The sequence below is a fragment of the Mobula hypostoma genome, chromosome 12 (genome assembly GCF_963921235.1).
Source record: "Mobula hypostoma chromosome 12, sMobHyp1.1, whole genome shotgun sequence".
Classification (NCBI taxonomy): Eukaryota; Metazoa; Chordata; class Chondrichthyes; order Myliobatiformes; family Myliobatidae; genus Mobula; species Mobula hypostoma.
The window spans coordinates 34995420-35139598 of record NC_086108.1 but is presented as its reverse complement, the minus strand read 5'-3'; the positions used below and the strand labels follow the sequence as shown (position 1 = coordinate 35139598).

At 40.6% G+C, this 144179-nt stretch overlaps 2 protein-coding genes across 3 annotated transcripts; one reads left to right on the top strand and one right to left on the bottom strand.

The window, feature by feature from the left end:
- Positions 1–47308: 47308 nt before the first annotated feature.
- LOC134355137 (regulator of G-protein signaling 5-like) lies at positions 47309–51823 on the top strand. Its single transcript, XM_063064913.1, has 5 exons — positions 47309–47440; positions 48516–48614; positions 48721–48782; positions 50432–50598; positions 50720–51823. The coding sequence occupies exons 1-5, from the start codon at positions 47397–47399 to the stop codon at positions 50930–50932; spliced, it is 585 nt and encodes a 194-aa protein (XP_062920983.1). The 5' UTR covers positions 47309–47396; the 3' UTR covers positions 50933–51823.
- A 10898-nt stretch (positions 51824–62721) lies between these two features.
- Positions 62722–141933, bottom strand: nuf2 (UF2 component of NDC80 kinetochore complex). Of its 2 annotated transcripts, XM_063064912.1 has the most exons (15): positions 141849–141878; positions 132610–132634; positions 116970–117097; positions 115674–115748; positions 115005–115081; positions 106985–107046; positions 103177–103274; positions 99940–100013; positions 98504–98600; positions 88857–88919; positions 80467–80604; positions 76369–76512; positions 72588–72763; positions 65617–65752; positions 62723–64992 (listed from the first exon to the last, which is right to left on the bottom strand). In XM_063064912.1, the coding sequence occupies exons 3-15, from the start codon at positions 117090–117092 to the stop codon at positions 64861–64863; spliced, it is 1395 nt and encodes a 464-aa protein (XP_062920982.1). In that variant the 5' UTR covers positions 117093–117097; positions 132610–132634; positions 141849–141878; the 3' UTR covers positions 62723–64860. The 2 variants fall into 2 exon arrangements, with proteins under 2 accessions (XP_062920981.1, XP_062920982.1); XM_063064911.1 differs by lacking the exon at positions 132610–132634 and having other exon boundaries at positions 62722–64992; positions 141849–141933.
- Positions 141934–144179: the final 2246 nt, after the last annotated feature.

Genomic DNA, 144179 nt, shown 5'->3' with positions numbered 1-144179 from the left:
TTGACTTGCCTTTTCTGTTTCCTTTTGTAACCTGTGGTCCACCTCCCAGCCACTGTTGGGAGGCCTGTATATAACTGCCATCAACGTCCTTTTACCCTTGCAGTTTCTGAACTCAACCCACAAGGATTAAAACATCCTCCAATCCTATGTCACATCCTTCTACTGATTTGATGACATTCTTTACCGGTAGAGCCACACCAGCCCCTCTGCCTACCTTCCTGTCCCTCCGATATAACGTGTAGCCTTGGACATTCAGCTCTCAACTACAACCATCCTTCAGCCACGATTCAGTGATAGCCACAAAATCATGTTTGGTAATCTGTAATATTGAAACAAGATCATCCACTTTATTTCTTATACTACGTGCATTTAGATACAACACCTTGAGCACCGTATTTGCTATCCTTTCTGATTCTGCATCCCTAATGATTTGATACTCAGCCTGTTGGCTGCAACTAAGTCCCATCACCTGCCTGCCCTTCCTGACAATCTGACTGCACACTATCTTCACTTTTTTACCATCTGTCTTCACTCCAGTTCCCAGCCCCCGTCAAGTGAATTTAAACCCTCCCCAACAGCTTTAACAAACGTGCCCATGAGAATATCGGTCCCCCTCGGGTTCAGGTGCAACCCGTCACTTTTGAACAGGTCAGACCTCCCCCAGAAGAGATCCCAATTATCCAAGAACCTGAAGCCCTGCCCCTGCACCAGCTACTCAGTCACACATTAATCTGCCAAATCATCCTGTTTCTACCCTCACTGGCGTGTGGCACGAGTAGCAATCCAGAAATTACTACCCGGGAGATCCTGATTCTCAGCTTTCTACCTAGCTCTCTAAATTCTCTTTTCAGGACCTCATTGCTTTTCCTTCCTATGCCATTGGTACCAATATGTACCAAGACATCTGGCTGCTCTCCCTCCCTCAAAATGTTGTGGACATGATCTGAGACATCCCTGACCCTGGCACCTGGGAGGCAACATACCATCTAGGTGTCCATCCAGGTTCACGTCCACAAAATCTCCTGTCTGTTCTCTTCTCTATCAAGTCCCCTATCACTACTGCTCCCTTCTTCTCTCTCTTTCCCTTCTGCACCAGGGACCCACGCTCAGTGCCTGTATCCCAGTCGCCGTGGTATTCTCCAGGGAGATCATTCCCCACAAATTATCCAAAGCGGTATACTTGTTTTTGAGGGGAATGGCCACAGGAGTGCTCTGCTCTCACTGCCCATTTCCATTTCTCCTGATGGTCACACCATTACTCACCCCAAAGACAGAAGCACAGTGTGATTAAATGCTGGTTAATCAGTGGAAACCTAGAAATAAGGCTGTTGCAAATTCTGTTGTAAAAATGTTCAGGGCTCGAGATTGATTGAGATAGTGCGGAGTCGGCCTTTCTGGTCCTTCGGGTCCTTCCAGCCCAGCAACCCCCTATTTAACGGTAGCCTCATTACGGGACAATTCACAATGACCCAGTAACCTAGCAACCAGTACATCTTTGAGCTGTGGAAGGAAATCAGAGCACCCAGAGGAAACCCACACGGTCACTTGGAGAACATACTAACTCCTTACATCCACACAACAGCAAAAACCAGCAATGCACAAATTCACATTGAGAGTTTGTGCCTGTCATTAATGTCATATGGTCCATCTAATTTTTGTGAACCTATACAGTTCTTTTTTTTGCATCTGTTTTGTCCAAAGCTGATGAATATCACTCAAAGTTTAACTTCAAGGAATCTTCAACGACTGGGCCAAGTTTTTCACTGTTGAAACAGGCCAATTTTACAAATGCTGGAAACTAACTGAACAGTATTTAAGCGTTCAGGTGCATCTCTCAGGCAGTCATGGAGAAAGTGCTGCACAACCTTCTCATACAAACCTCAAGCAGACCGATCTAAACTAGGGTCATGGTCACCACAACCCCAGTTGGTTTCAGTGGGCTTCTGCTCAACAATGACAGGCAGAAACACTAGGAAGCCCTTCCGATAAAGGAGAAATGGTTCCGTGTTCATCAGATTAGAAACAGGAAAGAAAATACAGGAGGTACACATCTGGCAAAAGAGTGAAACAAAAGAAAAAAATATGTAGGTCAAACTGTCAGCATTTCAGGCCAAGACTCAGCCCTGAAGAAGGGTATTAGCCCGAAATGTTGGTTGTTTATTCATTTCCATAGATGCTGCCTGACCTGCTGAGTTCCTCCAGTATTTTGTATGTGTTGCTCTGGATTTTCTGCATCTGCAAAATTTCTTGTGTTTACAGGTCATACAGGTCATTTTTGATTTGGGAAGCTGAGATTATTGGGTCCTAGCTGCTTACAAATTTATCAACAAGGGTACTAATTGTAACTTACATAAAGTTTGCTGATGTTCCAAAGCTGGGCTGCAGTGTGGATTGTGGTGGGACAGACGATCTTTAAGAAAATATAAACAGGCTAATTGAACAGATACAGAGATGGCTGATAGAACACAGGGTGAAACAATGCAAGGTCATCCATTTTGATGGAAAGGGTGGAATCAGCATATAGTGAGTGTTCACACAGATCACTGAAATGTAACATGCAGGTTCAATAAGTAATTAGAAATTTCGACTTGTTTCGATTCCCCGTGGAACACAAGAGTGAATAGCTCTGCCTGCAACTAACTAGAGCTTTGGCTGGATGAATCTGGATTATAATGTTCACAGCCTGGTCTCCCTCTGTGGGAGGATGCAATACAGACAGAGTAGTTTACAGTTGTAAGGAGGGGACAGAATAACCAGTTCTGATGACTTCATACAAGAGGCAATCTCTCTCTGCTGAGAACACGTACCGCAGGAAAGCGTCTGTGTGATTGCTTTCCGGTATGCACACAAATATAACTTTTGCAATATTTTCATTTATCAAAAATTAAAAACTTCCCCCATGTGTCATCTGAATGCTTTGTGACTACTACAGAGCAGCAATGATCAGCAAAGTGTTGCAGGTGGCTTACCTCAGCAGAGACATCTGCAGAGTGCTACAAACCAGCAGGGGAAACCCCTACCGGTAGCTGCACAGCGCACGAGAGCAGGAAGAGGAAGGAGAGGAGACAAACTGAATCACTCCTAGGCAGTCCAAGAATTCAACTGAGCATATTACCACCGAGTAATGCCAAATCCCTGATCACCACAGTACTTCATATTATATTCCCTGTATCAGCACAACACTGTCCCCTTAACCACAGGAAAAGCCACCACCAATTGGTCAAAAGAGATTCATGATCAAAAATTTTAATTGTGCCCCGTTGCTTTCAAAATTCCAGTAACTACTCTCACAAATTCAGTATCCAAAGACTTTCACCACCCCTGACATGCAGTGCTCTCCCAGTAGCTGAAGCAAGACTGGTAGAAACCCAATGACTTCTGGTCAATACCAGAGGAATGAGCTTAAGGTGAGTGGGTGAAATTTCAAGGGAGATGTCAGAGGAAGGATTCTAATGCAGAGTGTGATAAATACCTGGAACATGTCAGCGGGGGTAGTGATTGAGGTTAATGCAATAGGGGCATTTAAGAGACTTTTAGATAGGCATATTGATTTAAGAAAAATGGAGGGTTAGGGCTATGTAAGAGGGAAGGGTTACATTGATCATGGAGTAGGTTTATAGAGGTCAGAACAACACAGTGGACTAAAGGACCGGTTCTATATACAAACGTATTATGTTCTAGGGCAGGACTCTGCGTGTGGTCTTAGAAGATAATGTGGAACTTCTGAGAATTTGGCATGGCTTTCTTTGGGCTGCACCATCTCAGGCCCGGATAGAGGGGCAAAGTTGCAAGAAAGCAAGTAGATTTGTTGGCAATACTATACGTAGGTTGGGCAACTGCTTCACCAAGCACCTTCACTCCATCCACCGCGCCCCTCTGGATCTCCTGGTGGCCAACTGTTTTAATCCTCCTTCTCAATGCCACGATGACAAGTATGCCCTCAGCCTCCTCCACTGCCAGTTTGAGGCTGAACACAAATCGGAAGTGCAAGGCCTCATATTTCACCAAGGTAATCTGCATCCTATCAGCTTGAACATTGAATTCTCCAACTTTCAGTTGCTGCCCCCTTTCTGTCCCAACAAACGAAAGGGAGCTCCATTTCTGAGGAGCCCATCGCCCTCTGGAGTGCTCCCCTGTTGAAGAGTGGGAAGCATGTCAGCTTGTTAGTGGGTCCATTGTGGTTTAACAGCTGGGAGTACGTGCAGGGTGTGAAACGTCATCGAGCCTTGCAGCAGTGTTGAGTGTGGAATACCTGATGCTTCAACTCAGGCTGGCTTTGATGGAGTTTGGGAAAGGGTAAGTGATGTGCGTGCAGTGGACTGAGCAGTGCTTGAAGGTGAATGGGTAGGTTAGTCCCTGGCCCTCACCATCTCCGACATGTCTCCTCTTGTTACTATCATCAGGGCGGAGGTACAGGAATATGAAAACCCATATTTAACAATTCAGAGACTCTTTCTTCCCCTCGGCCCCCAGATTTCTGAATGGTTCATGAACCATGAAAAATGACCTTTTGTTTGCACTATCTATTTATTCTGTAATTTATAGGTGTTTATATCTTTGCACTGTATCGCTGTCACAAAACAAAGATTCCATATCATATTTGGCAGCGATAAATAACCTGATTCTGATTCTGATCACATCCACACTTTGCATCCAGATTCATGGGGGCTCAACTCCTGGCACTGACCTCGCGGATACTTCACCTAGAACCAATGTCTGGAGGACATCCCACGCATCTAGAATTTCTCCTAAACTGCAACGTATTAGCAATCTAATGGCTTGGAGCCCACTCTTTCCCAGGAACTGTTTGTATATCCCAGACCAGATACATTTGTGGAACATGGTGTATGCAGCATTCAAAATGCACCACTCCTTTCAGACAAGCAAGTTTTGGCTACTAATTTTATTGGCCAGACGCATCCTGGGAGGCAATGAGCTGAAGAGTAAATACTTACTGGATTTAGAAATCATCCAGCTGAGTCTGTACCGTGATTTTAATCAGCTGTCTCCCCTGCAGTGCAATCACTCTGCAGTTACACATTTCAACCCCCACAGCAACTGCTCCAAGAAAATCCAGCCTTCACATTCTGCTAATAGTAACAACTATGACAAACACTGATCTCACAATCAGATATCCCCTCAAACCCAACAAGAGATTCTACAGATTGTGTTTGCATATATGCTACACTAAAAATATATTAATTCAGGATTCAGAAGTGAACTTGACTAGTCATTATCATTGTCATAGACTTAGTCATACTTTATTGGTCCCGGGGGAAACTGGTTTTCATTACAGTTGCACCATAAATAATTAAATAGTAATAAAACCATAAATAGTTAAATAGTAATATGTAAATTATGCCAGGAAATAAGTCCAGGACCAGCCTATTAGCTCAAGGTGTCTGACCCTCCAAGGGAGGAGTTGTAAAGTTTGATGGCCACAGGCAGGAATGACTTCCTATGACGCTCTGTGTTGCATCTCAGTGGAATGAGTCTCTGGCTGAATGTACTCCTGTGCCCAACCAGTACATTATGTAGTGGATGGGAGACATTGTCCAAGATGGCATGCAACTTGGACAGCATCCTCTTTTCAGACACCACCATCAGAGAGTCCAGTTCCATCCCCACAACATCACTGGCCTTATGAATGAGTTTGTTGATTCTGTTGGTGTCTGCCACCCTCAGCCTGCTGCCCCAGCACACAACAGCAAACATGATAGCACTGGCCACCACAGACTCATAGAACATCCTCAGTATCGTCTGGCAGATGTTAAAGGACTTCAGTCCCTTCAGGAAATAGAGACAGCTCTGACCCTTCTTGTAGACAGCCTCAGTGTTCTTTGACCAGTCCAGTTTATTGTCAATTCGTATCCCCAGGTATTTGTAATCCTCCACCATATCCACACTGACCCCCTGGATGGAAACAGGGGTCACCGGTACCTTAGCTCTCCTCAGGTCTACCACCAGCTCCTTAGTCTTTTTCACATTAAGCTGCAGATAATGCTGCTCACACCATGTGACAAAGTTTCCAACCATAGCCCTGTACTCAGCTTCATCTCCCTTGCTGATGCATCCAACTATGGCAGAGTCATCAGAAAACTGCTGAAGATGACAAGACTCTGTGCAGTAGTTGAACTGATGGCACAATTCTACCCACTCTTCCTGATCTTTGACTACACTGCCACTTACTAATGAAAATTTATGGCACATTAATCTGATAGCCATAAAGATGTTATAATAAAGATAATGGCATTTCCTGAAAATGCATTTAAAACAGTTTTGAATGTTATTTTGTTCCTAAAAAAGGAATGCAAAAATTAATGCACACAAGTATACATTCAATCACTTCCTCTAAAAGTGATAAGACGCCCAATTCTACAGATCCAAACATCTGATGCCTTGACCCAAGTGTTTATTCTTCATTTGAAAACCGAAACCAGGAGCATCAGAGAGTTTTCAACTATATTGTTACAGCATTAATTCCAATGTTTCTTCACTTAACGATGATGCACCTCCATGCAGAAGCAAATGAATTTCTGGAGCAATGACCCTAGATAATTTCTTCCCTTCTTTCACAAGACACAACCAAAACAGAAGCAAAAAAAAAAGATGCTGGAGGAATTCAGCAATTCAGGAAGTATCTGGAGAGGAAAACGGACAGTTGCCATTTCAGGTCAATACCCGACACCTGGACTGGAAGAATAAGGACGGATGGACAGTATAAAGAGGCAAGGCATGGTGAACACCTCCCGTCATTTACACTGGCTATCTCTCCTCTTCTCTTTCAGACCAGATGAAGGATCCTAACCTTCCACAATGCTGCCTGATTCATTGAGTTCCTGCAGCAGCTCATGTTTGCTACAGATTCCTACACCTACTGCCTCTTGTGTCTGCAAGTAAAAAGGTTCCTTCCCTTTCCTGGCCTACAGGTGTAAGATGTAGCACCTGCTTAACTCCCTGAACAGGGTCACATGAAGTCATGGGAGCAGGTGCTGGATGGTTGTATGAGCAATTGGGGCATATCACAAGACCTGGTTATGTGACCACTAACACCAGCAGACAATCTCTGAAGGATATAGATAATGGCTGGGGTCACCCGTCTTGTAAAGACACCGCCCAGAAGAAGGTAATGGCAAACCACTTCTGTAGAAAAATTTGCCAATAACAATAGTAGTCATGAGACCATGATTGCCGACATCATATGACATGGCACATTCTCCAGAACGAGAGGCCACCGTTTGAGGATAGAGGGGAAGCCTTTTAGGACCGAGATTAGGAAAAACTTCTTCACACAGAGAGTGGTGAATCTGTGGAATTCTCTGCCACAGGAAACTGTTGAGGCCAGTTCATTGGCTATATTTAAGAGGGAGTTAGATATGGCCCTTGTGGCTACGGGGATCAGGGGGTATGGAGGGAAGGCTGGGGCGGGGTTCTGAGTTGGATGATCAGCCATGATCATAATAAATGGCGGTGCAGGCTCGAAGGGCCGAATGGCCTACTCCTGCACCTATTTTCTATGTTTCTATGTTTCTATAACGATGATGATTTATTTTTACGGGGAGAGAGATCAAAAGGTGTTGTTCAGGGAGACCAGTTTTTATGCAGGTACTGAATGCAATTAGTAAGACAAACAGTATAATAGTCTTCAATACAAGTGAGTTTGAGTACAAGAGCAGAGGGATGCCCCAATCCAATTATCTGGGCTTCCAGTTAGACAAGATTTGGAATTTTGTGTATAGGCCTCACAGAAAGAATGTTACATATGAGGTAGATGCAGTGCAGCAAAGGTTCACAAGATTGAACAGATTAGGCCTGAGTAGTCAGAAAAAGAAACTGAATTCTTCTGGGGCTTGACTTGGTAGAGACAGAATTAATATTTCCGCTGTCTAGGCTATCATGAGCCAGATTCAGTCTCAAAATAAAGAGCTGGCATTCAGAAATTTCTTCACTCAGGAATTCTCCAAGGGAGCTGTGCAGCTTCCACACCAAGTCCACTTAAAAGCAGAGATCAACAGAATTGTTTTGAATATTAAGTGAATCAAGGGATATGCTTGTTATGCGGTTAAGTGGTGGAGAGGTAAGGGTCATCCATAACCATAACGAATGGTGACCTGCTGCTGCTTCCATTTCTGATGTTCTTGTTGAACAATAAGTTGCATTTATACAAGCATCTTTAACGCCAAGTATCCCAAGTTACTTCAGAGGAGCTTAAACAAACTTAACCATACTCCCACACAATCCGCTCATTTCCAATTTTCATAATTTTCATCCAGAAATTAATGGACTGCAGTTGTGAACTTGGGGCCAAGGAGAATGGTTCTTTCTTGTTGACCATTCCCAAAACAGGTGCAACCCATGAAGTGTCCAAGAACCACCTGACATCCCAACTCCTGGGGCACAGTTTGGGCAGATGGCGCAGCTTCTGTATCAGCATCATTCCTGTTTCAAGCAGCTATTAATGATATCCCCATGCTGGTATACAACTGCATGTTGCACACATCACCCACAAAATCTGTAGGAAGTTGAGTGTACATCTGGCATAATTTATATGGTGAAAGACACTCAAAGTCAGTCAATTATAAAATTATTACAGGAAGGATGGTGCCCATTTGGCCCATCAGGTCTCTGCTAGCTCTTTGTAGCTCAACATCTTTAGTCTGGCCCCATGGTTGATCTGAATTTTTAAAAAAATCTTTGAATATATTTTAAATTTGTTTTGAAAGCCACCTTTGAATCTGCATCTAGCACACTTCAGGCAGTGCATTCTTGCCAGCTTGTTATAATGTGGAAAGAAACCACCAAGCCCTTGTGAGCTCCTGCAGAACAATTCCTGGAGTCCTATTCCCCTGTAGCACTCTCTGTCATAAGCCCACAAATCCCCCTTTAATTCTTTTGCCTCTTACCTGCACTAAATAGGAATCTTACAGCAGCTAGTTAAGCCATGGGTAAATCTTTGGAAATGAGAGAAAACCAGAGAACAATGGCAGAAATCGATAAGCTCACAGGGAGAAGGTTCGGCAGCCAGTGGTGTGCTGGCATCCTCACTGGACATTGAGGTGAGTGGTCCCGGGTTCGAATCCGGCCGGCCCCTTGCACGCTAGAAGAAATGTCGAGGTTGCCATCTAATGTGCCACGGGGTGTGCAAACGCTGCCCGGATAACACTGGAAGTCGGGATTGGACCTGGGTCCGCGTAGAGGGGCAGTGGCAACGGCAGCACTCCCTGCTGTGGCACTCCTTTATCACAACTACTGACGTTCACGTAATTCACCCAACTTATGTGCATTGGTTCTCTGCCATGACGTTTTTAGCACAGCAACTGGAATGTCGGAGAAATACACTTGGTTCTTCCACTCCTTTTTAGGAAGCCTTCAGGGATAAAGGATGGGATGCTTCCTTTCTGCTTGGAAAACTCGTCTCCTTTCCATGGACCCTGTCTGTACTTCCCACTGCCTCGGCAAAGTGGCCAATATAACAGCCTGCTCTGGATATTCCCTCTTCTACCCCTCCCATTGGGCAGGGGATACTAAACCCTGAGGCTGAAGGATGGTTTCCATCCTGCTGTTATGAGGCTAATGAGCAGACCTGTCGTATGATAAATGATCTTACAGCCCAACTTGTCATGGCTCTTGCAGCTTACTGCCTACCTGTACTGAACTTCCACTGTAATTGTAGTGCTATATTTCACATTCACTTACGGTTTTCCCTTGTAGTACCTCAAAGAAATGATTTGCATGAATGTCATGCAGAACCTGGCTTTTCACCTTCTCAGTACATGTGACAATAATACTTTGGATGCAAAGCAACAGACAAGGCCTACAGCCTTGTGCACAGGTACTGGGCCAGAGGTGTCTCAGGGATTGACAGTTAGATTGTTGGGGTGGTGCAACAATTTATTTGGGGTTGCATGTGCATCTGGTACATGGGTTTGGGATTCTGATTGAATTGAATTCTTACATCCTTCACATACATGAGGAGTAAAAATCTTTATGCTACATCTCCATCTGAATGTGCAGCTGGAATTGTCATTGCAAATGCTCCTTCTCCTCTTTGAGTGGTCATCCAAGCTGCTGGTATACTACTGCCATTGTGCCTACATCGCCCTCAAACTCTGCAGTAATGAGAGTACGCATCTGTCCTGGCTTCCATGGTGAAAGATGCTTAAACTCATACAATCATACATCACCAAGTCTATTGGAAGTCTATGACTGAATTCCCAAGGACAAATTTAGAACATCCATAATTTTCCCCTGCGCTGTTTTTTTAATATTCTCTTCCCATGACAGGGCTTAAAATAGAGCCTCTGTTTTTAAGAGTCCTGTATCAGTCGCATATAGAAAGGGGCCTGTCCATCAAAGCCACTCAAGTCCTGCTAAGGGCTCAGTGCTGGGATGATGGTGTAAGAGGGGACACCAATGAGGTCTGTTTATTCTCCCAGAGAATGCGGAGGTTTGGAGGTCCTCTCTCCGGTGTCTTGAGGTGCCTGCTGTAGGGTGCCCAAGCATCATGAGCATGTAAGAGGGCTGGTGAGTAGCATCTCTCCAAACAGTAGCTGTTTCAGCCTGAGAGCCTTCATCAGACCCATAGATGCTGCCTGACCTGCTGAGTTCCTCTGGTATTTTGTGTGTGTTGCTCAAGATTTCCAGCATCTGCAGAATCTTTTGTGTCACCTAAACAGAGGCAAATTAATGGTTATATATTACTGTTTGCTGGTGGATACATTCATTAAAATGATGGAGGGTGCAGCATTATTTGAGAATATAGTTTTGTCGAAATGGAAGTAATGGACAGCTGCAAATTAACACTCCTTTCCTTTCAAAGTGTGAAGTGTTTATCATTGTGGCAGGCTCTTCACTGAAAAGGCTTCAAATCAAATAATACAGAGGATTAAGATGGGCTGCATTAAAAACCACTGAGATTCGTACTGTTCTGGAGTTTCTAGATTCTCCAGTCTTGGAAATTATTCTCTCAACATCCACCCTGTTACATGACTTTGAATTTTATGATTAATTAGATTCACTCCTCAAACTCTTGAGAACATCAACCCAGTTTAGTTGCTCGCTTTTCATACAGTAATCAAGCTGACAATCCTTTTCTCCACTGTTCCCAAGGTGAGCCTAGCTGACCTTTCACCTCAGCGCCACTTCTCTGCATGATTCCTTTAATGCCCAAAATTTATCGATGTCTGTGCTGAGTATGTCAGCAACTCCAGCGCCTTGAGCAGAGAATGACAAATCTTCACTACCCTCTGTGTGAATAAATTTCTTTGCACAGGTTTGGAGATCAAAACTATAAACAATATTCTAGATGCATTCTCAGCCCAGGTTTTATCATGGCAGTAAGTCATCTTTATTGTACTGTGACCCTTCGGCATAAAGGTTACTATTTCAGTTTGCTTCCTAAATATTTATGCCCGCATTTTAACTTTGCTCCTTAATAACACTAAAATACTCCACTTTTAACAACTACTCAGATTCTTCAATTTTTCTTCTTAAAGTGGTGGCCTCACGTATATTCTATGCGCCAAATTCTTCTCTACTTTTTCCATCTTCCTTAAAAATTGAGACCTGAAGAAATAGCAGTAGGCCGTTCAGCCCCCATGTTCATTCTGCCATGCAAAAAAAGTCAAGGATGATCTTTTATTTTGGTGTCATTCTCCTACCCTAATCACCTATTCTTAATATCTAAAAGCTCATTCCACTCTGTGTTGAATATTCTCAGTAACAAAACCTCCAGAGTCCTCTGGTTAGATCATTACCCCCTGGGTGAAGAAATTACTTCTCAACTTTGCCCTGAATTTTGCTGCTGTGACTCTTGATTCCACACAAAGTTACTAATTAGAGCACCAACAAGACAAAATCTGCAGATGCTGGAAATCAAAGTAATACACACAAAATGCTGGTGGAACTCAGCAGGCCAGCATCACAGACGCTGCCTCACCTGCTGAGTTCTTCCAGCATTTTGTGTGTATCGATCAGAACACCTACATTTTCATCCAAATATTATCTACAACAGAGGTCTTGGTACTGATCCTTTCAGAACATCATTGGTCCCCTCTGCAACTATGCTCTATGAATACCAATATTAAGACTAAATTTACCAACTCATCAAAGATTACATGTGACTTAATCTTAGGGATCACACTACCACAAGGAAGTGTGTCAAATGCCTTTTGAAGTCCATGTAAACAACATCTACTGCCCTATCCTCAATCATCTTTGTCTCTTCATCAAAAACTCCACCAAATTTGTGAAATAGGACCATACTGACTATTCCTAATGATCAGTAAAGCCATGTTGACTATTCCTAAGATGCCCATCCTTTTCCAAATGCAAGTGGAATCACGTCCCTAAAAATGATCTTCAATTATTTCCCTTCCACTTGTACAAGGTTTGCTGAACTATATATATATTTTTGGGATTTTCCCCCCCTTTTGACCTTCTTAATGAAGGGAACAACATTCTCCAGTCATTGGCACCTTTCCCACGGCTAAAGAGGATACACAGTTCCCTGTCGAAATCCCAGCTATTTCTTCCTTTGCTTCTCTCAGAATCAGGATCTAAGGATTTACACATCTAAAAGATAATCCATACAACACATGCTCCTCCTTAATATCGGAATGCATTAAAATATCACCATTCCCATCCCTAATCTCACCATCATCATGTCCTCCTTGGTTAATACTGATGCAAAGTACTAAGAATCACACACACACATCCTTCGGCTCTATGCATAAATTCCCACCTTTGTTCTGAAGGAAACCCATCTCATCCCTAGCTGCCTTTTTGCTCCAAATAAGATGCCTTCATATTTTCCCAAATTCTACTTTCCAAGGATACATCCTGGCTATTTTTCGTTTGTTTGTTATGTGCCATGTCGTATGACATTGGCGATCGTTGTCTATCCATGATCATGATTGTTCTTGGCAAGTTTTTCTACAGAAGTGGTTTGCCATTTCCTTCTTCTGGGCAGTGTCTTTACAAGATGGGTGACCCCAGCCATTATCAATACTCTCAGAATTTGTCTGCCTGGCATCAGTGATTAGTGATTTACACCAGCTGCTCGTAGTGACTATCCACCACCTACTCCCATGGCTCCATGTGACCCTGAGGGGGGGGGCGCTAAGCAGGTGCTATACTTCGCCCAAGGGTGATCTACAGGCTAGCAGAGGGAAGGAGTGCCTTACACCTCCTTTGGTAGAGATGTATTTCTGCCCCACCACCCCAAAGAAGGGCTCCGCTTAGCCCTTACAATTCCTTTCTTTTCCTCTTTGCTTCCAAATCCTCAAGATACTCATCCTTTTCAGCTTCTTAAACTTTACATATGTCTCCTTTACTTTTTGACTACACTTAAAATATCTCTTGTCATTCAAAGGTTCTCAACCTTTGCCATTCTTATGTTACGTTTTCTCTGATACATGCTGATCCTGATTAACTAGCATTACAAAAGCTCCCACATGTCAGATGTGGATTTACTCTCAAACAGTCATCCCAAATCTACTTTCTTCAGTTTCTGCTGTAATTAATTGTCCGCTAAGTTAGCATTTTCACCCAAGGCCCAAGCATTGATTGTCCCAGAATCCCACTCCCTAGTGCTAATTGGCTTTGATGTTCCTACTCTACCATCAGCCTGTTCATCATTACATTTCCTCTGTTATAGGGATTTACTGGAATCTACCACTAAGGATGCAGCAAGAGAGCACTTACTGAAAACAAATACCATGATTGGGCAAAGTCAACATAAAGTTATGAAAGGGAAAATTTACCTTGATTGGAACTGCTCTGAGTGATGCTGACACAGCCTATAGTTTCCCCCTGTAGGAAACGCAGTCTGTTAACAGAAATGAGGTCAGTCTGTAAGCATAAGGAAGTAGTGGTGGGGAAAGACCAGTCTGTCTTTGATAAAGGCAAGTTAGCACATCAATAAGTATACTAATTAACAACTTTCTTCATTATGGTTTGCAATGAAACTACAGGATATAGGGTTCATACAGTTCTTTTTTCTTATTTGATCATGGTTTGATCTACATCTGGAAAGTTAGGAGTTAAGTCTTTAATGAAGAGTAAAGCACTGGTCAGCTGAGAAATAAACCCATGGAGCACTATACAATGCAGGGTATGTGTTTTAAAGTTCAAAGTAAATATTATTATCAAAGTACATATACTGTATGCCACCATCTACAACCTGAGATTCATTTCCTTGTGGGCATACTCAACAAATCTATAGAATAGTAAATATTAAATGAAAGACTGCCCAACTAGGGCGTTCAACCAGAGTACAGAAGACAGCAAACTGTGCAAATACAAATATAAATAAATAGCAATGAATATCAGGAACATAAGATGAAGAGTCCTTGAGAGTGAATCTATTGGTTGTGGGAACATTTCAATGATTGGGGAAGTCATGTTGAATGAAGTTATTCACTTCTGTTCAAGAGCCTAATGGTTGAGGGGTTGTAACTGTTCCTAAACCTGGTGGTGTGAGTCTTGAGGCTCTTGTACTTTCTTCCTGATGGCAACAGCAAGAAGAGAGCATATTCTTTTCTCACATACACAGTTAAACAGTAACTCTATCTTTAATTCCACTGCAGGTTGAACACTAAACTCATAAATGACACCAACCGGAGGATTAATGCATGCTTTCAATCTTTTTCTACCCCTTGGAATGCATGGATGATTGGGCAGTTTGAATTGTTTGTGCCCGTTGATGTGGTAACCTTGATCTGAGCAAATATTAAGGAAAACCCATTAATCCTTTTATTGTGTTAGTAAGTTATTTGCTTAGCCATGTGCAACTTGGACATGAACACAAACCCATCGAGTAATTTAGATAAACACCTGGACGAGAGCAAGTTCACCAAAATATTTCTGGTTAAAAGAAGTGAAGATGGAATGCAAGCAGTATCCTTGTGGGAAAAGAATAAAAGATGGGACAAAGAAGAATTTGGATTTTCTACACATAGGCTGGTGTTCCATCATTCCATTCCTCACTCAAAATCTCTGCAGCTGGCCTTGCCAAATAATCTGACAAAACTCCATGACTCTGCTGTCTGTCATTCAAGCCCAGATGTACTATTTTCCAAACAGATACTCCAGCTCTGAAGCTTAGAAACATAGGGGAAGTATGGTCTGACGGAATATCCAGCAATCAGATGCTACATCTTGTTTGCCTCCCAATGGCAAACTGATCCAACTACCTTTTAAACAGAGGAAGTTTGTTTTCTTACTTTTGGCTCTCAGGCATTCTGTTCTTCCAGCTCTGGCCCCTCACGGAACTACTTAATTAAGAGAATAGACTTTATCACCAGGATCAGTCAACAGGTTGACTACTTTCCTCAATTATTATCACATTTTTTGGCTCATTTGATCATTCCTCTGCTTAAACTCATCACTCTAGTCCATATCTTCATTCTTTTCAGTTCCTCAGGTAAGCCATGCAGATGCATTGCTTGGGACAGATCAAACCAAACTTAGTCACAAGCAACCAGCTCAAGTGTTGGTGTGGGACTAATAAAGAAGAACAGGAGTGTAGATGGATGCCTGCAGCTTTGAATGTTTTAAAATTATATTTGACATGAAGTTGATAAACACTTGGTCTGGTGCACAGTTCCAGATGAAACTCAGTCTCTGAAATCATTTCTTCCAGGAATTAATTCACTTTTTGCTGTGTATCACCATTTACCACAGAGTGAGAATGTTTCACATCCTGTAGGACTTCTTTCACCTGTTGCAATGCTGTGATTCATCCCATTATGGTACAAGTCCAATGTCAGGCAATGGCCAAGGACATTTTTGATAAGAGGGTATCTATACTGAATATTTTATTTAGAAGAAAAAAACCCATTCCTGCTCTTTGCTGGTCAAACACAATGCGCTTTTTGTGTTTGGGAAGCTATTTGACAGTTGCTAGGTAACAAGTGTCATGAAGCTAGAAACTACAAAGCAGACAATCCTCGAGAGATGTTACTTAGATTTTAAGAGAAAATGTATTATTAAATTACACAAGGAAAAAAGCATTTAAGAGCTTTTTTTATTAGTTCATCAAAGCTACATGGGACTTATAAATGCTGTAATTTAGTCTTTTGTCTAATGCAAACTAAGCAGCCAAGTGGACAGTGTTAGAAATAACATATCTTAGGCTTTATTACAGTCACCTTACCAGGAAGTTCAATGGCTAAGAGTCTGATATTTGAAATCACTCCTTTTAAGGACCCCTGTTAGTTTAGGCATTATGACATTAACCAGCTGCAATCCCAAATAGGAGCAACTAAAACTGGCAGAACTAATGCCTGCTTTTTTAACTGTTCTTAAGAACCAAATCCCTGCGCGACCAGGGCACTAAATGGAACCTGCTGCACATTGTTCTGTCGTGATCTACCAAAGGCTTCTTTTGCAGCATCTCACAAACCTGTGACCTTTGCCAAACAAAAGGACAAGACCACCAGATGCATAGGAATGCCTTCACCTTCTAGCTGCCTCCAAAAAAAGGACAAAAGCTCCCAACTACTAAGTTTGCAGATGATACGAAGGCTGCTGGGGATGTGGATAGTGTAGACGATAGTTGTGGCTTACAAAAGGGTACTGACAAGATGCAGAGTTGGGCTGAGAAATGGCGGAAATGGAAGATATTGTTCAACCCAGAAAAGTGTGAAGTGATTCACTGTAGAAGGTCAAAATTGAAGGCAGGATACAAGGTCAATGGCAGGATTCTCAGCCGTGTGGAGGAACGGAGGGATCTTAGGGTCCATCAAAGTTGCAATGCAAGTTGGTAGGGTGGTTAAGAAGATGTACAGTGTTTTCCCCTTCATTAATTAGGAGATTGAGTTCAAGAACTGCAAGGTAATGTTACAGCTCAATAGAACCCTGGTTAGACCACAGTTGGAGTATTGTGTTCAGTTCTGGTCAACTCCTTGTAGGAAGGATGCAGAAGCTTTAGAAAGGATGTAGAGAAGATTTACCAGGATGCTGCCTAGATTAGAGAGCACGTCTTATGAGGATAGGTTGAACGAGCTAGGGCTTCTCTCTCTGGAGCAAAGGAGTATGAGAGGTGACTTGATAGAGGTGTACGGGATGATAAGAGGCATAGAGGCAGTGGATATCCTGAGAGTTTTGCCCAGGGCAAAAATGGCTAATACAAGAGGCATAATTTTAAGATATTTGGAGGAAAGAATAGGGGATATGTCAGAGAAAAGTTGTTTTTTTTTCATACAGAGAGTGGTGTGTGCATGACACACCCTGCCATGGGTAGTGACAGAGACAGATACATCAGGGACATTTAAGAAACTCTTAGATAGGCATATTGATGATAGAAGAATGGAGACCTATATAAAAGGGAAGGGTTAGATTGATCTTAGAATAGGTTAAAATACTGGCACAACATTGTAGGCCAAAGGACTTGTGTTGTGCTGTAGTGTTCAATGCTTTATTTTCTAACTCAACTTGAGCATGTATATTAATACAAATTGTGTATGAAGGTGGATCATCAAAATCTTCTGGCCTATTACACCCTTCTAAAGGTGGGAGGTAAGTTATGGTTTACTAGCACCTTTACTTTCATAGGAGGTTAAGGAGGTTCAGTATGTCACTGAAAACTCTAAAACTGAAGAGTTGTTTGTTGATCACCAGGATCAAGAACAGTTACTTTTCTACAATGAAACAGCTCTTGAAACAACCTGCACAGCTGTAAACACTACCTCAGCATAGCAACTCTATGACCACTTTGCCTTAAAATAGACAGTTTTAATGGTTTCAAAGGTTTCTAAGGTACATTTATTGTCAGAGAAATGTATACAATATACATCTTGAAATTCTTTTTCTTCCATGAAAACAGAGGAGTGCCCCAAAGAATGAATGACAGTTAAATGGTAGACCCCCAAAACCCCCCCCACAAGATCTCCTCCCATGTGTAAGCAGCAGCAAAGCAACGATCCCCCCTCCCCCAGTAGCAAAAAAAGCATCAGCGCCCCTGAGCACTCTAACATGCAACAGAGTATCAATAAAGACACAGACTTGCAGTACTGCAAAGACTACTCATTCACCTGGTAATTCAACATACCACAGGCTCGCTCTCTCTCTCCCTAATAAGGGAAAAAGAGATTTCCCCATTTCACAGCGAGAAGGGGGTGGCTTTGCTGGTTAAAGAAGAGATTAACGCAATAGAAAGGAAGGACATAAACCGGGAAGATGTGGAATCGATATGGGTAGAGCTGCGTAACACTAAGGGGCAGAAGACGCTGGTGGGAGTTGTGTACAGGCCACCTAACAGTAGTAGTGAGGTCAGAGATGGTATTAAACAGGAAATTAGAAATGTGTGCAATAAAGGAACAGCAGTTATAATGGGAGACTCCAATCTACATGTAGATTGGGTGAACCAAATTGGTAAAGGTGCTGAGTAAGAGGATTTCTTGGAATGTATGTGGGATGGTTTTTTGAACCAACATGTCGAGGAACCAACTAGAGTTCAACTAGCTATTCTGGACTGGGTTTTGAGCAATGAGGAAGGGTTAATCAGCGATCTTGTCGTGAGAGGCCCCTTGGGTAAGAGTGACCATAATATGGTGGAATTCTTCATTAAGATGGAGAGTGACATAGTTAATTCAGAAACAAAGGTTCTGAACTTACAGAGGGGTAACTTTGAAGGTATGAGACGTGCATTAGCTAAGATAGACTGGCAAATGACACTTAAAGGATTGACGGTGGATATGCAATGGCAAGCATTTAAAGGTTGCATGGATGAACTACAACGATTGTTCATCCCAGTTTGGCAAAAGAATAAATCAAGGAAGGTAGCGCACCCGTGGCTGACAAGAGAAATTAGGGATAGTATCAATTCCAAAGAAGAAGCATACAAATTAGCCAGAGAAAGTGGCTCACCTGAGGACTGGGAGAAATTCAGAGTTCAGCAGAGGAGGACAAAGGGTTTAATTAGGAAGGGGAAAAAAGATTATGAGAGAAAACTGGCAGGGAACATAAAAACTGACTGTAAAAGCTTTTATAGATATGTAAAAAGGAAAAGACTGGTAAAGACAAATGTAGGTCCCCTGCAGACAGATACAGGTGAATTGATTATGGGGAGCAAGGACATAGCAGACCAATTGAATAATTACTTTGGTTCTGTCTTCACTAAGGAGGACATAAATAATCTTCCAGAAATAGTAGGCGACAGAGGGTCCGGTGAGATGGAGGAACTGAGCGAAATACATGTTAGTAGGGAAGTGGTGTTAGGTAAATTGAAGGGATTGAAGGCAGATAAATCCCCAGAGCCAGATGGTCTGCATCCTAGAGTGCTTAAGGAAGTAGCCCAAGAAATAGTGGATGCATTAGTGATAATTTTTCAAAACTCATCAGATTCTGGACTAGTTCCTGAGGATTGGAGGGTGGCTAATGTAACTCCACTTTTTAAAAAAGGAGGGAGAATGAAACCGGGGAATTATAGACCGGTTAGCCTAACGTCGGTGGTGGGGAAACTGCTGGAGTCAGTTATCAAGGATGTGATAACAGCACATTTGGAAAGCGGTGAAATGATCGGACAAAGTCAGCATGGATTTGTGAAAGGAAAATCATGTCTGACGAATCTCATAGAATTTTTTGAGGATGTAACTAATAGAGTGGATAGGGGAGAACCAGTGGATGTGGTATATTTGGATTTTCAAAAGGCTTTTGACAAGGTCCCACACAGGAGATTAGTGTGCAAACTTAAAGCACACGGTATTGGGGGTAAGGTATTGGTGTGGGTGGAGAATTGGTTAGCAGACAGGAAGCAAAGAGTGGGAATAAACGGGACCTTTTCAGAATGGCAGGCAGTGACTAGTGGGGTACCGCAAGGCTCAGTGCTGGGACCCCAGTTGTTTACAATATATATTAATGACTTGGATGAGGGAATTAAATGCAGCATCTCCAAGTTTGCGGATGACACGAAGCTGGGTGGCAGTGTTAGCTGTGAGGAGGATGCTAAGAGGATGCAGGGTGACTTGGATAGGTTGGGTGAGTGGGCACATTCATGGCAGATGCAATTTAATGTGGATAAATGTGAAGTTATCCGCTTTGGTGGCAAAAATAGGAAAACAGATTATTATCTGAATGGTGGTAATTAGGAAAAGGGGAGGTGCAACGAGACCTGGGTGTCATTATACACCAGTCATGCAGGTACAGCAGGCGGTGAAAAAGGTGACTGGTATGCTGGCATTTATAGCAAGAGGATTCGAGTACAGGAGCAGGGAGGTACTACTGCAGTTGTACAAGGCCTTGCTGAGACCACACCTGGAGTATTGTGTGCAGTTTTGGTCCCCTAATCTGAGGAAAGACATCCTTGCCATAGAGGGAGTACAAAGAAGGTTCACCAGATTGATTCCTGGGATGGCAGGACTTTCATATGAAGAAAGACTGGATGAACTGGGCTTGTACTCATTGGAATTTAGAAGATTGAGGGGGGATCTGATTGAAACGTATAAAATCCTAATGGGATTGGACAGGCTAGATGCAGGAAGATTGTTCCCGATGTTGGGGAAGTCCAGAACGAGGGGCCACAGTTTGAGGATAGAGGGGAAGCCTTTTAGGACCGAGATTAGGAAAAACTTCTTCGCACAGAGAGTGGTGAATCTGTGGAATTCTCTGCCACAGGAAACAGTTGAGGCCAGTTCATTGGCTGTGTTTAAGAGGGAGTTAGATATGGCCCTAGTGGCTACGGGGGTCAGGGGATATGGAGGGAAGGCTGGGGCGGGGTTCTGAGTTGGATGATCAGCCATGATCATAATAAATGGCGGTGCAGGCTCGAAGGGCCGAATGGCCTACTCCTGCACCTATTTTCTATGTTTCTATCTTTCTATAACAAACAAATCGCTGATTTATGATGTTCAAAGTCTGTTGCGTCACTTTTTCCGAGCTCTGTGCCCAAAGAACTCAGGCCTCTGGGCCCACAGCCAGCAGCCGGCTTGCTGCTTTCAATCTTCCGTCTCCCTCGACAAACCAGATTCACGATCTCAAGTCCGCCTGTCTCCAGAGCCACAAAATCCCGGAACCCTGAAGGCGCACTCGTCTTCCAGGCCTTGCCCTTGGTACATCGAATAGTGCCGAGTCGTGAGACCCCGACAGCCAGTCTCATTCCCGCAAAGAACTGAAGTCAGCGTGTAACTCCAGGTCAGGGTCTTCAAAAGAACCCTGAAAGGGAAAAATGGGGACATTAAAGATAGAAATTGAGCTGTTGTCAAAGATTCAAGCAAAGGAGTTGCCAGTAGACGCCATCATCTCCCGAGGTCCACCCCCTTGAAAAATTATTGATAATTCACGTTTAGTTTACGTTTTCTTGTGAATGATGCTTATCTGATGTTACATGCTTGTGATGTTGCTGCAAGTAAAATTTTATTACACCTGTGCAAACATGTATTTGTGCATATGACATTAAACTTGGCTTCTGTTTCAGAAATAGTGGTATACATGGAAAAGTTTTTTCTAGCAACAGAGCTTAAAGATTTCCAAAAGAAATTTTAATAATTTACAAAGTTCCTTCAAACATTAGTTTCAAACTTTAAGCTCAGTTTCTCCTACTGCGCATACATCAGTTTAATTACATTGAAGCAAGGTATAAGACAGCCCATCTTTTGTTTTCATTCCGTCAGCTTCTTTGAACTAAAATTATATCTAGATCATTCCCCGTTTTCAGGATGTTCACAGATCTGAAGTTATACTTCAGCCTCTACTCACATTCTTTTATGTCACATCAATGTAAGCAGATGCATTTCAAAGAACATTTATTTATTATCAAACAATGTATAAGTTATAAAATCATTTGTAAATAATATTATTATTTAGCCTTTAATGAATAAACAACATCTACTATTCTTAACTGCGTATCACTCAATAAAACTTGCAACGTGTATTTCAAAAATATCAGCCCCTCAGAAATGCAGCCCTCCAGATTGCATCATAACCATACATGAATTACCATGTGGATTAATGGATTAATTGTACATGGATTAATGTTCAAAAGTTATCACTATTCCCTCGCAATTCAAGAACTTCTTTTCCAAAAATAAGGGAAAAGTGAAAATGGAATCTAAAGCTCATTTCAGTATTGAGATGAAAACAAAAAGAAAAGGGTTTGTATCTAACTTCACTCTCATTAAGAATCTGCATTTTCATCCCTGCACAGACTTAATGAATGATTCTAGAGTTCAAATCATGGAATCACTCTTATTCTAATTATTAATTGAATAACTTCCAAATTCATGAGACTTTTTATATTTCATAACAGACCTTGTCAGATGTACCAAGGTCCAGAATCTCCTACTTTTTTAACAGGAGAAATCCTTATTTTTTGAATGCAAAGTGGATAATTGCAAAGGCACGTGCCTAGTGAATGCTTATCCTGTAGTGAAGGCCTTTACAGAATGTACAGATGATGCACATTAGACGCAAGAGGTTCAAAGGAAGAGGTAGACACAGATTATTCAAGGGCTTTTCACGGGCTGCGTCTGTAAATTTTGATATATGCTGTATATTTGCAGGCTAGAGAACAACTAGTCACATAACATGACCTTAAAGTCAACAGCCTTGAAACAATGATATCATTCACAACCAACATATTTCAAATAGTTAATACAAAAATTAGGTAATTAAAATTTAATTAGTAAGAATACAAACCACTTAAGTACCCTTATTCAAAATGAAATATAAAAACTAGTTTGTTTGTGTCTAGGAGCAACACTTCATTTTCTGTCTGGATAGCCTCCAATCTGAAGGCATGAACACCGATTTCTCTAACTTCTGGTAATTATTCCCCCATTCCTACCTACTCTCTTTTTCCATTTCCCACCTGGTTACCGTCTCACTTTCTCTACTCTTCACCTGCCCATCATCTCCCTCTGATTCACCTTCTCCAACCCTTATAGCCATGATCCACTGTCCTCTCCTATTAGATTCACTTCTTCTACAGCCCTTTACCTTTTCCACTTCTTACCTCCCAGCTTCTTACTTCATCCTTCCTCCCCCACCTTCTTATTCTGGTTTCTGCAATCCTCCTTTCCAGTGATGTTGAAGGAACTCAACCCAAAATGTCGACTGCTTACTCTCTTCCATAAATGCTGCCTGACGTGTTAAGTTCCTTCAGCATTTTGTCTGTATTCTTAAGATTTCCAGCATCTGCAGAATCTCTTGTGTTTGTGTCCCATTCTTTAGATTAACCATCTATGTCTCACTTTGTTACCACCCTCTTGACCTCAGCAACCCCTCTTCCTTTCCAGCCATTCCATTAAAAAAAATAATTTGAGTTATGATGCACAGTAAAAGAAAATAGGAACTATAAATTTAAAGCAACACACATAAAAGTTGCTGGTGAACGCAGCAGGCCAGGCAGCATCTATTGGAAGAGGTACATTCGTTGTTTCGGCCGAGACCCTTCATCAGGACTAACTGAAAGAAGAGATAGTAAGAGATTTGAAAGTGGGAGGGGGAGGGGGAGATCTGAAATGATAGGAGAAGACAGGAGGGGGAGGGAAGGAGCCAAGAGCTGGACAGGTGATTGGCAAAAGGGATATGAGAGGATCATGGGACAGGAGGCCTCGGGAGAAAGAAAGGGGGAGGTCTGATGCCCAGAGAATGAGCAAGGAGTATAGTGAGAGGGACAGAGGGAGAAAAAGGAGAGAGAAAAAGAAATAGTAATAATAAATTTAAAGTAGTGACAAATAATTGCAAAAATTATTCAAATGTACTTAAAGCTACAATTTTTTTTATTTAATGACAGTAAAAATTATTTTCACAAACAATTTTAGAGCGTACATGTGTAGTTCAACTATTCACTACTTCATTGCTTTTTCTCCTTTCAGTGAGATGGATGGGCTTGGTGCAGTGATATCAGCTTCTCTGAATGTCACTCACAAGGAGGCTCAGATCCCCACGTTCAATACTTTGCAGTCTGTTTTGTTGCTTTGAAATAAGTTGGATGACTTCACTGAAACTGCACTCCAATAAGACAATATAGATTTGTTTCTGCAAATAAAAGTCTTGATATGATTTTTTGAACCTTGGCTTCAGCTCAAAGTCATTTTGTAGTGAAATCAGTTCTTCCTCCATCTTCCCTGTTAATTCCTCATCATAAGTGTTCAGGAATGGAGTTATTACCCAATCTGGAATCTGGATTGAGAGAAGATCCTGAAATCTCTCTGACATGTCCTTATGCAGCTCACCCAGTTGGCACAGCATATTTGAAGATTATCTGGTATTCTTCCTTTCTCTTCCAACTCACAGAGGCTTGGAAATTGGAAAAGATTGTGACGGCCAATATTCCACTTAAACAGGGTTAACTTGGACAAAAATGTGGGGATGACTCACTTGATTCTGATAAGATTCACATAATTTCCTTGCAATTAAAGACTGATTTCATTAAACTTTCCAACAATTTAGAAGAATGAGGGGAGACTTCATAGAAATATTTCAAATGTTGAAAGGCATGGACAGAGTGGATGTGGCAAAGTTGTTTCCCATGATGGGGGAGTCTAGTAGGAGAGGGCATAATTTAAGGATTGAAGGGCACCCATTCAGAACAGAAATGCGAAGAAATTTTTTTAGCCAGAGGGTGGTGAATATATGGAATTTGTTGCCACAGGCAGCAGTGGAGGCCAAGTCATTGGGTGTATTTAAGGCAGAGATTTCTAGGTATCTGAGTAGCCAGGGCATCAAAAGATTATGGTGAGAAGTGGGACAAAATGGGAGAATGGATCAGCTCATGATAAAATGGTGGAGCAGACTCGATGGGCCGAATGGCTGGCTTCTGCTCCTTTGTCTTATGGACTTATGGTCTAATTCTGACAAATAAATGTCATGGCTATTATTCTTGAGTAGATTACTGAATGAAGCATTCAAGTCTTCAAATAATTTTATCTGTAAGGGGTTTCTTCTTTTATGTTACTGGAAAGGCTAACAAAATGGCTTCTTTGTTATGTTATAATCAAAATGGCTTTTCTGTAATAATAACTGCGATGTAAGGAGTTCTCTCTCTCTCTGCTTGTTTGGGTTATATTATTCATATGAAAAGGAACGAACCAATTGGGATGGATGTTATTCTTTCTTGTGTGTCTGTAAGCTATTGTGTTTTACGGGCTTTGGGGCAGAAGGCGTGGTGAGGACAGAGAGAGGAGACGCGATGCTGTAAGCTGGGCTACTGAAGGGATCCTGTGCTGGAGTCCGAGGCCCAGGGTCTTCGATGAAGAGAGGAGACACGGACAGACTCGAGTAGAACATTTGGTCGATCACCGAGGGTGGTCCCATTCAAGGGTCGGTGGAGTTCGGAGGACATCGACTGGAGGAAGGGGGACCCAGTTCGCTAAGAGCTCCAACGTTGAGTGCACGAACTGGTTAATAATAATGGCGCCTTTTTCTTTTTATTAAACAATTAAACAGTTCTTATTTTGCTTCTTTACTATCTACATAGTTCCAGTAAAATCTATAAAGTGTAATCATTTAATTGCAATTGGTCTGTTATTTGGCGTGATGGGGTACATCGCACAGCATCCACCCAAACTTGATTACCCAGTTTGGCGGGGCCAAAGGCTGCTCCCCCAGACGAAAGCGAGTTGAGCGAGCCTGCGGTTTACCAGGGGCTACATATCATAATTTCAAAAAGAACATAAAAGCATCTCAGAGAGCTTCTTTCTGAGAGCCACCTGACTTGTATGTGCAACAGCAAGTGTTCAAACTGTCCATCATTCTCAATACAAAGTCCTCAAAATCGTTGAGAATTGAGAGCATGGGTTTTGATTTCATTTACTGTTATGATAGCAGTACTTAGTGATTTGTGCAGTCAATCACTCGGGTTTTTTGTAACAGGCTGTTTTCTGTGAATTACGCAGTGAATAATAAATATGTTAGACACAGCTTTATTTAACATGTAATAACCCCATGGTGGCATCCTGTCATTGATGGTGTCCTAACTGTTGCACAAGCCAGAATGTTGGTGAGTGCATTGCCCTCCTCTTTGAAAAATTGCTCAACAACCCGAAAAATTGACTCCTCCTTCATATCCATGTCTTGTCCTCTTGCAAATTACAACTCTGAAACCATGTTGTTATCTTTTATGAAGGGACCATAACCAAGAAGCAATGATCCATTGCCTGAAAAAGCTGACTCATCCAACTGCAGAGCAAATTCTCTTGTCCTAAGTATTTTACACGAAGTGTCTTCCACATTCTCAGACATTTCACTCATTTGCCTTTGAACTGTGTTGTTGCTGAACAGAATCGCTTTAATTATTTGGTCTGGTGAGTTATGCGAAACTGCACTCAAAATCTCCCTTACTGCTGGCAGAGTCCACTCTTCTCCAGTTGTGTTGGGCTTTCCAGATTTAGCAACGAGCAATAAAGGGGAAAGTTATGACCCCAACATAGCTCAGGCAAAATCTGACTCCCCACCTGCAGGTACATAGAGTGGGGCAGGAACATCTTGGTTGGGCCATGGGCTAGCGAAATGCAGTCAAAACTATTCAAAAGGGCAGATTCGGAACTTTACCCCAATGAAATTCATACGCTAATTCACAGGAATTACATTACTGAGGGATTAGAGTCTGGGATTCGTACGAGCTAACACCAAGTTACAGTAGTGAATGGCAGTAATGCCTAGAAATAACACCGTTTCTTCAGTCTATGTTTCTCATGCTATGCTGAATATCAAGTGTCGCATTGCTCGAAGCACGTTAGAGTTGTTGAAGAGCAAAGTCTATGAGTACGATGGGTTTGCAAGAGATGAGGTGATTATGTGATCAGTGGAATCAATTATGAGGCACTGAGGATCAAATGCTCATCATGTAATTCATTTCATAAATCAAACCTATACTCCCTCAGCTGACCTCCCTCCTTGCTACCAACATCCACCCCACAGCCTCTTTTATCTGTATTGCCCCTTAAAAACTCCCATGGTCCGAAGAGAGTTTTTAAGGGGGGGGAGAGTGATTTTGCCCACTTTGGGAACTACTGCTGTACAGTATTTTTACCACGTTGTGAACTCCATAAGGACTGCATATTTCATGTCTGTCATCTGTCCCAAAGAAGCTGTCACCATAGATATCAAACCAGTGACATTACTGTTCCTTGCAACACTCTAAAAGGATTGATTATTATGGCATGGTTACCCGACTGTCAACAGATAGTAATTTACAATCCAACACTTGGTAATAGCATTTCTCATATAATGACATATTATGCAATGGCGATTGTGTGGCATGTAGTAGCAACAACTAAAACTCATGGGTTCAAGTATGCAATCGGACAAATATCTTGATAAAAATCGTAGCCAAAGTGTATTCCTGTAGCTTTTCTCTGCATTCATGAATTTTATGCCATTGTCTAATTTAAGTCATTTAATTCTACAGCAGGAATTCTAATTAAATAATTTTCTAAAAAACATGGGCAAAATAGCAAAATTACAGCAGTACAAAACAAATGATTATATTTTGCTTGTTGTTAAATTGTTGATAAGAACCCATGGGGTGTTTGAGACCTTTTTGCAGAAAAATGCCTGTGCAAATGGTTTCAGCAAAACCTCTCCACAAAAAATTAAGAACACTAATTCATTAAGAACCGATATCAATTGAATATTCCAATAATGATACTGTGGTGACTGTATAAGTACAATCTTAAACAAGTCAGCATATCATTCTTCACATAATTTTGAAATCGATAATGACAATTAGAAAGCAGCTCTCTTTATTGTGACGTTCAAGTCCAATTCAAAATTTTAAAAAAGCTTCAAACAGAAACTCTGCAGAATTCCTTTGAAAGAGTATTGAATTATCAGAGATTTGATGAAGGAGAGCTAGGCTGGAAGATTCCCTTGTCCACACTATAATTTATCAATAACTTATGCATCCCGGCCAAGACGATATTCGCATTAGCTTTCTATCTTCAACATCTCCTGTCTAGTGGTCACTTCGAGAAATCAGACTAAATCCAAACAGTTTGTTCTTCTCCTCTTCCCAGGAGGAAACCTTCCCATAAAGCGCAGCCTCAACATTTAGAGGTCTGTGCCTGAGGCTTCCACAGCACAAATCAGAATCCAGAATTTGCCTTAACACGAGGAATTCTGCAGATGCTGGAAATTCAAGCAACACACATCAAAGTTGCTGGTGAACGCAGCAGGCCAGGCAGCATCTCTAGGAAGAGGTACAGTCGACGTTTCGGGCCAAGACCCTTCATCAGGACTTCATCCAACCTGATGGCATGAACATTGGCTTCTCTAACTTCCACTAATGCCCCACCTCCCCCTCGTACCCCATCAGTTATTTATTTATATACACTCATTCTTTCTCTTTCTCTCCTTTTTCTCCCTCTGACTATGCTCCTTGCCTATCCTCTGGGTTTCCCCCCGCCCTTTTTCTTCTCCCTGGGCCTCCTGTCCCATGATCCTCTCATATCCCTTTTGCCTATCACCTGTCCAGCTCTTGACTCCATCCCTCCCCCTCCTGTCTTAACATAGAAACATAGAAAATAGGTGCAGGAGTAGGCCATTCGGCCCTTCAACCCTGCACCGCCATTTATTATGATCATGGCTGATCATCCAACTCAGAACCCCGCCCCAGCCTTCCCTCCATACCCCCTGACCCCTGTAGCCACAAGGGCCATATCTAACTCCCTCTTAAACATAGCCAATGAACTGGCCTCAACAGTTTCCTGTGGCAGAGAATTCCACAGATTCACCACTCTCTGTGTGAAGAAGTTTTTCCTAATCTCGGTCCTAAAAGGCTTCCCCTCTATCCTCAAACTGTGACCCCTCGTTCTGGACTTCCCCAACATCGGGAACAATCTTCCTGCATCCAGCCTGTCCAATCCCTTTAGGATCTTATACGTTTCAATCAGATCCCCCCTCAATCTTCTAAATTGCAACGAGTACAAGCCCAGTTCATCCAGTCTTTCTTCATATGAAAGTCCTGCCATCCCAGGAATCAATCTGGTGAACCTTCTTTGTACTCCCTCTATGGCAAAGATGTCTTTCCTCAGATTAGGGGACCAAAACTGCACACAATACTCCAGGTGTGGTCTCACCAAGGCCTTACACAACTGCAGTAGTATCTCCCTGCTCCTGTACTCGAATCCTCTCGCTATAAATGCCAGCATACCATTCGCCTTTTTCACCGCCTGCTGTACCTGCATGCCCACTTTCAATGACTGGTGTATAATGACACCCAGGTCTCGTTGCACCTCCCCTTTTCCTAATCGGCCACCATTCAGATAATAATCTGTTTTCCTATTTTTTCCACCAAAGTGGATAACTTCACATTTATCCACATTAAATTGCATCTGCCATGAGTTTGCCCACTCACCCAACCTATCCAAGTCACCCAGCATCCTCTTAGCATCCTCCTCACTGCTAACACTGCCACCCAGCTTTGTGTCATCCGCAAACTTGGAGATGCTGCATTTAATTCCCTCATCCAAGTCATTCATATATATTGTAAACAACTGGGGTCCCAGCACTGAGCCTTGCGGTACTCCTATCATTTTGGATCTCCCCCTCCCCCTCCAACTTTCAAATCCCTTACTCACTCTTCCTTCAGTTAGTCCTGACGAAGGATCTCGGCCTGAAACGGCGACTGTACCTCTTCCTAGAGATGCTGTCTGGCCTGCTGCGTCCACCAGCAACTTCCATGTGTGTTCCAGAATTTGCCTCTCTTTTGACTGCAAATACTTTATCTTCACTGAATATGGTGAGGTAGTGGTTACAGTTCAGAACTGAATGAATAATCAGTATAATTACCCCAGTTTTGTGTGAGAGCTGGAATCTTGGAACACCCAAGCCCTAATGGGCATGGACTGAATTGGTGCTGAGCGGTAATTGGACATGGGATCACAGGCCATATCATATCATATCATAGCATATCATAGCAAGCCAATGGCGTGTCAAAAGGTCAGCTAACTCTTAGTTGAATGATTTTATAAATTTTATTTTCACTCCTTCATTATCCTCTCCCTCCTCTCGAGTTGTATTGTTTCAGCTCCTTAGATGGATATATTGTTTCAATGTAGATCCATTTTCTGATAAAGCTTGATGTTTTTTCCTATAATAGGAATAAAATGCAACTTGATTCATGTGTAATCTTGCTACATAGATTTACCTCAGGCAGATATACAGGCCTTTAACATCAGCAAGGAGTGTGTGTGTGTGTGTGTGTGTGTGTGCAAAGAACAGCAGCCAGGAATGCTGAGTGTCATGGGATCTCACAATATGTGCCAGCAACTAATGAGCAACTAATCACGCTAGAGAAAACTTGACTGGGTAACTTCAACAAAGCATTGCTGGCAAAAGTGAGAACACAGGTTTCATGCCAGTGCAGAGCCTCCCTCCTGTTATGTCAGCAGGTCAGGATCAGCAGCTGCTAGCAGTTCCCAGCTTCACAGCCTGGTCTCTAACACTGCCTCTCCACAGCTCTAATGAACGCTGGTGAAAGTCAAGGTGCTGTGGGGGAATCAGGTTTGAATGGAGGCCTAGCTGTCAATTAGTACCATGTTGTGCTGTGCAGATGGGAAGTGGAGTCAGCATAGCCTCAATGGGCCGAATGGCCTCCTTGTACCTTGTATGAAGACATTCCTGGCTGCTGTTCTAACTTTTTCCTTCCCATTAGCTGCTTTATATGAACGACTTCCATCCCTGAATGTTCACAACCTGGTTTCCTGTCACCCACCACCACCATTCTACCCAAAATGGGGCCTGCATTCTCTTGCTCTCCTGTTGGGAGGCTCAGGCAGTTGTGCTGCTCCCTGAAAACTTTCACAGGTCAGCTGAGCTTCCATGCCACAGTGCCTCCAATTTTCTTTTTATCAATCTTTTACACTTCTTTTCCCTTTTTGGCTCATACTGAATTGCAGTCCAGTCAGAGACGATGACTGTAACCCAGATAAAGAAGGTGAAGGTCATTAATAGTTTCACAAGTAAAGAATTGTCCTTACTTGAATAGTTGAGAAGTTAATGTGTTCATTTTATGTAATTAGGAAAATATGCTGCAACAATTTTCTTTAACTACAGTAGTTCTCAATGCTTAAATCACATTAAAAATCAGTTTGTGGTTTAAACTAATACCTGTAAATTGGTAAGTTGGTTCATTGTTGTAACATGTACCAAAATACAGTGAAAAACTTGTGTTGCATGCCGCCCATACAGATCATTTTAACAGTGCATTGAGATTGTATTAGGTAAAAAAACAATAACAGAATGCAGAATGAAGTATTAGAGTGCTGGTGCTAGGCCATGACCAGATAGACTATGAGACCAATAGTGCATCTTATTGTATTTTGTTCTTAGGGACTCCTGACTGTCACCAATCCCTTGTGTTTGGCTGTCCAACATGTAAAGCGTGTACTATGTACTGTACATGAGAAGTTACGGGCTCAGACAAGAGAACATCTGCAGATGCTGGAAACCCAAGTAACACACACAAAATGCTGGAGGAAGTCAGCGGGCCAGGCAGCAGCTATGGAAAAGAGTACAGTCAATGTTTCGGACCAAGACCCTTCTTCAGGACTGGAGAAAAAAAAAAGATGAGATTCCTTGAGTCAATCCACCATTTAGTATTGGATTTGATATTGGTTTAGTGTGGTCCTATGTATCAAAATACAGTGATGAGCTTGCCCTGCATATTGTTCATGCAGATCAAATCATTACTTAGTGCATTGAGCTAAGAATAAGTTAAAACAGTAACATTGCAGAATAAAGTGCAAAAGCTGCCAAAAAAGTGCAGTGCAGGTAAATGATGAAGTGCAAAATCATAATGAAGTAGATCGTGAGGCCAAGAGTCCATCTTATCATGCAGGTGGTCTATTCAAAAGTCTGGCAACAAAATATACATATATATATATTACGTTGACTTGGTGAACAAAATATTACCGTAGTTATAATTATTTTACTGAACTACTGTACATTTTTTTCTCAGCACATAAAGGATTAAGTTGTTGGGTGCACTGCTGAGGGAGTGCTGACTTCTCAAGATAAAGCCTTTGTTCAAATCACTTGATCATCCTCAGATGAGCACATTATGTAGTTCTTTGCTAGGCTGCTGGACAGAATGATTCATAGTTCTAGAATGCTTCATCTTAAGAGCGAGCCGTAATTCCCACTGCAACCCAGACCCATGCAAAACTGTACAGAATTAATACTGCCCATGGGTAATTCTTATCTTCAGCTGGAATACTAAAGAGATGAGATATGAGAGAATATAACAGGATTTGATGAGCTATTTGTAAAGGTACTTTGAATCCTTTTGCGATAGATGTGTCTGTAAATTTGATACAAGGTCTTCTTTTCCATAATGTTGTAGCAGGCAGGCAGAAAGCGGGTTTCATATTTTGTGAGTCATTAATCCTAACCTTCTCAAAGCAGTTGCTCTGTCTTTCTGGTAAACTGGCATTCCACGTCCAGTTGTGCTGTGTAATTGCGATTGTCAGAACCGAGTAAAAGCCTCCAAGATGTACTTAAAGTTTCCATGTGGACATCCTTGACCTACAACATCTCAGATTGGACATGCAGGATGGCACTGAGCCTCTTTGGGATGAGGGGAAGCTCAGTGCAAGCACACTTTATCACAAAATATACACTCTACCCCATCTGTGGCACAGCACAGCTTATGGGTGCCATATTGGCATCAGCAGCCAGCTCACAATTCACAGAACCACACTACCTGTGATTCCAAAACAAAAACCTCTGCTTCCATGTAAAGTCTTTTATAATACATTTAATTTTGTCAGATATAGAATTTCTGCAGTGTTTCAATAAATGGGATTGATGAGTACATTATATCTTTGCAACACTGTTGTCATTGGCAACCCCAACAACATCACAGAGGCTGTCCAGTTGGAGTCCCATAAACGTTGCTATATCCATTCCAGTCTTGTCTACTGCTGAAATCCTAACGATGCTTTGCTCCCACTGGAATCCACTATTGTTAGGCACACACTTGGCCATTCTAAACTCTGCAACTTGTACCCTCACCTGTGCCCAAACTGCACTTGCTTACCTACGTATGTACCACCTCAACTTTAAAATTCCCTTCTCTATCTCCAAGCCCTTCAGTTGCTCCACTTCTTGCTCTCTCTGTTATATCCTCCAAACCCATTGTCTTCCATGATATCTGCAGTCCTCCAAGTCTGGATGTCCCCAGTTCCGATTGACCCACCACTGAATGCTCTGGAATTTCTTCTTGGTCTAATTCTTTCACCCTCTCAGATACTCGATAAGCCTAGCTTTATGACCAAGTTTTGATCATCTACCTTATAGGTGTTCCATGTCAGATCCTAGTTTCCTTATGCTCCTGTGAGATACTTTGTTACATTAAAGGAATTATATAAATGTTCATGGGGTGTTCAGGGAAGGGCAGCACCTCCGGTGAACGGGCTTGTCGTGTCCATTCTGGGGCAGCTCACTCTCCTTTGGTCCCCACTGGACACTCAGCTCTCACCCGTGGCTCCAAGTAGCTGTTTGCATGCGACAGCAGCCACGGCCCCACACACCGCTTTGACAGGCAGGGCAGCCCACGGCCTCATACCCCAGTGAGATAGGAATATGCTTGACCTAGCATGAAACGTCAGCTCCGGTAGATGATCTGCAGCAAAATCCAAAGACTAGGAAGGTGGTACTGCAGTGCTCCTTTGGAGGCAAAGGGCATGACAAGGCACGGACGACGTCATGGTTGTCCACTGCAACCAAAGAAGAGCCCAATTTGTGACGCTTGTTCGTAGCACTGAACCCGGACTTCTGAGGTCAAGACAGTGGAACTGCCTGTGCAATGGCATTTCCACTTTAAAAACTCTCCCTCACAGGTTTCCTGTTATCGTCAGATACGATGGACAACCATAAATGTGAGATATGTTTTTGGTTCATCAATAACAAACAGATTTAGGTGGAGAAGCAAAATGAATAATAATTGAAAACTGTTTCTGTAAAAAGTCAACTAAGCTGGTTACAATAACTTTGTTTTTAATTTTGTTACACAAAGATAGTTTGTTTCATAAGGTGACAATGTCACTTTATGTACATACAATTAGTTTATATAAGCTAATCTTATGTGTTTATATTTATGGTGTTTTTACTGTGTTCTTGAAGGTTACTGTGTTTTTCTATGCTGCATCAGATCTGGAGTAACAATCATTTTGTTCTCCTTTATACTTGTGTACTGACGAATGACAATAAACAATTTTGAATTATTTTCAGTTTAACTGAATTCCTCTTTACTTCTGTAAAGGTCGTCAGTAACTTGCTCTTCAGTAGCGGAGAAGGTGAGTGAGAGACTTGCATTCATAGTTTTCCTAATGGCATGTATGCAAAGATTCAACATTTCAGGAGCAAGACTAAGCTCTTGGCTCCTTCTTGGTCCAACAAATGAAATGTTCCTCTCTAGTATTCTCTTTTTATTATGTTTATTCTATACCAAGTAAGGGAGCAGGTGAAATAAGTTAGACCATCTGGCCATAGTACATAGGAGCAGAATGAGGCCATTCAACTCATTGAGTCTGCTCTGCCATTCCATCATGGTTGATTTATTATCTCTGTCAACACCATTTTCCTACCTTCTCCTCACAACCTTTGACACTCTTACTAATCACAAAGCTATCAACCTCCACTTTAAGTATATCCAATGACTTAACCTCCAGAGCTGTATGTGGCAATGAATTCCACAGATTCACCACCCTCTGGCTAAAGAAATTCCTCCTCAGCTCTGTTCTAAATGGGCATCCCTCTATTCTGAAGTGGTGCCCTCTGGTCCTAGACTCCCCCACTACGAACATCCTCTGCAAGACCACTCTATCTAGGCCACTCTAAGATTTTACAGCACACAAATTAAAAGATTCAAAGTCAAAAAGACTGATGTTTTTCCTTGAACAAATTGGTTTCGTGGCTCTCCCTTGTTTTGTGACTGTCTGTCAGGAAGACAAATCTCAGGGTTCTATACTGCATATATTCTTTGATAATAAATATACTTGAATCCTTAATTTTCAATAATGTGTATTTATAGGGTATCTGATCTCGCTATGAGCTTTTGCTGGACATATATTCTTGACTTTATATATCACTTTACTTAACAAAATATCATTAGGATGTAAACTTTTTAAAGAGAATTATTTTATTGCAACATATTAAAGGGCAGAAGGAAGGAATAATAACATTATTTTCATATTAAAAAGTAAGCTTGCACTTCGACTCTTACAATATTGTTACTTCCAACCTACTAGCTTGATATACTGCATCGTCCTTGAAATGTAGACAGATACCACCTCAGGACAAAAATCAGTAATCATTTGTAATCCAGACAAGGTGTGATCTAATACAGCTCGACAAATGTGAAATCCATTTAAAAGCAGCAACTTACAATATCAGGGCAATTAAGAAAAGAGAAATAATGCAAAGAAAAGAATTGGAGTTATATAGAGTAATGATGCAAAGCGGGCAGGTGAACCACACAGCAGGAAAGAGTTTGGAGTCACAAGAAAATCTTGTGCTTGAACCTGGAGCAACAACCAAACTGCTAGAGCAACTTAGTGGGTCAAGCAGCATCTGTAGGATTAAAGGAATTGTTGACATTTCAGGTCAAAACCCTGTATTAGGGTAATGTTGAGAGGTGTTTTTTTTTGGCGTGTGCGTGCATGCGTGTGCATCTGTGCTTGTGCGTCTGCGCGTGCGTGCATGCGTCCGTCCGTGCGTGCACGTGCGATGTTAGCGGGACAATGTCTTTTTCATGCTTTTACAAGGCTCGGAGCGAGAGAGAGACTGCATGGCACACCACTCCTCACACAGACATCTCGCAGTATTTTTCCCTTTGTTTTACAAGGTCGAGTTGCCATCTCAACACTCAACCTGGCACGGATGGTAAGCATACTCGGGAGTGGCCTCAACTGGACTCGAACCCGGGAACCTTCGTCCCGGAGTCTGCCGCTGATGTCATCGCACCACCAGCCAGCCCTTGAGAGGTGTTTATAATGTAAGAAAATAGCTAAAAGCATTTCAAAGGGGTTCTGATAGATAGCGACAAGGGAGTCATAGTCATAGTCATAGTCATACGTTATTGATCCCGGGGGAAATTGGTTTTCGTTACAGTTGCACCATAAATAATAAATAGTAATAGAACCATAAATAGTTAAATAGTAATATGTAAATTATGCCAGTAAATTATGAAATAAGTCCAGGACCAGCCTATTGGCTCAGGGTGTCTGACCCTCCAAGGGAGGAGTTGTAAAGTTTGATGGCCACAGGCAGGAATGACTTCCTATGACGCTCTGTGCTGCATCTCGGTGGAATGAGTCTCTGGCTGAATGTACTCCTGTGCCCACCCAGTACATTATGTAGTGGATGGGAGACATTGACCAAGATGGCATGCAACTTAGACAGCATCCTCTTTTCAGACACCACCGTGAGAGAGTCCAGTTCCATCCCCACAACATCACTGGCCTTACGAATGAGTTTGTTGATTCTGTTGGTGTCTGCTACCCTCAGCCTGCTGCCCCAGCACACAACAGCAAACATGATAGCACTGGCCACCACAGACTCGTAGAACATCCTCAGCATCGTCTGGCAGATGTTAAAGGACCTCAGTCTCCTCAGGAAATAGAGACGGCTCTGACCCTTCTTGTAGACAGCCTCAGTGTTCTTTGACCAGTCCAGTTTATTGTCAATTCGTATCCCCAGGTATTTGTAATCCTCCACCATGTCCACACTGACCCCCTGGATGGAAACAGGGGTCACCGGTACCTTAGCTCTCCTCAGGTCTACCACCAGCTCCTTAGACTTTTTCACATGAAGCTGCAGATAATTCTGCTCACACCATGTGACAAAGTTTCCTACCGTAGCCCTGTACTCAGAGGCAGAAAGAAGAGGTATCATTAACAGTAAGAAAGACAGAAAAACAACTGTATGAATGAAGCTGATTTGGAAAAGAGATCAGAGATTGTTAGGATTATTTGGCCAGAAAGAAAGCAGCCTGACAGAGGATCAGTGGATTTTAAATGCAAAAAAAATTAAAAACAAACTAATGTTATTAACCAATAAAAACAATAAATGTTACCAAATGCCCTCAGCACTGGAAATACATAAAATAAATTTAACCAACATAAAAACAATTGCCAGTCATGTTTCACCTATGACTGTTATTGTGATTGAATACTACAAGCCAAAGTCATTATATTTTAATTTTTATATGTTTACAATATCATTATTTATATGTTTCTCAGATATAGAATTAGGTCATTTGGCTCTAAGGGTTAGTGCCAGCTCTCAAAGCAATCCCATCTGTCCTACTCCCTACTTATTTCGCTAAACCATTTATACCAGTGATAATTCATAGCAGCTAATTTAGCATTCCAGCACTCCTTGGGATGCAAGAGGAAACTGGATCACCCACAGGAAAGCCACACAATTAAGGAGAGAATGGGCAAACAGAGCAGTCAGAAGTCAGAAACGAACCTTGGTCACTGAAGGTATTGCAGCAATAGCCATAGGATCACTGTATTGCTCAAGTAAGACTGGAACCAGCAAGATTGAGACGATTACATTGGATTGCAGTTAAATTACTGTTACCTGGATCAACAATATTTTATGCAATTTCTTAGTCACAGAGCAGAACTATTTTGCTGGGGTCTGCATTACCAGGCACTGAAGTGGTTTCGACATGATTCACAATAGAATTTAGTGCTGGGCAGGTGGTGCTCCATGTTAGCAGCAAATGGCCACAAGTTTCTGCTTCCTTGAAAAGATTGCATTAAAGGTTGTAAAACAACTAAGCAATCAATGGTATTTATAAAACAAGACTGAGCTGGGCATTTCCAGTTAATTGTGTAAGTACCTCTGGGCCAGGTTCTCCATGGACTGACTGCCTATTTACTGTTCCATGCTGGTGTACATCCACATCCCAAACACTTCTACATGCCACTACAAATGGGAAGTTTAACAGAAGCATAAACAAATATAGGATCCTATAGAGCTTTTGCTTATGTTTATGTTATACATTACAATCTATGGTATCATTTCAAGAAAACATGAACTACCTATCCTAGCTCTTCTCAGAGTTTACTAGAAATTGAAATATGGGAATACTGTTTTGTTTGTTTTTACATGCCAGTAAAGCTACTCACTGAAAGAAATTTATTTCTTCCACCAATTCTGTCCCAGGGCTCAATTACACTCTACCTGATCTCAGGCACAGAAATCATCAGATGTTAGAACACTAGCAATACTACTACAGCACTATAAAAGTGTGCATTTGTTTGTAATTGTTATAGATGGATGAATTCATCCAGTTAACGCTGCCATGCTCTTTGAATTGACTGTGCATGAACAATACCAGTGCAGACAATGGACTACGTCACTCTATGAATTCAACAACTGCATCTTCATCATTCATTGTAACATTCAGGATGATTGTTAATACCTTCAAATTCTTCATAACTTCTTGAAGTAGGGAAATTGTTTCATTTCCACTCCCAGCATTTCTGGCATCTCCAAGCCTGAATGCTTGAAACCGCAGTGAGCAAAACAGTTCTGAATTCTCTTACTGTTTATTTCTTACCAACTATCAGTGATGGAACTGCTTTTTGAAGACAAACACATGCATCTGACACTATTTTAAAACTGTTCTCTCTTAGCACAGTGTAGTGTCTAACAGCTACACAAATGTACATGACTGACGCTAGCTAGAAACTATGGAACAGACTCCTGTCCCAATTAAGTGGCAAGGTGTGCCAAATAAACAAAGACAACCTGTCTATTTTCTCGATTAGCTTTTGTTCTTTAAGAGTTGTCCAAATAAGCAGCTTCCCCGATTAACTAATGACCCATTTAAATGGAATTTAATGTGTATATAATATATAAATATACATACATGCACACATTTATATGTATGTATATATATTCTATATATTTATATCAAATTTTTCTTATTATAATTTATAATATATTTTATGTATTGCATTGCTGTCCCCTAAACAACAAATTTCACGACAGATGCCAGTGATAATAAACCTGATTCTGGTTCTGAAGTTGACATTTTCAATAAACAAAATAGTTTCTTTGAGATAGTTAATGCAAACACAATCCCCGAAGAGGCCCTCACAAAAGGAGAGTCAAAGAGCTGAAAGAAGAGGATGTAGAGAGAGAGGAAGAGGTGGGTGAGCAGCAGGTGTGGGTGAGCATTGAGATAGAAAAGGACAGAGGGACAAAAACAAACGGAAAAAGAATGAGAGGAGGCTGATGGCAGTCGGAACATAAAGCTGACAGGGTCAAAGAAAGGCACTTCTTCAGCAGACAATTATCGTTGAATGTGAGCCTGACAACTATTGTCAATGTTACTGCAATGCCTTGAAAAATAAACAAATCGTCCCCTACTTAACTACTAAGTTATTAGTATAATATGCACGTTAAATAACACTGAGGTAATCTTCCTCTGACTCAGTGTAATTAATTGTACCAAAGGTTGTTATTAAACTGTTTGATGTCGTTGTTCGTCTGGCTACAGTGCAGACAATTGTCATCAGGAACACTGCGCACTGCTGTAAATTTCTCAATTTGATGACTAAATAGATACTATCAGATCCTATCAAACTAAATAACCTTCCTGTCATTTGTTAGCACTCAGTGACAGCAGATTTATGTACAGTAACTGAACTGAATTATTTAGTCTTTAATAAAAATACAGAGTTGTCAAGTTTTAATTCAAACACTTATGAAGTTGGAACAGGCACATGCATATTTATTTGTCACTTGTAATAAATTTTATGTGCTGGTTTAGAAAATCAGAAATCAGGTTTATTATCACTGACATACGTTGTGGCTTTGTGCCACTGGCATAGTGTAAGGCATAAAATAATCACCATAAGTTACAAATAAATAAATAGTGCTAAAGCGTAAGTGTGAAGTAGCATTCCTGGATTGATGTACCATTCAAAAATCTGATGGCGGAGGGAAATGAAGCTGTGTTGAAAAGGTTGACTGTGGGTATTCAGGCTCCTGTACCTCCTCCCCGATGGCTGTATTGAGAACAGGGCATTTCATTTCCTGGATGGCGAGGGTCTAATGATGGATGCCACCTTGTTGCAGCACTACCTTTTAAAGATGATCTGATGGTTGTGCCCATGATGGAGGTGGTTGAACCTACAACCCTCTGCAGCATTTTTGAACCCTGCGTATTGGAGCCTCCATTCAATTGGTGATGCAGCCAGTCAGAATGCTCTCCGTGGTACGCCCTGTAGCAATTTGCTAGAGTTTTTGGTGATATAAAAGTCTCCTAAAATTCCTAATACTGCATAGCTGTTGGCATGCCTTCTCAATGATGACTGGTGCATGATCTCCTTACTCCCCCTTCGTAATGTCCACAATTAATTCTTTGGCCTTGCTTTAGATGAGTGTAAATTTGTTGCTGTGACACCACGTACGGGCATGTGGCCAAGTGGCTAAGGCATTCGACTAGCGACCTGAGTTCGAGCCACAGCCAAGGCAGCGTGTTGTGTCCTTGAGCAAGGCACTTAACCACACAGTACTCTGTGACGACACTGGTGCCAAGCTGTATCGGCCCTAGTGCCCTTCCCTTGGACAACATTGGTGTCGTGGAGGGGGGAGACTTGCAGCATGGGCAACTGCTGGTCTTTCATACAACCTTGCCCAGGCCTGTGCCCTAGAGAGTGAAGACTCTCGCAAGACTAATGGATGCCTTAATACTTAATAATACTCAACTCTCCAATCTATCTTGCTTCTGAATGTCTCCTCATTGTGTATTCAGATTCCGCCAGCACAGTGGTATCAACAAATGGTATAGCTGGCGTTCGAGCTGTGCCTAGCCACACAGACACGAGTGTAGTGAGAGTGGAATACTGGGCTAAGCGGCGTCCTTAAAATGTTGCTGTGTTGATTGTCAAAGAGGAGGAGATGATATTACTGACTGGCACTGACTGTCGTCCCGACTGGGAAGTTAAGGAACCAGTTACAGAGGCCCAGCTTTTGAAGCTTGTTGATTAGCTGGGAGATGATGTTGAATGCTGAGTTGTAATCGATAAATTGATATGTTTTGTTGTCGTCCAGGTGGTCCAAAGCAGAGTGAACAGCCAATGAGATTGTATCAGCTGTAGACCTGTGAGGCAAAATACAGCAGGTCCAGGTCTGTGCTCAGGCATCTCTCAAAGCATTCATCTCAGTAGATGAGAGAGCTACTGGATTATAATTATTGATAGAGATCACCCTACTCTTCTTGGTATGACTGATGCCTTTTTGAAGCAGGTGGGAAACTCCAATTGCAACAGTGAGAGGGTGAAGACATTCCTAAGCACTCCAGCCAGTTGGTCCGCACAGGTTTTTGGTGCACTGCCAAGTACAGCATCAGGGCCCAATGTCTTTTGAGTGTTCACTGTCATGAAGGGCGTTCTGCCGTTGGCCTCTAAGACTGAGATCACAGGATAATCAGATGCTGTGGGAATTCACACAGATGTAGTTTGCTTTTCCCTTTCAAAGCAAACATAAAAGACGTTGAATACATCGGGGAGCAAGGCATCACTGCCATTTATAGGAAGTAAGGGCGTACGAACACTGGCACAGCTGTAATACATCTAATTGTGTCTCTAACTATATGGAATTGCCTTTTTGCTCTTCCAATGACCTTTCATAACTCATACCTGACTTCCTGTAGGTTTCGGGATTGCCGGTTTTGAATGCCGCAGATCTAGCCCTTAAAGACTGTGAAGCTCCTGGTTCTTTCACGGCTTCTGGTTTGGTTCTGTTGGTATGTTCTTGAAGGCACAGACTAGTCAAGTAGGTCTTGATGAAGTCAGTGACAACTGTGGCATATTAATTTCACTGAATGTGGTCTGGCCCACCGATTCAATGCAAACCTGTAAACGCTCCTCTTCCTTCCTTGAACATATAGATAGATAGATATTCTTTATTAATCCCGAGGGAAATTTGGTTTCGTTACAGCCGCACCAACCAAGAATAGAGCGTAAATATAGCAATACAAAACCCCCCAACAATCAAACAACAAAATGCAAACTATTCCAGATGGGAAATAAGTCCAGGACCAGTCTATTGGCTCAGGGTGTCTGACCCTCCACAGGAGGAGCTGCACGTTCAATGGCCACAGGCAGGAACGACCTCCCATGCCACCAAGTGTTGTATCACGGTAGAACGTGGCCGAAGTCCAACAGTAAAAAGTTCAATATCCAGTATGCAAACACGTTCCTCGATCGTAATATGCCCCGGATTGCACCATCCGTTGTTAACCAGATCAGTAAGCACCCAACTCCTTTACGCTTACCGCTCTCAGTGCACTTCCGGTCAGCCAGAACAGTATTACCCACCGAGCTCCTCTTCTCCATAAGTCTCTGTTGTCTCGACCTGGTCCTCCTTCCTCAGCTTTGTGATCCCCCTCTGCATCCTCTGTGTGTTTTCCTCCGGATTTCAGCAGGGGTGTCCACCACTCTGTTCGCTAAACTGGCCGGTATTTGCTGGTCCGTGGAATACACAATGCGACCTTGCTTCTGTCCCGCGTGTCGGGATGTAACCATTTCCAGCATATCTTCACAGTCCTCACTGTTGTGGTCTTCAGTCTCTGTCCACTCTTCCTCCTTCTGTTGGTATCCCACAGAAATTGGTTTCTAGATAATTTCACAACAATAATCCATTCTCCAACAGCTGTTTGCCTGAATTCTGCCCTGTTGTTCCTCTGGACCAAAAGGGTTCACATTAAAGGCATCTAATTGGCTTGATTTGTATCTGCTAGACAAAACATCTTCACCAATGTCAGGCTTGCGAATTCACTGAGCCCTCATTCAATATCAGTTGCAATTCTGTATCACCCCACCAGACAAATACTTGCAGAAGGACAGTGGGAGAAGGGTTGATTAAAACATTGGCACACAATCACACACATTTTCTCAGTGAGGGACCATCAGTGTAAAAGATGAAGATCATACCTTCAACCTTAGCTGAAGAACCTCTTTAGTCAATGATTTGCTGTGCAAAGATTAAACAAAGTACAGGCCAGGTTCAAACCCAAGACCTTCCACAACAACACAAGGAAACAGGAGCAGGAGTAGGCCTACAAGTCCCTCAAGCCTGTTCCACCTCTCAATGTGATCCTGGACAAGCTGACCTGGCCTCAACTGCTCTTCTGTGATGGTTCTCCACAACACTCAATTCTTTGATCTTTCAGACATAAATCTATCTCTACCTGAAATATATCTAATGATCTGGTCTTCACCACCCTCAAGGGAAGAGAATTCCAGAGATTCACTACACTCTCTTCTTTTAGGTTGAATTTATTTACTTAGAGGATATGAATGTTGCTGGGAAAGGCAGTAATTATTTCCTATTTTCAGTTGCCCCTGAACTGAGGAGCTGATTAAGAGCTGCATGGTGAGGCAAGAATCATTTATAAACCAGACGGAACTAAAATGTCAGATTTCCTCTCCTGAAGGACATTAGTGAATCAGAGCACTTACAACAATTCAACGGTTTCATGGTCAACATAACTGGCACGAGCTATTTTTTTTCAAATTCCATATTTAAGTACTTATTTCTTAGCTGCTTTAGTGGGGTTCAGATTCATATTCTGGACCAATGATTAAGAACTCTAGTTTTTAACATAAGGAATATGTTAACGAGGAATGACTTAATTTTGGTTTATAATTATGTAGTGCTAGACTTGATATTAAGGCATATAGCATAGAAGCAGATCCTCAAGCACTTAACATTCAGAGATAGCACTATTTTTATTCCATTTCTGCTACAAAGAGAGCCCGCTCGTCTTATCAAAGTGAAAGCAACCTAATAACCCTAACAGTAATCATTCATACTTTTGCGTAGCTCCAAGGAAACAATGCAATATGTCTTTTACTAGAAGCTGCAATACTGTTTACAGACTCATGATTTGTAAATTATGGCCCATGACCCTGCAGAGAAAGATAAGTCATGACAACCTGCAATCTGCTAATCACAGTGGAGTGTATGGAGGTGGTAGTGATTACATTGAAATAGGTTGCAGACATTAAACGGTTTAAGATTATAATAAATGTATAATCACCCAGTGTAGGCTGGAGTGCTGTCACAAAGCAGCAACATATTTAGAAGTTGAGGAGGCCCCACAAACTGCTTAGGAAATGTAACCATTAGGTCTTAGCCCCCAAAATGGCAGGGGTGGTGAGAAGCTTGAAACAAATCTGGTTGTGTGCCTTTAAATAATGTTGTGAAAAGTACTAACGCCTTTACAAAAATCAGTCAGCCAGCTTCCTCCCTTATACATTACCAATAGTGTGCAGGGTGCCACACCTACTGCCAAAGCAGTCTTCACGGCCACTGACTGCTACAGGGGTGGTGACATCTAGTCACCAACATATCGAACAGATTGTGTTTTCTTTGCACAATCCAAGTATTGTCCAAAGTGAATAGATTTTCTTAACAGGTACAGCAGTGAAATAGGACATTCAGCCCAACTGTTCCATGTCAACATTTATGCACTATAAAGCTCAAAGTAAGTTTATTATGAAAGTACATATATGTCACCATATATAACCCTGAGAGTCATTTTCTTCTTATATGAACTTTCTTCACTTTTTTTCATCTTCAAACAATCAGGATCCTTGTGTATGTAGATATATATGTACATTTATATATATATTGCTCTCATGAAATTATCACATCTCCATGTAATTGTATCTTTACTATTTGCCTCACTCACTCACTCCTTTGAAATTAATTATTACTTTCTAATCCCTCCCTGGATAAGGTTTTCCATTTGGATTTATTGTATTCTCTTGTATTATGGCCTTTGGTTTTGTTGACCTCAGGAAGTGGAAGCATTTACTTCTATTCAGGTGCTGGTAGTAGAACTGCTTCCTTACAGATCCAGCAACTTGGGTTCAAGCCTGCCGACCAGTAAAGTGACAGGGAGTTTGTACAGTCTCCCTGTAACCGCTTGTGTTTCCTTCGGGTGCCTTGGTTTCCTCTCGCATCTCAGAGAGTTGGCCATTGTAAATTGTCCCTGGTGTGTAGATAGAATCTGAAGGCAGTTGATAGGATTGTGGGGATTAGTAGGATTTCTGTAAGTTGGTGCCTGATAGTCAATGTAGACAGTAGACTCAATGGTCTGTTTCTGTGATATATGTCTTTATGACTCTAACACTACGTAATTTTAAACCACTAATAAATCATTCCTCAACATTAGCAGTTTTAGTGGGCGACAAACATGCAATCTTTTGGGGCAGTTATAACCTCTCAATCATCATTTCAGATTTTCATTTTAGTTTTTCCTTTTCCTCTATGAGTTCAATTTTATCTTGAATAAGAACAATGCACATTTCCCAGAGCATCCTAAGCAATGGCCATTTATAGTTCAAGCTAGCCTCTCTGCGAGCCTTTGTCTTTTTTATGAGACTTTTCTCTGCCCATGAAGTGTTATGCTGAGGTATTTACAGTTAGAAAACATCATCATCATCATCATCATCATCAGCAGCTGCCATGCCCAGTTTGAGCTTTGACTGCCATGGCCCACACACTCCTGTTACCGGTCAAGTGGATCAATTCATTGGTATTCATTTCCAGTTCTCTGGCTGCTGTCTCCATCATCATTTGTCTTTGTCTTCCTCTTGCTTTCTTCCCTTCAATCTTTCCTATAATTACCATGCATTCTAACTCCTCTTTCCTAATCACACGTCCAATGAAGTTACGTTGCCTTTTCATGATCTCATACATCATTTCTCTTTTTGTGTTTGCTCTGTTCATGACATCCTCATTAGATATTTGTTTCGTCCATGATATTCTTTGCATCCTCCTCAAAAACCACGTCTCTGCTGCTTCAATTCATTTCCTCATGTTACTAGATATTGTCCAACATTCTGAGCCATTTAACATAACTGAATAAACGTAACATTTCAGTACTCTGAGGCGGGTTGTCTTGCCTAGTTTAGTATTGGTCAGTATACTCTTCATTCTCAGAAAGGTGTCTTTTGCCATCCCTATTCTTCTTTTGATGTCCATGTCACACCTGCCATCTGATCTCACCCAGCTTCCTAAGCAGCAAAAGTTCTGTACTTGTTTTATGTTGTCCCCATTTATTCTCAGCCTGCAGTTAGGATTCTCCTTCTTTTTGGATATCACCATACATTCTGTCTTTTTGCAATTGATAGATAGACCCATTTTTGCACTATGTTAGCAAACAGATAGCAAAAAAAAATGCACTGGAACCTGAAATAATATTTGAAAACACTGGAAATACTGAGCAAGTTACCGTATATTATGAGACCATGGTAACTTATTGCAAAACAATGTCACTTTATCATGATAAATGGTAGTTAATATAATGACTGATTACATTTCAGGTAAAGTATAGATCGAGTCCAACCAACAAGGACAGTCGAATAAATTATCCTGTCTCTCTCTCCCATGTTCAGCAGTTATAACAGGAAAGAGATTTGACCCTAGAAATATTTATGTATTTATCTAAGTCCCATCTATTATTACAGTTATTCAAAAATTGTCACTGTTCATTATAAAATCACTACAGGAAACATTTTTAAAATCGCTACAGGAATCATTTTTAAAATCGAATGTTGAAAAAGATCAGAAAAAATATACAGCACTTCTTAAAACACAGCATAATAGAAACCAATATATTATCCCTGACAAACCGGAGATAAGATTTTTCAATCTCCAGAGAGATCATCTGTTGAGCCAGAAAATTTTTTATCCAGGTCAGATTTGTCTGATGTAGCTTGTCATTGTGCATGTTTTAAAACCTCATTTCCAGCAGAGGTAGCACCCCAGAAAGGGTCAGTAAGGTGAATGAACTTCTAAACAGGAACATACAAGTTGCTTTCCTCTTACTCTGTACTCAAAATGTCGCTTTTCCAAAATAGCGTACAACCTTCCTTCATATTGCCACATAGAGATGAAATAGTGCTGTTCTTTCAGATCCCAATATTTCTGAACTGCATCGGGTGGGAGATTAATAGATTTCATTACATCTCAATTATTATTCCATCACTTTTCATTAAATGGTTCTGCTTTCTGCAGCAAATAAAATTTGTACACATAACTGAAAGGTTAACAAACTTCCTCCTCCAATATTCATTTTTTTCTATTAGAATAGAAATGTTTAGAACATCTTTCAGATTTAATTATCTATACACATGAATTACAAATGATTTGATGTTTAATAGTGATAATATTATCAGTCTGGGAATTTCCACACACAGAAACGTCATCATTCAACCCTAAGCTCTTTGTAGTATAACCTTGTCAGCTTCCTGCAGCCCACTGATTGGTTAGACAACTGACTGAACTCCAACTAGTTTGTGTATGTAAGACAGAGAGTTCAGCTGAAGCAGTCAGTCTGTGCATCGAAGACTTTGAGACCAGAAGAAGAAAGTTTCTAAAGGAGACTTAATAGCTCCAAGTAAATAAAAATGTGCCGAGGATTGTCATCACTATCAAGCTGCTGCTTAGAAAGGTACGTTACTTAATAATTTTCATTATGTGTATCTTTATACAAGGAAGGCTGCTGAGGAAACTACATGTTTTATCTTCAGAAAGAATATTGCATTTAGTAGCCAACTGTTGGATGAAAGTATTTCAGATTCTTATATTTTGCTAAATTACTTATTTGAGCAATACAAGGGAGTTGAGCTTTTTTTCCACAAGCCTAAATCATAAGGTTTTGAACTTGATCACAAAACCTATACCAGTTAAAACTAACTTCCACTCTGATGTCAAAATTGTGAATGAACAGTATTTTGATCATTATTTTCCAATATTAGAGCCTTGAAATTATTGAAATTTCAATTTAACTTTCATCGGTTGAAGGTTCGAAATCTATTAAATGCTGAAGGCTAGACCAAACAATTTTGTAGTGGGTCACAAACCAATATCTGCGGTTCAGATTATATTTCCAGATTAGGATAGTTGAACCACTAAAAGAAGTCTCATCACAGAGTAAGCACAACATTATCTGGGCAGGATCTCCACCTAAATTTTGCTTTACTCAGATTATCAAATGATACGTGCAAATGCTTGAAATCTGAAACAGAAAAAATGTTGTAAGCAGCCAAGAGATTTGTCATTGACAGAAAAGGTAGTATCAGATCCCAAAACATCATCCTTGCTCTTGTTTTAGATATACGTTTTTTTTTGGCATCCTGCATCAGTTTTTAATTTACATGTATTACCTAAATGACACAAATACCCCTCAGATTTGAATTGGATTAGCTCTTCTCAAGTGCTAACAGAGCATTTTCCATTGTAATCTGTTGCAGTTTCAGCTCAGACCTGGATTTGCTGCAGTTAATCTATAGAACAAGTCAGGTCTCCATTGTTTCAAGATATTGATGTACACAGAGCTATGAATAACAGTACTGTACCTGATTAAACACAGTTTAAATTAGTCATGATACAAAAGAAAGAAAAACTAAAAAGACTAGCTAAAGGAACATTAACGAATTCCAAAATAATCACTGGAAGAATTGATAATGATCAGAGTAGATCAAAAGTGTTTTTTTTGTGACTAAACTTGTTTTTTTTATTCCCAGGGCAAAAGGTATTAAGGCTCGGCTGGGTATCTTTTTACAGAAGTCGAATAAACATTACGTTTCTGTGCAAGCCAACAAGATAGATAAAGTAAAATACAGGTACATGTGGACCTCATAGCAAAACAACTGACCTTATAAAAAAGCTTTTCCTCGTATGTTTTAAAATATACTAACGAAAATTGCTGTCTTTTTTTCCCCCAACCAGAACTTCCTCAGAGGAAGCGAAGAATTGGAGAGAATCTCTGGACAAGATGCTTTCTCATAAAAGTAAGTGGGCATCCTGCCATAATTAGAACTCAATAATTTTGATTTTCATAAAGTTATTGAGTTAGTCATATCAAGAAAGACTGTCTGGATGGTTTATAATGGATTAATTAAGGTGTTAACTGTGATCAGAGAGGAATTCTGTAAGTTAAAATATATATGGCAATACATGACATGGTTAAGGGCAGAATGGTAGAGTAGTGGTCAGCAGAATGCTTTTCCACTATGACACGGGCTCAATTCCCACTGCTGTCTTTAAGGAGTTTCTACGTTTTCCTTGTGACCGCGTGGGTTTCCACTCGGTGCTCCGTTTCCTCTCGCAGTCCAAAGACATACCAGTTGGTAGGTTAATTGGTCATTGTAAATTTTCCTGTGACTACGCTAGCACTAAATCAGGGGAATGCTGGGTGGCATGGCTTGGAGGGCCAGAAGGACCTACTCCACTGTGTATCTCAACAAGTAAATAGATAAATAAAAAGAAATAAAATAAATAAATGTTCAGGTTTTGTTCTTGCAATAATTTGCTTATTTAAAAATGGTAGCTCAAACCACTGCAGAAATCAGAAGTGTGTGTGTATGATGGAGGAGGGGGGAGCTGCCAGTAGTATTCTTCCCTGAACCCACAGGCAAGTTCCAGCGGAAGGGAATAATCACAAAACATTGTACCCAATGCACTTACATTGGGTACCACATACAGTACTCTAACACTCCTCTAGTGAGCCTATTCCATCTCTTGTTGGAAGCTGCTGTTCGCATCCTGTTGCCTCCAGGAAAGGAAGAGCCTCCTGATAACTCCAAGGAGTGTGTCTGTTCTGTCTCTTGGCCAGATTAAAATAATGTGCTATAAAGACGGCTAAGAGACTGGGAAATGAATAAGTTCTGTCAACGTGAACCTAATAAACTCAGTATAATGATACTATGGACAACTGCTTGCTCGGCCTTGGACTTCCACTGATTGTGTCTCTGTCATTTTTTGTACTAAACTCTTTTGCACAGTCCTACCCCATTGTACAATCTTATGTAAAAGTTATATTCTGTTTTCTTCTCTATACACATGTGCCCGTGACTCTGTTTTCAGGAAAATTTTACAATATACTGTCACTCACTGCCTTGTGCACATGACAATCAACTCAACTTGACTACAGCTGTGGCCAAACAGGAGCACAGGGGTTCACATTCAGTTGGCATACCCAACCAAGGGATTGTGTGAGAAGCTACCACCCAGGATCCAAGTAACTTGGAGGCAATCCTTTCCTATGTTGATCCATGGTTGAGCCAAGTCCAAAGGGAAATGAGAAGCATATGCTTCTCATTTCATGCTTCCTGGCAAATTGTCTGATACAGCTTTGGGATCCTGAATTTCCCCAGCCAGGGAAGAACAGTAAATGAAAGGGTGCATAGCAATAATAACTCACTTTTGTAAATTCTGCTGGCCATCAATCCATCCACAGGAAGCTTTCTGCCGATCAGTATCGCACATAAAAAGATCTTTACTTATTTAAAAGAAAATCTTAATACATGATTTACCCTTAAATGTAAAAACAATTTATAAGACTGAAAATATGGAATGAATTGTTCCATCTTTAAATTAAATTAAATCATGAGAGCTTTGCGTCCATTAGAATTACATTTCTTCCCTCTTCTGTTTGTAGATGGTTTGGCTACCTTTAGAGCTTTCCTTTGCTTAGAATACAGTGAGGAAAACATTGAGTTCTGGCTGGCCTGCGAGGACTACAAGAAAATCAGGTCACCTGCAAAAAGGGCCTCCAGAGCAAAGAAAATTTATTTGGAATTCATAGAAACAGATGCTCCTAAAGAGGTGAGTCCTTGCATTTGCCATCACAAACAATATGTAGCGTATCATTTTAATGCAGTGAGCAACCTTAAAATTAACAAAGAACAATCATTGAACTTCTGTTTTCTTTTTCCCTACTGAATAGATTAATATTGATTATGAAACTAAAGACTTCACTAAGAATCACCTTCTGAAGCCCACTAGTTCCAGCTTTGATGAAGCACAGAGTAAAATCTACAACTTGATGGAGAAGGATTCCTATCCCAGATTCCTGAGATCAGAAGTGTATTTAAACCTGATCAAACAAACTGAAAGAATGGCAAGTCATTCAGACTCCAACAAGCAGTCTGAGACATGAATCTTGAAGGAAAACCTTTTGGGGATATCTGATGAGAGCACTAACGCAAGCTGAGCATATGAATGGAAAGCATAAATGGAAACATTGTTGGAAAAGGCTTATTAGTGAGCTATGAGTTTGCACGGTTTAGATAAAGAATGGGACACATATTGAAGAATGTGCTGAAGGCATTGAAGAAGTAGCATATACTGAATTGGGACTGTTAGACTTTTACACAAATATTTTATTGCTATTGTATAAATTATTTATTGTATGTCTGTAAATTATTCTGTAATATTGGTTATACCACATAGGAAAAGGTTTGAGAAGTCTGCATGAGGACAAATTTATGCTGACTTTTGTTAGGGAAACAAGTGGCTAGCTTCTACAAAAGTGTTTAAGGAAATTATTTGAAGTATTAGAGCAGTATCCTGCTGCTTTTGGGTTGTTTTACGCAATTAATCTACTACCTGCATGCCCACAAGTTTAATCTCCTGAAAAGCTCCAAGGGAAATTAAACTTTTGCATGCAACAAATACTAAATGGACATTAAAGCTCTCACATTAAATCTTAGTTATACTAGTTGATATCCTGGGTTAGCAAAAGGATTAGCCAAACCTTCTGACAGTCTTCACCTGTGAGAGAAGTCTTTGTAGACCTATATTTAAATAATTCCTAATATTGAAACATGATATCAGATGCTGAAAATTCCCAGTGACACCTTGAAGCCTATTCATTGAGTTCTGTAGCAGCTCAAGTTCCACACCGAGCAGGACAAGCTACTTGCATCACATTGAGCTGGAAAAGTTATCTTGCTGTCACATCATTATCCGTTGTTTTTTTCATTTAACTGTTTATGTATGAGTCTTTGATTTTCTCCAGGTGTAAATACTAAGAGAAAACAAAATAAAGAATATTAAACAATAAAGCAATGTTATATATTTTAAGGCAGGCATAGAGGAGGAAAGTAGTAACAGCGGTGATACAAGTGAAACATACACATACACAGTATTAAGTACTGAAAACAAAATGGCACTGCTTGGGATATTTCTATTTAGTACTCATAGTCCTGTGAGGGAAAGACAGCGTTCAAACTCCACTACAGGATTTTAGCCATGTAATCTGGACAGTGTTGCACTGTCAAAGATTTAATGTGTAGGTTTACCTTAAAAAAACAAGTAAACCATGTGGTCCATGATGCACCAGCATTATTTTAGCTGAGATTTGACAACTTATTTGAAGAGTAATGTGTAAGTGTCTTAAACCTTGCAATCCGGGCAACATCCTAGTAAACAACTTCTACACCCTCTCCAAAATATCTACATTCTTCCTGTAATGCTGTGACCAGAACTGAACACTGTATTTCAAATTTGGCCTAACTAAGGTTTTGCACAACATGACTTTCATACAAACAAATTTTCAACAAAAAACTCAAAATTAAATTTAAAATCAATGTATAACTACTGATCTACATAGCCAAAAGCAACTACTGAAAAATTAGAAGGGAGCCTCTTGTGAAAAGACATCTTCAATTTGGGCCTGCACAGAGCTTCAGCAACTGCTGTCTCCCTCATGTTTATTTGATCCAATCTATTTGTACTTCCTGATATCAAGCCTACTCATTCACGTATATCCATTACCTGTATGCTCATTTGTATACAATCTCATAGTGGCTCGGATGCCCAGACATTAATGAGGTAAAGCACTCATTTCTTTCACTGCCTTCTAGTGGCATATGGGTTCCTTACTATAGTAAAATATACTGCTTGATGCTGAACTTGTATTATTGTTGGAGGTGCAGCAGTGGAAAGAAGGATAGATCAAGAAGAATAGGAGCAGATTCTTGGGAGATGATTAATCATTTCCACTACGTCTTTTAAAGTCCAACCTATTCACAACAGGGTGTTGTTGTACACCCTTTCTTCCTGTCACTGAGAAGTACTGTTCTCTTCGATTCTTTCCCCTCCCTTAAATGAGTGGCAGACACAATGCCCCCCCCACCCCATGAATAACTCACTCCTACCAATGATTGGAATTTTCAACAGCTTCTCCACCTTCATACTATACACTAGATAGTACCAGATCAGCAGCAAATCTTCAGAATTCTTCAACATTGGACAGTCACTGAGTAATGCTCACAGCTAGAAGTGCATCCTTAGATCAGCAGCAAGTGGAAATTATTAATCAGACTCCAACATCGTCTTCTCTTGTTGTATTTCTCCCCACGTATACATCCCAAGATTGCAAGGAGCTGCAGAGGGTTATGTACTCAGCCAGTTCCATCACAGGCACAGCCCTCTTTCTACTGAGGCAGTATCTCAAGAAGGCAACGTCCAAGCATGTAGGACATGCCCCTCTTCTCATTTTTACCATCAGGAAGGAGGTACAGGAACCAGAAGACCCATATTCAATGATTCAGGACCAGCTCCTTCCTCTCCACCATTAAATTTACAAAGGATTATTTATTTTGTGAACCTATGAACACTACCTCATTATTCCCTTTGTGTTGCACTGTTTATTTATTTTGTGTAATATAGTTTTACACTGTGTTGCTGTCGCAAAACAACAAATTTCGCATCATTTAAGTCAGTGATAATAAACTTCAATGACACAACTTCAGGAATTAGTGATAAATTTGCAGTTATAGGAGCACATACCATTACCAAACATAGCTTAGTCAAAGTTTGTGGATCTTAGCATGACTATAGAGACTTCCGCACATAATGCTACAATTCAGTGCTGAGGAAGTGTTCCATTGTCAGAGATAAGACATAAATCTGCCTTTTTAGATGGACAAAAAAGTAGTATTGACACTTTTGAGGAATAGGGGCATTCTGCCTTCTTCAGTTATTTCACTCTTAATTGAGAGCACCAAAAACAGTTGGCTGTTTGTGGGTCTTGTTATACACAAATTAACTCTTACATTTCTTTCACTGGCAGCAAAGCATTTTCAGTAATTCTGTATTAAATACATATATATTCAGCCATTGTGAAATGGTTGTTTTTGAAATGCAGCAATCAATTTATAAATACAAATAGAAAGTTAAGTTTTGATTTTTGATATTGCACTAACAGATAACAGCATTGACGGCTCAATAATCCCTCAGAACTGCACCAGACTCTCTGCACCCAGACCCTCTGGTGGGATAAAGCTATCAGTTCAGAGGAGAATCAAACCAGAAAACTCACAGGTTGAATAACAGCCTGAAGCTCTCAGTAGGGCACTTTAGAGCTATAGATAGCCTCTGAGAAAATAGAACACATCCATTTTTGGTTATCTACTGACCTCTGCTGGTAAATTCATGCATAGCAGCGTACTTCACACAACATAATGATGGAACGTGGCTCTCATGAAACAGTTTCAAATGATTCTACTTAGATTAAAGACAGGGGAAGGATAGGTTTTGGCAAGTTAGTGCAACTAAACTTAAATATGTGTTTCCTGAACTGAAGAGAAGTTGGGTTTACAATAATAATTAAATTTATCTCCAGAGTTAAAAGGGAAAATTACAGAAATTACTGGGTAACAAGTCCCTAAAGTACACAGGCAGCAAAATGAATGCAATAACTTCTAAGGAGAAAATGAATAACATTCTATCCATGTGGCACACTGCATAATCTTTGCAATAATATTACCTGTGTAAAATAATACACCTTGTGAGAGATTGAATTCTCTGCATGGATCAGCAACCCCTTACTGAGCAGATGGTCTACAAGCAGTAATTTACTAGCCAAGAGAGATGGTGTAGCTACTTACCTAGCACGGATCCACACTTACACCAATCATGCAGCATCACCTGATGCAGGATGACAGGTGCAAGTACATGTGTTCCAGTTTAAAGGCGTAAATTAAATCAAACTTAAATTTAAAACCTCTTTTAATAGCAGTGCCTCTAAATCCTCCCAGACCACTAAACAAAGCAACTTGGTTCACCAGGCCCGAGTTCTGGCCTCATTGTAATCCCAGATGCCCAGAAATGTAATCAAAATTCCTAACTACTTGTGAAATAGCCTACACACACCAATCAGTATAAGGCTTAATATGAAAGATGTCCACAGCCAAATGGCATATTCCAAGGTTAATTCTTAATTATTTAAAGATAATCATCTCACTCTGCAACATGTACAATTTATCTGATGAACAGCAGAAAATTGTCAAGCTTACTTCAACAAGTTTAACTCACATTGTCACCTTCTCATTGAGGTGGACAAGGGCACCAATGTTATCACCTTCAAGTTCCCAGCCATCCAAATTACACATCATTCGAACTTCATGATTTGCTTTCTTTCTTCACTGCACGTCAAAATCCCGCAATACAACCCCCCCCCACACACACACACACATATACATACACACAGCTGCAAGAGTATTGTCAATGCAACAAAAATTGATTAATTTGTGGCCAAACCCATCATCACCCTTCAGGGCAGTTGGCCATAGACAACAAATGCTTCCTTGCTAGTATCTTTACATCAGAGTATCAAACATTAAAACCCTAGACTAACTTTGGTGCCTTCTATAAAGTATAGATTCTTGGCCTTTTATGTTTCAACTGTACCCATCACCCAGTCACATAAAGAATAGTATTTGATTGGTACGGCAGGCTTTAGGGGCTAAATGACTCACTTTCCCTTGTATTTCCCATTTTCTGATTTCATAGGAGTTTATAAGATAATGAGAGTCACAGATGGAATGGACAACTGGTATCTTTTTCCAATGGTTGAAGTGTTCACTACTAGAGGGCATGGATTAAGGGTGATCCATGTCAGCATGCCAATAAAACCTGTGTGGTTCATCTAGTCTCCTCAAAAACATAAAATTAAGCATAAAAGATTTGTGCCAAGGAATTGGATTTTATCTTTATTCAATAGAACCAAGTGCAGACCCACCCCCTCTAAGATCCAATTGAAGTGCTTGCAAACAATTGTGAAATTGGGAAAACCACCTCTTATAAATCATTAGGGTAATTTGTACCCTGACTGCTGCAATAAAAATGCGAGCACTGTTCCCTACCACAACAGCCTACAGGGTTGCAACTTGTAACCTGAAGATCAGGGCAAGTAGATCAAAAACTTACAGTACTCTCTCAATGGATCTCTTGATGGAAAGAGAAAAGGCGCGGGTTTATTGCCACATTGTTCTTGTGCCATACTGGTCATGTTCCTGCAACAGGCACTCCAGTCTGAGCTCCCTCAAGGCGAGAGCTGCTGGGGAGGCTGCATATGGAACATTACATTCAGTTTAGGTCACCTTGCTATAGGCAAGAAGCCACTAAGCTGCAAAGAGTCCAGCAGAGATTTACAAGGATGTTAATGGGACTTGAACGAGTGAGTAATGGAGAGAGACTGAGAAGGTTAGGACTATTTTCATTTCATCATAGGAGAGTAAGTGGTGATCTTATAGAGGAGATGAAGATTTCAAGACGCACAGACAGGGTGAATGCACACAGTATTTGTCTTAACGTTGGGGAATCAAGAACTAGAGTACATAGGTTTAAGGTGAGTGGGAAGAGATTTAATAGGAACCTAAGGGGTAATTTTTACACCCAAAGGGAGGTCAATATATGGAATGAGCTGCCACTGGAAGAGGATGAGAAAGATAGATTAACAGCATTTAAAAGGCACTTGGACAGGCACATGAATAAGAAAGGTTTAAAGTGGGGGGGGGAGGGGAGGTCCCAAGCTTTTTTTACACCATGAATCCCTACCATTAATTGAGAGGTCTGTGGACAACCCCTGCTTTAGAGGAAATGATCCAAGTGTGGGCAATTGGAGTAGCTTAAATAGGAATCTGGGTTGGCATAGAACCATTGGGCTGAAAGGCCTGTTTCAGTGCTCTGTATCTAAGAAATTAACAGGGGAATTGACAAAATGGTTCAAAGACATTCTCAAATCCTACTTGAAAACATGTCACAACCTCACTGACTCCTGGGAATGCCTAGTCCATCACTGGAGTAGTATGCAAAATGGCACCGAGAACAGCATGAAAAGCAAAAAGAGCACTCCATCTCCTGAATATACTCTTAAACCATTAGGCATAGGAGCAGAATCAGGCCATTCGGCCCATTGAGTCTGCTCCAGCCTTTCAGCATTAGAAATCAATATCCTATTCAAATCAGCTTTAAATATACCCAATGGTCATTCCACAGATTTATCACACTCTGGCTAAAGAAATACTGCTCATCTCTGTTCTAAAAGGTCATCCATATACTGAGGCTCTGCCCTCCACTATAGGAAACATCCTCTGCATGTCCACTCTTTCTCAGTTTTTCAATATTCCACAAAGGTCAAAGAGGTGCCAGACATGTTTCCTTATAAATAAAGCACTTCCTGTCCCACTTGAGACAGTGCTTGAGGATTACACATTGGCCTCATCATAAATTTCAGCTTTTGTGGATGCCTTCAATTCTGCAGCACCTCCTAGCAAGTGACAAAAATGCACAGCATTGACTGCTCAGACAGGCAGGTTACAAGTATCAGTATCTCAATGGAGCCTGTTAATTGATGTCACCTGATCAATATGCTGGTAGCGTCCTGCCCACTGTTTTACTGGGAGGTAAAGATAAAGTCTCTGCATTGCACGTTATCAGCCCACTTTCTCTTAGTGAGGCAAAGGGAATTGTCAGGCACGTGCTTGCATTATGTACAAGAATGATGCTGGAAAAGTTGTCATCTGCATCCAACTGAGTTTCAATCAGAAACACATGGTCCAATTCCTAAGGGGCTGCAATCCAATCCAAACCAGACACCGCTGTATTAAGACTTACATACAACACATTTTATGCATACAGTAGTTCAATCATAATAAATGATGACTACAAACTCCAGCTTCTAAACTAAATTTTCTTTCAGTATTTTTGGAGGTAATGAAAAATAGACAAATTATTAAAACAGATGAAGATTACTTCCAAACTTAAAAAAAGCACCACTGCTACGCTATTGAGCTCATTGTAGGGATATATTGCATAAAAAGTAGAGCAGCGCCTCTACTTCCTTAGAAGTTTGTGAAGATTTGGCATGACATCTAAAATCCTGACACGCTGGCTGCACCACAGCCTAGTATGCCCTTGAATGGAAAGTCCTACAAAAAGCAGTGGATACAGCCCAGTCTATCACTAGTAAGCCCTCCCCACCATTGAGCACGTCCACACGAAACATTGTCGCAGGCTTGTAGGAACATTTCAATGATGGGGTAAGTGAAGTTATCCCCTTTGGTTCATGAGCCTGATGGCTGAGGAGTGATGACTGTTCCCGAATCTGGTGGTGCGAGTCCTGAGGCTCCTGTCTCTTCTTCCTGATGGCAGTAGTGAGAAGAGAGCATGTTGTGGGTGGTGGGGATCCCTCACGACAGATGCTGTTTTCATGGAAACATAGAAATATACAGCACATTACAGGTCCTTCGGCTCACAATGTTGTGCCAACCATGCACCCTACTGGAGAAACTGCTTAGAATTTCCCTACCGCACAGCTCCCTATATTTCTGAGCTCCATGTACTTATTGTATCTGCCTCTATCACCTTCACTGGCAGTGCATTCCACACAGCCACCACTCACTGTGTGAAAAACTTACTTCAGACATTAGATTAGACATCCCCCTTGCACATACTTCCAAGCACCTTAAAACCCCATTGTGTTAGCCATTTCAGCACTGGGTAAAAGCCTCTGGCTATCCACATGATCAACGCCTCTCATCATCTTATACACTTCTAATCCTCTGTTGCTCCAAGGAGAATAGGCCAAGTTCACTCAACCTAGTTTCAGATCTTTCAGTTTTCCAAGCACCTTCTCCCTAGTATTGGCAATTTCACTCCTTCTGCCCCAACACACTTTCACAGTGAAGACTGATGCAAAATACTTAATCGTACATAACTCACATCAGGGTCCTTTTACACTTGTAGTTCCTTAGTTCTACGCACAACGATTCTATATCTTCTGATCCTATGTCACCCCTTTCTAATTATATTTCACTTTTCTTTTAAACCAAGAGTGCCAGCCCATCCCCTCTACCCACTTGTCCTTTCGATACAATGTGTATCCTTGGATGTTAAGCTCCCAGCCATAATCTTTTAGGCATGATTCAGAGATATCCACAAAATCATACATGCCAACCTGTAACTATGCTACAAGTTCATCTTATTTCATATTATGGATGCATTCAATATAACACCTTCAGTCCTATATTCATCACCCTTTTTGATTTTGTCCCTCAGAATTTCATGATTCTTGAAAGATCATTACTAATGTCTCCACAATCTCTTCAGCCACCTCTTTCTGAACCCCGGGACATATACCATCTAGTCCAGGTGACTTAACTACCTTCAGACCTTTCAGTTTCCTAAGAGCTTTCTCTCTAGTTATGGTACCCCCTGACACCAGGAACTTCCACTATACTGCACAGTGAAGACTGATGCAAAATACTTAATTCAGCTCATCTGCCATTTCCTCGTCCTCCATTACTACTGCTCCAGTATCATTTTCCAGTGGTCCAATATCTATTTTCACCTCTCTTTTGCACTTTATGTATCTGAAGAAACTTTTTGTATCCTCTATAATATTATTGGCCAGCTTACCTTCATATCCCATCTTTTCCTTCTTTATGACTTTTTAAGTTGCCATCTGTTGGTTTTTAAAAGCTTCCCAATCCTCTAACTTCCCACTAATTTTTGTTCTATTATATAGCCTCTCTTTGGCTTTTCTGTTGACTTTGACTTCTCTTGGCAGCTATGGTTGTGTCATCCTGCCTTTAGAATACTGCTTCTTCCTTGTGATGCATCTATCCCATGCTCACAGAAACTCCAGCCATTGCTGCTCTGCAGTCATTGTTGCTAGTATTACCTTCCAATCAACTTCAGCCAGTTTCTCTCTCATGCCTCTGTAATTCCCTTTACTCCACTGTAATAGTGATAAATCTGACTTTAGACTCTCCTTCTCAAATTTCAGGGTGAATTCTATCATATCATGTTCACTGAACCCAAAGGGTTCCATTACCCAAGTTCTCTAATCAATCCCAGATCATTGCACAACACCCAATTCAGAATAGCTGATCCTCTTGTTGGTTCTACTATGAGCTGCTCTAGAAAGCCATCTCACAGGCACTCTACAAATTCCCCCTCTTGGGATCCAGCACCAACTCGATTTTTCCAATCTACCTGTATATTGAAATCCCCCGTGACTATAATAATTTTGTCCCTTTGATATGCATTTTCTATCACCCATTGTAATTTTTCAATCCTATTGTTGCTACTGTTCAGAGGTCTGTATATAACTCACATCAGGGTCTTTTTACCCTTTCAGTTTCTTAGCTCTACGCACAATTCTATACCTTCTGATCCTATGTCACCTCTTTCTAATATGATTTCACTTTTTACCAACAGTGCCATCCCACCCTCATCTGTCCTTTCGATACAAAGTGTATCCTTGGATGTTAAACTCCCAGCTATAACTTTTCAGCCACAGTTCAGTGATGCCCATGTTATACATGCCAATCTGTAACTATGCTACAAGTTCAACTATCTTATTCCGTATACTGTGTGCATTCAAATTTAACACCTTCAGTCTTGTACTCACTCTTTGATTTTGTCCCCCTTTTACATTGCAGCTCATCGCTTTGACTTCAATTGTGATCTATCACCATCTTCTCCTTACTAGCAGACTCACTACACACTGTTTCTGTTTGTAAACCAATCACGCCATCCTCAGCACTATCACTCCAGTTCTCACCACCCCCCCCCAACAAATTAGTTAAAACCCTCCCAAAAAGCTCTAACAAACTTGCCTGCAAGGATGTTGCAAGAAGCTAAAATGATTTCAAGTTATCTTTGCTACTATAAAAATTGGGATGATAAAATGCAAAGCTAGCTGAAGATTTTTATTTTTGATCTTGAACAGATGTCCAAAATTCAGCTGTTTATGCTATGGGAAACATTGTTTGCAAAATCAAGGAAACTCCCAAAATGAATTTTGGTTCACCTGATCCTGAGCCGTTTTCTTGGAAGACTGTCTGGTCTGATCACTGTTGTTAGAGCTAAACCAAGGCCACTGCAGTTGGCCAGTTTTCTACTAGAAGCAGGAAAGAAACAATAGGAGAGTGGCAGTGGGAATGAAATTACGGTGTGTTCTTACCATTATCCAGCAAGTTATTTTGGAAGCACTTGTGCATAGGAATGGACCTAATGAACTAAAATCAGACTCAGTTAACATAGAACAGCACAGAAACAGGCCCTTTGGCCCATAATGTAGTGCCAAAATAACTAAATTAGAAATTAAATGCCTACTAAACTTGTTCCTTTTGCCTCTATTCTCTACACATTCACCTCTGAAACATCTCTATCATATTTGCCTCTACCACCAACCCTGGCAATGCTTTCCAGGCATCCACCACCCTGCAAGAAACTTGCACCACACATCTCCTTAGGCCTTTTAGTAGTAGACATTTCAACACTGAGAAAAAAATATTGGTCATCCACTCTGTCTATGCCCTCAATCGCAAACTACTATCAATTCTCCCCTCAGCCTCTGCAACTCCAAAGAAAACAACCCAAGTTTGTCTATCCAGACAACACCCTCTAATCCTTCCTATAATGGAGCGACAATAATAATAATAATTAGAAAATAGAACATCACAGCACAGTACAGGCCCTTCAGCCCATGATGTTGTGCCAAACTTTTAACTCAAGATCAATCTAACCCTTCCCTCCTATGTAGCCCTCCATTTTTCTATCATCCATATTGCCTAAATAAAAGTTTCTTAAATGCCCTTAATTTATCTGTCCTCCAATCGCCTTGAAGATATTCCCCCTTGTATTAGCCATTTCCACCCTAGAAAAGGTCTCTGGCTAGCCACTTGATCTATGCCTCTCATCTTGTATATTTCTATCAAGTCACTCCAGAAAGAAAATTCCTACTTGCTCAGCCTATTCACATGACATGCTCCCTAAATAGCTCAACAAGTTGCATAGACTCTGGACATTCAGTCCTGACCTCCAGTGCTGCTGTCTACGTGGAACTTGCATATTCTCCTTGTGATCACTTGGACTCCCTTTGGGTCTCTCGTTTTCTTCTATGACCCTTAGTGCTTGTTGATAGGTTAATTCGCCACAGCAAAATGGCCCTAGTGGGTAGAGAGTGTATTGGCATGTTGAGATGGGGGAAGAATTGTTGGCAATACAGGGAGAATAAAAAGGGTTAAGGTAGGATTAGTGTAAAAAAATGCATGCCTGCTGGCCAGCGCAAACTTAGTGGGAAGAATGTGGCTCTTTCTGTGCTGTATTTCCCTATGACTATGATTTCTTCCACCACTTGCATGCAATGCTGGAGGGCGACTGCAATAATGGCAAAAAAAAAGTTACACTGCTTTGATTACTGGTTCTCGTGACATTATGAAAGAACATCTTTTGATGATACACCTTATCATAATTTTCAACTGCCTTCTCATTTCATTTGAGTAATATTCACCCAGAAGAATTCACCAAGTATTACGCAGCGCAAGAAACTACAGGAACAAGTCAAATCTATGGTCTGAAAAACAGTGCACTGAGTTGTATTATTACCAATTATAAATTATTTTTTGACCTGGACCTTTAAATGGACAAGAAATAATGGTAACCTGATATAACTAAATGCATCATTGCTGCCATCTAGACCATGACAGGATTTTAAAAGAACAAACATTATCAGTTTTGGCTTTCAAATATTATTCATGCAATGCAGTTTGAAGGAATTTCAAGGTTTCCAAAAAAACTTGAAAGAAAGCAGCTATTAAAATTAATAGCTTTAATTAATGCTGACCTGTATTTTGACATTCAAAACATTGCTCCATAGAACCAATTCCTAATAAAATCTGGACTTAAAAATGTAGGTTTTAATAAAATATACAAAAACGGTAGAAAGAATTCTGAACAAATAAAGCTGAGTGATCAGACTTGGATGGCTTTAAAAAAAGGGAGAAATACAGATACGGCAGAGAATTGTAGGCCTGAACAAGATTACAAAGATGGAGGGGTGAGGATATGTCTATAATAAATGTTAGATATGGTCTAAAAGTATCATCATCCCACCTCCAAACTGATAATTGGAATAAAGTTAAACCTTCTCAATGGAAATCAAGTTGCCAGCAACCATCACTGGACAGTTTGAATTTTGTTTGCCTTTCTTACCCATCAGACTTCTGTCCCCACAGCGAATAATTAATTTAGTATTGTCCCCAGTATATCACTGAAGAATTACATTTTTAATACTCATTTACACTTCCAATCACGTTAACAATTGCGCTTAAATCACGTAATTTGCAGATTAATCCCTGAATGCTTTTTAAGAAAAATCTAAATGGAGTACCAGCATGTTAAAAGGGCAAATGGTAAAACTGCCAAAACAGCTGTACAGCAAGTCAACAATTTCCACAAAGGACAAGACGAGCATTAACTCATGGCTCTAGCTTTCAAATGGCTGTCAAAGGTCCCATGGTGCTATTTTAAGTAGCAAGAGAGATTTCCACAGTGGTTTGGCAAGTAACTATCCTTCAATAATCATTGCTAAAACAGCATTGTCATTATTTCACTGTCTTTGAGAAGATGATTGCTCCATTCTCGCATGAAAAGAAATCCCTTCCTTGCCTCTTTGCTGGCCTCTAAACTACAACCTCACGAAATCCTTGCACTTGAATTCTGTTTAATACTGTGCTCCTGATTTTTAGAGCTCTACCATTACCAATCGATATATTTTTGGAATTTTCAAAATATTTCAACTGCAACCTACTCCAAGACTCTTCCAAAATAAAAGGTTTCACTAAACTTTCAGTCACCAGTTATGTGGATTGAGGCACAATGGTGAAGCATTTTAGGTAATTTTACATTAAAAGGCACATTATGCATGCAAGGCTTGTTACAGCTCAACAATAGTCAGAAGGTCACTCAGAACAGACTATTCTGGATATCCACATGGCAACAGAGGGACGAAGAACATTTTGGGAAGCTAAGCAAGAAATTTACAAAGGACCTGGCAAAGATATTTGCATCATACTTAGCCCCAGGTGAGGTATCAGAAGACTGGAAGGTGGCTATTGTACTGGATTAAAATGGCTTGGATGGATATGGGCCAAATGCAGGCAAATGGTACTAGCTCAGATAGACATCTTGGTTAGCATAGACAAGCTGAGCCAAAGGGCTGTTGTGTGCTTTATGACTATGCATCTAAAGAGCAGAGAGGATATGTATGGGATAGTGAAGAGATTGATAGGCACAACACTTAACAAAAGAGGCATGAAAATCAGAGAGCAACAAGTTAATAAAAATAATTTTAGAGAAGGTGTAACTCAGTACCACACAAGATGATTGAAATGGCACACCTGATACATTCACAAAGAAGAAAGGATTAGAGGGCTAATTACAATGGGAGAAAAATTACACTGGAGTTGGAGTTGTGTGATAAAGGTAGCTTAAAGGCTCCATGTAGAGATTAGATCAACATGTCACCACCCTCCCATTTTCCTGCAAAGATTGTAATCTGTCATTGAACCAATTATACCTGAATTCAAGGTGCAACCTTCCCGCCATTCAGCATTACTGTGGGAGTTTGAAAAGACCTCTGGCGGTTTAGGCAACAGGCAATCTCCCTCGACAATCCTTTACCATTATTTCAACAGCAGTTAATCTATGAAACACATTCACATTTTATTTGCGTATTAACTATAGCAACCCTCATTAATCTGCAGTTTATTTTCATATTTATTTCAAAACACATACCATAATATGTATAGACATTATACCGGCAGAGGCTGTCATTTTTGATCACGTTATATACAAATTAGGTCAAGCAGTGACAAATATGTTAGCTTTGAAATATCTGATCAAGAATAATTTGCTGCTTGTTAAGAATAAGCAGAAGAGACAGAAGATTTTTTAAAAAGTTAAAAATAAGTTGTACAAAATTTTGAAGTAACTGTAAAAAGGATTTTAAATTCGTTCATTTATGGCCCTCTTCAGTTCTGTCATTTGTTCACGCCTCTCGTGTGTAGCCTTCTCTGTCACTGTGGCCAGATGCTCATGATATTGTTCCATATGAGTCAGCAATTTGGAAAGGAGATTCTGTTGGTAGATAAATACAGGATGGATCTCAGAACTTCAATCCAAGTATAGTGCATTTTAGTGCAATTTCAAAAACAAATTCAGGGCATATTACTCAAGTTATTGGTACCATCAATTTCTTCCAGATGGTGGGCACAGGGTAGTCAGTCTGCTGAAGCAATAATTTGCAATAACTGCTCTCCCCTCTCTACATGAATAAGATTAAAATAGAGCCTCAAATGTAGAGATTTGTTTCCAAAATAAAATATTTTACATCTTATCACCAATGTAGCGTTCAGTAGATTTATAATTGGAAATGTTTGCTAGAGATTAATTTAGCATGTTGCTCTGAAACTCCCTAATCTAGGTCATGGTACAAGTAACAAGGATAATAACAAATTAAATTATTTCTACATACTTTTGACAGCTTATCAAAAACAAAACTTCCGCAAACTGCAGATAGTGATATAGTTAAAGTAATGCTGTTTACTATGAGAGTTTTGTTTAGAGGTAGCTTAAACTGTTCAAATTCCTGTTGACGCTCACACAACTATACACACACAAAATAATACAAATTCAAAAGCACGATCTTATTAATATAAAACTATTATAGAATGAACTTTTCTTCAAATTGCGAATACATACCTTGTATTCAGACACATCCTTCTCACAGTTCTCTTGCAGCAACTGAACTTTTGCCAAAACATGTTGACGCTCACTGTTTACTTGAGCAACCTGCTCAGATATTTCCTGGTTTCGAACCTTTTGTTGATCACACTCACTTTTTGAGGAAGAAAAAAAAGAAAAAGCTGTGATGCATTTTAAAATGAAAATATCGTTTTGCTTGCCTCAATAGGCCAGAGCTTAATTTGTAAGAAAATGAGCAAACAGAAGTCAAGAACACATTTCTCCTTCCATATTTAAGTAAAATTCTAGACCATATATCACAATGCTTTAATATAAGAGTTTATACTATCATATAGAAATAAGAAAATGACTATGGCAATCATTCTCTTATTCCCACTGGTTCCCTTTTACCTGCCTAGCAGTGCTTGATGAGGACTGAGTATCCTTTACATTTCCATCCAACATTCCTAGAGCAGGTTTTACACTGGTTACTGAATAAAGCCTCTTCAATGCTTTCCTTTCAAACACTACGTGAACAGGTACATCACGAGTTTAATTTTATGCAAGACAGAGACAAGAGATTAAGCAGGTGCTGAAATCTTGAGCGACATACACAAAATGTTGGGTGAGGTCGGGTAGCATCTATGGAGGAATATGAACGTTGACATTTTGGGCCAATAACCTTCATATGGACCGGAAAGGAAGAGGGCAGAACCCAGAATAAATAGGAGGGGGAGGAACACAAACTAGTAGATAATAGGCAAGTCCAGTTGAGGGGGAGGATGGTAGGTAGGTGGTGGAAGGGGGATAAAAGCAAATGGTATGAGATGATGGTAGGTAGAAGAGGCAAAGGGATGATAGAAGATAGTAGACTATGGAATGAAGGGAAGGACATCAGGAATGAAAGGGAAATGATGGACAGGCCATGACAGTCAGTGTGGGGGTCAAATGGAAGGGGTCGGGGGGCTACAGGAATTGGGAAAATCAAAAACAGAATAGTTTGATGGACATTGATGAGTTGTGGATAGAGTTTTTAAAATTTGCCACTGAGAAGTTGGAAGTATGATAGATAGTAAGGAAGGTAGGAATAAGCTCCAAGGAAACAAAGGGTGGTGAACTGTGTAGAAAAGTATCTGTCCTTATGGCTTATAATGAAAGGTAACACCTGGCATTTCACCATTCTTTCTATTAAGTTTCATCCTCTCCACATCCACACTATCAGGGCCTTTCACCATTCGATAGGTTTCACTGAGATTACCCTTCATTCTTCTGAATTCTAGTGAATACAGGTCCAGAGCCATCACATGCTCTTCATATGACAAGCCATTCAATCCTGGAATCAATTCTGGGAATCTTTGAACCCTCTCCAGCTTCAGCACATCCTTTCTAAGACAAGGGGCCTAAACTTGCTCACAATACTCATATGATGCCTCACCAGTGCTGTACTAGTACTAGAGTCTTTTCTGTGGGCTCGTAGCTTGTTAAGCAGCCTCATGTGTGGCACCTTGTTAAATGCCTTCTAAAAATGCAAGTACGCAACATCAAGCAGCATAGACAAAGAAGTACCACTTATCATTTCTTCAAAGAATTCCAACAGATTTGTCAGGCAATTAGCTGCATCACCCTAAACCATAGAGTACAAACCACAACACAAGTAACTTTTATAGATACCAAAAAGGTGTTGACCAAAAAGAACTAATAGTGACAGGATCTGAATTAGGAATCAGTCATTTGGAACACAAGTGAAAAAAAGTTTCTACACTCGGCAAATGATAACTGTCGAGGAATATTAAAAACCAATTGAGTTTTTGAATGTGAAAGTATTTCAATGCACATGCAGATAAATGAGGGTGTTATAAATTGCTGCTGTGAATTCATGAATAGTAAAGCAGGCTTCAGGGATAGTATAACCAATATGCTTTTATTGCTTGTATGCATACCTACGATAGAACATTATGCCCTGGTCAGAACAGACTGGGTTAAACCCAGCATACACTTATGGTTGCTGCCATTGCTAACCTGTTAATGAGCACAAATATGAATAAACTTTTATAGCTATGTGGCTCCAAATGTAATGGGAGCTTTACCACTGCAACCTTTTCACAAAGCACACCAAGCTGCAGGCAGCAAGAATTACCATATGGATCACTCATGGCCTTCAGACTACAGTGCTTATAAAAAGAATTTACCCCCCTTGGAAGTTTTCATGTTTTATTGTTTTACAACATTGAATCACAGTGGATTTAATTTGGCTTTTTTTGACACTGATCGACACAAAAAGACTTTTTCATGTCAATATGAAAACAGATCTCTACAAAGTGATCTGAATTAATTACAAACACAAAATAATTTATTGCACAAGTATTTACTTCCTTTAATATGACACACCAAATCATCACTTGTGCAGCCAATTGGTTTCATAATTAAATGGGGATCTGTTTTTGGAGACCTGCATACAGTCAAGGTGTTTCAATTGATTGTATAGAACATAGAATAGTACAGCACAGTACAGGCCCTTCGGCCCACAATGTTGTGCCGACCCTCAAACCCTGCCTCCCATATAAGCCCCCACCTTAGATTCTTCCATATACCTGTCTAGTAGTCTCTTAAACTTCACTAGTGTATCTGCCTCCACCACTAACTCAGGCAGTGCATTCCATGCACCAACCACTCTCTGAGTAAAAAATCTTCCTCTAATATCCCCCTTGAACTTCCCACCCTTTACCTCAAAGCCATGTCCTCTTGTATTGAGCAGTGGTGCCCTGGGGAAGAGGCGCTGGCTATCCACTCTATCTATTCCTCTTATTATCTTGTACACCTCTATCATGTCTCCTCTCATCCTCCTTCTCTCCAAAGAGTAAAGCCCTAGCTCCCTTAATCTCTGATCATAATGCATACTTTCTAAACCAGGCAGCATCCTGGTAAATCTCCTCTGTACCCTTTCCAATGCTTCCACATCCTTCCTATAGTGAGGTGACCAGAACTGGACACAATACTCCAAGTGTGGCCTAACCAGAGTTTTATAGAGCTGCATCATTACATCACAACACTTAAACTCTATCCCTCGACTTATGAAAGCTAACACCCCATAAGCTTTCTTAACTACCCTATCCACCTGTGAGGCAACTTTCAGGGATCTGTGGACATGTACCCCGAGATCCCTCTGCTCCTCCACACTACCAAGTATCCTGCCATTTACTTCGTACTCTGCCTTGGAGTTTGTCCTTCCAAAGTGTACCACCTCACACTTCTCCAGGTTGAACTCCATCTGCCACTTCTCAGCCCACTTCTGCATCCTATCAATGTCTCTCTGCAATCTTTGACAATCCTCTACACTGTCTACAACACCACCAACCTTTGTGTCGTCTGCAAACTTGCCCACCCACCCTTCTACCCCCACATCCAGGTCATTAATAAAAATCACGAAAAGTAGAGGTCCCAGAACAGATCCTTGTGGGACACCATTAGTCACAATCCTCCAATCTGAATGTACTCCCTCCACCACCACCCTCTGCCTTCTGCAGGCAAGCCAATTCTGAATCCACCTGGCTAAACTTCCTTGGATCCCATGCCTTCTAACTTTCTGAATAAGCCTACCATGTGGAACCTTGTCAAATGCCTTACTAAAATCCATATAAATCACATCCACTGCACTACCCTCATCTATATGCCTGATCACTTCCTCAAAGAAATCTATCAGGCTTGTTAGACACGATCTGCCTTTTACAAAGCCATGCTGACTGTCCCTGATCAGACCATGACTCTCTAAATGCCTATAGATCCTATCTCTAAGAATCTTTTCCAACAGCTTTCCAATCACAGACGTAAGGCTCACTGGTCTATAATTACCCGGACTATCCCTACTACCTTTTTTGAACAAGGGAACAACATTCGCCTCCCTCCAATCCTCCGATACCATTCCCGTGGACAACAAGGACATAAAGATCCTAGCCAGAGGCTCAGCAATCTCTTCTCTCGCCTCGTGGAGCAGCTGGGGGAATATTCCGTCAGGTCCCGGGGACTTATCTGTCCTAATGTATTTTAACAACTCCAACACCTCCTCTCCCTTAATATCAGCATGCTCCAGAACATCAACCTCACTCATATTGTCCTCACCATCATCAAGTTCCCTCTCATTGGTGAATACCGAAGAGAAGTATTCATTGAGGACCTCGCTCACTTCCACAGCCTCCAGGCACATCTTCCCACCTTTATCTCTAATCGGTCCTACCTTCACTCCTGTCATCCTTTTTTTCTTCACATAATTGAAGAATGCCTTGGGGTTTTCCTTTACCCTACTCGCCAAGGCCTTCTCATGCCCCCTTCTTGCTCTTCTCAGTCCCTTCTTAAGCTCCTTTCTTGCTTCCCTATATTCCTCAATAGACCCATCTGATCCTTGCTTCCTAAACCTCATGTATGCTGCCTTCTTCCTCCTGACTAGATTTTCCACCTCACTTGTCACCCATGGTTCCTTCACCCTACCATGCTTTATCTTCCTCACCGGGACAAATTTATCCCTTACATCCCGCAAGAGATCTCTAAACATCAACCACATGTCCATAGTACATTTCCCTGCAAAAACATCATCCCAATTCACAACCGCAAGTTCTAGCCTTATAGCCTCATAATTTGCCTTTCCCCAAATAAAAATTTTCCTGTCTTCTTTGATTCTACCCTTTTCCATGATAATTATAAAGGCCAGGGAGCGGTGGTCACTGTCCCCCAGATGCTCACCCACTGAGAGATCTGTGACCTGACCCGGTTCAATACCTAGTACTGGATCTAGTATGGCATTTCCCCTGGTCGGCCTGTCCACATACTGTGACAGGAATCCATCCTGGACACACTTAACAAATTCTGCCCCATCTAAACCCTTGGAACTAATCAGGTGCCAATCAATATTAGGGAAGTTAAAGTCACCCATGATAACAACCCTGTTATTTTTGCACCTTTCCAAAATCTGCCTCCCAATCTGCTCCTCTGTATCTCTGCTGCTACCAGAGGGCCTATAGAATACCCCCAGTAGAGTAACTGCTCCCTTCCTGTTCCTGACTTCCACCCATATTGACTCAAAAGAGGATCCTGCTACATTACCCACCCTTTCTGTAGCTGTAATCGTATCCCTGACCAGTAATGCCACCCCTCCTCCCCTTTTTCCTCCCTATCTCTTTTAAAGCACTGAAATCCAGGAATATTGAGAATCCATTCCTGCCCTGGTGCCAGCCAAGTCTCTGTAATGGCCACTACATCATAATTCCATGTATGTATGTAATTAAAAAAAATACACCTGTATCTGGAAGGCCCAACTGCTGGTGAGCCAGTATTTGGCAAAAACTACACCATGAAGCCAAAAGAACACTCCAAACAACTCCACAAAAAGCATATTGAAAAGCACAAGTCAGACAAGTGCTAGAATCAACATGCTACCGTGAAGCATGTTGGTGGCTGCATCACTGCAGCAGACCCTTGGAAGGCTTGTGAAAGTAGAGGGTATAATGAATGTAGCAAAATGCAGGGAAATCCTGATGCAGTCTGCAAGAGAACTGCAACTTGGAAGAAGATTTGTATTCCAGCAAGACAATGACCCCAAGCATAAAAGACAAAGCTACACCAGAATGGCTAAAAAACAAAGTTAATGTCCTGGATTGGCCAAGTCAGAGGCTAAACCTCAATCCAATTGAGAATTTGTGGCTGGACTTAAAAAGGGCTGTTCACTCATGATCCCCATGCGATCTGACAGAGCTTGAGCAGTTTTGTAAAGAAGAATGGGGAAAAATTGCAATGTCCAGATGTGCAAAGCTGATAGAGACCTATCCACACAGACTCAAGGCTATAATTGCTGCCAAAGGTGCATCTACTAAATACTGACTTGGAGGGAGCAAATACTTGTGCAATTATTTTGTATTTAATAATTGTAACGAATTTAGACCAATTTGCAAAAATTTTTGTCATTTGTCTTTTCTGTTGATCAGTGTCAGAAAAGCCAAATTAACTCCACTGTGATTCAATGTCGTAAAACAATAAAACATGAAAACTTCCAAGGGGGATGAATACTTTTTGATAGGCACTACAACTTGTTTTTATTATGTGGAATTAAAGTTTAAAGACTGAAAAGTTGATTTAAACACGGTTGTAAATCAAAAATATAATCACTTTGAAATAAAAATAAATGAGAAATCATTTGGCTCTTTTGACACTGATCAACAGAAAAGACCTCTATGTCAAAATGGCAACAAACCTCTACAAATTGGTCTAAATTTATTACAATTATTAAATATAAAATGGATACCATTCAAATTAAAAGCTGATGAGTCTGAGAGAAATGTATCTGTTTCCTTTGCTCAGCAGCTTACAAAATGCCCCTGGACTCAAATGGCAAGTCCAGAGGCACAGCCTGAGGTCAGATGTGCCAAGAAAATGCTCTCATTTATATTGTTACTCATCAGCAATTTCCTGCATATTATCCAAGAGTTTTATTCAGAAGATGTTCTTTGGTTAACAGTATGAACGCATACAGCCAACTCTTTTCTCCATATTATGAAATAATTCAAAATAAGTGCTTTTGAAAAGCTAACAGTTTTATATTTCAATCATAACTGCTGAATTTGTAGTTTTAACACTGTTGCTTTATCTTCCAATATAACATGAATTCAGCAGCACACCAAGTTCCATATGTTAAAAAGCTCTAAATTTCATATCGTCTGCACACCCAGGCCTAACAATTATTTCAATTTTATGCTGAAGAATTACAAAACTATGCAGAATATTTGTATGAAATAGACAGGAGTGACATTTTTGATTAAAACTGATAGATTAAACCAAAAACCCATAGCTATTCTCCGTTATGTAAACTACTACACAGATGAGCATGGTTATAAATTTGACTACTCTGCTCAAGCTTATTATACTAACCAATTATAAATGATAAAAGATTCAGCACAGTGCTACAGTTCAAAGAAAATACAAAAACAAGGGTTAAGTTTACATACGTGGCTACTGAGTCAAGATCATGATCCCTAGCTTCCTGTTTCTTCAGCATCTGCATCTTTAGCTTGTCTTGCTTTTCTAATTTTGAACAGAGAAGCCTTTTCAGTGGAGTCTCTTCTGTTTGCATGCTTTCAAGTTCCACCTTTTTTCTGTCAAGCTCATTTCCTTCATTCCAAATCTATAGAAGTCAAGAGAACAATATAGTCTTGCATGATTCAGAGTATAGCTTTTGACACATAACATCTAACAGCTATTTGATTGAAAAGGGAAAGTATATTAAAAAGTATATTTAAAAAATCACATGCTTTCTATATAACTTAAGACCATGAATTAATCTTTCTTTTTAGTGGCAGGGAAATAAATAATAGGATGGCTCTGAAATTGTACATATGAATGCATTTTTCCTGCAATTTACAAGAGTGCTCTCACAAGGGTAGCTCCAGTTCAACTCAGTATTAATCTTATTTGTACGGTTTGCCTTCTTTTGCGCATTGGTTGTTTGTCAGTCTTTGTCGATGTATAGATTTTTAAAATGAAATTCCATTATGTTTCTTTTTTCCTGTGGGCGCCTGACAAAAAAAACAACGAATCTCAAGGTAGAATATATTAACATGTTGTTCTCCAATCTAGACAACCCAACCATCAACCACCGGAGCTACACATCTTCCGAGTTATAATAACGTGTACCTACTTTGATAATAATTAACTTTAAACTTTAGGCAGAGGTAGTTAGAAAAGTTTGTGATTGTAAAGCAGGAATTGGCCTCTTGCATTGTATTGGACAAATATGCAAAGAAAACATTTCAAGGAACAAAGATATTACTATATCCTTTCGATGAAGAGTCAGTTGTCAGGTCCTTGCACATTAAAGTAGGGTTCAGAGAGAAAATCCGCTTGCAAAAAAAAAAATTAAACACTTAGTAGCTACTTTATTAGTTATCTCCTGTAGCTAATAAAGTGGCCACAAAGTGTACATTCATGGTCTTCTACTGCTATAGCCCATCCACTTCAGGGTTCAATGTGTTCTGAGTTCAGAGATGCACTTCTGCACACCACTGTTGTAACGTGAGGTTATTTGAGTTACTGTCACCCTCCTGTCAACTTGAACCAGTGAGACTGTTCTCCTCAAGCAACACACATCAAAGTTGCTGGTGAACACAGCAGGCCAGGCAGCATCTCTAGGAAGAGGTACAGTCGCGTTTCGGGCCGAGACCCTTTGTCAGGACTAACTTAAGGAAGAACTAGTAAGAGATTTGAAAGTGGGAGGGGGAACGGGAGATCCAAAATGATAGGAGAAGACAGGAGGGGGAGGGATGGATCCAAGAGCTGGACAGGTGATTGACAAAAGGGATATGAGAGGATCATGGGACAGGAGGCCCAGAAGGAAAAGGGAGAGGGGGGAAAAACCCAGAGGATGGACAAGGGTATGGTCAGAGGGACAGAGGGAGAAAAAGGAGAGAGAGAGAGAGAGAGAGAGAGAAAGAATGTGTTCTCCTCCAATCTTTCTCATTAACAAGGCATATTCAGCTACAGAACTGCCACTCATAGGATGTTCCCCAGCCCCTCCCCCAACACCTCGCACCATTCCCTGTAAACGCGAGATTTTTGTGCATGAAAATCCCAGATCAGCAGCTTGAGGTACTCAAATCACCTTGTCTGGCGCCAACAATCATTCCACAGTCAAAACCACTTAGATCACATTTCTTCCCCATTCTGATGTTTGGTCTGAACAACTAAACCTCTTGATCATGTCTGTATGCTTTTATACATTGAGTTGCAGTCACATGATTAGCCAGTTAGATATTTGCATTAATAAGTTGTACAGGTGTACCTAATAAAGTGCCCACTGGGTGTATGTGAACTTTGAAGGACTGTGACCTATCAAAATCTCAGTAGATATTTTAGCTATTTAAATCTTCTGAATTAATAATGGAAATCAGGGAGATATCAGGTGAATTAAGTGGGAAATTTGCATTATTCTCCATTACAGAGGATGCAAGTAATCAGGCTCTTGGAAAGAAAAGTAGTATTCAAGAAATTTACAATCACAAAGACAGTTGTACTTCACAAGCTTTTGGAGCTATGGGCTGGCAATTCTCTGATCCCACAGAACTCATCTGAGGGTCTTGTTTTAAGTGGATCATAAGAGAGTTGACACATTGATATTAATTTTCCAAAATTCCCTGGACTCAGGGAAGGTTCCTTTGGAATGGAAAACAGCAAATATCACCTCTTTTTTTTTCTCTAAAAAGGTGACAGAAAGACAGGAAAGTAACGACCAGTTAGACACACTTGATATAGAAAAATGCTTGATGCAGTTATTTATAGCAGAGTGCTTTGGAAAAATTAAATCAAGATAATCTGGCCAAATTACTATGCTTTCTGAAAAGGAATCATGTTTGACCATTTTAATCAGGGTTCTGTATGGGTAGGGTAGAAAGGAGTGTTATAAATGGGTTTCCAGAAGTACCTGAGGCGAGGGGCTATGGAGGGCTATGATCCAGGTTGTGTCGATCAGATTAAGCAGTATAACAGTTTGGCATGGACTAGACAGGCTGAAGGGCCTGATTCTGTACAGTAGTGCAGTACTCTATGATTTCAAAAGAATAAGATTTACATCTCAGAAACAGTGGCCAAGATTGGGCTCATTGTGTAGGAGGAATCCTGAAGCTTCTGGGTGAATACAACAGAGGATTTACTTGAACCTTGTTTGGCATTAGAAATCACAGATATAAAAGCAGACTTGTAAAACGCAAGACATTTCCTTTAGAACAGTACAGATTATTATAGAATATAATAGTTACAGAACTAATTAAAATTTATCAAAGGATAGAGCAGGAAAGATTAAAATGTATCATTTCCAGTGGTCGATGAGACAAGAAGAAATTGCCATCAATGCAAGAATAAATAAAACAACTTTAAGAGAGGTGTAAAATTCATTGCCAGAATAAAGGTAGAGAAATTCATCATTTGGTTTAGGCTGAAAATAAAAGGACTGAGGAGCACAGGATAGGTAAATATGATCTGAACTACTCGCTCAGATGGAGAGTGAACAGAAAGGTAGACACATTGTGCGAAAAGACAATTTCCAAATCACGGCTTCTAATCATTTCTATGCAATTAGAAAGTGTATTATATTTAAAGCACGCTATAAAGAGATGAACACCAACTAAGTTTACTTTAACACTAAGAACAGAATAATGGAAGGTGCAGTACATTCTCTTTAAGGGGGAAAATACATCAAATATTTAATCTGATTTACAAGCAAAACATAAAGAATGTCAGCCTGCAATTACTGGGATAATATGTTTTTCAAATGTTACTGAAAAATTCTTACATATAAATGCATATGCTAAAGTAACAAAAATGAAATCCTTTTCTGATTAGCGTATTTTTCTATCAAATTCACCACACTGATTTGGTCAAATATCCTAAGGGTAGATAAAAGCAGCATTATACATTTCAATCAGTGGATGGGCTCCAAACCTACACTTCAGGCGTGAGAACAATATTTTGAAATCTACCACATTATATACAAAAAGTTAAATTTATAATGCAGTTATGTCACATTTATTTTTCAAACTATCCTTGACTATCAAGTAAATCAAGGTGCTCCATCTATTTTACCAAGAAAGAGAATACCAACTTAAAGGTTTATCAGCACTTCGCTAACACACACAATAATGAAAACAATAATTTGGAAGCCTTCTAAAAGGATTTGGCAACAGCTAAGCAAAAAGTAATACAGTCCATATAGTTTGTGAAACATAAGAATTTGCATACCTCAGTGTTCTTACTGCTCATTTGGTTACAGCCAGTCTGGTTTTGTACCAAGATACCCAAGTAAGATTCTAGTTCTTTCTTTTGGAAATTGGTAAAATTTGCCGACTTATCCTGAAGTTCTAATATTCGCTCATTTTTCTTTTGCTGTTAAATATACACAAAACTGAATTATTATGGAAATAACCTGTCAGCTACTTGCTTTTTTGGTAAGTGCCAAGTTGGTACATTTACTGCACCAACTAGCGCTGTCACAGCCTTAGATTAGCAGTCGTCAACTCTGTTTAAGACCAAGGTCTGATGACGCTAATCCAAACTACATTTTGCACATTAACAATCCAACCAGGATTTTAGGAAAAGGCAGGCAAAATTCAGAGCAGAGTCTACTCTATTTCAGTTTAGTAACACGGAATACGCTTTAATTGCAGATGCACCCAGGACAAGCACAATTCTGATCAGAATAAATGGTCAATGTAATACTGTTATAGTCTGGTGCCTCAGATTTCCTTTAAGTGGATGATCAGAAAAAACATCTGGAAATTAAGAACAGTGACCATCTCAATTAGCTTAAATCAGCAGACAACCTAAAGAGCAAATAAACAACTTTTAATCCTAGAGGAACAAACAGGCAGCAATAGAGCAGATCTTACAAATTTTGAAGATATTGGTCATTGATAAAATATGGAATTGATTTCAGTTGCAGGATAACATTTCAATCATATCTTATGTAACCCAAATCTAATGTTCTCTTACACATCCATGGAAAAAAGGCACCAGTTAAGATCAGAAAGCTAAAAATTGTCAGATGTCCTTAAAATCTGAAATAAGAAATAGAAATGACAGGAAAACCTCATTCAAAGGGACAGGAAAAGAACCAGAGTAGTTTTGTTTATGGATCTTGGAAAGAATGTAGAAACATGCTGTGCAGGGTTGGGGGTGATCTTGAAAAGGTGGTTATTGATGGCTTAGAACAGTAGTTTAGTGCTTGATTGTCAGGTTGCAACACAGAAAAAGTTATATTGTTTAGGAGTGATGACTTTCGGATTTTGTCAAGTGTTTTCCTCAAGCAACAGCACAAAATTGACAGCAAGAAGAATAAAAATTGATGAAGTGGTGGAGTGGGGTTATGATTGGGGATGTAGATTTTCAGTAGAAAAACCTCAAATTGTACTTTTTACCAGGAAAAGAATTGAGGTAGGGAAGAAGTTAAGGATGTATGGGATTGAATTAGAAAGGGTTGGATCATTTAAAATTTCTGGGAGTTATATTTGATTCACGATTAACATGGGCAGACCATATCAGGAAAGTTGAGGAGAAATGCGAAAAAGTAATAAATGTGATAAGATGTTTGACTGGTAGGGAATGGGGAGCAAGTGAAATCTGTGTTGGACTATGGAAATATAGCATATGGATCAGCAGCTATGTCTCTTTTAAGGAAACTGGATGTGATTCAGGCTCAGGCTTTGAAAGTGTGCAGTGGGGCTTTTAAAACATCACCAGTATCAGCCCTACAGGTAGAAATGGGAGTAATGCCTTTGGAACTAAGAAGGATGCAATTGATGGGAAACTACTCGGCTAATTTGCAGGGACACAATGATTCTCACCCTGCTAAAGGAGTGTTGCAGGAATGCTGGGAAAATGGGAGGTTTCAGAGGGATAACTTTAGTCGGGTAGGGAATGATATTGCTAAAGAATGTGGAGTGTTTGACCTAAGGATAAGTCCTTCAGTAGTTTATCCAGTCGCAGCTCCATGGAAACTTGTATGGCCTGATATAGACTGGCATTTGTTAGAGGTAAAAAGGATAGGAAAATATAAAACTCATTTGGTAAGTGCATTTAACTGTCATGTGATGGAAAAGCATAGTGATTATACTCACATTTATACGGATGGTGCTAAGGAACCTGAAACAGGAGTGACAGGGATTAGGATGGCTATACCAGCAAAAGAAATTGAAATCAGCAGAAGAACATCTAATAAGTTAGAGGTGTATAGAGTGGAGATGCTGGCGGTGTTGGTTGCGTTGTGATGGGTGGAGAAAGTTAGACAAGTCAAAGTGTTGATATGCTCAGATTCATCCTCAGTTCTAGCAAGTTTAAGGTCTTTTCACACAAACAGTTGGCAAGATGTACTTTATGAAGTCATTCAGTCAGTCACAAGAATTGCAAATCAGGGAGGTCAGGTAAAATTTCTACGAGTTCCAGCACATGTAGTGGTGAAGGGAAATGAGAGGGTGAATGATTTGGCAAAGAAGGCATTAAAGAAAGAAAATATAGGAATGCACATTAGTATCAGTAAAGCAGAGATTAAGTGTGTAATCTGGGAAAAAAATCAACCAAATGTGGCAACAAAGATGGGACAGGGAGGGGAAAGGGAAGCATTTATATCAAATACAAAGAAGTGTTGCAGGTACTAGGGTAGGTAGTGGAAACAGAAGAGAGGAAACTGTGTGGACTAGGTTAAGGCTGGGGCACTGTGCATTAAACAAAACATAGAAAATGATAGGGAAACACCAGACAGGATTGTGTGAGGAATGTCAGGAAGAGGAGTCAGCAGAACATGTAGTTCTGAGTTGCAGGAAGTATGGGATACAGAGAGAGATGATCAGAATTAATCTAAGGGAACTGGGGGTGCAGGAATTCACATTAAAAGGGTTGCTGGGCATGGGTGAGAGAGCACAGGATAGGGAATTTTTAACTTTCTTAAGGGGTACTGGTTTTTTTTATATATAGGATATGACAGATAAGCATATGGCCAAAGATGGAAGGATAAAGTGTAGGTTAGGGTGTGTGTGTGTGTGTGTGTGTGTGTGTGTGTGTGTGTGTGTGTGTGTGTGTGTGTGTGTGTGTGTGTGTGAGAGAGAGAGAGAGAGAGAGAGAGAGATAGATAGATATTGATTGGGTAAAGGGATTTAGAAAGCAAGTCTATTGCACACTCCAGAGCAGAAGGTGGCGGTAATGCACCATTAAGCTGGGTGCCAAACGCCATAAAACAAGATGAAGAAGAAAAATTTATTGAGAATGGATCCTACAGCAGATTCAGAATGATCGTAAGATGTTCAGAAATTTAGGTAATTGATACCATGGGAGAAAAAGAGACCGAGAAAGAACCCAATCAGAATAAAAATTCCAAAACTGGTAGGAAAAGTCCATTAAGGTGTGTTATTTGAAGAATTCTTCTAACCTAAGATGTGGACGCAAAAAGCAATTCACAAAATAGTTAGACTAAAACAATCAACACACATTAAAGTTGCTGGTGAATGCAGCAGGCCAGGCAGCATCTGTAGGAAGAGGTGCAGTCGACGTTTCAGGCCGAGACCCTTCGTCAGGACTAACTGAAGGAAGAGTGAGTAAGGGATTTGAAAGTTGGAGGGGGAGGGGGAGATCCAAAATGATAGGAGAAGACAGGAGGGGGAGGAATAGAGCCAAGAGCTGGACAGGTGATAGGCAAAAGGGGATATGAGAGGATCATGGGACAGGAGGTCCTCCCCCCTCCTGTCTTCTCCTATCATTTTGGATCTCCCCCTCCCCCTCCAACTTTCAAATCCCTTACTCACTCTTCCTTCAGTTAGTCCTGACGAAGGGTCTCGGCCTGAAACGTCGACTGCACCTCTTCCTACAGATGCTGCCTGGCCTGCTGCGTTCACCAGCAACTTTGATGTGTGTTGCTTGAATTTCCAGTATCTGCAGAATTCCTGTTGTTTGAGACTAAAACAATGATACTTTTTGACTATTGCACAAAAGCTATTTGCTTCTTAATATTTTTTCACTTAAAAATTAGAACGGGGAAAAACTGACAGTATCATGCAACACACAAAATGCTGGAAGAACTTAATAGGTCAGGTGGCATTTATGAAAAAGAGCAAGCAGTCGATATTTCGGGCTGAAAAGTCAACTGTTTAATCTTTTCCATATATGCTGCCTAACCTGGAGTGTTCCTCCAGCATTTTGAGTGTGTTGTTTGGATTTCCAGGATCTGTAGATTTTCTCGTTTGAACAATATTATATGGTCTGAAAAACAAGTGGAACCTTAAACAAGTTAGCAAACAGCTGCCAGCAAAAGATGGCGGTGTACGATCTAAAATTTTACAGGGACATTCATACCAAGGCATCCTTTTTCTTTTCTACTGTCTCATTCATTGCTTGTATTTCACTCTTTTCTTGTTCTGGACATTCCACAATCATGGGTTTGAGCTTTGCTTGCATCTCCTTTTCATTAATCAAGTCCACTTTCAGCTGGCTCTACCAATAAAAAGACAACTTTATTAGGGGTAAAAATTAGATTAATACAGTGCAGACATGACTACATACAACTATACCTTTAAATGATATAGCATTCCACGAAGTTGTATCAAACTACCACATGAAACTTAGTAAACCAGATGGTTTGTAACACCTGTGTAGCGCTCATCTTGTCTCATGCGACTGGTCACCACACTCTTTATGAGAAAAATCAAATGACATAGTACTATGCTAGGTGCTAGTAGGCCATCAGAAGCTCTAGGCATTGGAACAGGCTTTATATCTCTATATAAAAATCAAGATATACAAAATATTTACATGAATAACAATTAAAATTCCCACATTCTGTCGTTCCAAATCTCAGATATCAACAAAAAACAAACTTCTGCTTAGGTAGAACCAGTGACATTCATTAGAATAACCTTTGTTAATCTAATTAGTTAGAGAAATTGTAGTTAGTGTTATTTCCCGTTTAAAGGTATACAGACTAACCTAGTTAGAAAACTAATTGAATTCCTATTCTTAAGTATTATGGTTAACTTCAGGTTTCAGTTCAAGTCAGTATATCTACAAATTGAAATTGAAAAATTATATATCTATACAGCTCAACTCCTTTCACAATAATTCTCCAACATCACAACTTTTAAACAAAGTAAATCTCATTCAGTAACATATCAAAATCTTGGCAAAAATAATCAGTTATTGCAGAAAATCAAATTCAGATGCTTTGAATGAAAATAAACTTGTACATCCAATTGTATTAAATCCTCTATGTCATGAAACAATTCGTTCCTGCACTGGTTCTTCATCTTGGGTGGCCTGCCATCTTGTTTGGTTGAATTAGTTGATCATCCAGGGAAAGTCAATTCCCAAACTTATACAAAAGAAACCTGACCAAATCCCTTGGCATAACTTAACAGAACCAATTCCCGGTTACACGGTAGCAATCTTGGACACTCGTCTCTACCGATGTTGTCTCATTTTAGGGCTGCTGCTCGTTATAGCTATAGCTTCAATAGATCTTTTATCTCTATTGTCTCTCCTCCAGGGGTTTCAAATAAGTAGGGTCGAGGTACTTACTACTAATTACACTTCTAACAGTTTATATCTTTAGATTCTAATAGTTTGCTGCGTTTCTCTCGCTTTCCTGCACTGCGTCAGCCAAGCCTCGTTCTCCCATAGCTTTTTTCCCTCAAGTTCTTTAAATTCTGTAAACCTCATTTTCATCCCTCCACAGGTGGAGCTTTCTAACATTACAGCATTAAGTTAAATTAATCTGGTTTACAGGCTCATTCAGCGTCAATCCGGGCACAAAACACGCGTAAAAGGTATGCCCACAAATACCCTTCACTAAAATCTGGGAAATATCAAAGCTGAGATATTTAATTGGCATCTGTTAAAGCTGGAGCAAACTAGCTGGATGAACATTCTCTAGATCTCTTTATTATTTAGGAACCTTGATAACTTTGGCTTCAACACCCAAAGGACGACATTATCCAAACCTTACTACTAAATGTTTCAGCAAAAGTTCCTAATTCTTTCACCACCTTCAACAGGGTCTCTGAAGGTGATATGACATAACGTGATGAATCTTATAGTACAAGGTCAAACCAGAGTAAAGAAAACTCCTGCAGATTACCACTCAGCGCTGATGTATCAGAAATCCATTACAATGAGCACCACTTGATAGAAGCATTAAGATTAAAAGAGAGTACAAAAATGCACTCTGGGTGAATGTACCACTAATGATGTAGTGAAGAAATGTGAAACTGCACTTGGAGCTTAAAGTAGGCATTTTAACTGATGATGACAGCGTACACCTGTGCTCTACATTGGGTAAATTCACATTTGATAAGTGAAAAGTAACACTTTGCCACAGAATGACCACCTAGAGTTCTGACATCCAGCAAATTTCCCAGCCCCATCAATATCCTGGACAGAGAAGCCACAACCATACATTAGATGATATTCTATGTTGAGATGGCACTCAGTCCAGAAAGACTACCAGCCTTAGGATTGGAAACAGAAGCTGGGAACAAAGTTCTTTAGCTGTTGTCTTTATGTACCTTTTACCTGCTCCACACAGGGAACTGCTTTGCTGTTGGCTACATGTCATCTGCCAATTTGATCTACCTATGAGCTTGAGTAGATAGTCAGCTTTAAGTCATCATGCAATAGTTATTCTTCTGACTTGCAATTTCTTCACTGAAATATAGAGAATGCCTTGCTTTGAGGCATGGGGACAGCTTGCACATTAACAATCCAAACAGGACATTAGGGATAGGGAGGCAAAATTCAGAGCAGGTGTCTGTCTCCTGTACTTTATTTCAGTTTAGTAACATGGAATATGCTTTAATTCCAGATATTGGGGACAAATGTTCGAGACTTGACATACATTTAATTGGCATCTGTTAAAGCTGGAGCAAACTAACCAGATAAACATTCTCTAGATCTCCTTATTATTTAGGAATCTTATTAACTTCAGCTTCAACACCCAAAAGGATGGCATCATTCAAAATGTTGCTGTTTACTCAACATCATTCATCTATACTGTATACCCATTCCATTCACCGTGTGCACTTTGCTGCAAAGTGACACATCTAATAATGCCCTAAGATAAACTTGCCATGGCTTTGTCAACAGCAGCTCCCAAATCTGGTCAGGCAACATCTTTGGAAAGGAGTAAACAGTCAACATTTTGGGCCGAGACCCTTCATCAGGTGTTCTATTGATGTTGCCTGACCTGCTGGGCTCCTTCAGCATTTTGTGTGTGTTGCTTGGACTTCCAGATTTGCAATTTTTTTGTGTTTAATCTCCCAAATCAGAATCAGGTTTACTATCATTGGCATGTGTCATGAAATTTGAAGGTTGTTGCTGCGACACCACTCCACTAGTTGGCGTATCTTGCATATCTAGTTGGCCTGTACGCCCTCTCGTCTCCACCTGAGATTCTACCAACAATGGTTGTATCATCAGCAAATTTATAGATTGTATTTGAGCTATGCATAGCCACACAGTCATGGGTGTAGAGAGAGTAGAGCAGTGGGCTAAGCACACACTCCTGAGGTGCACCCATGTTGATCGTCAGTGAGGAGATGTTATCACCAGTCCGCACAGATTGTGGTCTTCCGGTTAGGAAGTCGAGGATCCAATTGCAGAGGGAGGTACAGAGGCCCAGGTTCTGTAAACTTCTCAATCAGGATTGTGGGAATGAAGGTATTAAGTGCTGAGCTATAGTCGATGAACAGCATCCTGACACAGGTGTTTGTATTGCCAGGTGGTCTAAAGCCGTGTGAAGAGCAATTGAGATTGCATCTGCCGTTTACATATTGTGGCAATAGGCAAATTGCAATGCGACCAGGTCCTTGCTGAGGGAGGAGTTCAGTCTAGTCAAGGTTCAAACGTACAACTTAATGTCAGAGAAATGTATACAATATACATCCTTCACAACCATCCACAAAAACAGAGGAATGCCCCAAAAAAAATGAACGACAGTTAAATGTTAGAACCCCAAAGCTTCCCCCCACACCGGCTCATAACTGGCAGCGAGCAACAATTTCCCCTCACCCCACCGGCAAAAAAAAAGCATTGGCACCGCCGCCGAGCACTCAAGCATTAGTAAAGCAATAGCAAAGACACAGACTTGCAGTTACCCCAAAGACTTAGCGTTTCACCCGGTATTCGACATACCGCAGGATCTCTCTCCCTAGTAAGCGAGAAAGAAGGGTCTCCATTTTCCCAGCGAGCGGGGAACCATAACAAATAACTCGCTGGTTTACGATGTTAAAAGTCCGTTACGTCACTTTTTTCAAGCTCTGTGCCTGAAGATCGCAAAGATCTCAGGTCTCCGGGCACACAGCAGATATCCCGACACCCCCAATGACGCACGGGTCTCCTGTCGTGACACTAACCCTCGATCCGCTCGTCTCCAGAGCCCTGAGATCCTAGGTTTCTGAATTCGAGCCGGACTATTAGGCCAAAACTTTGGCGTGCATAATTGCCAGTTACGGAACCCCAAGAGCAGGTCCCATTCCCGTAAAGAACCAACCTCTCAAAGCATTTCATCACTGTAGATATGAGTGCTATCGGGCAATAGTCATTAAGGCAGCTCACAGCTTCTTAGGCACTGGTATAACTGATGCCTTCTTGAAGTAAGTGGGAACTTCCACCCACAGCAGTGAGAGGTTGAAAATGTCCTTGAATACTCCCGCCAGTTGGTTGGCACAGGTTTTCAGAGCCTTACCATGTACTCCATCGGGACCTTCCGCCTTGCGAGAGATCACCCTCTTTAAAGACAACCTAACATCAGTCTCTGAGACAGAGGTCACAGGGTCATCAGGTGCAGCAGGGATGTTCACAACTGCAGTAATATTCTCTCTTTCAAAGCAGGCATAGAAAGCATTGAGTCCATCTGGTAGTGAGGCATCGCTGCCATTGATGCTATTGGGTTTTGCTTTGTAGGAAGTAATGTCTTGCAAAGCGGAGGTGGAGGATAAATGTGTGGCTGAGGGATTGGAGCAGGGGGCAGGGATTCAGATTTCTGGATCATCGGGACCTCTTCTGGGGCAGGAGTGACCTGTACAAAAAGGACAGGTTGCACTTGAATCCGAGGGGGACCAATATCCTGGCGGGAAGGTTTGCTAAGGCTACAGAGGAGAGTTTAAACCAGGATTGCTGGAGGTGTGGGAATTGAACTGAAGTGATGGAGGAAAGGATGGTTGGCTCACAAATAGGGAAAGTTTGAAGACAGTGCGAAAGGGAGGATAGGCAGGTGATAGAGAAGGGCCGTGCTCAGTCCAATGGTTTGAGATGTGTATTTTAATGCGTGAAGCATCATGAATAAAGCGGATGACCTTAGAGCGTGGATCAACATTTGGAACTATGATGTTGTGGCCATTACAGAGACTTGGACGGTGCAGGGGCAGGAATGGCTACTTCAAGTGCCAGGCTTTAGATGTTTCAGAAAGGATAGGGAGGGAGGCAAAAGAGGTGGGGGTGTGGCACTGTTGATCAGAGATAGAGTCACGGCTGCAGAAAAGGAGGAAGTCATGGAGGGGCTGTCTACAGTCTCTGTGGGTAGAAGTTAGGAATAGGAAGGGGTCAATAACTCCATAGGACATTCAAAGCTGCTACGCAGGTTGACTGTGGTTAAGAAGGTATACGGTGCATTGGCCTTCATCAATCATGGGATTGAGTTTAAGAGCCGAGAGGTAATGTTGCAGCTATATAGGACCCTGGTCAGACCCCACTTGGAGTACTGTGCTCAGTTCTGGTCGCCTCCCTATAGGAAGGACATGGAAACCATAGAAAGGGTGCAGAGGAGATTTACAAGGATGTTGCCTGGATTGGGGAGCATGCCTTATGAGAATAGGTTGAGTGAACACAATCTTTTCTCCTTGGAGAAACAGAGGATGAGAGGTGACTTGATAAAGGTGTACAAGATAATGAGAGGCATTGATCGTGTGGATACTCAGAGGCTTTTCTCCAGGGCTGAAATGGCTAGCATGAGAGGGCATAGTTTTAAGGTGCTTGGAAGTAAGTACAGAGGAGATGTCGGGGTAAGTTTTGTTTTATAAAAACACAGAGAGTGGTGAGTGCGTGGAATGGGCTGCTGGCGGCGGTGGTAGAAGCGGAAACAATAGGGTGTTTTAAGAGACTCCTGGATGGCTACATGGAGCTTAGGGCTATGGGTAAAGCCTAGGTAGTTCTAAGGTAGGGACATGTTCGGCACAGCTTTGTGGGCTTGGCACCAGTGTCGCCGCAGAGCACTGTGTGATTAAGTGCCTTGCTTAAGGACACAACACGCTGCCTCAGCTGAGGCTCGAATTAGTAACTTCAGATCACTAGACCGACACCCTAACCACTTGGCCCCGCGCCAACTCTGGTACAGACCTGCTTCTTTTAACAACCTGATGGTCTCGGCCCAAAACATTGACTCTCTATTCTCATCCATAGATACTGCCTGACCTGCTGAGCTCCTCCAGCACATTGTGTGTAATGCTCTAAATTTCCAGCATCTGCAGTACCTCTTGTGTCTATGATTTATTGCTCCACTGCAAAGTCTCTTCAAGCTATGCCTACCCTGAAGTTTAAATCCTCTTCAAAAGGAGTTCAGTGAGACTCTCTCAATGCTCCTCTGCTGCTCTGATTCTTCCACCATATGCTCATCCAGACTCGCTATCACAGCCATGTACCATTCTTGGGATTTTGTCTCCGCCACCATCTTGTACCACATGGCTTCCAGCTCCATTTCCAGATCTTCCAGCTTGGATCCAGCAAGTGTTCAATTGACTGTTTCTCCCGCCACTGCTCCCTCTGGATTCTATGTGCCACCCTCACCACTCCAAAAAATTCACAGCTCCAACCAACAATTCTTTTCCTTCCTTGCATCTACGAATTGGAAGATCGTGCATCTCAAGACGCAGCAGCCTGCAGTCCCTCCGGCTCTGAACTCCACTTCCTGCAGGCTGCCGACTCCGCCGCCTCCAGTTAGGGCTCGAACCTAGGGATTAACCGCCTCCAGAATGCAGACACCACTGCCAACTCCAGTTCTGAACTTGCCACCTGAAAACCGCAGACCTTGCTGCCACCAGCTCTCTCGTCAGCCTCTATACCAGCCGCTTTCAAACTGCGGACCCTGCTATCTCCAACTCAGACTTCAGCTGCCTACTCCCCGAGGCCAAGACCTTTCTCACTGCCGCTGGGTTCAGTGGTTCCTCTTTCCACCACTATTACTCCACACCAATCCCGGAGCTCCTTGGCTCCTCTCCACCCTTCTTCCCCCGCCCCTCTCAGTCCTCTGAGCCTCTATCTTCATCCTACCCTACGTCCCCAGAACACCCCCACAACATCCGCTCCTCTGACCCGTCCAACTCTCTACCCACCCCTTATCCTAGCTCTACCTCCTGCCATGTTCTCACCATACTCTCCAATCTTCCCCTCTCTGAGGTAGAATGTTCTGTTCTCAGTAAGGGCCTCACCTTTATCCCCCTGCGCCTGCACCTTAGTGAGTTCCCCACCCACTATGACACAGAGCTCTTCTTCCGTTGCCTTTGTCTCCATGTCTACTTCTTTTGCAAGGTTTCTCCAGCCCGCACCGATGCCCCTTCTCTCATCTTTAACCCTCCTCCTCTTCTTGGAGGCACCACTCTGGTCTTCTGCCTGCTCTGGATCTTTTTAACTCTCTGCCAAAGAGACATCAACTGTCTCAATTTTAACACTCCTCTCTCCAATTCAAACCTTACTCCCTTTGAATGCACTGCTCTCTACTCTCTCCTCACTAATCTAATCCTAATTAAGGGTTTCGGCCCAAAACATCGACTGTTTATTCCCAATCATGGATACTGCCTGACCTGCTGAACTCCAGTATATTATGTATATTGCTCTAAATTTCTAGCATCTGCAGTACCTCTTGTGTCGAAGATTTCTCCTGTATTTTGCAATTGCAAGCATAATGGGAGAATGTTTTTGTTAATCTATTTACAAAACATAGATGCTGCTACGAAAGGTCAGACTTACTGCCAATTCTTAGGAACACTTGAGAAGGCATTGGCAAGCATTTTCTCAAACCTCAGCAATCTGTGTTATGATGGAAATAATCACAATTCTGTAGGAAAATAGTGCCTTTTTAAAAAAATCAATAATGAAGCAATGGTACAGTCAAATGTATTATATACAAGTGCTTGAAATTCCTCTTGCACATAAAAAGCATCAACTCAGCTCCATTGAATATTGCACTTCCACATGTCAAGATAAACTGACATATGACATGCGTTGGTGATTGAGGCAGATACAGTAGAGAGATTTAAGGCAGTCTTAGGCTCATGAATGAAAGAAAAAGGGAGGGCTATGTGAAAGGGAAGAGTTAGATTAATTTTGCAGTACACAACATTGTGTGCTATACTGTTCTATAATTCTGTGTTCTATGATGATGCTCTTACTGAGATGGTTGCTTGAGCTTCATTTTGATATTCAAAGAAAAACTATTTTTCTTGAAAAATAAGCACACCGCTACTTGGATCAGAAATTGGAAGGCAGAATGAATTTGCATGTGCAAAATCTTAAAACGAATTTATATTTCAAAAAGTCAGCTAAAAATATTGGTGCTCACCAAATCACTAAAATCTTCAGTTTTTTATTGTCCAAGCCCAAAGCTTGTTTCTGTCCTGCAGCACATGTTGACTCACAAAAGATACAATTTTTATCCTAACATATAAAACCCTAATCAAAATTAAAACTTGAAATATATCTACCAGCACTTTGTTTCTTTCAGCAATTTTCGCTTTCAGTTGTGTAGTTACATCTTGAACAGAACTCTGCCAAAAAAAAAAGCACATTACAATGTCATCAACATAGCATGAAGGAGGGCATTTCAAGATATTGCCTGCGGATTGACTGCCCACTGATGTAGCCAGATGTCTATGAAATTAGCAGCTTTTGAATTAGCAGATCTTTTACGAGATTTCATAGGGCAGGTGAAAAAAAGTTCCAAGAAATGGCCATGTTAAAAAAAATTGGAGATTTTGTATTATTTTTCATTACTGAAGATGAGGACAAATTATTAGCTATGTCAAGCCCACATGATCCCAACATGGTGACCTTGGCAATTAATTTCAAAGTGGCTGTTGATAAAGAGAAAACAAATTTTGTGGCCCAAGTTAATCAGCTTTCAAAGACAAACACCACAGAATACGAAATAAATGAGCAATATGTTTTCATATTCTCCATTTTTCATCCAAAGACCACACAAAAAAGTCACATTAAAATTTTAAAACAGAACTAGATTAGATTTGGGCATGTCCCTCATAGCCTTAAAATAGGAGCTATTATCCAGTGATCTACTGTACTGACCCAACTCCCAGCCTGAAGGTTCATAAATGCAGAATTTGGGCTTCCTCTGCCTGTAGCAGATCACACACTGACTGTGCTTCTCCATCTAACAGTAAACATATGCATCGGTAAATGTAACGGTGAAGAACTTTGTTATAAAGAACTTTCCTATAGAATACAAGTCCTTAGATAAAAAAGTTAAAAACTTATGTCAAAAAGCCAAAGAAGAATGGTTAAACCAGGGATGTGAGCAATTAGAAAGAATCCCTATTACTGATCCAAAAAGGTTACACCAACAAATCAAGAATATCACTGGTAAAAAGCTCCTCTGTTCTTCAGGTGGATGTTTGAAAGGGAAGGACAGTACCATTATCATGAAAAAAGATGAGATTATGAACAGATCGACTGAGTATATTCAGGAATTGTTTGAGGACGATTGAGGCGAAAAACCAGAAATTAAGAAGAACATTGAAGGTCCAAGTACTTTAAAATCTGAAGTTCGTAATGCAATAAATAAGATGAAGGAAAGGAAAGGCAGCAGGTGCTGATGAATTAATAATAGAACAAATTATTGCCCTTGAAGATTATGGAATTGAAAAGCTTACTGATTTAATCAATGACATTTATAAGACTGGAATAATACCAGAAGAGATGAAAAAAAGAATCAGTATTTATCACTCTTCCTAAGAAACATGGAGCAATAGAATGTGAATTACATAGGACCATAAGTTTAATGAGCCATATCACTAAGATACCTCTAAGAATTTTGATGACAAGAGCTAAAAGTAAGATACAAGCTGAAATAGGTAAGGAACAATGTGGTTTTGTGAAAGACGAAGGTACAAGAAACGCGATATTGATGTTAAGGATACTATCAGAACGAGCTATTCAAGTGCAAAAAGATTTGTTTGTTTGTTTTATCAACTACACAAAAGCATTTGATAAAGTGAAACACAATAATTTATTTGAAATATTACAGGAAATTCTAGATCTAGATTCGAAAAACCTCCGCCTAATCAGAAATCTGTACTAGGAACAAACTGCCACTGTAAGAATAGATGGAGAAGTGAGTCAGTTTACGAAAATCAAGAGAGGCGTTAGACAAGGGTGTGTTTTCTCCCCAATTTGTTTAATGTGTACAGTGAAACAATATTACAAAAAAAAAGACATCTTGGGTATCAAAGTTGGTGATGAAAACATCAATAATTTTAGATATGCGGATGACACTGTTAATTGCAAGTACGGAGGAGGAACAACAAAACTTAATTGATATAGTTGTTGAAGAAAGTGCAAAAATGGGTCTATCTATCAATTGCAAAAAGACAGTGTATGGCAATATCCAAAAAGGAGGAGAATCCTATCTGCAGGCTGAGAATAAACAGGGAAGACATAAAACAAGTACAGAACTTTTGCTACTTAGGAAGCTGGGTGACATCAGATGGCAGGTGCGACATGGACATCAAAAGAAGAATATGGATGGCAAAAGACACCTTTATGAGAATGAAGAGTATACTGACCAACACTAAACTAGGCATGACAACCCACCTCAGAGTACTGAGATGTTATATTTATCCAGTTATGTTACATGGCTCAGAATTTGGACAATATCTAGTAACATGAAGAAACGAATTGAAGCAGCAGAGATGTGGTTTTTGAGGAAGATGCAAAGAATATCATGGATGAAACAAATATCTAACGAGGATGTCATGAACAGAGCAAACACAAAAAGAGAAATAATGTATGAGATCATGAAAACGCAACGTGACTTCTTTGGACATGTGATTCGGAAAGAGAAGTTAGGATGCACAGTAATTATAGGAAAGATTGAAGGGAAGAAAGCAAGAGGAAGACAAAGACAAATGATGATGGAGACAGCAGCCAGAGATCTGGAAATGAATACCAATGAATTGATCCACTTGACCCGAAACAGGCGTGTGTGGGCCATGGCAGGCAAAGCTCAAACTGGGCATGGCACCTGATGATAATGATGATGATGATGATGATGATGAAGAAGGAACTTTGTAATCTTCTGCTACATTACTTCAAGTTGCTAACAAAATGAAGAGAACAGTGGTAGAAAACATTTGCTGTCCAATTATTTATTTTTTTTTAAAGGAGAAGTGCAAATACTTGGACCATCAGGCACAGGTACAGAATCAGGATATTCGGCCCATCCAGTTTGCTCTATCGTTGCTGATTTATTTTCCCCTCTCAACCCCATTCTCCTGCCTTCTTCTCATAACCTTTGATAGATACTTAATTAGTGAGGACATCAATCTCTGCTTTAAATACACCCAGTGACCTAGCCTCCATAGCTGACTGTAACAATGCACTACACAGATTCACCACCCTCTAGCTAAAGAGATTCCTCATCATCTCTGTTCTAAAGGGAGATCCATCTATCCCGAGTCTGTGCCCTCCAGTCCTAGACACTACCACTCCTACGATTCGAAATATTCTCTGCATGTCCAGTTTATCTAGGCCTTTCTATAATCAACAGGTTTTAATGAGATATTTGTTTCTTCTAAATTCTGGAAAATAAAGGCACAGAGCCATCAAACTCTCCTCGCATGTTAACTCTTTCATACCAGAACTGTTCTCGTAAACCTCCTCTAGACCTTTTCCAATGCCAACACATGCTTTCTTAGAGCTGGGACACAAGAAGGTGGGAGGAAAGGTCCTTCATGAACATTTTGCTTCAGTATTCACCAGTGGACTCAGCTGGTGGCTTAGTGACATCAGCATCGGACTTCGGGACGAAAGGTCCCGAGTTCGAATCCAGCCAGCTCCCCTGCACGCTTTCCATCCGTGCTGGATTACAAGCTGGTGATTTCTTTGGAAACTCACATGGCAGAAGGCAATGGCAAACCACTGCTGTAACTTGCCTCCTACGCAGTTCCCCACTACGTCAGAGAGGCATGGAGGGAAATCGTCCGGATGCGACGTAAAAAAAAAATTCACCAGTGACAGGGACGTTGACATTTGTGAGGGCAATTTAAAAAAGGGTAATATGCTATAACATGTTGCAGTTACAAAAGATGTGCTGGAATTTCTGAAAATTTTTTAGGATAGACAAGTTCCTGGGGCCAGATGAGAAAATACTATGGGAAAGAACAGGGAGATAATGGATCTGAATGTGTGGCTGAGGAACTGGTGTAGGAAGCAAGGATTTACATTCTTGCACCACTGGGGTATGTTTCGGGGTAAGGATGAATTGTACAAAAGGGACAGGTTGCACCTTAATAAGCGGGGCACCAGCATTCTGGCAGGCAGGTTTGTCTCCGCAACACGGGTGTGCTTAAACTAAGTATTGTGGGGGAGGGGACAAACTGGAAACATAAGGATAGAGATAAAGGGAAAGTGAGAATAAGAAAAGTTAAGAATGACAGCAGAATCAACAGAGCAGAAAGCCCCCAAACAGTAGTCAGGATGTAGGGTGTAAGTTGAATCAAGAGTTAAAATTGGCGTGTCGCAAAGGTAATGCTACAGTTGTTATGGGGGATTTTAACATGCAGGTAGACTGGAGGAATCAGTTTGGTACTGGACCCCAAGAAAGGGAGTTTGTGGAGTCCTTCCGAGATGGATTCTTAGAACAGCTTGTACTGGAGCGTACCAGAGAGAACGCAATTCTAGATTTAGTGTTGTGCAATGAACCAGATTTGATCAGGGACCTCAAGGTAAAGGAGCCATTAGGAGGTAGTGACCATAATATGATAAGTTTTAATCTACAATTTGAGAGGGAGAAGGGAAACTCGGAAGTGTCAATATTACAGTTGAACAAAGGGAACTATGGTGCTACGAGGGAGGAGCTAGCCAAAGTTCAATGGAACAATACCCTAGCAGGGATGACAGTGGAACAGCAATGGCAAGTGTTTCTGGGAATAATGCGGAAGGTACAGGATCAGTTCATTCCAAAGAGGAAGAAAGATCCTAAGTAAAGGGAGGCCGTGGCTGACAAGGGAAGTAATGGACGGTATAAAAATAAAAGAGAAGTATAACATAGCAAAGACAAGTGGGAAGCCAGAGGATTGGGAAACTTTTAAAGAGCAACCGAAGGTAACTAAAAAGGCAATACGCAGAGGAAAAAATGAGGTACGAAGGTAAACTAGCCAAGAATATAAAGGAGGACAGTAAAAGCTTCTCTAGGTATGTGAAAAGGAAAAAAATAGTTAAGACCAAAATTGGGCCCCTGAAGACAGAAGCGGGTGAATTTATTATGGGGAACAAGGAAATGGCTGACAAGTTGAACAGGTACTTTGGATCTGTCTTCACTAGGGAAGACACAAACAATCTCCCAGATGTAATAGTGGCCAAAGGACCTAGGGTAATGGATGAATTGAAGGAAATTTATAATAGGCAGGAAATGGTGTTGGATAGGCTGTTGGGTCTGAAGGCTGGTAAGTCCCTGGGACCTGATGGTCTGCATCCCAGGGTACTTAAGGAGGTGGCTTTAGAAATCGTGGATGCATTAGGAATCATTTTCCAATGTTCTATAGATTCCGGATCAGTTCCTGTGGATTGGAGGGTGGCTAATGTTGTCCCTCTCTTCAAGAAGGGAGGAAGAGAGAAAACAGGGAATTATAGACCGGTTAGCCTGATGTCAGTGGTGGGAAAGATGCTGGAGTCAATTATAAAAATGAAATTACGGCACATCTGGATAGCAGTAACAGGATTGGTCCGAGTCAGCATGGATTTACTAAGGGGAAATCGTGCTTGACTAATCTTCTGGAATTTTTTTGAGGGTGTAACTATGAAAATGGACAAGGGAGAGCCAGTGGATGTAGTGTACCTGGACTTTCAGAAAGCTTTGATAAAGTCCCAAATAGGAAATTAGTGGGCAAAATTAGGGCACATGGTATTGGGGGCAGAGTACTGATATGGATTGAAAATTGGCTGGCTGATAGGAAACAAAGAGTAGCCATTAACGGGTCCCTTTCGGAATGGCAGGCGGTGACCAGTGGGGTACCGCAGGGTTCAGTGCGGGACCGCAGATGTTTACAATATATATTAATGATTTAGATGAGGAAATTAAAAGTAACATTAGCAAATTTGCCGATGACACAAAGCTGGGTGGCAGTGTGAAATGTGAGGAGGATGTTATGAGAATGCAGGGTGACTTGGACAGGCTGGGTGAGTGGGCAGGTGCATGGCAGATGCAGTCTAATGTGGATAAATGTGAGGTTATCCACTTTGGTGGTAAGAACTGGAAGGCAGATTATTATCTAAATGGAGTCAAGTTAGGAAAAGGGGAAGCACAACGAGATCTAGGTGTTCTTGTATATCAGTCACTGAAAGCAACCATGCAAGTACAGCAGGCTGTGAAGAAAGCTAATGGCATGCTGGCCTTCATAACAAGGGGAACTGAGTATAAGAGCAGAGGTCCTTCTGCAGCTGTACAGGGCCCTGGTGAGACCACACCTGGAGTACTGTGTGCAGTTTTGGTCTCCAAATTTGAGGAAGGACATTCTTGCTATTGAGGGAGTGCAGCGTAGGTTCACAAGGTTAATTCCCGGGATGGCGGGACTATCATATGTCGAAAGATTGGAGCAACTGGGCTTGTATACTCTGGAATTTAGAAGGCTGAGAGGGGATCTTAATGAAACATATAAGATTATTAAGGGATCGGACACGCTGGAGGCAGGAAGCATGTTCCCGCTGATGGGTGAGTCCAGAACCAGAGGCCACAGTTTAAGAATCAGGGATAGGTCATTTAGAACAGAGTTGAGGAAAAACTTTTTCACCCAGAGAGTGGTGGATATATGGAATGCTCTTCCCCAGAAGGCTGTGGAGGCCAAGTCTCTGGATGCTTTCAAAAAAGAGATGGATAGAGCTCTTAAAGATAGCGGAATCAAAGGTTATGAGGTTAAGGCAGGAACTGGATACTGATTGTGGATGATCAGCTATGATCACAGTGAATGGCGGTGCTGGCTTGAAGGGTTGAATGGCCTACTCCTGCACCTATTGTCTATTGAAAGAAGGGAAGAGAATGCTGCACCTTTGGTAGTGATCTTTGCATCCTCACTAATCAAAGGAGTAGTACCAGTTGTTAGGAGGGTAGCAAATATTATTCCTTTATTCAAGAAAGAGAGTAGGGATAACCCTGAGGTTTGTAGATCAGTGAGTCTTACTTCGGTGATGGGCAGATAATTGAAGATTCTTAGATTCAGGATTTACAAGCATTTGGAGAAATAGTCTGAGTAGGGATAGTCAGTGTGGCTTTGAGAGGCAGGCTATGCCTCACCATAAGAAATAGGAGCAAAATAAGGCTATTTGATCCATCAAGTCTGCTGCACCATTTCGTCACAGCTGATCCAATTTTCCCCTCAGCCCCAACCTCCTACCTTCTCCCCACATCCCTTCACGCACTGACCAATCAAGAATCTATCAACCTTTGTCTTAAATATACGTAAAGACTTAGCCTCCACAGTTTCCTGTGGCAAAGAATTCCACAGATTCACCACTCACGAACCTGATTGAATTATTGGAGGATGTTACAAAGCACATTGATAATGGTAGAGCTATGATGGTGATGTATATGGATTTTAGTAAGGCTTTTGATAAGGTTCTCATGGTAAGGTCGTTCAGAATATCAGTAAGCATGGGATCCAGGGAACCTTGCTGTGTGGATAAAGAACTGGTTTCCCTTGCTCATAGAAGATAAAAAGTGGTTGTAGATTGAGCACATTCTGCCTAGAATTTGATGAACAATAATGTTCCACATGTATTTTCTAGGACCTCTGCTTTATTGTGAACTTAATAAATGATTTGAATGAGGAAATGGAAAGGTTGGTTAGTAAGTTTGCAGCTGACACGAAGGTCCGTGGAGTTGTGGATACACATGCACATTCCTTTATCCGAAATTCTGAAATCCAAAAAGCTCTGAAAACCAAAGTTCTTTTTCGCCAACAGCTGACATCACTCAGTTGTGCCGTAGCAGCACTAGCAGAGGCTGCCAGACGTCAGTTGTGGCTCAGCGCTCGTACTGGTTACATGTGCATTTGCTGTTCGCTGATATTTTGTGTTCACTGTTGACTTTGTGTTTACTTTCACTGTGAAAATGTCAAAAAGAGCTGCAGATACCCCTATGGGTAACAATGAGAAAAAGGGAAGGAAGCATCTATCATTATCAATAACGCAGAAAGTGGACTTATTGCAGAAGCTTGATCGTGGTGTGTCTATGCGGTGTCTTACTGAAGAAAATAGTGTTGGAACTACCACTGTATATGATTTAAATAAACAGAAAGACAAGTTACTGAAGTTTTATAGTGACACTGAGAGTGACGTTCTACATTTATTCCAATAAGTCATTTACCATTTGTTTGATTCATTCTGTTTGAAACTGTATATTTTTATGTTTTATTGAATGTTTTTGTTGGAAATAAATTTTTATTTCCTAAACAATACAGTATAACTATTTACATAGCATTTACATTGTATTAGGTATTATAAGTAATCTAGAGATGACTTAAAGTATACGGGAGGATGTACGTAGGTTTGATGCACTGCTGGGTCCTAAAGTCCACTGCACTGAGAGGTTAAATAAGGGACTTGAGGCATACGTGTTTTTTGGTATGGGGGGCGGCGGGGTCTGAAATCCGAAAAATTCTGAATTCCAAAATGCAACTGGTCCCAAGGATTTTGGATAAGGGATTGTGGACCTGTATTAATTAAGGTTGCTGCACATTGTGACAGTACATTGACAGGATGCAAAGTTGGGCCAAAAACTGGCAGATGGAGTTCAACCCAGAAAAATTTGAAAGGTTGAATTTGAAGGCAGTATACAGGGTTAATAGCAGGATCTTAACAGTGTAAAGGAACAGAGGGACCTTGGAGCTCACATCCATAGACATCTCAAAGTTGCAATACAGGTTGATAGGGTTATTAAGAAGGTGTATGGTGTGTTGGCCTTTATCAGTCAGGGGTTCAGTTCAAGAGGAAATGTTGCAGCTCTGTAAACCTTATTTTAGACCACACTTGGAATATTGTATAGAGTTCTGGTCGGCGCATTATAGGGAGGATGTGGAAGCTTTAGAGAGGGTGCAGAGGAGATTTACAAGGATTCTGCCATGATTAGAGACCATGGCTTATGAAGATATGTTGAGCAAGCTAGGCATTTTCTCTTTGGAGCAAGAGGATGACAGCTGACTTGAAAGAGGTGTACTAGATGATGAGACATAGATCAATTGGATAGTCAGAGACTTTTTCCCAGGGTGTAAATAGCTAATACTAGGGGACATAATTTTAAAGATGATTGGTGGAAAGTAAAGCGGGGTAATGTCAGAGGTAAGTTTTTCTTTATACAAAGACAGAAGTGTCCAGCGGTAGTGGTAAATGCAGATACATTAGGGGCATTTAAGAAACTCTTGGATAGGAAAGTGGATGATAGAAATTGGAGAGCTATGCAGGACGGAAGGCTAGACTGATCTTAGACTAGGTTAAAAGTTTGGTACATCATGGACTAAGGGCTTGTACTGAGCTGTAATGTTCTATATTCCACACGTTCTAATCTGCTCACAATACTCCAAATGTGGTCTGATCAATGCCTTTTAAAGCTTCAGCAATACATCCCTGCTTTTACATGCTAGTCCTCTTGATATAATGTATGATAGCAACACATTTGCCGTCCTTACTACTAACTCAGCCTCCAAGTTGGCCTTAGGAGATTCCTGCACAAGGGCTCCCAAGTCCCTTTGCACTTCTAATTTCTGAATTTTCTCACCAATTAGAAAATAGTCTATGACTTTATTTCTTCTACCAAAAGTGCATGAGCATAGACTTTCCTACACTGTATTCTATTTGCCATTTCCTTGCCCATTCTCAAAATCTGTTCAAGTCCTGCTACAAACTCCCCGTTTCCTCAATATTACCTGCCCCTCCACATATCTTTATATCATCCGCAAACATGGCACAAAGCCATCAATTCATCATCCAGATTATTAACATATAATGCAAAAAGCAGCCAACTCAACACCAACCCCTGCAGAACACTACTAGTCACCGACAGTCAGCCAGAAAAGGCCCTCCTTGCTTCCTATTCTATGCCTGCTGCCAGAAACAACAGTACACTTACTTGTTTGTGACGATATTCCCCATTTATCACTTGGTGTAATTCTGTAATATCAGCTGAAAGTACGTCAATTTTTGCCTTTTGCTCAGGTGGTACTGTGCTGGTAAAAGAAATGTTTTCCAATTATTTTGCTTTATATTACTTCATACAACTCGCACATCTTTAAAATGTCATTGAAGTCAGTCTTATAGAAATACATTTGAGCAGTACTATAGGATTCAATCAATTTTACTTTCAGTTTGTGGTACCAGATGACTGAACTGGCCTCTCTTCACCCTTCAACTGAGAACTTGAGTTCAAAGTGCACAGGATTATATAAAAGTATTCCATTACAATTGTAATAGCACAGAAAAATCAAGTTTGCATTTTTGAAGAACTAATGATTAATGAAACTATTATCTTGTGCAAATGATGCTATTCTATAATCAATGGTTTATTACAGAGCCACTAATTTTGCAAAATTATAACATTCACCCAAGAAAATTGAATTTTATCAAAATGGTACAGAATGTATAACAATGGAGATTGAAGGAGAGTAATATATTTCAGGCCTCATTAACAATTACCTCCTGTACCTAATAAAGTGGACATTCATGGTCTTCTGTCCATCCATTTCAAGGCTGTGTGTTTTGCGTTCAGAGATGTTTTTATGCACACCACCATTGAAACACATGATTATTTGAGTTATTATCACCTTCCTGTCAACTTGAAGCAGTCTGGCCATTCTCCTCTAACTTCTCTCATTAACAAAGCACTTTTGTCCACAGAACTGCAGTTCACACTATTCTCTATAAAACTCTAGGGATTATTGTGCATGAAAATCCCAGGAGATCAGCAGTTTGTGAGATATTCAAACCACCCATCTGGCATCATTCCAATCATTCCACAGTCAAAGTTATTTAGATCAAATTTCTCTCCCATTAGGATGTTTCATCTGAACAACTGAACCTCTTGATCATATCTGCATGCTTTTATGCACTGAGTTGCAGCCACATGATTGGTCGATTAGATATTTGCATTAATGAGCAAGTATACAGATGTAGCTAATAAAGTGGCCACCAAATGTACTACTGCATTTGAATTTTGTTCAAAATCTAGTATTTCTTTTCCAATTAGATATTTCGTATACAACCATATTTCTTTCTACAACTGCGTTCACTACATTTGCACTATTTGCAATTGATTTGCTTACGTTACCCTAGTTTAAAAAGCTTCTATCATTTTGATTTTTCGTACAGCTTTCGTACAGTGCACATAATGCAGGTCAACTCCCACTGGAGGCTCATAAAACAAGTACAGCAAATCTCATTTTCTGTACATGTGGGATCTGTGATCTCGCAATATACCTAGCAGAAGTGATTAAACTTGCATCATAATACTGGTATAATTGAGAAATAACTATTCCTTTATTAGGTTAAGCTGCATGAAGATAAACCTACTTTAAGCTTTGAATTTTGTACTTCATTTCTTCAATTGAAGAAAACATCTGCTGCATCATCTCCAAATTCAGTTTCTGTGGGGAATAATTGAATGTGACATATTTTTGACAAACATTATACTTTCACAGTGACGAGTACTTTGCCTAAAATACACTTTTCACTGTTCTATTGTCAGAATAGTCATGTCTATAATAACTAGATCAGCAAAGTACAGAGTCCATTTGCTTGCATTCAGATATACGTCAAAATGTACTTAAAATCAAATCAACAAACCCATTTAACTAAAGGAAGTCAGTGAATAGATCTTGACTTAAAAATGCAAATTGGTTAAATTTTCAGATAATACAAACAGGGAAAGACAGAGAAATGCATAGACCAAATGAGCAGAATAAAATCAGTGCTGCTCTGATAATAGTAATATACCACACATGGTGAAAATGCTGAAATTCTGATAGATGATCAGAAATAACAAACATTGTAATCTCTTGCACTTTCAATATCTAAACAATGAAGTAACACAATGAGGATCAATAGCAGAATCAAAGTATTTATAGTTAAAGAACTACCAGTTTTTGATCTGATCATATGTGCATTGTGTTCAATTCTGGAATATCTTAGATAAGGATTGTTTTATTATTTCTGATGCATATACAATGCTGACAACTCTCCAGATTCACAAATAGATTTATGAAAGATTTACAGCTTTAGAGTCAAAGAGCACTACAGCACAGAATCAGATCCTTTAGCCCAGCTAGAACTTGCCAAACTATTAAGCTGGCTAGTCCCATCAACTTGCACCCGAACCATAGCCCTCCATGACCCTCCCATCCATGTACCTGTCGGAATTTCTCTTAAATGTTGAAATCGAATCAGCATCCACCACTTGCACTGGGAGCTTGTTCCACACTCTCACCATCCTGAGTGAAGTAGTTCATCCTCACATTCCCCTTAAACATTTCACTTTTCATCCTTAAACCATGACCCCCACCCCCCCCAGTTGTCATATCACCTAACTTGCTTGCATTTACTCTATCTATACCCCTCAATTTTGTATACTTCTACAAACATCCTCTCAATCTTCTACGTTCTAGGGAATAAAGTCCTAACCTATTCAGCCTTTCCTTTTAACTCAGGTCCTGACATTCCAGCGACATCTTTGTAAATTTTCTCTGCACTTTCAATCTTATTTACATCTTTCCTATAGGTAGGTGACCAAAACTGCTTACTATACTCTACATTAGGCCTCACCAATGTCTTGTACTATTTCAACATAATATCCCAACTCCTGTACTCATTAATTTATGAAGGCCAAAGTGCCAAAAGCTTTTTAAGATCGTGTAGAGTATTGTACTTTATCTTTTGATTTCACCCGTGATGCCACTTACAAGGAATTATAGACCTATATTCCCAGATCCCTCTGATCTTCCCACTCCTCAGTGTCCTAACACTCACTGTGTAAGACCTATCCTAGTTGATCCTTCCAAAGTGCAACACCTCACATTTGTCTGCATTAAATTCCATCTGCCGTTTTTCAGCCCATTTTTTTCAGCTGGTCCAGATTTCGCTACAAGCATCAATAGTCTTCCTCGTTGTCAATTACATCCCCAATCTCTGTATCCAGTTTACCATGTCATCATCCAGATTGCTGATATAGATGACAAACAATGGACCCAGCACCAATCCCTGCAGCACATTAGTCACAGAGGCAACCATCTACTACAATTCACTGGCTTCTCCCACAAAGCCAAAGTCAAATCCAATTTACTACCTCAACTTGACAGTCAAACAACTGAGCCTTCTTGACCAACCTCCGAAAGGCCTTGCTGATGTCTATGTAGACAACATCCACTGCCTTGCTTTCATCAACTTTCCTGGTGGACAATGACAACAACAACACAATATTGGTTAGAGACAATCTACTATGCACAAAGCCATGTTGACTTTCCCTAATCAGTCAATATACAAATACTTGCATATCCAGTCCCTTAGAATACCTTCCAGTAACTTCCCACTACTGATATCAGGCTCATTCCTGGCTTATGCTTGGAGCTTTTAAATAAAAACATTAGCTATCCTCCAGCACCTCACTGGTGACTAAGGATGCTTTAAGTATCTCTGTTATTTCTGAACCAGCCTCCCACAGGATCCAAGGGAACACCTTCTCAAGCCCTCAAGACAGCAAACACCTCCTCCTCCTCTGTAATATGTATGCAGTACATGACCTCACTTCTATAAAGAGTGTGTCTGTCTCCTGAGTAAATACAGATGCAAAAAAAAAATTAAGATCTCTCCCATCTTTTTTAGCTCCACACACAGATTACCATTCTGATATTTCAGAGAACAAATTTTGTCCCTTGCTATCCTTTTTGCTCTTAATTCAGTACATTTATAAAAGCCCTTAGGATTTTCCTTCACCTTATCTGTTATCCTCGTCTTCTTTTAGCCCTCCTGATTTCTATCTTTAAATGTTCTCTTGCATTTCTTATACTCAAGTACTTCACTTGCTCCTACCTGCCATGCATTTCTTTCTTTGTCTTAACCAGGGCCTCAGTATCTCTCGAAAACCAAGGATCCCTAAACATGTCTTTTATTCTGAAAGGAACATACAAACTCCGTACTCTCAAAATTTCAGTTTCGAAGGCTTCTCACTTACCAAGTATACCTCTGCCAGAAAACAACCTGTCCCAAACCACACTTGTCAGATCCTTTCTGATAGCATATTTGGCCGTTATCCAATTTAGAAACTCAACCAGAGGACCAGACCTATCCTTTTCCATAATCACCTTCAACCTAACTCCCTGAACTCACTTTGCAGGACCTTGTCACCCATCCTACCCATGTCATTGGTACCAATATGGACCACAATCTCTGGCTGCTCACCCTTCAACTTAATGTTGTAGACTCAGAGATGTTCCTAACCCTTGCACCCGGGAGACATTTCATCCAGGAATCTCATTCTTGTACACCGAACCCACTTTCTGTTCCCCTAACCAACATCTTATGCACATTCTCCCATAGGAAAAAAAGTGCAAAGTTACTACTTTAATTTTTTTAAATCTATCAGGACAAATAACAGAGTATGATAGAGAAATTTCATTAAAAATAATTCCATATCAACCCAATTCCTTCCTATGATGATACAGCTGTGAACATTTTAATTGTTACAGGAATATTGGTATATATTCTTTGCTGGAACATAATATTATCCAGTAATTTGAAAAAAAAATCAATACTTACAAAACTTTTTTGTTGGTTCAGATAGGTGTCCAAGGCTCTCCTCCTTAGTTGAAGGAAACTAATGATACCACTCAGGATCATAATGGTACGTTTTTTTTCTTTGATATTGAAAATAGCGTAAAAGATGAGCAAGTAAGAAGCAGAAAGAAAATAAATGGTTCTAACTTTGCACATTCCAAAATACCTTCAATATTATTCTGAAGTTCAATTATTAAAATTAAGCCATTCAGGCAAATGTGTTGGACCACAATAATAAAATCCATTCAACACCAGTGCTTCTCAAAAAAAAAATCTACAAACTTGTAATTTTCCTTGCCATTTTTCCAAAGTGTAATGTACAATAATCTGGTTTCAATTACACAATTGTAAAACCATTTTATTTAATTCAAGTCAACTGTAATTATCAACAGGTTAACAGTAAGATGTATAACAAAACTATGTTAAACTGGACGATTCTACTTTTCCTACATCGACATACTGCATATGCAATAAAAAAAAAGTTTATAGATCAAAAGGAATCTACTAGTTTTCTGTTAGATGCAGTCCAAAATTTATCTTTATAGATTGTTTCAAAGTGTACTGGAACTATGTGAATAGATTGGAAAAAGTTTGCCCTAGTTCAGTTTTTTTGTTTGCCTTCCATTTTCCATCAGATCTGATTCCCAAGGCAGTCCTATAGGTTAAAATCTATAATTTGTTGGGTATGAAAAGATGTTTGAGGGAAACTGGGGTTCAGAGGTAACTATGTGAGGATTAAAACATTCTCTTCACTTTACATGACCTATTACAGCAGAAGATAAGAAAATTTACGTAGATGGATAAAGTTGTTACAAAAGTGCTTAAAAAGACATTCGTATGGAATATTCAAACCAAAGACATTCATATGGAATATTCAAACCATTAAGTTTGTTCTGTTGCCCAACTGCTGGATAATACCTAGAATCTGATTTCCTAAAATACCTTAAAAAAAAGCATATTACAGCAAACTGTAAGCCAGCATTACGTATGGGGTGGAGAGAATGGGTAATATGTTAACATGGACTGAAAACTAGGCCCGTGGATCAGTTGTTGACCCTCACTTATTTGCTATTTATGTTAATGACTTAGAGGAGGAAGAGTGCAAGGCATTCAAGTTTACTGATGGCAATGGGAAAATCATAATGCGATCCTCATTACAATCATTAGGGAGGAGATACAGGAGCCTGAAGACCCACACTCAATTTATGAACAACTTATTCTCCTCAGCCATTGGATTTCTGAACAATCTATAAACCAATGAACAGTACCTTGTTATTCCTTTTTTGTCCTATATATTGTAATTTTGTAGATTTTTGTCTTTTCACTGTACTGCTGCTACAAAACAAATTTCCCATCATAAGTTAGTGATATTATCTGATTCGGTTAAATTCTGGAGATAAAACAGGTTGCATGGATGGATAAATATTTGGCAAATGGAACTTGAAATATGAAAATACGAGTCATGTGCTTTGACTGGTGGAATCAAAAGGCAGTCCATTGTCTTAATGGAGAGAGATTGCAAATTAGTGGAATACAGAGGAATGTTAATGTCCCAGCGAAAAAAAAGGATGTAGTGAATACAAGCAATTTAGAAATAAGTGGAGTGGCATATTGCTCAGGCTTTAAAAAATAGTGAAGCATTGTCAAAATTATACAGCGTGTTATTGAAGCTGGAGCATTCAGTCTAACTTGGATTCCTTGTTTAAGGGTATACCAACTTTAAAAGCTATCCAGAAGAGATTCACTAAACTAATCCCTGGGATAAGTGGGCTACCCCATAACAAACCGTTAATAAAGTCAAAATTCATTACTTGGAGATTAAAGGAATAAAAAGGACGATTGCAGAAGTGGTGAGTCTGTGTAATTCTCTATCCTAGAGGGTTGTAGAACCCAGATTAATGTAGTCTTTTTAAAAAAAAAACTAGATAATTTTTTGAAAGGTCAGTGAATTGACAGCTTTGCTGAATTGGTACAGAAGAGTTGAGGCCGGGGGCATATCAGCCATGAATGGCGGAGCAGTTTAAAAGGACTCCTGATCATATTTTCTCGCATTTCTGCATGAATGCTACAGCACCCTTTGGCTAGAAAAAATGCTCTGCTCCATGTAGCTTGTTATTATTTTTGTTCAGTCAGGAACAGATTCCTCACGAGTCAAGATCATCAAAACTTTTAAGTGGTTAATAATATTGCTAAGAGTTGGTGCATTTTTGGTGATGCTTCTATAGGCTAGATAAAGTTAATGATTATTCAATGAGACCACCAGGAATGTATATGAGATAGCACAGTATTCTAGGGAATGCTGAAAATAAGTTATTAAGCAAAGAAACATCTTTATACACCTCTAAGACAGGTTTAGCAAACACATTGTTGAAACATACTGTATGAAAGAAGTGTTGATCTTTCACACTGGGAAGGAATGCCTGGGAGAAGGTAATGGGCAACAAGTATAATCAATTCTTCTGGATAGAGGAATAAATATTTTGTTGCAATCTTAATCGCTTTTCTCTTTGGTTAATTGTGGTTTACCACATCAAATACTGAATTGAAATCTATCCAGTATAGTCGTGTTGTGGTGATTCATACTGTCCACATGGAAAAGAATCTGGACTTTATTGTATCAAATTTCAGTTGGCTCAGCAAATTATTGCCTCTAAAAATTTAAACAGCACCAGATATCAAAACATAACAAGTTTCAAGAAAAATTTAATTCAACTGAGTTTTTTTGCTAACCAGGAAAAGGTCCTTTGCAAAATAAACAAATTTCATACATCTGGCTATTCACTTACAGTGGCAAGTCACAGTCAAATTAACTCCCTTGCTGTATTATTCACTATACTACACAGAAGAGGTTTGAAACTGAAAAAAAACTTGTGGATGCAAAACAGTTTAGATCCAATTATTGAGCACTGGAGTTGGGGATGTTGTGTTGAAGTTGTACAAGATGCTGCTGAGGCCTAATTTGGAGTATTGTGTTTAGTTTTTGTCAGCTACCTACAGGAAAAAAGTAAATAATATTTAAAGAATACAGAGAAAATTTACAAGGATGTTGCTGGGACAGGAGAACCTGCATTATAAGGAAAGATCGAATAGGTTAGAACTTCATTCTCTAAAAAGTAGAAGATTGAGGGGAGATTTTATAGAGGTATACAAAATTATGAGGGGCATAGATGGGGTAAATTCAATAAGGCGTTTTCCACTGAGGTTGGATGAGACTACAACTAGAGGACATGGGTTAAGCGTGAAAAGGTGAAATGTATAAGGGAAACACAAGGGGAAATTTCTTCACTCAGGGTGGCGAGTTGCCAGCACTAGTGGTGGATACAATTCAAATTTCAACATTTGAGAAAATTGGACAGGTACATGGAAGGGACGGGTATAGATGGCTGTGGTCCGCGAGTAGATCAATGGGACTAGACAGTTTAAATGGTTTGGCACTGACTAAATGGGCAAAGGGTCTGTTTCTGCACTGTAGTTTTCCATGACTCTTTACAAGTCTATAAATTACTACTTCGGGGAATTCCTTCATGCGTTTGAGTCTGTTGTAATTTCATTCCATTTAGTAAACTGAATAATATGATTTAAAACAGACTTTCAATCTGGATAATACCCTTAATTTTAAATACAAATAGTGTGAATTTGAGTCATAAAACTATGCAATTAGCAAATTGTAATTGGTTATAATCCTGAGGTGTATTGTGACAGATGAAATTGTCTAATCCCTGATTTACTTTTCCAACCACTGAAACTAAGCATGCTTCAATATGGAATTTGCATCAATTTGGAAACTTACTCGGATTCCAGAAGTCATTCATCGTAAAATTTGGTATGGCACATAACGATATTAAGCTATGCCTGGAAGAGATATTAAAAACAAAGAGTATTATGGCTTCTTTCAAACAATACAGCAAACAAAAAAAAAGCTAACAATATCCTTTTTGTGTCAAATTCCATGTAAATACATAGTTCTAAAGTAATGTTAAATCCTGATATAGAACAGTACCGCACAAGGTTCTTGTGCTGAACAAAAAAAAAGCTAATGATGACTAAACGTTTCTGCCTCTTAAATACCTCTATCTTATCTGTCTCCACCACACCTAGCAGCACATTTCCAGGCACCTATGCTCAGTGGAAAAAAAAACAACTTGCCCCACACACCTCCTTTGAACTTTACTGTCTCTGTGCCAATGCCCTGCAGTATTAGACATTTTGATCGTGAGACAAATTATAGTGGCTGTCTATCTATGGTTCTCATTACTTTTATAAATTTCCATTAGGTCTCCCCTCTGCCACACCACAGAAAACAACCATATTTTGTTCAATTTCATTTAATACAATGCCCTCCAATCCACAGCAATACAGAAAATGCTGAAGGAACTCAGCAGGACAGGCAGCAGCTATGGAGGGGAATGAACAGTTGATGTTTAGGGGCAAGATTGAAAAGGGGATAAAACAGAAAAAGAAATAGCGAGGAAGGAGTACAAACTGGCAGGTGAAGCCAGGTGACGAGGAAGGTGGATGAATGGGGGAGATGGTATGAAGTGAAAAGCAGGGAAGTAATAGGAGAAAGAACTGAATGAAAAATCTAATAGGAGAGGAGAGAGGAATGTGAAAGGAAAGGAAAGAAGGGGCACCCAGAGAAGGGTAATGGGCAGATGAGAAGGGAAGGGCAGAATGGGGAATGGGAAAAAGAGAAGGGTAAGGCAGAGAAATTACCAGACGTTAGAGAAATTGATGTTCATGCCATCATACTGGAGGCTACCCAGATAGAATGAGGTGTACCAGTCAACATCCTGGTAAACTTCTAAATCCTCTCAAAAGCTGCCATATACTTCCCATAACAGGGCAACTAAAAGTACATACAATACTCCAGATGCAGCTTAAACACAATTTCCCAACTCTTGAAATTAATGCATCAACTAATAAAAGCAAACACACATATTCCTTTTTTTTTTAAAAACTACCTTATCAACCGGTGTCAAAATGGTTGCTGTGACCTGTCTAGTGTGGTAGTGTAGTGGGTAGTACTTGTCACTCACTTTCAGTTTCCACCACTGGCTAGCAGTCTTGCGAAAAGGAGAGTTGAATATGCAAGTCTCTCCCTGCCAGTACATAGCCTCTTCATCAGCAAGCCTCATGTAGTGCCTCCTCGCTGGTGACACAACGAAACTGAACTCCTTTTAGACTCAGGCTGAACTATAGAGGACAAGGAGGAGGTCTGGCCCCTGCACCCATAGCACGCAGTCCCACCAGAGTGTGGGCATGCCCTGGTACTCGTGAACCAGATCCCCAGCTATGGGTAATTAGCCGCACTGCCTTGTGGGCAGTATCGGGAGTAAGCCCAGACAGCAAATCCAGAGTGGAGCCCCTAAGGAGGCTGGATGTCATTGAACATCCTTCCGGCAGCTCCTGCATCTAAGCTGGTACCAAAAGTATTGCTTCATAAGCTTTCCTTTGGACTACACTGGTGATGCTGAGAGGGGGATCTTGATGACTGGGCATCTCAGGATCTCTATAACTTCTGCCCAGACTTGCAACAATGATCATTATCACCTATTGTCCTTTGAGACAGGTGGATGCCAAAAAACCATCAACTTGTGTGGCCACTTGCAGGGAAGGAGCTATTGACCTGGACCTCAAGGTATCTGTATATATCAATGCTGTTAAGAGTTCTGCCATTAACTGTGTACTTTCCCTTTACTCTCCTAAAGTGCAACATCTCCCACCTCCCCATATTAAACTTCATTTTCCACTTCTCTGCCTGTATATATATCCAACTTGCATCCCACAGTATCTTTTAGCAACCTTCTACAATATACACATCATCATCATCCTTTGTGTTATCTGCAAACTTACTAAACTAATCATATATGTTTCCGCCCAAGTCATTACAAATACAGTGGATTCAGGTTAATTTTGCCAATCAGTTAATTGGGACAGCTAATTTGGAATAACTCTTAAAGAACAAAAACTAATTGAGAAAATAGCCATGATTTGTTATTTGGGACACTATGCTGTTTAATTGGGCCAGGAGACTGTTGCTGAACAGTTTCTAACTAGCATTAGACACATGCACTTGTGTACCCGTTAGATACTGCACCATGCTTAGAGCGAACAGTTTTTAAAGAGCATCAGTTGTGTGCACTGGTGTTCAAAAAATCAGTGATTTTTCCTCATTGATAGTTGGTGAGAAATAAGCAGCAAGACAATTCAGAACTGTTTTGAACCATGAAGGATTTGAAGGTATCGACAATCACTTTGAAGGTTACAATGAAAATGAAGACTTGGAGAGTGCAATTCTTTATAGCATTCTATAAAGGCAGTCCATTATATGCACTAGGTGTCTGCGCTGAATTTGTTCATTTACAATCAAAAAAACATGGCATCTTCCATCAAAAACTAACACAAGGAAATCTGCAGATGCTGGAATTTCAAGCAACACACGTAAAAATTGTTGGTGCACGCAGCAGGCCAGGCAGCACCTACAGGAAGAGGTACAATCAACGTATCGGGCCGAGACCCTTCGTCAGGACTAACTGAAAGAAGAGATAGTAAGAGATTTGAAAGGGGGGGGGCCAAAATGCCCAAGCATATAATCATGCTGCACACTGATCTCACTGTCCACCATGCCCTTCACTCAAGTGGGTACTCATTTTGGACCTTGCCCACATTCTCTGCCTCCAAGCGCATGAACACTCCTTTATTCTTGAGTGCTCCAACCCTCTCCTGATGTAAATATAGAATGCCTTGGGATTCTCTTTATTCCTACTTGCCAAGAACTTTTCATGGATCCTAATTTTCTAATTTCTTTCACAAGTCCTTTTCTGGATTCTTTATATTCCTCAGTCAATTTTAGAAAACCTAGCACATTTATTTTTCAACATAGTCCCCTCCTACATGTACACACTTAGTCCAGTGGTCGTGGAGCATACGGATCTCTTCTTTGTAGAAGTGGTCCACAGCAGAGGTGATTGATAAATTCGTGGCCTAAGGTAGAAGGGGATGAGTTATTAACTTCAAACTTTCTGCATTATCACTCAAAGAGTTGAACTACTCGTGCATGTAATGAGCGCATCTTGGACCTCCAGGTGGTCCACAGCAGGGGTGATTGATAAGTTTGTGGCCTAAGGTAGAAGGTTATACAGCTCTCGTTAGATGTACGTGTAGTTCAACTCTTTGAGTGGAAATGCAGAAAGTTTGAAGTTAATAACTATCTCCTTCGACCTTAGGCCACAAACTTATCAATCACCCCTGTTGTGGACCACTTCTGGAGGTCCAAGACGCCAACTTCTACAAAGAAGGAATCCGTATGTTCCACGACTGCTAGACTAAGTGTGTAAATGTAGGAACAATATGCTAGGTTTTCTAAAATTGACTCCTTCTTCCTTAGGCCACAAACTTATCAATCACCCCTTGTACATGCCAGTTATTACTACAAAAGAAGTTGACCAAAGCAAATTTTAAAAGAGACATTCCCAGATTACAGAGCTGCATTCCTAGAAAATAGTCAATGTTGTGATTTTGCATAACATAAAACTACATCTTCTACACACGTGTCAAGAAACGCAAGCTGAAAGAGAATGATAAACTTAGTGTTTATTCATTTTACATTTTTCCGCATGAATAAAATTCGGCCTCGCATAACTTATATGTCAAAGTTTTGGGTAGTGATTTGTGAATTTTGTAAGGGCAAATTTCTGTACCAAATGGCTGCAATGCAGTAACTCTGCCTGTAACTTAAAGCAGTGGTTCCCAACCAGCGGGCCACGAGGAAACAACATGATTTGGCAATATGAACCAATATAAGTCAGCTGCACCTTTCCTCATTCCCTGTCATGCACTGTTGAACTTGAACACCACTCCACCCCCCAGTCGGCTGGTCCGCAAGAATATCGTCAAATTAAACTGGTCTGCGGCGCACAAAAGGTTGGGGACCCCTGACTTAAAGTATGCAATCTTAAAAGCATTTAGCACAAAATATTAAATAGTATAAAACCAAAGCAGATTAAAGAGAGGTGATCAGACACAAAAGCAAATTGATAACAATAAGTTTTAAATATATCAGAGGTCGGCACATAAACAGTCCCTTCAGCTCACCAGTCATGCTGACCTTTCTCCCCATCTACACTAATCCCATTGTCACACATTACACCATATTCTTCTTTGAACTGTCTATTGAAGTATTTGTCTAAATGCTTCTTAGATGTAGTAATTGTATTTGATTCCACCACCTACTTTAGTAGCAAGTTACAGATATCAAGCTTTGCCTGTGCGTGCGTGTGTGTGTGTGTGAGGAAAAGTTACATCTCAGATCCCCTTTAAAGCTCCTTCCTCTTATTTTAAACATTTGCCCTCTTGTTTTTGATACTCCAGACATGGGAAAGATACTTTATGATTTTGTTTCCCCAATGAGATGTTAAAATAAAGTCCCATCTACTTTTTCAGGTAAATGTGAAGCAGAACTAATTCAAAGAAGAGCTGAGAGGTTACTGGGGGTCATAAGCAAGTTGCTTATTAAAGGCAGTAATTTGCAATCTGAGTTCACTGTAAAAGGTGGTCCAATTAAATTTATCAGCAACCCACATAAAGGAAATGGATTTATACTTGAACAGACAATATCAATCTGGGTGAGGTAGACATGAGTTGAAGCTCTCCATGAGCCGATGCTGGCTTTAGTACACCAAATGGATCCGCCTCTGTTCTATGAACAAGGCTTAAAAATAAACTGTAAACTTAAAATCAATCACGAACTTAATGTTTGTCTTTACAGCAACAGTGCATTGTATCCAAGTTCTAAGAGCAATTTGGCCCATGTCACCTTGTACCAGTGTGATTTGTACTGAAAAGGTTATATGGAATGCTACTTGGCAAGATCCTTACTGCACATGGAACTGAAGCTCTTGCAGCATCCAATTAATCCAGTTCAAGTTGATCACTGAATCCCTCCAGTAATTTGTTTACTTAAATATTTTGCTGTGCTAGTTCCTTGACTATACTCAAGTGTAAATTCATTGTAGAACTTATTCCATTACACTGCAGATCTCAATGGAAAGATGGAAAATATTTTCATTAAATAAAAGAAAAACTGTCACTCCCGGTGGCTCCATTTTCAAAGATCTGCGATCGCCAGGCATTGCCACCTAAAAGAACAGTTCTCAAAAGTTAGCCTGAGAATGGGCCTTGTTGGAGTAACTTCCCGCCGTACATCTCACATGCCCTTCGGCCCACAAAGTTGTGCCGACCACATAACCTATTCTAGAGACTGCCTAGAATTACCCTGCTGCATAGTCCTCTATTTTTCTAAGCTCCATGTACCTATCCAAGAGTCTCTTAAAAGAGCCTATTGTATCTGCCTCCAGCACTGTCATCGGCAGTGCATTCCAAGCACCCTCCACTCTGTGTGGAAAAGCTTACCCCTGACATTCCCTCTATACCTACTTCCAAGCACCTTAAAACTATGCCCCCTCATGACAGCCATTTCAGCCCTGGGAAAAAGCCTCTGACTATCCACACAATCAATGTTCCTCATCATCTTATACACCTCTAGCAGTCACCTCTCATCCTCCATCACTAAGGAGAAAAGGTCAAGTTCACTCAACCTATTCTCATAAGGCATGCTCCCCAATCCAGGCAACATCCTTGTAAATCTCCTCTACACTCTTTCTATAGTATCCATTGCCTTCCTGTGGTGAGGTGACCAGAAATGAACTCAGTACCCCAAGTAGGGTATGACCAAGGTCTTGTATAGCTGTAACATTACCCCACAACTCTTGAATTCAATCCAACAGTTGATCAATGCCAGCACACCATACGCCTTAACACTGTCAACCTACACAGCAGCTTTGAGTGTACTATGGACACAAACCCCCAAGATCTCTCAGATCCTCCACACTGCCAGGAGTCTTACCGTTAATACTATATCCTGTCTTCAAACTTGACCTACCAAAATGAACCACTTCTTACTTATCTCGGTTGAAGTCCATCTGCCACTTCTCAGCCTAGTTCTGCATTTTATCAATGTCCCACTGTAACCTCTGACAACCCTCCAGCCTATCCACTACACCCCCAACCTTTGTGTCATCAGCAAACTTCCTAACCCACCCTTCTACTTCCTCATCCATGTCATTTATAAAAATCACAAAGGTGGGGTCCCAGAACAGATCCCTGCGGAACATCACTAGTCACTGACCTCCATGCAGAATACAAACCATCTACAACCACCATTTGCCTTCTGTGGGCAAGCCAATTCTGGATCCACAAAGCAAGGTCTCCTTAGCTCCCATGCCTCCTTACTCTCTGAAGGAGCCTTGCATGGGGAACTTTATCAAATGCCTTACTGAAATCCATATACATCACATCCACTGCTCTACCTTCAATGTGTTTTGTTACAACCTCAAAGAATTCAATGAGGCTCATAAGGCATGACCTGCAATTGACAAAACTATGCTGACTATCCCTAATCAGATTGTGTCTCTCCAAATGCTCATAAATTCTGCTTTTCAGGATCTTCAACAACTTGCCCACTACTGAAGCAAGATTCACCTGTCTATAACTTCCTGGGTTATCTCTACTCCCTTTCTTGAACAAGGGAACAACATTTGCAATCTTCCAGTCTTCCAGTACTTCTCCCATCCCTATTAATGATGCAAAGATTATCGCCAGAGGCTCAGCAACCTCCTCCCTCGCTTCCCACAGTAGTCTTGGGTACATCTCGTCCAGTCCCAGTGACTTAACTAACTTAATGCTTTTCAAAATCTCCCGCATATCCTGTTTCTTAATGTCTATATGCTCAAGCGTTTCACTCCGCTCTAAGTCATCCCCACAATTGCCAAGGACCTTTTCCCTGGTGAATTCTGAAGCTTTAGTAATAGGTTAGGATTAATCACCATCGCTAGGGTTATTGAGCTATAGTCTAAAAGGAACATTACACCAAATCCAATTCCATCTTGCATGCTCATCATCACAATTGTATCTTAAATGTTTTATTTCCCACTGAGTAAGGAATCTTTTATTGAAACATCTTATAAAAATTGGACACTGGCCTTAGTGGGCAGGGCATGTCTTGATTGAGTTTTTTGTTTGAGGAGGTAACAAAAGTGGTTGAAGATAGAGCAGAGGATATTCAGAAGAACATCAATATACGATTGCAACAAGCTGCCAATCATCATAGTAGAGGCAAAAATATTATAGGCACTAAATGTCCAAGAATAGAGATGGAATACTATGAAGCACAAATCATGGCAGCTTAGCGGTTAACACAGCAGTATTACAGCTCGGGGTGTTCCAGAGTTCTAAGTTCAATATCTGAGCTGTTCTGTAAGGAGTCTCTGTATGTTCTCCCCGTGAAATGAGTGGGTTTTAACCAGCTGCTCCAGTTCCCTCCCACAGTCCAAAGATGTACTAGATTAGTTAATTGTCATCGTAAATTGTCCCATGAATAGGTTGGGGTTAATCAGGTATTGAGGGGTTGCTGGGGTGGTGTAGTTTGAAGGGTCAGAAGAGCCTACTCTGCACTTTATTGCTAAATAAGTTTTTAAAATCTTGAGATGATCATTGTTCTCATTGGAATGTTCTGATACATTTCCAGAATTAGACTATTAAAATAGGATCTAAAAAGTGACTTTGTGAAGTTAAAAGTCAGGGCTTAATTAATTATTGCATATTCATTGTGCTTCTCAGATCACAGAGTCTCAAAACTATGATCAGAAAGAAAACATGTTGTCAAACCAAAGATCTTAGAAGAGACAATCTCAACAACTTAGATTCTCACATACCCAAGATCTTTTATTCTGCTAAGCCACTTTGATACTTACATGCAAATATACAGATTCAATATTGGGACACAATTTTCAATAAGTTGAGGATATGGCATGTTTTCATCACCAGTCATCTTGAGGAAAAAAAAGCAAAATGATCAGTTTATATCTCTTACATCCCATTTGAATAATACACTTGAGAAGTTAGCTGGGAGAAGATTATATAGAACTAAAGTAGTTCTTCAAATATTATAGTCAAAAGCACATTGTCCATTATCAAGAATTCACAATATCATACAGCAAAAGAATATTTCATAAAACTACTGTCTACATCACTTCACAAGACTCACTGTGACCTCTAAAATTTAAAATAATCAAGCCTGCTGAAATAATAACAGAAGTTAACAGATGCAAGAAATTGGGAAAAATTAAAAAATTTCTCTGAATTAATATATTAGTCCATTAAGTCCAATATAAAAATCATGAGAATTAATAATACCAAACTATCTTTGGATAAAGAAACATAAATATACATTTAAGTGGGAATTATATATTTAATTCATTGATTATAATATTTTAATAATCAAGTATTGGCATTCTAAACATGGGCCAATTTTTGTAGTTACCTCAAGACAAAGCATGCCACCATAAAATGGCCAATATATAGGCACGGGCAAAGAATATAAAAACACACCATATTCATTATTCTTTTTAAATTTTACTAACCATGCAGAAGCAGTCTGGTCTTGCATCAAAGATATACTGCAAGGTTCTTACATACAAGCGCTGCACAACTTCTGGCTATTGAAACGAAAGAAAAATGAAAACCCATTCAAATTACATTGCATCCAAGTTTGAATATTGACAACTTCAAACAAGAATATTATTAGCGGACTTCCCACCCTCCAAGTTTCGTCTCGAGTGTTTATTTACATATGCAAATGTCAATTATTAATCAATGGCGGGAGGAAAAGATGGTGACGCGACGCAACGCAGCCCACGCGTGGCCTCTCCAGTGATGAATATCTGTTATCTGTCAAGCAGGAGGCCGTGCACAATTCTGATTTGATGGAGGTAGACGTGAGAACACGGAGGAACATCTGGTGAAACTTCTGAAATGCCTATTTCGCTGCCGCCACTACTGTGTGATCCAAAATCTCCGGAAGGAAAGGCCCCAAATCCTCGGCTTTGCCTGTTGCTTGGCAGCCGGGGCCAGGGTCGAAGCGCTCGGCAGAGATGGTGCTCGGTGTCGGAGGGCTGGTCGGAAGCTCGAAGTTTTCGGACGGACTCAGAGTTGGACTGTGGTCGGGTGCTACCAAAGCATCGGCAAGTTGCGGCACTGGAAGCTCATGGCAGGGAGAGTTTCTCCCTTCTACCGTCTGCATGAGATATTGGGACTATCGGGACTTTGAGACTTTTTTTTAACCGTGCCCATGGTCTGCTCTTATCAAATTACAATATTACTTTGCACTGTTCTAACCATATGTTATAATTATGTGGTTTTTGTCCGTTTTAGTCTTGATCTGTCTTGTGTTTTTGTGATATCATACTGGAAGAATATTGTATAATTTTTTGATGCATGCATTTCTAAATGACAATAAACGAGTACTGAGTGCCCTCATAATCTAATATGAAAGGTGGTTTTGCAGAATGCAGTCAAACTTTCAATTCCAAAATCTTTTTTCACAACCAAGGAACTCCCTTTGAAACAGCTAGATATCTAGCTCACCGAAAATAATACATAATAAAACATTAAAGGTATTATAAGGATCACTTATGCATTAAGAAACAAAGTACTTTCAAAAACAGACATTTATTCACAACTGTCAATGGTATAGTATACTAAAAGTGACACAGAAAAAAATTAGTGTAGGTTTTGATTGTATAGACACATACATTTACCTAGAAAGGAATAACTTCATTAAAACAACGTACACATTACATTGCCTAATACTCTTATATATCCACGCATTCTTAGCTTTTGTGGACTTGAAAGGTTTAGAAAAATTGTAAACTGCTTACCTTTGTTATGTCAGCTTTTGTAAAGTTGTTAGCTTCTGACCCATTTAAAATGTGCTTGCGACAATAACTTACAATAAATTCCAATTTGTAAATAGGAAAAGGAACTCTGCTTTCCCCCTCCATTTGAGCTATGAAGGAAACAACTACATTTTAGAATTCAGGTTAATCTTGTTTAATATATCACCATCATTGGTAATGGCATTAGAAGAGCTCACCATCATTCATGGCGATAGCTGGGAATGTTTAAGACATACATTTAATATTGCGTTTCTTTTTTTTTGACCAGACACAAATAAATTCAGAGACAAATTCATGAAACACTAAACACCGTTATCTTAGAGCAGAGCATGTCAGGGACTTACGAATTATATCTTGCCTATTTGATAGAAACGTACCGGGCTTTTCGACATAAAAATCTATAAAGGGTTCAAACATTTCAGAGGAGATGAAATCTTGCATAAAGAAGCAGAATCAGGTTTATTATCACCGGCATGTGACATGAAATTTGTTAACTTAGCAGCAGTTCAATGCAATACATTATTTAGCAGAGAAAAAAATAAATAAAATACTTTATACTTTATTGTCGCCAAACAATTGGTACTAGAACGTACAATCATCACAGCGATATTTGATTCTGCGCTTCACACTCCCTGGATTACAAATATTAAATATTAAAAATAGTTAAAATTAGTAAATATTAAAAATTTAAATTATAAATCATAAATAGAAAATAGAAAAATGGGAAGTAAGGTAGTGCAAAGAGAGGCAGGTCCGGATATTTGGAGGGTACGGCCCAGATCCGAGTCAGGCTCCATTCAGCAGTCATATCACAGCTGGAAAGAAGCTGTTCCCAAATCTGGCCGTACGAGCCTTCAAGCTCCTGAACCTTCTCCCGGAGGGAAGAGGGACGAAAAGTGTGTTGGCAGGGTGGGTCGTGTCCTTGATTATCCTGGCAGCACTGCTCCGACAGCGTGTGGTGTAAAGTAAGTCCAAGGACAGAAGATTGGTTTGTGTGATGTGCTGCGCTGTGTTCACGATCTTCTGCAGCTTCTTTCGGTCTTGGACAGGACAACTTCCATTCCAGGTTGTGATGCACCCTAGAAGAATGCTTTCTACGGTGCATCTATAAAAATTAGTGAGGGTTTTAGGGGACAGGCCAAATTTCTTTAGTTTTCTCAGGAAGTAAAGGCGCTGGTGGGCCTTCTTGGCAGTGAGCTCTGCTTGGTTGGACCAAGTCAGGTCATTTGTGATACTGACCTCAAGGAACTTAAAGCTTTTGACCTGTTCCACTTGCGCACGACCAATGTAAATTGGGTCGTGCAGTCCGCTACTCCTTCTGAAGTCAACAACCAATTCCTTCGTCTTTCTGACATTGAGGGATAGGTTATTGTCTTCGCACCATGCCACCTGGTTCTCAATTTGCTCTCTGTACCCAAACTCATCATTACCCAAGATACGGCCTACAATTGTTGTGTCATCAGCAAACTTATATATTGAGTTCGATGGAAACTTGGCTACACAATCATGGGTGTACAGTAAGTACAGCAAGGGGCTGAGTATAGAGCCTTGTGGGGCACAGGTGCTCAGAGTGATTGCAGAGGAGAGCTTGTCCCCTATTTTTACAGCCTGGGTCCTGTCTGTGAGGAAGTTGAAGATCCAGCTGCAGATCTGAGTGTTAAGGCCCAGGGTCCGGAGCTTAGGAATCAGTTTATTTGGAATGATGGTATTAAAGGCAGAGCTGTAGTCAATGAAAAGGAGCCTTACGTATGCATCTTTATTCTCCAGGTGTTCTAAGGAGGAATGTAGGGCCAGAGAGATAAAGCATAATAAATATAACAAGTGAATCAATTACATATATTGAACAGATTTTTTCTTAAATGTGCAAAAACAGAAGTACTGTATATTAAAAAAAAGTGAGGTAGTGTCCAAAGCTTCAAAGTCCATTTAGGAATCGGATGGCAGAGGGGAAGAACAAGAACACATTGAGACAATAGCCAGGATTCCCTTTATTTGGGACACTATGCCACTTAATTGGGACAGCAGACTGTGAGCATCAGTTGCATGCATGCCGTTGGGCTGTTAGACACTGCACCATGCTTAGAGTGAAGTTTTTAAAATAGCGTCACAACCATGAGTTTGTGCTTAAAAAAAAGCAAGTTATTTTTGTCATTGACAGTTGGTGAGAAATAAGCAGCAAGACAATTCAGAACTGTTTTGCTCACTGCAGTTTCAAGCATTCAGGCTTTGAGATGTCAGAATCAGCCAGGAGGGAAAATGAAACAATTTTACTACTTCAAGTTAGGAACTATGAAAAATGTAAAAACATATCAACAAGCATCTTGAATGTTACAATGAAAATGAAGATTTGAAGGCAGTCCATTGTCCGCACTAGGTATCTGCAATGATTTTATTCATGTACAATCAAAAGAACATAGCAGTGTAAACTGGATTAATTCCCCTGTCAATAACCATCAGGAACCCTCAGTTTTGGTGGTGTAGTAGTTTTGGTGGTGTCCTAATTTGTTCTGTATTTCATTTAAATACATAATTTGTTAAACGGTTAAATGATAGTTTGTCTTATTATACCTTTTTAACCACTTCCATGAAACTTTGGCTAATGGGGCAGCCGCTTAATTGGGCCAAAATGTACTGGAACCGATGTGTAATTAACCAGAATCCACTGTTTAAAAAAGCAGCAAATTGAGTGTTGATATCCGAGATATACAAAACATAAAACAAAACCAAAGTGAAAGCTAATTTACTTTGTTTATTCAATCATAGATTACAATCTTCTTTCTTTGTTCTTCTATCCGAATGGCACATTGGATCAAACAGTGCATTTCCTTCTGCATATCTTCTACAAGTGGGGCTCACTTTACAGGACTTGGGACGACTTCTTCTTCTTCTATTTCCGGCAGCTTAGACACATCTAGGCGTATTACTGCCCTCTGCAGGATATAGAATCAATTATAATTCCGCTTGCAAATGCTGTATGTGCTCATTAAATAGCAATGCCGCAGATTGTTTTCCTTCTCAAATTTTGTCATGTGGTTTCCAAATAATTGCATTGCCTCAAATTACATTAATTTCATTTGAATCATTTGTAAAACTAAAAGCTTCTTGCTTGAGATTATTCATTATCGCATGCTTAACATTTAAAATTGTTGTTTTCTAAGTCTATCTGCTATTTCCAAATTTTCCTTTTCTTGAATCAAAGCCTGTAGTTGTTTATTGAGATCTTGAAATTCTTCCTCAATTGTTTCCATGTTTTCATTTTATAATCCAAATGTAGATCATTCACTTTGCAAATTCCTTTTTCCTTTTGTAACTTTGGAATAAGTTCCTCCATTTTTAATCTGTTTTCCATGTCACTGAATTTTTGACAACAAGCATCTTTTTCAGAAATCGTCTCCTTTAAATGCAGTACCGTTTCGTCCAATCTCTTTCCAACTCACAGTTGTTCTTATTGAGTACTTCTATTTGTTGATGGAGTTCCGCACATTTACCCTGGGTTTCAACCATGTTTCTTGTAACATAAAATCTGAGGGTTTTTTTCCTTAAATTCCGGTACATATTTCGTAAATTCTTGATCATTTGCAATAATACTCCTTGCATTCCCTTGTAATATATATGTGTGTGTATATGTGTATATATATACACACACAGCCATTAATTTTTTCGCATCTCCTGCCTGTGAACAGTTTGATCCTCCATTCAGCACATCTTTGACTGCTTCCCACCTAAGCCCTGTAATACCAAGATATTTTTTGGCAGATTTGACTATAATTTTAATTTTTTCGGTTCTTTTGTCTGTTTACGCTGAACAGTTAATTGCATCTACCATAAACAGTACGAAATCCTTCTTACTCATAATTAGTCTGTCCTTATTTATATTACAACCCTCACAGTTCACCGGTTTATTATTCCCTGTATTTGTTTGCTTGATAGCCTTCTTTTTTCCAGCAAATACTTTCACTGCCTCTACATAACTGATCCCTTGAGTTACTTTTACATGTTGTATCTCAGCTTCTTTCTTGCTAATAATGCACCCTTGATAAGCTGCACTATGTTCCTCACCACAATTGCAGCATTTCAGCCTAGCTCCCGCCTCACATTTCCCATATTCATGTTCTCCAGCGCATCTTCCACATCTTTGTTTCCCTCTGCAGACCGCCGCAATATGCCCGAATTTCTGACATTCAAAGCATCTTAAAGGCGGTGGTATATATATTCTGACCTCATAACACATATACCCTGAATAAACTTTAGTCGGCAATCTCTCTTCATCAAAGTTGATCATAACCGATAAACTATCACACTATTTCCCATTTCTTATAACTTTCAAACGTTTGGCCTCAATAATTTTTGCTTTTATGTTCTGTTAATCTCATCCATAGTAACTTTTGTTGGTATCCCCAGAATAACTCCTCTAGTCCACTTTCTATTGTTGGGTATTGAGCATTATACTTTTTTGCCATCTATTTTATTTAATCTTATCACTTTGCCTTGTTGAGCACCATCCCAATAAATCACTAATAGCAATCCATTTCATCAAATCTTCGGTCTTTTGACTTCACCTATAAATTTGTTGATTATCTTCATCAAATGAATCAGGTTCCATTCACCAAAAGATGCTCTGTCTTCACTCAGTGCTATAATTGCTTTAATCTCATCTTCTTTCCATTGTTTTGCTATCCTATTTTGTTTGTCCCCTGACTCCTTAGAGTTTGACATCTCATACCTCGGTTTCCTTTCCCCACTCTCTTCACTCCATTCCTCCATCTCAAACTCACTTTCACTATCCGTCGATCTGTTCATCCTACAGGATATTTTCTTCATCAACTCAGCAGTTGCAGCCTCCATGCTCTTTTCCAACTCCCCGGCACTCAGCACGCCTTAATTCGTGTGCAGCCAGCGGACTTGGGATTTAGAACGAGAGAATTTAAAAAAGGCGAGTCTCATGATTTGAGTTTGTTTACAGGACACTAAACTAATTGCAAGTTAATAGGTGATCTGACAATTAGCCACAGCCAATAAAATAGTTGAATGAAGTGGAGTGACCACCGTGACAATGAGCTGAGTGGAGATGCTTTGGTATGAGGAAAATGAGTAAGTGCCTTAGGTGCTGCAAGTTAGAGCAGGAACTTTAAGAGGGCAGAACCCATTGATTGGTGGGCCCTTTAACAAATAGAAAGCAAGGTTAAATGGAGTGGCCTTATGGAGCAGAAATTGTGAGATTGAGAGCTGAGGCCTTAGTGAAGGGGCACAATTAAGAATGAGTAAGGTTTTTATCCTTGCTGTTAATCCTTAGGACTTGATTCAATGTAGGCAGGATGGCAATTAAGATAGTGGAATGTTAAGATGATGAAAGTCAGGGAGCCTCATTGCATCCCTGATGACTACAATTGTGGGAAGTGTACCAACTGCAACTCCTGACAGGCTGAGTCAAGGAACTGCAACTGGATTTGGATGTACTCAGGACCATCTGGGAGAATATCATAGACAAGACTTTTACTGAGGTGTTCAGTCACACCCAATATTCAGACTTCAAATTGTTGCAAAAAGCAAGGGGGTAGATAAGTGCACAGCCTTCTGACATCCATAGTACTGTTATAGATTACTATTGTCACATGTACTGAATACAATGACAAGCTTTTGTTTGTATGCTTTCCGGATGTTATTTAACAAAACCCTAGATACCACATTTTTTACATCCCACTATGTCTTTTTCTTAAACTTGCAAAGTATCAATGCAGGTCTGAGATAACCCACTCCTCAGAAGAATAAATGGAGTAGCAGGAGTTAGAGGCAATAGTGGAGGGAAGGGCAGAGCAAGAAAGGTCACAGGAGAAAGCCAAGGAGATACTGATATGAGATGGGAAAGTGAAAAAAACTGAAGATGTACACGTTGTATCATTATGCTACATAGTCCATAGCATCAACTCAGAGAGGCACAATGAAAGATCAAAATGTTATCTTAGGACATTTGACTTTGGCAATTGGGAGAGTACCAGCAGGCAAAGGGAATCAAGTGTGTCTTCAGTCAAAGTGCTTACCTCAACAGGGCTAATGTAATTGCATTTGGAAATGGCAAGTATGCTGTCATAGCTACCTGATGTAATGTTGAGATGACAAGGACCATGGAGGAATCCACCTGCAGGCTCCTACAGCAGTTTGGCTGGAGCCAAGGTGCCATGAGCTATCCTCTGGTGGCCAGAAGGATAGGTTTGCATGGGCTTAGTATCAACACCTCATACAACACTTATTGATGCAGGCATCAGCTGAGGTGGAAGCACAGGCAGAAGCCACACAAAGTTCAAACTTATTTAGGCTTTTACATCCTGATCTCTGCTAAACGAGTACAGCCTTGTGCTTTTAACATGCAGCCTAATAGCCCTGCACAGAGAGATGTGGATGGCAAAAATTTTTGCTTTTAAGATGTAAAGATGCTATCTCGAAGCAGTTCATCTTCTAGGGATAGGAGGATGCTGCATGTGAGCAGCTTTTATGTTGTACATGAATATAGGGGCAGCATGTCAGCAGATTGTTGCCTACACAAACAAAAAAAAACTTGCGTTAACTTCTCCTGACATCTCTTGACGTTCTTTGGTATGTGGGATAGTCATATGACTAACCACCACCAGTTACAGTATATTACTTGCTTTCTTTCCACAGGCAATTCATACTGAACTCTTGATTCCTCCATAAGTGGCTCTGTTGCTGCTCTGACAGCAGTAAGCAACAACTTTGGAGCTGTAGCAAAAGCTGTGGTGGCTACTTAGAATGATCCTGTGTCAAGGAAGTTGACAGTCAAAACAGCAGTCCTGGGCATGACAGTGTGGCACAAAGACCTTATCATGGTAACAGGCTCAGAATTTCAAAGGTTAAAGACATTCAGAGTTCTGGATTGGAAACTGTTTCTGAACTTGCTAGGAACAGTATCTTTGATTGATACATACCCAATTCAAGGGCTAAGGCTACCAACCCAGCCCACATGGCTAATCACAACAACTGCAATTACTCTGGTAACAGATAACACCTATTAGTGTTACTATTGATGTCCCCAGTATGAGAATTTTAAGTATTAAAAGCAATAAAATTCACAATTTGGCAGTCAATGGGCTTTGGACAGTGCCTCAAGAGCCTAACCTGATTTGTGATGATAATTTATCATTCAAATCAAAAATGCCAGAACGTAGGGAGGAGCTAGAAAAGATGGTTCTTGCAAACCCAGGTGATTGCTTCAAGTTCGTCCATGAAACAGCTTACTCCTCTTTACTCACGTTTCTTTTCTTCTCAAGGAGGCTGGGGTTCTGTCGGAATCCATGATATACAGCTCAAACCAGGGTTCTCCATGGGCGATGGGTTCTTGCTCTCGGACTCACTGTGTGGCCTGGCATTTTGATATCTCCAGATGCGGCCTGGAAGATGTGAACGACCTGTTTTCTTGCCCATGTCACTAACTGAGGCACCTCGGAGACTGAAACATCGAGACAGTACGCCCCTGCACTTGAGTGATCCTCTCTCTCAATGGTGAGTGAGACCCTTTTGGTCCTTGAGTTGGGGGACTCTGAGAAGCAATGTGGCAGATGGCAACAGCGAGCTGCTGGTGTACCACTCTCATTGCTGCGGGAGAGAGGGAGAGAGGGGGAGAGAGGGGGAGAGAGAGAGGGAGAGGGAGAGAGGGAGAGGGAGAGAGGGAGAGGGAGAGGGAGAGAGGGAGAGGGAGAGAGGGAGAGGGAGAGGGAGAGAGGAGAGAGGAGAGAGGGAGAGGGAGAGAGGGAGAGGGAGAGAGGGAGAGGGAGAGAGGAGAGAGAGAGAGAGAGAGAGAGAGAGAGAGAGAGAGAGAGAGAGAGAGAGAGAGAGAGAGAGAGAGAGAGGGAGAGGGAGAGAGGGAGAGGGAGAGAGGGAGAGGGAGAGAGGGAGAGGGAGAGAGGGAGAGGGAGAGGGAGAGGGAGAGGGAGAGGGAGAGGGAGAGGGAGAGGGAGAGGGAGAGGGAGAGGGAGAGGGAGAGGGAGAGGGAGAGGGAGAGGGAGAGGGAGAGGGAGAGGGAGAGGGAGAGGGAGAGGGAGAGGGAGAGGGAGAGGGAGAGGGAGAGGGAGAGGGAGAGGGAGAGGGAGAGGGAGAGGGAGAGGGAGAGGGAGAGGGAGAGGGAGAGGGAGAGGGAGAGGGAGAGGGAGAGGGAGAGGGAGAGGGAGAGGGAGAGGGAGAGGGAGAGGGAGAGGGAGAGGGAGAGGGAGAGGGAGAGGGAGAGGGAGAGGGAGAGGGAGAGGGAGAGGGAGAGGGAGAGGGAGAGGGAGAGGGAGAGGGAGAGGGAGAGAGAGAGAGAGAGAGAGAGAGAGAGAGAGAGAGAGAGAGAGAGAGAGAGAGAGAGAGAGAGAGAGAGAGAGAGAGAGACTGAGATACCGAAGTGTATGGGTTAAGTACAGTAGTTTTGGATTGACTCTAGATTAGGTCTCTGTGGGTGGGGGGAGGGGGGGCTTTGCTACTGTTTTCATGGTGGGGGGAAGTGGATCGAAACTTTTGCTGGAGCAAGTGGGAGGGGATGGTTGATGCTTTTCATGCTGCTTGTGCATGGGAGGGGAGACTTTGAGGTTCTGACATTTCTGTCATTCACTCTGGGATTTTTTTTAAAGAGATAGAGTGAGAATTTCACAGGTTGCATGCAGTATACATTCTCTGATATTAAATTGAACTATTGAACCATAAACATTCAAAATGCATTTGTACTTCAACCGTGAATGTAATAATTTTTACCAAGAAAGTGGAGTTTATAAAACTAGATCAGGAAAAGTGTTGTTATATTGTGGTTGCAATTCTACCAAAAGGTTCTTTACTGTTTGATTGACCTTGATCAATTACATAGGCCATTAGGTTTCTGCCTGTTACACTATTTGCATTCAGAGCATTAATGAAGATCCTCCATCTCTGACTGTATAGAAGAATTCTTCATTGCTGGTTCTGCAACAAATTTTTTTGAGCAGTCAGGGTTGTTAGACCCAAGATGAACCCCCAAACTTGGAGGTCTGGTGGACCACTTGGTCTGGCCTCTACCCTTTGACCTGTTTGGCATGGGTGACCCTGCCAAGAGCCAAGGCACAAGGCCCTGACTCCAGCCAACATAGATCTCCAGGTGAGTGAGGCAAGCAAGCCTCCTAACTATCACTAGGTTGTGGTATTCTTGGAAGGATCAATTACATAGTAAAATCATTCATCTGTTTCCAAGTTGGTTTCATAACAAGTTCTCCTGGGAATATAGCCTAAATGCACTCAGAATGAATCTGAACTAATCTTGTTAATCGATGTCCCCAGTGTACAAGATTAAAGTTATTTTGATTTTTGTGTTACCCTTCACACAATCCCTTACTTTTTCGTTGAAGTTATTTTCAAACAATATACGTGACCATAAGCTACATCACCGAAGCTTTTTGTCCCTTAGTGTTGTAAATGATTTATTTTCTATTTTATGCTATTTTCCAAGCACCCTTAAGTAAATACAGTGGATTCCAATTAATTGAGGCCCATTGGGACCCGTACATTTTGGCTCAATTAAGCAGCTCTCCCAATCAGCCAGTTTCATGGAAATATTAAGGTATAAAAAGACAAATACCATTTAACTGAGTAACAAACTATGTATTTAAATGAAATACAGAACAAAGTAGAACACTACCAATACTACTGGTGGCTGTCCTCAATATCTGACGATGACAAGAAATCGAGGGGGAAAAGTTTTTAAAGTGCTAAAGCCATCGCACTGGGGCATTTCCACTCTCTACCTCTGACATCCAGGTCCAGTGGGACAAATAAATGCCAAAACTTTGGTCTTTGCTGGTTGCAGTGGATGACTATGACTGCTCTGTGCCTCGTCATATGATTTACTCTCCACACAGCATCCCTGGCCATTGGACCTCACTCTAGATCTCACCTGTCCAGTCTGCCAGAGCTAACTTTGCATGCTAGGACAGACATGTCCCCATCTCACATGTCCCCGGCTCCCCTTACATGGTTTATTTTAGCCCACCTGTCGAAGTGGTGCATCAAGGTGTGACTGCTGTTACACACAGCTACTTGGAGCCACAGATGCGAGCCGAGTGTCTAGTAGGGACCAAAGGTAACATTCAAGATGATCATGTTCAATACCCTCAAATTCTATGTAGTTCAAGGACAAAGCCAGCAACATCACCCAGGCCATATGCTTTCTGTGGATTCGCTCTCCAAATTGATCAGGTGGTGACTAAGCGCTTAGGTGCATGGAGGCTGGCAGGGGTGGCTGGGGAAAACATGCACAGAAAGCATTAAGCTCATCTGGATGGAATACGCTATTGTTGTTTGCAATGCTCCTCATATTGAAGCCCTTTATAGCACATAAGCACCACTAAAACTGATGGCTGGTCTGGAACTTGATTTCAGACATCTCTTGGCATTCCTAATAGCTTTACAGAGGTCATATTTTTATTCCTTCTAAAGATCTAAGTCACTCAATTTGAATGCTACAGCCCTGAACTTCAGTAGGGAGTGAATCTCCTCATTCATCCATGATTTCCGGTTTGGGAACATCCGGGTGGCCCTCTTTGGTATACAGCCCTCAACACAATTTTGATAAAGTCTATGATGAAGATGACATACTCATCCAGGCTGACTGTTGAGTCTTTGATCATGGACCAGTCTACCGATTCAAAGAAGTCACACAGCTCACTTATTTCCTCAGACCATACTTGAAAATTTTCTGTACTGAATTCTCATGCTTCAGCTTCCGTCTTTATGCAGGGAAAGGGGCATAGCCTTGTAGTATGCTTTGATAAAATTCCAGTGATAGACTGCTCTGAATGGTTAGAAGACATGGAATCCAAGGAGAGTTAACTAATTGGATACACAATTGGCTTAACAGCAGGTAGTAGAGGGTGATAGGCCATTGACTTATGGTACGTTTCAGGGGTCACTGCTAGGACCATTGTTTGTCATGCATTTCAATGGTTTGAATAACAACGTACAAGGCTTAGTTAGTAGGTTTGCAGAAGACACTAAAATGGGTAGTATAGTGAAGAATAAAGAAAGTTATCAAAATTTACAGAAACCTTACTCAACTGAGTATGTGGACTGAAGAATGGAAAATAGAGTTTAATCCAAAGTCGATAAAACAGAGGAGCAGAATTAGGCTATTCAGCCCATCGAGTCAGTTCCATCATGGCTGTATTATTATCCCTCTCAATCCCATTCTGTCTTCTCCCCGTAACCTTTGATGCCCTGACTAATCAAGAACTCATCACCTCTGCTTTAAACATACCCAAACTTGGTCTCCACAACTGTCTGTGGCAAAGAATTCCATAGATTCATTTCTGGCTAAAGAAATTTCTCCTCATCGCTAAATGGATGTCCCTCTATTCTGAGGCTATGCCCTCTGGTGCTAGACTGTCACACAGGAAATATCTTCTGCATGACAACTCTATCTAGACTTTTCAACATTCGATGGATAGAGATTCCCCTCATTCTTCTAGACTCCAGTGAGTGCAGGCCCACAGCCATTAAAGGCACCTCATACATTAACCCTCTCATTTCCAAAAACATTTTCATGAACTTCCTCTGGACCCTCTCCAACGCCAGCACACCTTTTCTTGGATAAGGCACCCAAAACAGCTCACAATGCTCCAAGTGCAATTCAACCAATGCTTTATAAAGCCTCACCATTACATCCTATTCTAGTTCTCTCAAAATGAATGGTAACATTGCGCGTCTTCTTTACCATTGACTCAACCTACAAGTTAAGCAGTAGGGAATCCTGCACGAGGACTTCCAAATCCCTTTGCATCTCTGAATTTTGAATTCCTCTCCTGTTTCAAAAATATTCTACACCTTTATTCCTTCTACCAAAGTGTATGACCATACACTTTCTTACACTATATTCCATCTATCACTTCTTTTCCCATTCTACCAATCTGTCCAAGTCCTTCTGTAGACTATCTGCCCTTCCACCTACCTTGTATATCATCTGCAAACTTGTCCACAACTCCATCAATTCTGTCATCCAAATCATTGACAAACACCATGAAAAGAAGTGGTCATCGACCACTGTAGAATAATAGTCTCTGGCAGCCAACCAGAAAAGGCTCCCTCTTTGCCTCATGCCAGACAGCCAACCTTCAACACTAGTATCTTTCTTGTAATACCATGGGCTCTTAACTTTTTAAACAGCCTCATGTGTGGCACTTTGTCAAAAGCCTTCTGAAAATCCAAGTTTACCACATCCACAAATGTTTCTTTGTCTATCCTGCTTGTCATTTCCTCAAAGAATTCCAACAATTATGTTAGGCATGATTCGCCCTTAAGGAAACCATGCGGATTTGTGCTTATTTTATCATGTGCATCCAAGTACCCTGAAACTTCATCCTTAATAATGGACTCCGACATCTTCCCAACCACTAAAGTCAGGTTAACTGGTCTAGTGTTTCCTTCCTTCTGTCTCCTTCCCTTCTTAAAGAGTAGAGTGACATTTGCAGTTTTCCAATCCTCCATAACCATTCCAAAATCCAGCAATTCTTGAAATCTTAAGGCATATCACTAGCATCTTCCACAGTGAAGACTAATGCAAAATACTTAAAGTTCATCCACCAATTCTTCACCCCCGTTACTACATCTCCAGTATCATTTTCCAATGATCCAATATCACTCTCGCCTCATTTTTATTCTATTTTTTTTTGCAATTTATTTTTTATTGAATTTCAAACATTTCCATAAGATATATTTCAGATACTGTACATATATATCATATAATCATATTTGTCAAATCTCCACATAATAGTTATCTGAGGTATACACATAGAGAGGAAAGAAAGAACAATTGAAAGAAGAAAACTATGTACAGAGGAGGGAGTGATCTTTTTTTTTACAACATATTCATTGACTTGTGAGAATAAAATCAGGCCTATGAGGTGTTATGTAGTTAAACCATTTTTCCCAATATGAATAAAATTGTTCCAACTTATGATTAACAGATGCTGTTATCTTCTCCATTTTATAAATGTCCATTGTAATTTCCATCCATACATTTAAAGTTGGGCTCTCCTGTGATATCCATTTCCTGGTAAGGGTCTTTTTACCAGCCACCAGCAGTACATTCATTAAATATTTATCTCTTTTCAACCATTCTTGAAGTATATACCCAAAATATATGGTCTTACTCTCTAAAGGTATTTCACATTTAAAGATGTCTTATAGGGCATCATGTATCCCATTCCAATAGTCTTTGATAACAGGGCATTCCCAGAAAATATGATAATGGTTTGCATTTTGATTTCCACAATTTCTCCAGCAAACAGTGGGAGTTACTATCATAATGGGATTTCTGAGAGGATGTAGTAAAATATCTTATCAAGTTTTTCACCTGAACTCCCTCCATTTCTGTGAACTGGTACACTTCCATTGATACCTCCACATTAGTGTCCAGTCTTCCTCAGATATATTATCCCTCCCTCCTTCTCCCATTTTGTTTTACTGTATGAAGTTGAATATGTTTTAAGATTTGACAAACCCTTATACATGCTTGAGATGATTCTACTACCGTTGTCTGAATTATATGCTTTTCTAAATAGCTGTATCAGACATGTACTTGCCTTGGTTACATTTTTAACCATCCTATTAACATACCGTCACATCTGTAAATACTGGTAAAAGTCTTGTTTTTCTAATAAGTGTTTCTCTTCGAGCATTTCAAAACTGAACAGTGTTCCTTCTTTCATTATATTGCAAATAGCTGTTACTCCTTTAGCTGTCCAGACCTTAAATCTAGCATCCAGTTTATTCAGTCTAAAATCAGAGTCACATGCACACCATTTAAGAATTGCAATGTCTCTCTCTAGTTTATATTCTTTTATAATAGCTTTCCATATTTTAAGAGTCCATTTCACCCACGGGTTATCAATAGTATTTATGTAACTTTGTAGGTTGTTATCAGCCAAAATTGCCTGTATGGGGATGGGAAGTATCCCCTCCTCAATGTTTTTCCATTGAGCGTCATATGATGGGTTGACTTTTACTCTTTATACATCTGGAAAAAAAACTTGGTATACTGATTTATATTATTGGATAGCTTATGTTCACATTTCATCTTTTCTTTCCAATGGCTTTATTAATTGCCTTCTGTTGATTGTTTAAAATGTCTCCCAATCCTTTAACTTCCCTGTATTATATGACCCCTTCTTTTGAGTTTATGCTGTCTTTGACTTCCCTCATCAGCCACAGTTGTGTCATCCTCCCATAGAACAGTACAATCTGCTCACAATGTTGTGCTGAACCAGCTAATAAGCAAATCAAAAACACTCAAACATTAATCTTTCCTACCTACACCATGTCCATATCCCTCCATCATCCTTACGTCAATGTGCCTATGAAAACATCTTATAAAAGCCTCTACCACCATACCAGCGCATTCCTGGCATCCATGAATGAGTAAAAAATCTTACCCCTCACATCCCTCTTCAACCTACTACCTTACCTCTCACCTTCAGTGCATGCCCTCTGGTATTAGACATTTCAACCCTGAGGAACCAGATACTCCGTCCACTCTCTATGCTTCTCAATCTTGTAAACCTCTATCAGATCTCCCCTCAGCCTCTGGCACTCCAGTGAAAACAACCCAAATATATCCAGTCTTTCATCACAGCACATGTCCTCTAAACCAGGCAGCATCCTGGTAAACTTTTCCTGCACCTTCTCCAAAGCCTCAACATCCTTCCTATAGCGGAGCGACCAAATATGTACACAATACTCCAAATGTGGCTTAACCAAAGATTTATAAAGTTGCAACATAACCTGCTGACTTTTGAAATCAACACCTTGACTAATAAAAGCAAGCATAAACCTTCTTAACCACTTTATCAACCCGTGTAGCCACTTTCAAGGAGCTATGAACTTGGATCCCAAGATCTCCCTGCTTAGCAACACTGTTAAGGGTCTTGCCCTTAACATTGTAATGTCTCCTTGCATTTGAGCTACTGAGGTGCAAACCTCACATCTATCTGGATTAAACTCCATCTGCCATTTCTCTGCCCATATCTGCAACTGATCTATATGGTGCTGTATTCTTTGCCAGTCGTCTACACTATCCACAACTCCATCAATCTTGGTATCATCGGCAAATTTAATAACCCACCCATCAACATTTTCATCCAGGTCATTTATATACATCACAAACAGCAGAGATCCCAGCACAGATCCCTGCAGAACGCCACTGATTGCAGACCTCTAGATCAAATAAGTCCCTTCAGCCACTACCCTCTGTCTTCTATGCACAATCATATTCTGAATCCAAATAGCCAATTCGCTGCAGACCCCATACATCTAAATCTTCCGGATTAGCCTCAGTGACTTCATCAAACGCCTTACCAAAATCCATGTAAACAACATGCCTGCCCTACCCCCATCAATCTCTTTTGTCACCTTGTCAAAATAAACAATCAAGTTGGTAAGGCATAACCTGCCACGCACAAAGTCATGCTGGCTCTCAGTGGGTTTCCAAATGATCATATCCTGTCTCTAAGGACGTTATCCAGCAATTTCCCTACAACTGATGAAACTCACAGCTCTATAGTTCCCAGGATCTTCCCTTGTTCCCTTCTGAAGTAGAGGTACAATATTAGTTACTCACCAGTCTTCCAGGATCTCAGCTGTATCTAGAGAGGACAAGAAGATACAGTCAGGGGCCCAGCAATCTCATCCCTTGCTTCCTTCAATAACCTGGGGTAAATCCCATCAGGCCCTGGGTACTTATCCACCTTAGTACTCATTAGGGAGGTGCAACACTTCCTACTCTTTGAACTCTAAACATCCCAACATATTTATAAACTTCACTGATCTCTTGGTCCTCCATATCCTTTTCCTTTTAAATACTGAAGCAAAGTACTCATTATTCTCTGCATCCAATCAAATGATTCCACCCCCCCCCCCATCCTCAAGTTGTCCTACCCCTTTTACTCTTGATGTATGTATAGAATGCCTGGGACTCACCTTAAGCCAAGAACTTTTCATGGCCTCTCCTGGCCCTCCCAATTCTTTATTTAGGTCTTTTCTATCTTTCTGATACTCATGTGTTACGTTTGAAATTAACTTCTGAAGCTTCTTCTTCTTGACCTCTCTCGACATCCTTTCCATCCCTGTCCTTCCTTATAACAGGAACATATTTTTCCTGTACTTTATGCTTGATCTTAAAACACCACCCACATATCTGATGTGGACTTGCCGGAGAGATGATCCCAATTAATGCTTCTTTGTTCCTGCCTAATGCCCTTGTAATTTGCCCTACTCCAATTTAAAACTCTCCTACGAGAACCATACCTATCCTCATCTATAGATATCCTGAAAGTTAAGGAGTTGTGGTCACTGTTCCCTAACTTTTCATTCACTGAAAGATCAGTCACCTGGCCAAGTTCATTAACCAACACAGCCCCTGTTTTTGCACTGTGTATATATTGATTTAAGAAACCTTTCTGGATACACTTAAACTTTGCCCATCTAAACCCTTACACAAAGGTCCCAGTTTATATTAGGGGAAGTTGAAATTCCCCACGCCAACAGCCCTATTTTTTTTAAAAACATTTCCTTAATCTAATTACACATCTATTCCTTAATGTCCCGGAAGCTATAAGTGGGTCTGTAGTACAATCCCATCAGTGTGATTGCACCCTTGCTAATCCAGAGTTCTACCTAAATGGACTCAGTGTCTGACCCCTCCATTATGTCTCCCGAGTGCAGCTGTGATATTGTCCCCAATTAGTAGTACAACTCTTCCCCTCCCCCAATCTTTACTTTATTGTCGCCAAACAATTGATACTAGAACGTACAATCATCGCAGCGATCCCCGCTCCCTAGAGTACAAATCGATAGTAAATATTAGAAATTTAAATTATAAATCATAAATAGAAAATAGAAAGTAAGGTAGTGCAAAAAAACCGAGAGGCAGGTCTGGATATTTGGAGGGTACGGCCTTCTTCTCTCTTTTCTAAAACTTCAAAAACATGGCACATTAATGACCAATTTCTGCCTCCCTCTCAACCAAGTTTCAGTAATAGCTACAACATCATAGTTCCATGTAATGCTCTATGCTCTAAGTTCATTACCATTACTTTGAATACTCATAGCATTAAAATATACATACTTCAAACTATCCAACCCATCATACCACTTCTGCCCTTCAGTGCTTCCCCTGACATCTATCTTTGGTCTAGTCCTTCCCTTACTGACCTGGGGCTTTGGTGCCTAGCCCCCAGTAAAACTAGCTTAACCTCTATAGGGTAACATCAGCAAAGCTCCCAGCCAGGAAATCGGTTCCCTTCCAATTCAGGTGCAACCCACCCCTCTTATACTGGTCACCCCTTCCCTAGAAAGGGTTTCCGTTTAGAGTACTTCATCTTTAGGATGCGTTTATCTTATGCCTTCCGAATTACTTCCAGAAACTCCAGCCACTGCTGTTCTGCCACATCCCTGCTCATGTCTTCATTCAATCAACTTTACCCACCTCCTCTCTCATGTCCCTGTAGTTCCCTTTACTCAACTGTCATATTGATACATCCGACTTCAGCTTCTCCTTCTCAAACTGCAGGATGAACGCTATCATATCATGGTCACAGCCTCCTAAGGGTTCCTTTACCATAGGGTCCCTAATCAAATATGGTTAATTACACAACACCCAATCCAGAATTGCCTTTCCCCTAGTGGTTCCCACACAATGCTCAAGAAAAGTCATCTCATATGCATTCTACAAATTCCCTGTCTTGGGATCCAGAACCAACCTGACTTCCCTAATTTATCTGCATATTTGAATTCCCCATGACCATCATAACATTGCTTTTTCTTCCACCCTTCGTAATTTCTACCCCACATTCTGGCTCCTGTTCAGAGGCCTGTGTACAACTCCCATATCAGTCTTCTTACCCCTGCAGTTTCTGAACTCTACCCCACATGGATTCTATATCTTCCGTTGGTAGATCACCTCTTTCTAGGGATTTGATTTCATTTTTTTCCCCTAACAGGGTCACCCCACCCCTCTGCCTACCCACCTGTCCTTTCCATAGAGTGTGTATGTGTATCCTTGGATGTTGAGCTCCCAACTATAATCTTCATTCAGTCACGAATCAGTAATGCCCACAATATCATACCTGCCAATCTAACTGTGTTATAAAATCATCTACCAAATCATTAGAAAGAGGTGACATAGAACCGGAAGGTTTAGAATTGCTTCTGGATAGAGCTAAGGACCTGCAGGGGTTAAAAAAAAAGGATCCTGCTGGAAGTTATATCAGATCCCCAAACAGTAGTAAAGATGGGGTCTATAAATTACAATAGGAGATAGAAAATGCATGTCAAAAGAGCAATGTTATGATAGTCATGAGGGATTTCAATATGCTGGTTGATTGGGAAAATCAGGTCGGTACAGGATCCCAAGGGGAATTTCTAAAATGCATCTGAGATAGCTTTTTAGAGCAGCTCGTAGTTGAGCCCACTAGGGAATCAGCTATTCTGACTGGATGCTGTACAATGAACCAGAATTGATTAGAGCTTAAGGAACACTTAGGGAACAAGTGAAGAGACCATAATACAATCAAATTCATCCTGCAATTTGAGAAGAGGAAGCTGAAGTCAGATGTGTCAGCATCAGTGTAAGAAAGGGAATTACAGAGGCATGAAAGAGGAGCTGGCCAAAATTAATTGGAAAGGAACACTAGCAGGGATGATAGCAGAGCAGCAATGGTTAGAATTTCTGAGAGCAATTTGGAAGGCCCAAGATATATACATCCCAAAGTGGTATTCTAAATGCAGGATGACACAACCGTGGCTGACAAAGGAAGTCACAGCCAACATTAAAGCCAAAGAGAATAAATTAAAGCCAAAGAGTATAATAGAACAAAATTGGTGGGAAGTTAGAGGATCGGGAAGCTTTTAAAAACCGAAGGAAACTTAAAACAAAAAGTCATAAAGGAGGAAAAATAGAATATAAATGCAAGCTAGCCAATAATATTAAAGAGGATACCAAAAATTTCTTCAGATTCATAGTGTAAAACAGAGGGAAAAATATTAGACCACTGTAAAAATGATGCTGTTGAGGTAGTAATGGGGCACAAAGAAACAATGGATGAACTGAATCAGAATTTTGCATCAGTCTTCACTGTGGAAGACACTAGGAGTATGCCGGAAGTTCGAAAGTGTTAGGAGGTAGAAGTGTGTGAAATTGCCATTACTAGGGAGAAGATTCTTGGGAAACTAATACCACCATTGTTCCGGTACCTAAAAAGACCAAAGTAACATGTCTGAATGACTGGCGTCCTGTCGCATTCACCTCAATAATAAGCAAATGCTTTGAGAGGTTGGTCAAGGTCTACATCTGCAGCATGCTACCACCCACACTGGATCCCCTACAGTTCACCTACCAACACAACCAATCGACAGATAACGCAATAACCGCAGCTCTACACACCATCCTTACATATCTGGAGAAGGATGCTTATGTGAGAATACCGTTCTTGGACTACAGTTGAGCATTCAACATAACTCCCTCCAGGTTAAACGAGAAGCTCAGAGACCTCAGCCTTCACCCTGCCTTGTGTAGCTGGATCCTGGTCTTCCTGTCAGATTGCTGGCAGGTGGTAAGAGTGGGCCCCCTCAACTCTGCCCCTCAGGGCCTATGCCCCCTCCTTATGTATATCCATTACTGTGTCACCACCCACAGCTCCAATCTGCTAATTAAAATTTGCTGGCAACACTACACTGATTGGCCTAATCTCAAATAATAATGAGGCAGCCACAGAGAAGAAGTCATCACCTTGACAGTGGTGTCAAAACAACCTCTCTTCAAATGTCACAAAAACAAAGGAGCTGATTGTGGACTACAGGCAGAATGGAGACAGGCTAGCCCCTATTGCCATCAATGGATCTGGGGTTGAAAGGGTGAACAGCTTTAAGTTCCTCAGCATAAACATCACCGAGCATCTCACATGATCTGTACATACCAGCTGTGTGGTGAAAAAGGCACAACGGTCGAAGAAGTTTGGTGTGGGCCCCCAATTCCTAAGATCATTCTGTCAGGGCACAATTGAGAGCATCCTGACTGGCTACATCACTGCCTGGTATGGGAACGGTACTTCCCTCAATCGCAGAACTCTGCAGAGAGTGGTGTGGACAGCCCAGCGCATCAGTAGATGTGAACTTCCCACTATTCAGGATATTTACAAAGACAGGTGTGTAAAAAGGGCCCAAAGGATTATTGGGGATCCGAGTCACCCCAAGCACAAACTGTTGCAGCTGCTACCATCCGGGAAACAGTATCCCAACATAAAAGCCAGGACCAACAGGCTCCGGGACAGCTTCTTCTACCAAGCCATCAGACTGATTCATTCATGCTGACACAACTGTATTTCTATGTTATATTGACTATCCTGTTGTATATACTATTATAAATTACTATAAATTGCACATTTAGATGTAATGCAAAGATTTTTACTCATGTACATGAAGGATGCAAGCAATAAAGTCAATTCAATTCAAAAGGTCCGAAGGTAAGTAAGCCACCTGCACCAGATGGCATAGATCCCAGGGTTCTGAAAGAGGTGGCTGAAGAAATTGTGGAGACATTAATGATCTTCCAAGAATCAATTGATTCTAGCATAGTCCCAGAGGACTGAAAAATTGCAAATGTCACTCCACTCTTCAAGAAGGGAGAGAGATAGAAGAAAGGAAATTATAGACCAGTTAGTCTGATCTCAGTGGATGGGAAGAAATTGGAGTCTATTAAGGATGTAGTTTCGAGGTACTTGAAGGCACTTGATAAAATAGGCCGTAGTCAGCATGGTTTCCTCAAGGGAATTCTTGGAATTCTTTGAAGAAATAACAAGCAGGATGGACAAAGGAGAATCAGTAGATGTGTTCTTGGATTTTCAGAAGACCTTTGACAAGGTGCCACAGGAGGCTGCCATGGTATGACAGGAAAGACACTAGCATAGATAGATATTTGGCTGATTGGCAGCAGGCAGAGCAGAAATAAACTGAGCCTTTTCTGGTTGGCTGCCAGTGACAAGTGGCATTTCACAGAGGCTGGAGTTGGGACTACTTGTTTTTGTTATTTGTCAATGATTTGGATGAAAGAATTGGTGGCTTTGTCGCCAAGTTTGCAGATGGTATGAAGATAGGTGGTGGGGCAGATAGATCTGAGGAAACAGAAGCTACAGAGGACTTAGATTAGGGAAAAGTGGCAGATGAATAGTGTCAGAAAGTATGGTCATGCACTTTGGTAGAAGAAATAAAAAGTGTAGACTATTTTCTAAATGGTGAGAAAATTCAAAAATCTGAGTTGCAAAGGGACTTGGGAGTTCTTGTACAGGATTCCCTAAAGGTTAATTTGCAGGTCAAGTCAGTGGTGAGGATTGCATTTCGGGAGGACTAAAATGTAAAGCAAGGATATAATGTTGAGACTTTATAAAGCTCTGAGGCCTCATTTCAAAGGTTCAAATTTTCATTTATCAATGCTTGTATCCATGTAAAACTTAATGAAATCTGTATTTCTCCTGATAGCCACGAAACAAAGAAAGAACATGAAGGGCATTCAGAGAGAAACATCAAACCCAACACTCCCTCATGACCCGTTCAAAAAAGAGCAGCATCCCGATAATTAAAACACTCCCCCACCTAAACGGAACAGAAATATTGACCACTTAAAAACAACACCTCCACCACACAAAACTCTAAAATATCAAACCCCGAACACCCTCCCCTCAGAAAACAACAGAGTAACAAGTGATGAATAAAAACTATGTCTGAAAAGTTCCACTGTCCATAAATGCAATAGTCCATTCCGTAAACGCAGAACCACAATACCATCATATGATATCACCGATATTCATCGAAAGAGGGGAACACCACACAAAGCAAAAAGGCCTACCGGCTGCCACAGCAAACCACACATCATAGATCGCTCAGACTCCTTCTCCAGCAGCGATCAAATGCAGGCAGTTGACACTGACACTTCTGCATTCGCCTCAATGTCTCAGTCTTCCTCGACGCTTTAAACAGTGAAACAGAGTCGAACATTGGCTTGCACCCCATCTCAAAGTTTCTTCATATCAAGTATTATGAGCAGTTTTGGGCCAAGAAAGGATGTGCTGACATTGAAGAGGCTTCAAAAGAGGTTCACAAAAAGTGATTCCAGGATTGAAAGGCTTGTCACATATGGAGCATTTGATGGCTCTGGGCCTCTACTCACTGAAATTCAGAAGAATGAGGGGTGACCTAATTGAAACCTATCAAATGTTGAAAGGCCTCGATAAGGTGGATGTGGAAAGGATGCTTCCTTTGCTGGGGGAGTCTAAGACCGGAGCACGCAACCTCAGGATAGAGGGATGTCCTTTCAGAACAGAGATGAAGAGGAATTTCTTTAGCCAAGAGTGGTGAATCTGTTGCCGGCCAGCTGTGGAGGCCAAATCATTGAGTATATTTAAGGCAAAGGTTGATAAATTCTTTAATAGTCAGGACTTTATACTTTATTGTCAAACAATTGATACTAGAACGTACAATCCTCACAGCGATATTTGATTCTGCACTTCCCGCTCCCTGGATTACAAATCGATAGTAAATATTAAAAATTTAAATTATAAATCATAAATAGAAAATAGAAAAATGGAAAGTAAGGTAGTGCAAAACAACCAAGAGGCAGGTCCGGATATGTGGAGGGTACGGCCCAGATCCGGGTCAGGATCCGTTCAGCAGTCTTATCACAGTTGGAAAGAAGCTGTTCCCAAATCTGGCCGTACGGGTCTTCAAGCTCCTGAGCCTTCTCCCGGAGGGAAGAGGGGCGAAAAGTGTGTTGGCTGGGTGGGTCGTGTCCTTGATTATCCTGGCAGCACTGCTCCGACAGCATGTGGTTTAAAGTGAGTCCACGGACGGAAGATTGGTTTGTGTGATGTGCTGCACCGTATTCACGATCTTCTGCAGCTTCTTTCGGTCTTGGACAGGACAACTTCCATTCCAGGTTGTGATGCACCCTAGAAGAATACTTTCTACGGTGCATCTATAAAAATTAGTGAGGGTTTTAGGGGACAGGCCAAATTTCTTTAGTTTTCTCAGGAAGTAAAGGCACTGGTGGGCCTTCTTGGCAGTGAACTCTGTTTGGTTGGACCAAGTCAGGTCATTTGTGATATTGACCCTGAGGAACTTAAAGCTCTTGACCTGTTCCACTTGCGCAAGAAAGATGTAAATTGGGTCATGCGGTCTGCTAATCCTTCTGAAGTCAACAACCAATTCCTTCATTTTGCTGACGTTGAGGGATAGGTTATTGTTTTCGCACCATACCACCAGGTTCCTAATTACCTCTCTGTACTCAAACTCAAGGACATAAGGGATATGGGGAGAAGACAGAAATTTGGGACTGAGGGGAAAAATGGATCAGCCATGATGAAATCGTGGCGTAGACTCAATGGGCCAAATCGCCTAATTCTGCTCCTAAATCTTATGGTCTTGACTATATATTGTGTGCATTCAAATATAACACCATTCAGATTAATGCCAGGTGAATAGTAGGGCCCTGGGAAGTGTAAAGCTTGAGCTCAAATACATGATACCCTGAAATGAACCACAGGTAGAGAGAATAGTGAAGAATCTTTTGCCACACTGATCTTCATTGGTCAGGGCATTAAATATAAAAGTTGGGAGGTCATGGCACAGTTATACAAGACACTAGCGGGGTCACACTTGGAATACTGAGTTAAGCTTTCCCCACTATAGGAAAGTGATTATTAAAATGGAGAGGACAGATCAGATTTGTAAGGATGTTGCCAGGATTTGAGGGAGTCAATTATAGGGGGAGTTTGAAGAGGCTAGGATTTTATTGCTTGGAGTGTAGGAGACTTAGAGGTGATCTTGTCGAAAAGTATATAAGATCATGAGCCGTGCAGATAGGGTGAAAGCACTCAGTATTTTCCCAAGGGTTGGGGAAATCAAGCAGTAGAATGCATAGGTTTAAGATGAGAGGGAAATATTTACAAGGAACTTGAGGACCAAATTTATACCTATGTGGAATCTGCTGCTAGAGCGTTGAGAAAATTATAACAAAAGAATAAATTCTCAGTACATTCATGTGCATATTTAGGAGCCTTGGAAACGCCTCTATCGTATTGAGTTATGTACTTTGGGAAATTATTTTAGATATTAAATATATCGTTCTTGGTTCTTGATCCTTCAAAATATTCCGCATGGAATTTAAACTGGAGGTGGCGGAGGATGGGCTTAAGAAGGAGATGCTTTCTTTATACATTGCACGTACATAATCAAAACTCAGCATCTTAGGAGTCCATTGAAAATGTATACTCCAATAAAGCAGCGGAGTTTCTCGCCAATCCTACTTTGAAAGGACCAAAGTTATAAAGCCGGCTCCTGACTAACTGAGCAAGCGCCAAACGGAGGCCGAGCATGCGCAAACATAGCGGCGGTGTCCTTAGGGCCGGTCGCTCATCCAATAGAGCATGCGCGGACGAAAAACTAATTGCTGGCAAGTTTCATATGTGTCGCCAAGTTCGACCGCTTTTCGTTTTATGTGTACAGAGCAATTTCTAACAAGCCGATTGGGGCGCAACTTTGACATTTCACTATAATGTAGCGTTAAAAAAAATAATAAAACACCAGGGGAGAGAAACTATAACCAGCACGGCCCGAGCTGTCACATTCAATTGTCTGCACATTCCCTTAGACCAAAATAAAAGACCGTTAAAGGTTTCTGTGGAGGTAGAACAAAGGCAATGACAGAAAAGAAAACACAAAAAGACAGTGCTACTCCAAACACAGCGACTGGCGCCGTACTCTTGTTGACAACGACCGTCGCAAACCTCCCGAAAACAAGCTCGCGCTTACCTACTCCAACCGCCACGGCGTCTTCGAACATTGAAAGTTGGCGCGTTCGACGTCAACGGCCCAGCGCATGACCTCATCGGGCTCGTCACTCGTCACTGGGCTGAGCGGGGTCGGGCCGGCTCAAAATACCGTACCAATTGTCCTGAACGGATCGAGGCTTGTGCCGATCAAATAACGCGAGCTGGCAATAGGTTTTCATCCACGGAAATCTGGAATAATGCAAAATGCCGGATGCATCCAGTTGCTGCACGATCCAGATACAAAAAGGACATCATATGTTCCTACTCCGGAGGCACTGAGCGAGCACTGTTCTCTGTAAATATTTAGTCATCTAACATTTTTTTTAAATGTATCAGTTTGTTCCTAATTCCACAGATGGTTAGAAAGTGTAGAAAGGTATTCTAGCCGTCATATTGTAGAGCCCTAAACGTCTAAAGGGTGTGTTTAGAGTTGGCAGCCTTACAAGATTGTCCTGGATTCAGAGAATAATCTGCTGAAGAAGTGCTTTGAACAAGTTCGATAAAACTCTAAAGGGATCATTTTCAAATCTAAATTTCACTGAACTCTTACAGTTAACTGGTTCAAAGATAATGGAAAAGAAGAGGAAAATACTGCAGTCAGATATATCAATGTTATGCAATTCAATTCAACTGTGCCTGTTAAATTTAAGAACTTTTTATCAGATTTTGGCTCCCCTACAAAATTATACAACACAGTACATAATGATGGTGATCGAAAGATCTATATACAGGATATATCATTTGATCGCAGTTGTTATTACTTACTTACTGTCCATTATGTCATTAGTGTTTCGGACAGCAGTAAAGGTCCTCCATCCCTGGCGGCATTCAGGGCTTCCTTCATCGTGTCAATCGCATCTTCTCTGTTTTCTCTACTGCCAGTCATGCAAGTCCCAGTGGGACTCGGATACCGTGGCACTCAGATGTAGAAGGATTCTTCATTGCTATTTCTGTAACAATTTTGTTTTACCAGTCCTGAGCTGAACCCCCGAAGCTGGTGGACCAGTGGGCCACTCTCTGCCTGGCCTCTACCCTTTGACCTGTTCAGTATCGGTGACCCTACTGTTGTTGCATGAATGAAATCACCAGAGAGAGAGTTACTGTTAGATACAAAGCATCTTCTTTATGCGACAAAACAAGATACAGCAGGCATCGTATGGAGATGCTTTTGGTGGAAAGGTCTGCTGGCCCAGTGTGGGGCTCAATATTTATTTGCTAAGCACAAAGGGCAATCCATATTTACAAAGTATAGACAATGCTTTCTTTTGAAGCTACATACAAACGTCACACCTTCGGATTACATCCATCCCACAGGCGCCAGCAGTGTCTGGACTGGGATTCACAGCTTTTAGGAAATACATTGTTACAAACTAAATCCACAATACATTGTCAAGGAACAGAAGACTGGTGGCCAAAGCCATTTGCTAAATGTAAATGACCTAAACCCAAAAATCACTCTTAACACCTACATAAAGCATAAAGCCCTGACTCCAGCCAATATAGGTCTCCAGATCATTAAGGCCACGCAGCCTTCCAAACCACGACAGTGTTTTGGTCCTCTTGGAGGGTGGTTGGTATTATAAAAGGAAAAAAAACAAAAGAAGATCATTAACTGATGAGATCATTGCAGAATGGCAGAAGAATGTTTTCGCCAAAAGTATGTTCATGTTTTATACATATTGGAGAATAATGTTAAATTGAAATTAAATATATTTGAGAATTAATAATGAAAATAGTTGAACTAATGTTCTTATTAAAATAACATAAAGAGGAATATCAAAGTACGTGTGATCTGTAGTCTATTTTGATATTTAAAACATTGAAATATCACAAATAATATATAGAAATGAATCCACACAACTATATAGAGGATATGGGCCCATTGTTCTTAAGTGTACACAACTATTGGCTTCCTTTTGGAAGCAAACAATTACCCAGTTATGGTTATTAATTATCTTTACTGTTGGATGAAAGAGAAAAGGATGAGTAAGGTTGGTGAACACAAGGAAATCTGCAGATGCTGGAATTTCAAGCAACACATAAAAATTGCTGGTGAACGCAGCAGGCCAGGCAGCATCTATAGGAAGAGGTACAGTCCATGTTTCAGGCCGAGACCCTTTATCAGGACAAACTGAAAGAAGAGATAGTAAGAGATTTGAAAGTGGGAGAGGGAGGGGGAGATCAGAAATGATAAGAGAAGACAGGAGGGGGAGGGATGGAGCTAAGAGCTGTAAAGTTGATTGGCAAAAGGGATATGAGAGGATCATGGGATGGGAGGCCTAGGGAGAAAGAAAGGGGGAGGGGGAAAGCC

Excerpts from the sequence above, each read along its gene's own strand:
- LOC134355137 (XM_063064913.1), top strand. The coding sequence starts at position 47,397 with ATGTGCCGAGGATTGTCATCACTATCAAGCTGCTGCTTAGAAAG. Across the intron at positions 47,441-48,515 it reads TCAAGCTGCTGCTTAGAAAG|GGCAAAAGGTATTAAGGCTC; the intron begins GTACGTTACTTA and ends TTTTATTCCCAG. Across the intron at positions 48,615-48,720 it reads ATAGATAAAGTAAAATACAG|AACTTCCTCAGAGGAAGCGA; the intron begins GTACATGTGGAC and ends TCCCCCAACCAG.
- nuf2 (XM_063064911.1), bottom strand. The coding sequence starts at position 141,879 with ATGTTCGAAGACGCCGTGGCGGTTGGAGTAG. Across the intron at positions 107,047-115,004 it reads TTGAATCTGTATATTTGCAT|GCATAGCTTAATATCGTTAT; the intron begins GTAAGTATCAAA and ends TATCTCTTCCAG. Across the intron at positions 76,513-80,466 it reads AAAAGAAAAAGGATGCCTTG|CAAAAGAAAAATGAGCGAAT; the intron begins GTATGAATGTCC and ends TATATTTAACAG.